Source organism: Phaenicophaeus curvirostris, chromosome 17 (assembly GCF_032191515.1).
Source record: "Phaenicophaeus curvirostris isolate KB17595 chromosome 17, BPBGC_Pcur_1.0, whole genome shotgun sequence".
Taxonomy (NCBI): Eukaryota; Metazoa; Chordata; class Aves; order Cuculiformes; family Cuculidae; genus Phaenicophaeus; species Phaenicophaeus curvirostris.
In genome coordinates, this window is record NC_091408.1 from 7,176,906 (window position 1) to 7,318,450 (window position 141,545).

Consider the following 141,545-nt stretch of genomic DNA (forward strand, 5'->3'; position numbering starts at 1 on the left):
TCACTCTTTTCTATAGCTCCACACCAAGCTCTTTCCCCCTAGCATGATCTCCTTATATTAATAAGGAATAAACAATTGTGTTTCTGTTATAAATAGATGTATTTTCTTACCATTTGCAAAAACAACAGTCAACTACCAAAAGCCTGCACAATAAGCAAGGTGCCTTCTTTATTTCTGTAGCATAATTTTGGCTTTTTTTGGTTTTCATTTGCTATTTAAGGTAATATTCTACATTATATATGATAAATACTGCATCATTTAAGGAAATACTTTTAAGTACCATTTTGTTTCAAACCATACACTGCAGACCAGCTGTAGGGCTCCACACACAGAGACAAAAGTAAGAAGACCTCTACTCTGATTTTAACAAGGAATGGAATGTCCTCACCAGCACAGCTGGTAAAAACCCAGGAGGAAGGCAAGAGGGCTAATTAGCCGAGCAACCTGCTGATAATTAGGGAAAGGGCAGGACTTCCCTTCCTGGGGTGGCAAACCTTAGGTAAGCCCCAATACCAGAGTGGTTGTAGCGATGCTGGTGGTACTTGGGTTACAGCAAGATGTGCTTTCCACAAGGTACTTGGAATTTTTTCATATGGGAAGGAATATAAGGTTGCTTATTTGTGTCATTTGCAGGAGGGCACAAATGTTTTGCCCTGGGTGCTGCTGGTGTTCAAGGAGCAGTGTTTGTGGTGGATGTCCCACAGGGCTGATACAATGGTCCAGGATGCAGCTATGGGCAAGTTCTTGCACATGGAGTCCTGGAGGACCAAAGAGGAGGGTTAAATCCCTCACTGTCCTCTAGACCCAAAGATTGCCCTGTGTTTCTTCAACAGAAAAAGGATGTTTCATGATTTTCAAAGGGAAGATTTCCTGTTGCAGCTGGGTCAGTTTTGATGCTAAATGGGTGAACTAGGTGGATAATCTCTAAAAATCCTAAGAGCCTCTAGTTTGGGGCTTTGCTGACTCCAGAAGTGAAAATAGGAAGGAAAAATGGATGTATTTAGTTCTGGGCTTCAGCTTTTTTTCCTTTCCTGTTTCTCCTAAAGTGAGATGGACAGACAGCTTTTAGGTGACTTTCCTGTAGAAGTGAGGGGTGAGGCAACTTCTCTGCTAGAGTGGTGTTAAATATGGAGAGGGGAGGGCTCAAAGGAGCCTGGTGTGGCTCATGCTCTGGGTGCCTTGTTCTCTAAGTGCCCTCTAGGACCAGAGGGTGATGAACACAAGGGTAAAGGCTTGTAGCTTCTCTCCTGACCTCCAGAAGGATATTAGTTTGGGAAAAGCTCTCAAATGCTTCAGATGAAGCAGCCCTTGGTGAGCAGAGCACTTGGAGCAAGGAGTAGGAGCTACTGCCTGTTCTATGAAAATAACTCCTCCAGCACAGATTTCTTGGGGAGTGACTTGAAACATGTGAAGTTCTAACTCTGTAAAGTTTTTGTTCTGTGCTTCAACTCTCTGCTTTTAGCTGAGTGTTTGTTGCCTCCAATCGTGTCTGCTCTGGCTCCATCGTGGGCTGCACAGCTCTGCACGTGGGGCACAGATGGAGGGCAAAGGCTGTTGGAGATGCTGGGGACAAGGTGAGCAGGTGGGAGCTCACCTCCCAGCACAATTGTAGCAGCAACATGAGGAGGAGGTTGTTGATCAAACATTTCTGGAAGACCAGATTTGAATGCGCTTGGCTGAGTGACTCGCAGAAATAGCCCAGGCTGCCGTCCCTCCTGGGGAGCAGCCACGGCCGGCGATCGCGCCGGGGCTTATCTTTTCCCCCAAACATCAGAGAACTGATCTTGCTCCTGAGGCCAGGACCTGACAGCCTTGTACATTAGCACTTTTTAAAAGCGATGTCCGCTTTTGAAATAGTACCTGTCCTGAGAGTGGTCACTTCATTTGACAAATGCCAGTGATGACAGCTGGACACCACTTTACAAACTCCAGCCTTCTGCTCGCCCTTGCTACAGCCCTGCTAGCAGCTCGCCTGCCCCAAGAGAGGACATGGAGGAAACCTGTGTTCCCCTTTGCCTTGTTGAGATATTTGTGTGTAGCACCCTCTCCGAGCCCATGGTCGTGACACGAGGTCTGTGTGGGCCTTGGACATAGTCTGTTCCCCCTGAGACATGTGCCTGGACCACACCAGCAGCACCGAGCATCAGCAAGCAGGACAGCAGAAGGCAGTGAGCAAGTAGATGGGGATTTTCCTGAAAGGTCGGTGGGGTTTTGTCACCCTCTAATGTCTGCCCAGTGTGAGAAGTGAAGTGAGGCAGAGAAACCAGTCCTAACATTATGTTTAATGTAAACCCTGTTGGACAGGGAAGGTCTGCATAGACTGGCTTCGTGGAGAGATGATACCTTGCAGGACAATGGTTGTCTCTGTTGCTAAATGGCACAGGGAAGCGTTCCAGGCTCATTCATGCTCCTAGGGAATAGGGAGCCTTGGCAACTCGTTCCCAAATGAGCGTGGTCAAACACTGGCCCAGGTTGCCCAGGGAAGTAGTGGAGGACCCATCCCTAGAAATATTCAAGGTCAGGTTGGATGGTGCTCTGAGCAACTTGATCTGGTCCCTGTTCCTGCAGGGGGAATTGGACTGGATGACCTGTAAAGGTCCTTACCAACCCAAAAGCATTCCATGACTATGAACTCATCAGCTTTTTGGCAGTTTTGGGGTGGTGGCTGGAAATCAGATGGATTCTTTTTCTCCCTTGTCTGCATCTTAGATGCTTTCCCCAGCCACCAGCTCATCTCTTCCTGACCACCTCTCTGCCGCAGCTCGCTGAGCCATTTCTTGGTGCCCACCTCTCTGTGTGCTGGCACTCCCATGCAGCTGCCCTCTGTCCCTGCATTAGTCTCCCTCCACGACTCCACTGAGATGCAAATTATTATGTGAAACTTGGACATGAATGGACAACTGGCACAGCCCAAGCTGAGCCTGCAATTTCCTGGCTCATAAAAACATGAGCTTCCTTCGGGCCCAGGTCTCCATCAGGTCCTACTGATCTGAGTCCCACACCTCCTCCCCAAGGCCTCCCACCCCCCGATATTTCGTGACAGAAGCTTGGAGCTAGGTTTTTTTATTGCTCCATATGTTGGAGACACATGGAAAAATGCATTGGAGAAATCCCTTTAGCGAGGGAGTGAAAAGCCACCAAGTTTACAGGGTGTTGCAAATAATCTGAGGCAAAACAAATGTTTAAGGGCTGACTTGACTGCCAGTTTTGAGTACATTGTTTTAAATCTGGAAAACCAGGCCAAGGGGCAGCTGTTAACAGGCCAGTAGTTTTCTTCCTTTCTGGACACCCCAGAGCAACAAACATCAAATATTCCTTGGGAAAGGAATCAAATGTGGGGGCCTTTTTATTTACTATATCAAAAGGCATCATTGACTTGCCCTCACAGAGTGCTGCTCCTTCCAGCAAGGGGCTTTTACAAGCAATAACCTGTTTGCAATGCAGAGCAGTGAAGCCACACGGCCAAGCTTGCGGCTTATTGTTGGTGCTGACTTTTATAAGACACTGCGGGGCCTTCCAACAGACGTGCTTTTGGTAAACCAGTCCATTAAACAACACAACCTGAGCTAAACAGCAGCAGGGGACAGAGCCTCTGGGGATCTTGCCGAGCCAACCCCTGCGCTTCTGTAATAAACTCAGCGGCATCCCACTTACAGCTCAAGCAGCAAAGAGCCTGTACAGAGAGGCTAATGTACTGCTACAGAGAAGGTCAAGTATGAAAAGACCCAGGCTGGGATTTTTCCAGAGTATGTGGTTGTTGCTAGGGCCTCAGTTGCCCAAAATGCTGCTGGTCCATGTGGTTTTATCGTTGGTGATGCTTTGAGCCCTGGATTTGGGATTTTGGGATCCTTGTTGACAAGGTTTTTCTCACTGGGGCTTGGTGGGATCTTATGGTCATTGAACTGGTCTGCAGCCCAGGAGAAGTGGCTGTGTTCTCGGCAAAGGTCCCCAACCTGCTGGGGGTTGATGGGTTGCTTGTTGTAGCTTTATGTTCCCATGCTGGGCGCTGTGTGGCTGTGATGGCTCTGGGCACTGCATGCAGCTGCGTTACAGTTTCTTCGGCTACTATACAGGGACAAGACTGTTTCCAGGAGACTTCCTCAAACAGAGCCAGCTTGGGTTTTGATGATAAATTGTCTTTCTCCTGGGCTGCAAGAAAAGGAAGGACCTGTTGCCTTCCAGCATCAAGTGCAGGACTTGCACCTCTCTCCACTTTCTGCACATAGAATCACCAGGTTGGAAAAGACCCACCGGATCATTGAGTCCAACCATTCCTATCAAACACTAAACCATGTCCCTCAGCGCCTCGTCCACCCATCCCTTAAACACCTCCAGGGAAGGTGACTCAACCACCTCCCTGGACAGCCTGTTCCAGTGCCCAATGACCTTTTCTGTGACATTAACACCATTAACTTGTGCCTGCTGATTGCTGCTGGTGCCCTTCCTATGTGGGGGCTACCTGTGCTCATCTGCCATTGTTGCTTGCTGCGGTTTGAGCAGAGCTGAGCAGCTTTGTGCTGGCTGAGGAAGCTGTAGGCAGTGAGGGAAGACCTGTACATACTTGTCCTTCCTTGAGTTCTTTCAGTATTTCTCTTTGAGCCTGAGGCTTTTACCTGTTGGCAGGTATTCTGCTCCCTATCAGAGCTGGGAGAGGAAAACAGGTCACTAGAAAACTCTTGAGGGTTTGTGCAGGTCCGTGTGCTGACACTGAGGTTGGCACTGGTTGCACTTTTCAACAGTATTTTTGGTTGGAAAAAAAATCCTGACAATATGGGAATATTGTGGGAGTACAGAGAGCCCTGCCCTATTGCTTTAGGAAACTCAATTTCCCCTCAAGTCAAAATTCTTTATATTTGCAGAATAGTCCTGCAGTTTGTGTGGTTTGGAGCAATCTTTCCTTGTAACTATTTTTATCTTTGATTTTGAGGTTCTTGCTCAAATTTAATTACTCTGGAGCAAAATATCTTGATGTGTCTTTGGTTTAAAGACATTTCCAACTTGCTTACTTGCAAAACCCAGGATGTTCTGAACTGAGATAATACTACTCAACCGCCTCTGTACTAATTCAACTGAACAATTTCATAGTTTAGTTTGGAAGGGACCTTAAAGCTCATACAGTTCCGCTACTCTGCCATGGGCAGGGACACCTCCCACTGGATCAGGTTGCTCCAACCCCCATGCAACCTGGCCTTGAACACTTCTAGGACCTCCCCACCCTTATCAAGCAGAGTTTCTTCCTAATGTCTAGTCTAAATCTTCACCCCCTCCAATTTAAAGTAATTTTCTTGCACAGATACCTACTATTGCACTCTGGAGCCCAAAACCTTATAATCATTAGTTTGAAAGCAATTTATTCTACTTACTTTTGATCTAAAAAGTCTGAGTTGCAGGTGTCTGGGTGGATGAAAGCTTTAAGAATGAATGATTCCAGCCCATAAAGGGCTTGAGGACTGGGACCACGGGGGCTTATCTTGTTGTGCTGTGCTGAGCATACATAGCATCCCGTGGTCCAGCACGGGTCACTGGGGGATGCCGTTTCCATAGAAACGGGAAGATGCTGAGACTGAGATGCAGTTTGGTCCCCACTGCTGTTTCAGGGGATGAGGTGTCGAGGCTGGAGCACCCCAGGAGGGTCGGGGGGACCCGTCGGGGCAGGCTGCCCCCAGCCCCACTCAAGAAGGTGGCCCCACGGGGGGCTTAGGGGGCTGCGGGCGAAGGGTGCGGGTGACCTCTTGTGGCCACGGCTCCTCGCCGGGGCTGCGCAGTGATGCGGCCGCAACAGCCGAGCCTGCTCGGCTCAAATCCCAGAGCCTGAGGTGGGGAAAGCTGCTCCGGTCCCTCGGGCTGCAGCCTTGCTCCGAGGCTTCTCTGCTGGCTCCTTTCCCAAGTGCCCACTCGCACATCCTCGGCCAGGGCATGAGGGTGAAGCTGATGACAAGGTAGCCCCAGTGCCCTGCAAGAGGCTAAAATCGTTTTTTTCCCTTTTGCTGATCAGCATCCATACCAACAAGTGACAATTCCAGCCATCCTCATAAGCACAGATGCAGCCAGGCTTTTCTGGTCTTGTGCCTTAACGGGGACCGGTTGTGCTTGGTTTAGTCAATCCTGATGCTCTGCAGCAAAACCCAGGGGGCTGAAACCCATGGAGGGCTTGTAATCAAATGTGGACTCACTGCTGTGAGGTGCTGTGGAAGCCAGGAACATCAGCAGCCTCAAAATGGGACTGGAAAACTTTGGGAAGAAGGTGACTATCAAGGGATGTTTAATGCCACAGTTTGGAGATAGCTTAGGATGATAACTTGAGAGGTTTAGACCAGACGTTAGGAATACATGTTTTTACGCTGAGGGTGGTGAAACACTGGAACAGGTTGCACAAAGAGGTGGGAGAAGCCCCATCCCTGGAAATATTCAAGGTCAGGTTGGATGAGGCTCTGAACATCCTGAGCCAGTGGAAGGTGTCTCTGCTCACTGCAGGGGTGTTGGAACTGGATGATCTTCATGGTCTCTTCCCATCCAAACCTTTCCATGATTCTGTGTCCTCTGGCAGATGAGGCAAGACAAAAACAATATGTATGTTGTTTCAGTGCCTGATGCTGGTACAAGGGGGAGAATGCTTAGCCAGGTCTGTGTCTGGCTTGGTCTCTTGCCACTGTTCCTTTGTGGACTTGGTCTTTTGGGAATTTGTTTCAGTTACATCTGAAGGTGTTGAGATGTAAAATCAGGACAGAGCTCTGAAAATCCAACACACACACTAAACTGCAGCCAGTGCCTGTCCTTGTGCTCTGCCCCACAGAGGATAGGGCCAGCAACTTACTTAGAAGATGGCAAGGGTTTAAAAGCCTCTGGTTCTTTAGAGTTTTGCTCTCGCTGCCTTTGCTGTGGAGGAAAAGGTTAATCCCCAGGCAAGAGTGATGGGTGGGGCTGTGCTGCTGCTGAGCAGCTCAGGGATTTTCTCTTTCCCCTTGAGTGTGGATTGTCCCCTGGCTCCCAGTCCCCATGACTGACAGGGACCTGCCTCCTCCAAGGTGCCATGGGAGCAGCCTTGACCTTTGCAGCCAGCAGTGCCCAGCATGTCCCTGGCACGTTTATGCCTCAGGTACCCAATGTTGTCAAGCAACTCCGACAGAAAGCAAGGAATAAAGTGACCCTGCAGGTTTTGGTACCTGTAGGTCAGTGGGGACCTGCTCTTTGTCTCTGACATCCCTTCCCTGACACTAGCAGGATGCATCTCCCACTCTGCATGTGCATTTTTGATGATGCAAGGTCCCTGGTTTGAGTCACCGTGGCTTTTTTTTGAGGTAGCTTGTTCTTGGTTTGTACAGTTCCTAGTGGAAGCAGGACTTGAGGTGCAGCTGGGATTTGGTATTTGATCGAGGGGTGTAGGTACTGTAATGCTGCAATTAATGAAATGGATTCTGTAGGGAAAGATGTGGGGTGAGCCCCTATTTTGGGGGTCGTGGCTCTCCTCTCTCCCATGGACCCATGTGGGGGTCAGGTACATCCCACAGTGACTTTTGAGAGCACCTCTTTGGGCGGCTGATTTGACAGAGGGTTAATGAGTTGAGAAGGTCTCCCGCTTCCTCCGCAGGTGGAAAGGTTTAACTCTACCCTGCCTCAGCCACCATTTTTCTGCTCGGGTGGGCAAGAGGCTTAAAATGCCACTTTGGCTGGCAGCAAGATGGGGGCCAGGGGAAGGGCGAATCAAAAAGCTTTTACTTCCAAAAATAACTCTGAAACAAAACGAAGAGGTCAGAGGGCATGCAGGGAAACAGAGAATTACCTTCCCCAGGGGCAAGCACTGAAGTTTTCTTCCTCTGAGTACCCGAGGAAGGAAAGCTCTGCTATATTAAAGACCATCCCATGTTGCCAGGGCTAAAACAAGCTGCGGCACCACAAACGCAGGCACACGTGAGAGCAGCAGGGTGATCATGGCATGAAGCATCTTACTACCTTTCTTTCTTGTCTGTAGCTGAGCTTCCCCTTCCCATCCTCTAGCCAAATTTTTCTCCTCCATGCAGTTGAAGCTGGGATGCAGTGGGAAATAGCATGTCCAGACAGGGTAGCGGAGGCGTCACAGTGTTGACTATACTGCTGCTCATGGGAACTCTCATTGCCTGGATCTCTGGCTTTTGCAGAGTGATGCTGCGGCTTCTTCCCAACCCCAGTACTCCCATAACTGGCAGGAAGGAGAACTAAGGGGCTCCTCTGCTCCCATATCAACGTGTGTGCTGGTCCATGTCCACGTACAGGGCTGTCTGTCCTTGGAAATGAAGATGGGACAGGATGGGATCACTCAGAGGATGGAAATATGCACTGCCTACACCAGAGGACATAAGAGAGAGGGAGGAAGGATTGGAGTCTGCTGGTGTCCCCTTAGCTGGGGACCAGTCTCCAGCCTTCCTTTACTGGGCAGGATTGGATTCAGACCAAAGTGCTGGCCATGGGGAAACTCTGGCTGGAAGTTTTACAGGTGGTGGAAGGAGGAGCTTGCTGCTCTGCTGGCTGCTTCCTTCCCTGCTCACTTGATCTAAACACCAGTTTCTCACCCTTGCATGGAGCTTGAGGCTTCCTGAAAGAGCCATTCCCTCCAGCTTTGTGCTGAGCCAGTCAGAGGGAGCAGCTGTGCTGACAAGCCCTGAGCCAGGAGCTGGCACAGCCCTTGAGCTCTAGGACACAGGGAAATCCTGTACTAAAGTGGGGAAAAAAAAACAGAATAACCCCCACAAGGGTGTCTCCTGGCCAAGAGCAGACCATCCTGTGGCACCTTGCAGGGCACTGTGGCCTCACAGTCTAGGGTAAGGCAAGTGTAGGGGCTGTCCTCGATCCCCACCCTGGCACCCAGCCCTGGACCCAGCACCCATCCTTGCCCCATGCAAGGAGCTTGCCTGTGGGTCCCAGTACCTGATGCTGCAAAAACCACCTCCTGTGCATCAGGTCCTCCCCAATAAAAAGGGTTTTACTTAAGAGGAAAATGCTAAGGGTATTTCCCACAACAAGGATTGAGTGGGCATTTTATTGCAGGTGATGGCTGGTGTGCCGAGAAATGCTGTTATTTCTTCTCTTCCCAAGGCTGGGAAGAGGCTGGGATAAACACTAGGGTCTGCCTCCATTCAGCTGTGATCCATCAAGGCAGGGGGAGACTCACACCAGAGAGCAGGTGAAGGGAGGTCAGTGGTTGTGTAAACAGGCACTTTAAGAGTTCACCCTGAGCTGGTATTACTGTAATTCATTAGAGGTGTCAGCCCTCTTTGTAGTTCCTCGCTTGAAGAGTCGCTTGCCTGGCAATTTCTAACATCCAGCCTTGCCAGAGGGAAAACAAACAGTGCAAGATGTCTTTGCAGGAGACAAAGTTGCAATTGCAGCATTACACTGGAGAGAGAAGAGAGGGGGGGGGGAAAAAAATTGAGATTTAGCATCTCTGCTTGTTTTCAGGGCAGGATGTGTTACTCTAATGAAGGCTCCTCCCTCCACTGGAGCACCTGGTGTTGAAGGAGTCCTATTTGTTCCTGCCAAACTGATGCTAAGTGAGATGCAACATGGTACCTGACCACCCTGGTCAGGCACAACTCACCCACTGCTGAAATTGCAAAATTTGCTCAGGAAAAAAAAAAACACGTGAGGGCACTGAATGCCCTTTCCTGCAGCCAGGATGTGGATTTGCTTTGGGGGACCCCTAACCCCTTCTAGGCAGGGGGCTGGGGAGCATGGAAGTCTGCTACCTCTCCCTGGGCTCCTAGGCTGATATGCCTGTATGGATCATCCTTTCTAACTTGGATTGAACCACTTGTACCAAACCCCTACCAAATGGAAACCTCTGTTCTTCCCCAAGTGGCAGGGGGCTTGGGGAGTGTGACCTCTCCTTCACAGCCCACCCGGCTGCCATGCTTAGTGTGAAGCTCGGTAGCTCTTGTTAGTATCTGGGAATGGAGCAGGGTTTTGCAGGGAGCAAGCCAAGCCCATATGCTGGAGGAGGAGGAGGGCTGCAGTGCTCTCCCGCATTGGAACAGCTTGTTCCCATCCCGTCACTGGCTTGCTCGGCTGCAGCACTTCACTTGACTTAAAAGAGCACTAAATTCTCCCTCCCAGTGGTGGGGAAGCCCAGCACAGTATATAAACTGCTGGAGGTGTCCAGTGAGCAGTTCATGTGGTGGCTTACAGGTCTGTAAACATGGGGGAGGATGAAGTGCTGTGGAGGGCAGTCTTGGGGATGTAGCATCTTGGATGTGCTCTCTGGTGGTGATGCTGAAGACCAAACTGCAGGACAAGGAGGGAGTGAAGCGGTATTTTGCTCTGTCCAGAGGGGATTAACCTCCCAGGCAGGATAAAACTGCTCCTTCCAACCAAACATCCCTGTATATGTGCTTGGTAAAGCAGAGGAAGAGACTCTGCAGGTGAAAGCATTGGATGGCTGTTCCTGCACTGGCTCCTGCATGTTGCTGTAGCTTGGAGATGCAACGTGCTCTCCTAAGAAGAGATAGGGCTTTAGATGTGTGTTGACAGGAGATGACCTGAAGATTGCGTCCTCTGCGGGTAGGGCTGTGCCTTGCTGTGCTCTCCAGCTTGGTGAAGCTGCTTGGGGTGACCTTGTGTGGGACCACAGCATCCTGGCCAAGTTGAAGGTCACCACCCAGTGCTGGGGGGGCTGTTCCCAATGACATAATAGCAACAGGCAAATAAATGCAGAGAGTTCAAATCTGCTTCCAGATGTGGGAGCCTGGTGAACCCCTCTAAGGAACTGGAAGGCTGCCATGAGACCTTAGAGCAGCCTTCCAGTACTTAAAGGGGGCTCCAGGAAAGCTAGGGAGGGGCTTTTGATCAAGGAGTACAGGGATAAGATGACAGGGAATGGTTTTAAGCTGAAACAGGGGAGATTTAAATGAGATCTTAGGAAAAATGCTATCCTGTGAGGGTGGTGAGGCCCTGGCCTAGGTTGCCCAGAGCAGTGGTGGCTGCCCCATCACTGGAGGTGTTCAAGGCCAGGTTGGATGGGTACCTGACCACACAGGTCAGACAGAGCCCACCCACTGCTGCAGTTACAGAATTTGCTTAGGAAAAAGCTTGTGGGTGCTGAATGTTCTTCGGGGTTTGTGAGGACAGACTGCCACAACCCTACAGAAAAGCCAGTGGCTTGATGTGTCTTGTTCAGGCTGCTAGAGTGACGCTGCCGAATGGCTGTGTGCTTTGGTTGGGGTGGGAAGAAGAAAGAACCTTGGGATGCTGTGGGGCTGACATCACTTGTGGTCTTTACATCAAGCTCTGGTGCTGTGCTCAGTGAGGAGGATGTCACCTGAGTGACAGTTTCCATTTCTCCCTTATCTGCTGCCTCAATGCCACAACCTAATCTAATCCCATCTTTCCACTTTCTGAACTCATTACTGTGGTATGAGGGTACTATGTTTCTGAATAAGTTCAATCTCTCCTGCTCTATTACGGGAGGGATTGTGTGCACTGGTGAGGGAAACGTGTCTGTGATAGACCTGCTTCTGATGCCTTTGCACTGAAACAAGAAAACAAGTGTCGGCTCCCAGCACTGTAGTCACTAATAAACCATCTGGCATTGCTTATTTTGATTGCATTGTGCTTCGATGGAGGGTCAGCAAGGAGAGAGGGTGTCCTACATTCTTGCATACAGCATTTGGTTGGGGATAATTGTGCTGTGCAAGTGGCAGGATCCCAGCACTGGGGCCTTTGATTCCCAGCCAAGGGAGGCAGGTGCTTTCAATATTCACCCTGCTAAGATCCCCTGATAGGGTAAAGTATTTGCAAGATGCATATGGTGGAGGAGAGGCCAAGGAGGTAGTTCAGCCTGGGTAGGCAGCAAGTCCTTGGTCTGGGCTGCCCTGTGGCCTTGTGCCGCAGCTGTCTCTCACCCTTCTTGTGCTGCCTGCTCAATATTTGCTGTGTGTGGTGCTCCCAAGATGTCAGCAGTGGTCTGTCACCCCAAGCTTCCTCAGAGCAGCTTGAGCGGTGACCACTGCTTTTGCCTTCCTTCCCATAGCCCCCTGCCCCTTGCTGCTGCCTTTGCTCCCCTAAATTCTCTCTCCATCCATGCCCAGGTGCTGGCTCTGGTTTTCCTGTTGGGTTGGGATGGGTCAGCTCGGCTGTATCTCTGTTTCAGGAGCTGCTTCTGCAGCTCGGGAGGCCTCCAGCCGCCTCTTTAACCCACCAAAAGTGAGCACCTTGGCACAGTCCTTCGGTTGCTCCTAGGGCTGGAGCAAAAAGAGGCCAGGTACAGCAAAGGGCAGCTGCAGTTACATCCCTGGCTGTGTCACCACACTTTCCTCTTCCTATGCCTCAGTTTCCCTTTCTGCTTTTTGGTTTTTGTGCTCATCTTCTGAGTGATGAGATGCAGGACTCTGAGCAGGCGTGGCTGTAGATGGAGGCTGTGGTCTTCAGTTTGTTATGAGATGGGGGAAAAAGTGGTCTGTGGGATATTTTGACTGATAAATCCTTTGGGCTGGGACTTGTATGATGCGACTATGTCCACGGGGACATGGCAGCAGTGATCAGGCCATCGCTCCTGCTTTCCTTCCCCTTACTGGGATCTCATGGTTTTTTTCAAATCTTTCCCAGGGGTTTTCAACTCCATTCGCTTCCTGGGGAGACCCAGCATCCGCAGCCCTGCATCACGACAGCACCAACAGGGAGAATGAAGAGTATCTGGCACAGGGTTCAGCATATGGCATGTCACCACCTTGTCCCATCAGTGCAGAACAGGGCTGGGCTTCCCTCTCCCTGGCTGTCACCCATCCTGGTCTGGAGGTGGGATAACTGAGCCTTCCCCACTTGACTTAGCAGCCCCTCCTCGACTTAGCAGTCTGCCCGTGTGCCTTCAGCTCACTGTGGTGACCACCAGCATCACCACAGCACAGAGCATCAGCACTCTGGAGTAAGCTGGGAGCCTAACCCTTGAGCTGCCAGTCTGTTCCCACTGCTCTTTGTCTCCCAGATCCCACTCTCCCACCATCCTCTCTGCCAGCCCTGTCAGCTCTTAAGCCCAAAGCCCTCCATCCAAACTAAAAAGGCTCATCCTTGCCAGATCCCCCAGCATGGTGTACAAGCAGACATTTTCAAGTCTTTTTTTTTTTTTTTTTCCCCAGGGTTTGTTGATAAATCCTGTCTCCATAACCCCAGCCTTGATTGACTCATTATCAGGCAACGTGCAGGGAGGAGGCGACCTGTGACCCTGCCTGGGGAGATGGGGTGACCCCGGAGGAGGAACCCTTATCGGCCCTTTTTAAAAGCTTCCCTTTTTAACATGACAAAGGAGCCTCAGCCAAGCCAAGTAATACCTAGATAGCAATGGAGCAGAAGAAGGTGTGGAGGGGTTGAGGACAAGGGGGTGCAGGAAGCATCAGGCACATGAAGGGGTGATTACTTCTGCTGGAAGAGTGTGAAGGTGTTTGCTGAAGCTGGGAAGAGCTTCTGCCTGGGTGAAAACATTGACCTGGTTCCCATCAGAAGAGTTGTGGAGCGGGGCTGGCTGTGGCTCAGCAGGGCTGAGCTTGCCTTCACCCAACACCTTGCCTGAGTCCACCTGCTCCATGCAGACAAGCTTCCCAGCTTCCCACCAGGGTTATCAGGAGAAAGCCTGCCAGGAGATAAGAGTGTCTGTGGGGGAAGGTGGCATCAGACAAGCTTGGTGTTGGGGCCAAGCCCACACATCAGGCTGTCCCATGTGCCTGGGATGGAGGAGAGGCTGAGCACCATGTCCTTGCTGTCCCCAACCCCTGGCTGTCTATCAGAAAGGGGCTAATTTATCTTCTCTTTTTCTCCCAGATGTTTTTATAGCAAGCAACCTTTCAACTCTGATCACAATCTTTACAGAGGCGATAAAAGTGTTAAGGCATCACTGTTCTGCTTTCCCTTCAGCATTCCTTCCCAGGGCAAAGTGTGGGGGACGTGGGACTTGGCACGTGCTGAGCTGCTGGCAGGGGCAGGCAGGACAGCAGCAAGCTGTCAGGGTTCCTCAACATGTGGGCACAGGGATGAAGCCACACAGGGCAAAAGAAGTAGTGGAGAACCCGTTGCTTGCCTTGTGGTAGAGAGGATAACATCTTGCTTGGGATAGAGCCCCATAAAGCAGGTGGGAACAACCTTCCTGCCTCTCACCCTGTGTCATGGCATGGATCCCTCCCTTCCATGGGCTGAAGGTTGGCCTGATCGTGTGGGTTGCTGATTCGACCCCCCAGCTCCCAGCAGGGATTAGTGGAGATGGGTTTTTGCCAAGTCCTGGCTGTCACTGTGTTCCCACCTTTGATCAGGAGTCGGCATTCCTGAAGTGCTCCATCTCCCACATGTTCTGCTGATCAAAGGCAGCTGTTGCCTGGACCCTCCCCTGTGTCCATTTACACACATACACCCAAAAAATACAGAAATACAAAGGAAACTGAAGGCAGTGGAAGGGGTAATGGGTGAGGGAGAGACCCAGGCAAAGAGAAGCAGTAGGCAAAATCCCTCTCGCTGGTCTCCTTGCAGAACGCTCCATATGCAGCCTTCAGGAAGGCTGGTGGGGAGTTTGTTGTGGGTCTAAACAGAGATGCTGAAGGCTGGCTTGGGGTACCCCAGGAAGGAGTTGGACCTTATCTGCCTTCTGAAGGAAGTGGTGTCAGCAATTGCCTGGACTTGACACAGCTGCTGCAGAGCATGGCCAAGATCTCCTGTGGTTTTACGTGGCATCAAGGAGACTGGATGAACAGACTGTTTTCTTAGGTCAGGTGGCAGGTTCAGGTGAGTGAGGGTTTATCTGGTTGAAAGCCAAATTCTGCTGCCTGCAGTGACACTGTAGCAATCACACCCCTCAGGGAAGGAGGAAAGCATCTTCTCCCTCTAGCAGAGGGTCTGGCAGACCAGTCTGGGCAGAGTCCCAGCTGCCCAGGATGAAGCCCTTTAGAAGGTCAGTTTGTCCTACTCTTCCCTTGGCCCCATCTCGCTGTGCAGCACACAGCATGGCAGGTGTATTGGGCACTGCATTTCCAAGCACCAGCTTTATTTCCTTTCCCCAGGACTGGGCAAGACAGTTTTCTTGTGCAAGGCAGGTCCAGCCATCTCTACTCCCAAAAACTGAAGTCTCCAGCAGCAAAACCAAGGAAGTTCAGGCAGCATTTCCAATGGTGCTGTTAATATAACGTTACCTGCATCAGCAGAGTGCCGTGGTGGGGTGCCAGCACACCAAAACAAAGCAGTGAGTGTTGCTGGGTCACATTCATCCCTGTCCTTGTGGTACCTGTGGGTTAATTTAATCAGCCGAAGAACGTACTCAGCCAGGTTACAGCCTTTTTTTGGTAATCCTCCAAGGCTGAATTTTGCTCATAATCAGCATCTAAAGAAAAGGGGAGGGATTCAAGGTCTGAGTATCAAGGAAGCAAAGCACATTCTGCCATTGAGGGGTGTGGGTTCCCTCAGAACCCCCGCTACAACCCCTAAACCTGCTCAGCAGCATCCTGTGTGCACTGGAACAGCTGATTGGCAGGGCTGCATGAGGGGCATGCTGTGCCAGCAAGGGTGACCCTGGCTCAAATGGCTCTCGCCTTCCCTGTTCACCTTCACTAGTGTCCAGTAGCAGCTGAGGTGTTCCCAATCAGACAGGCATGAAGGGCTCCTTGGGGCTGTGCTCGTCCTTCTCAGGCAGGGCTGCCAGTGCCTGCCCCCAGCCCAAGGCACCCAAGGGCAGGCTAGCTTGTCACCGCAGCAGCCATCCTGACTTGAGATCACAGCTCTGCCTGCCCAGGATGGCAGGAGTGACGGGCTGTGCTGTGGCACCTGGGGAAATCGGGGGAAAAACCTTTGGTGCCCCTTTGGACACTGTAGGGGCTGTAGACCAAGAAACGCACCACTCCGAAGACCACAGTGATTTTCCTTATGACCTCTCTCTTATCATAGCTAGGATAGATGGGGTCTGTGGCAGCTTCTTTCTTTATCTCCTTCTCAATAGCACTTTACCCCTGGTGCATTCACCAGGGGTGCTTGGGTACCCGGAGTACAATGTCAGGAACCATTTGCCCCTCTGCCCACACCTGCCTCTCCCCACTGAGAGATGCCCTAAACACCGTATTCCCTTGCCTTAACCCTGCTTTCCAAAGTTCAGCTGCTTGGCTGCAGGCAGCCCATAATACCATTTTACAGCAAGGTGACCCCTGCTCTTTGACGCTGTGCAACCCCCTGTCCGGCGCACTGACGAGCTGGCCACCTAACACGTTGTGACAGCTCGACTGCATGGAGCTTGTGGAGGGACCACATCTTCCCCCTCCTCTCAGTGGTGGGGGTGACAGCGTTGGGTCCCACTCTGCTGAGCATGAGGGGAGGGAATTGGAGGAGTGAGGTCAAGGGGACAGGCATCACCTGCACCCTGCCACTGGCCCCTCGGTCACCCCAACACAACTTACTGGTGGAAGGGGAGGGCAAACCTGATGCTCTGTCCAAACAGCACCCTGGCTGTGGGTTGATCTTGTGTCACCTTTGCTGGGCACATCACCTCTTAGTTATCCCCTCCCTCTCATTGTTATAAGCCAGTTTAAGAAAAAAAACCCAGCTGGGCAGAGTTGCTTTTCCTTTCACTTCCCCACGCAGCTCCCGGTGAGGCTGCCAGTGTCCAGCCTATCTGCTCCTGGGGACACCTCGCTGGGAGCAGGTCCACCGCTGCTGTAGGGACAGTTGGTGGTACAGGGACAGGAGTAACTGACACTGGCATTGTCAAAGACAATAGTTTCCCTAGAAGGAGAAAAAACCCAAACCCCAAAATAACCTCAAATTAAACCACAATTTACACAGTCTCCTCTGTGGTCTCTGCTTTGGAGCATGGGCTGTTTGATCTGCACCTAGTGAACCACCCAGGCTGGTTGTACAATGCCCTGACTCTCTCTGTGTGCCAGCATTAGAAGGGTTAAGGATGATCTTCAGGACAGAATTGAAGCACTGGGAGTTGCTTTCCAAAACCCCTGGTGTGACTTCTCAAGTCAGGGCCTCAGTTTCCCTCTTGTTTGCCCAGGGCTGGGGTTGCTGATCAGTAAACAGCCTGCCTTGGGGAAGGACCTTCCATGGTGCAGCAGAGCCTCCCGCTCTCTCTGATGCTTTCAAATCTCCAATTTTCCAGAAAAAGGATGTTCCAGCTCCTACATTGATGAATTTAGCATCTTGACCCACCCTGGAGAGCAGAAACCACAAAGGAAATTGAATTTGAAGTCTGTATTTGTAAAGCTTGTGCTTCTGTATTGAATTTTTCCATCCAGAGTTGGCTAAAATATCATAGAATCACTAGGACCCACTGGATCATCGAGTCCAACCATTCCTATCAAGGAATGGTATGTTGTTTTCAGAGAAGCAAGATCAGAAAAGCTGAGCATCTCCATGGACCCTGAGACTTCTTTGGTGGGATTAGGAGTCAGCTTGGGTACCTGGCTGGGTTAAGCACTTCTCTCTCAAGCTTCAGTGGAGAAAGGTCTCTGTCTAGTACCAAGGCTCCTCTGTAGCTGAAGGCTGGGGAGAATCGATCCCAATTGCAGCCCCAGGTGAAGTTGTGGCTGGAGGTGAGGGCCCACCAAGAGCAGAAGGGCTGGTTATGGCCAAGGTACATCCCTGTCCCAGCAGGGCCAGGTTAGGAGGCGTGGATGGACAAGGACTGTGCTGTCTGGCCATTGTGGATAAGAGATGGGCACTGCTGCTGGCTGCAAGCAGCGGGTGAGGAGGAGATGGGGAGGGAGAAAGGGGCACAAGTGTCTTGGAGAGGATTGGATTGACAAGGGCAAGGCCTGGATGTGTTTGTGACAGTCTAAGTGTAGTCCTGTCAGTGCCAGCCCTCATCCCAAGTGACAGGCCTGACAGTCCGGACAAGGACACGGCAGGAGCAGAGGGCAATGCAGGGAGGGAACTGGGTCCCTGGCACTGTTACACCTAACGGAGACCTCTTTGAAGGGCCAGGTGAGCAGGAGCATCTCCTCCTGGGTACCTCCAGGTGCAGCTGTGGGTTGTGAGGGATTTGTGCTGTGCATTGTCACTTTGAACAGGGCACCAGGTGACAGCTCCAGCAAGCATCCCACCCTCTCTCTCCTGTTTCCTCTGCACTGAGCCTGGCCATTGCCAGCTCTCTTTCCTTGGAAAATGCAAGTATTTACCTTGATGCTCACTTCAGGGGCCAGCATGGGTTCAGGTTGGACTCTCCAGTTTACATGCCTGCATCCCAGTCCTGCCAGGACATAGGGGATGTAGCAGTGGTGCGGCTGGATTGAGGGCTGCCTCTCCCAAGCAGCTCACTCCTTGTGCTCCCTGCTGCTTTGAGCCTTTGGGATGGGCACAGCCAGCTGGATTTGCCTCAGAGGGGTGTTAGGAGCTGGTGCTCCTGCCCATGCTGTTTGTGGGGTGGGAGATCTCTGTGCCAGGGTGGCATGGGCTGGGCAGAGGCTGCCTTAACCACCGGGGTAAATCAGGTTGCCCAGAGAAATTGTGGCTGCTCCATCTCTGGAGGTGTTCAAGGCCAGGTTGGATGAGGCTTGGAGCAATCTGATCCAGTGGGAGGTGTCCCTGCCCATGACAGAGGGATGGAACTGGATGAGCTTTAAGTTCCCTTCCATCCCAAAGCATTCTGTGATTTTTTTTTGCCTCTTTCGTCCATGGCAGCTTCTGCAATGGGAAATCATAGAATCATAGAATAACCAGGTTGGAAGAGACCCACCGGATCATCGAGTCCAACCATTCCCATCAAACACTAAACCATGTCCCTCAGCATCTCGTCCACCTGTCCCTTAAACCTCTCCAGGGAAGGTGACTCAACCCCCTCCCTGGGCAGCCTGTTCCAGTGCCCAATGACCCTTTCTGTGAAGAATTTTTTCCTGATGTCCAGCCTGACCCTCCCCTGGTGGACCTTGAGGCCATTCCCTCTTGTCCTGTCCCCTGTCACTTGGGAGAAGAGCCCAGCTCCCTCCTCTCCACAACCTCCTTTCAGGTAGTTGGAGAGAGCAATGAGGTCTCCCCTCAGCCTCCTCTTCTCCAGGCTGAACACACCAAGCTCTCTCAGCCGTTGCCTCTTGTTCTCCAGCCCCTTCACCAGCTTCGTTGCTCTTCTCTGGACTCGCTCCAGAGCCTCAACATCCTTCTTGTGGTGAGGGCCCAGAACTGAACAGAGGATTCGAGGTGCGGTCTCAACAGTGCCGAGTACAGAGGGAGAAGAACCTCCCTGGCCCTGCTGGTCACGCCATTTCTGATCCACCAGCTGTGTTATTTAGCTGGTCCTTGAGGAGAAGGTGCTTTGTCTCAGTCCCGTTACGCCTCCCTCGTGGCTCCTGCCGCGTGGGGTTCAGGTGGGAGAGCGGAGCCGCTTCCCCGCGGGAGTTTCTCTCCCGTGCCCGGTTCGGGGATGCTCGGTGGGCGCCGAGCTCCCTCCTCCGGCCCCGCCGAGCAGCGCTGTTCAGCCTGGAGGAGGCTGAGTGGGGGACCCCATCGCGCCCTGCAGCTTCCTCACATGGGGAGGAGGAGCAGGTGCTGAGCTCTTCTCTCTGGACACGAGGGAATGGCAGGAGGATGAGCCAGGGGAGGGTCAGGTTGGACATTAGGTTCTTCCCTAGAGGGTGATGGAGCACTGGAACAGCTCCCTGGGGAAGCTGTCACAGCGCCGAGCCGGACAGCGCTCAAGAGGCGTTTGGACAACGCCCTCACACACACGGGGAGAAGGCTGGGGTTGCCCTGCTCAGGGACCCAGGGGGATCACGGAGCCGAGCTGCTGTGCAGGCCCAGGAGCCGCACTCCACGACCCCTGCGTGTCCCCTCGCGGCCCCGCGGTTGCCAAGGACCCCGTTGCCAGGGCCCCGCCCCCGCGCCTGCGCGCACCGCCCCGCGCCCACGTGACCCGCGCCGCGCCCACGTGACCCAGCGGGACAAGATGGCGGCGCCCGCGGGGCGGCGTGCGAGGCGTTGAGTGTGGGGGGCTGTGCCCTGTGGCCCCCGGTCCCCGTCGCAACCCGGTCCCCGTCGCAGCGATGTCGCGGCTTATCGTGAAGAACCTCCCCAATGGGGTGAGCCCGCCGCGGGGTGCGGGAGTTGGGCTAGTTCAGCCTGGAGAGGAGAAGGCTCCGAGGAGATCTTATAGCCACCTGCCAGTACCTGAAGGGGCTACAAGAAAGCTGGGGAGGGGCTGTTCACAAAGGCTTGTGGTGACAGGACGAGGGGCGATGGGTATAAACGGGAGAGGGTCAGATTTAGGCTAGACATAAGGAGGAATTTCTTCACCATGAGAGTAGTGAGGCCCTGGCCCAGGTTGCCCAGGGAAGTCGTGGCTGCCCCAGCCCTGGAGGTGTTCAAGGCCAGGTAGGATGGGCCTTGGGCAGCCTGATCCAGGGGGAGGTGTCCCTGCTTATGGCAGGGGGTGGAACTGGATGACCTTTAAGGTCCGTTCCACAACCCAAACTATTCTACAGTTCTGTGGGTCTGAGGGGTTGTCCTGGGGGGATGCAGGTTCCAGGTGGGGAGAGGCCCTGGGAGGGGAGGGGTGACACAACAAGTAGTTACTGTTACAAAAAGTGGAATGTTTTTTATTTAAGCTGAAGTAATATATTTTCATTTAAGTAATTGCATTCTTTGAAAGTTAGACAGAATGGCCCATTGACAGCAGGTTTTCTTTCAAACAGTGTTCATTCTTTGAAGATGATATTGTCATGTGTTCAGTATGATTTGTGCTGAACAGATCTCTTTTTCTGTAATCACCTCTGCTTGCGGTATTTCCCTGTCTCAAATACAAGGTGAAGCAGAGTACTGGAGCTAGTTTGAAATTAGCAAGAAATTTGGCTGTTGTGAAGTTTCGTAATAGCATTAAAGTTAGACTTTGGAAAATAATAGAATATGCATAAGATTTCTGGGGAAACTTATGCCTATGCATGTAAGCGGGAAATATATTCTGTACCCAGCTCTTGTCTCACTGCATGTGATTGAGAAAGATCACTCCCTCATGTTGCCCAGGCCTCATAAAGGATGCTTGCTTTCTGAAAATCCAAAATGAGTCTTGGAGAGTATTATTTGGTGGCATTTTTGATATTGTGGGACCTCAGTGTGTTGGGGACGGGGGTGAGTGGAGAGATTCTGTGGGAGAGAGGATCTTTGGGTGGGGGGAACAGGGAGATACCCTGGGGGAAGGTGAGATGTGCTAGGGCAGGGGGTCCTTGTGGGAGAACAGGTAGACAGCTTTGGGGGTAGGATGGCGGGGAATCCTGAGCAGGGAATGCTCTAGGAGAGGTCGGGGAGGTTCCCTGGGGGGATAAGGTAGAGTGTGAGGCATGGGCTGGGGTGGTGTCCAGCAGGGGAGCTTGCATGCCCCAGGCTGGGAGAGCAGGGCTTGTGGTCATTGTCCTCCCCTTGCTCTTGAGTAGCTGGATACAGGTGTACGCTGTGCTGCTCTACTGTTATCCAGGTCCTGTTATTGGGGATATGGTTTAATAGTGGACAGGTACAGTTGGACTTGATGATCATAAAGATCTTTTCCAGCCAAATGATTCTAAGCCAGTGCTGTGAGGCCATGGGCTCCCCAAGAGCTGGGTGCACCCTTCTGTGGGGCAGTGCAGACAGAGATCTGTACGGGGAGTGGATTCGTGAAGGAGATTAATCGGTTTGGTGGCTGATGTGTATTTTTTTATGTTTTGCCTCAACACAGTGTGGTTCCTACAGCACTTTGGAGGCCCTCTGATACCAGATATTTTGCTTTGGATGCAAAGCATCTCTTGTTACATTGCTTATTTCCTTTCCTGTTGACCTCCCTCTTTTCCCAGATGAAGGAAGATCGCTTTCGGAAGCTGTTCGCTGCCTTTGGACCACTGACTGATTGCTGCTTGAAGTTCACCAAGGATGGCAAGTTCCGCAAGTTTGGCTTTATTGGCTACAGATCTGAAGATGAAGCTCAGAAGGCACTGAACCACTTCAACAGGAGTTTCATAGACACCTCCAGAATCACAGTGAGTTGATCTTTAAAAATAGCTCCTTTTAATTGTTCAGGAAGTTTGTCATTGGAGATTTTGGTAGTGCTAGGGGGGGAAAAGCCAGGGGCTGAGAAAGCCTAGAGACCAAGTCCTCTGCAGCAAACCAGCAAAGCATGATGCCAGGCCTTGTTGCTGGACTCTCAAGCAGATTCTTGATTCGGGTAGGCTTTGTTTATGCACCAACAGTGATTTTAGTGCTGGTTGGAACAACAGTGCCAGGTTTTGAGCTGCCATAGTCTAAACTTTTGAACTTGAGGTCATTTTTTTGCTTCAAGTCGTTCATTTTGCTGTTCTGGACAAAGGATGATTTGTGATAAATAGAACAACTTATTTGACTACGCTTAAGTGGGCGCAAAACACTGTTCTCCGTGTGAGTGAACATGCAGCCCTGTGTTTTTAAAATCACAGAATTGTAGAATGGTTTGGGTTGGAAGAGACCTTAAAGATCATCCAGTTCCAGCCCCTGTAAAGCACATTTACATGACAATGTCTGTTCTTCTGCATACATCCCCTCCATCCTGTCAGGGTTATAAGAAGGCTTCCTGTATAAGGCTTATCTGCCAGCTACAGAACCAGACTGTTGAACATATGTTTAATTAAAGGTGTGATTCTTTCCAGGTTGAGTTATGCAAGTCTTTTGGTGACCCTTCAAAACCCAAGGCATGGAGTAAGCACACTCAGAAGGCCTCTGCCTCAGAAAAACAGACTGAGAAACCTGTGACAAGTCCAGCTCCTGCAGGCACAAAGAAAGTGAGTCTGGCTTCTTTCCTTGAGGTTCTGATGTACTTCAGAGCCTCAGCAGAGAGGAGAGTGTGTGGAGAAGGGGACAGAGTAGCTGGGACAGGGGATGTTGAAGTCCTGGTTCTGGTATTTTCTGCCTTAGGTTCTATGTTCTCTGTACCACTAGGTTACCTGAGATGTGATCTTGGTTGTGTTTGTAATAAGGCTTTCTAAAAATGGTTTCTTTTCCTAGAGTAAAAAGAAGAAAGATCCAACGGAAAACTTAAAGGAGGTGAGTCAAGATGGAATTGCGATCCCAGTCTTTGTGGTAGCTTGTATTATGAGCAAGAGCTGAATAAATTTCTGTACTGCTTCCAGTGCAGATTAATTCAGGTGAAGTGTATGGTTTGACCAGCTCCCTGACAGTTTTACTGTAACAAACCATGATTTTAATAATCCCAGTACTGGGGACCAGATTTTTAATTGTCAGCTACTCTGTGAGCACTGAATCCAGGACAACCCTGTTTCAAAAGCTCTGGTTTTCAACCATATGTGAATTTTGTCATGTTTAACTTGTACCTTTTTTTTTCTCTTTTTAATGTTTCATTTTCTTTAAAGTGATTTCTTAACATCAATTACAAAAAAGAAAGAGTAGGACTGAGGGATCTTGAGAAGACTAGTCACTGTAAGTGCTCACCTTATGAGTGTAAACTGGCCTCCCCTCTTAGTCCTTTTTTTACACTGCTGGAAATGAGGTGATTTCTTTGAATTAATATTTACTGCTAGCTCTCCCGTGTCTGTATTCACAGCTTGTCTGCTTGGTTTCTTTCTCCACAGCTGGAAGAAGATAAGACATTCCAGGAGTTCTTGGTGGTACACCAGAAACGGTCTCAGGTGGCCACTTGGGCTAATGACACTTTGGTAGAGGAGCCCAAGAAGGGGAAAACAAAACCAGCAGATGATTATCTCAACTTTGATTCAGATGAATCTGAATTGCTGAGTGAGGAGGAGGGTGGGAATGAACCCTCTGAAGATGGGGAGGAAACTAAAGGTACTGAAAGGAGCCATCACCTTTTGCTTTTCTTTGTCTCTGAATGTGAGAGCTGGTGTGCTGAGAGGGCCTAATTCAGAGTCCTGCCTCCACATGGAGGCAGTGTAATCAGGCAGGTGGTTTCTCAAACATGAAACTCACTCTGTGCACTATGGATGGACATTTTCCCAAATCTGGGGAAATGTGGGAAATGTGGGAAATGCAAAAATGTGTGCAAAATTTCTCTGGTTTCTCCTCTCTGACAGCAAAGAAAGGAGGGAAGAAAGCAGCCACCAGCAAAGACCTCTCAGATATGGATTACCTGAAATCCAAAGTGGTGAAGGATTCTTCCTCCTTATCCAGTACAGAGGAAGAAACAGATAGTGAGGAGGATGAAGAGGAAAGCGAGAGTGAGGAGGATTCAGGCATTGCAGAAACCGTTGGCACCCCTACAGATAAAAGAGGGAAGCCAAAAGCCCCTCAGACACAGCAAGAGATGCCAGTGGGGAAGAAGAAGAAGAAAGGATCCACACTGGAGGTATCGCTGAATTAGACTTTTGTCTTATCTAAAGCAGGAGCTTTACGGGGTAGTATGTGTCTGTCGGTCACTCCAGGGATAAGCTGAAAGCTTGAAGTCCACAGGGTCCCCAGATACCAGCTTTCTTGGCTCACTGGGTGGTAGCCATTAAAAAAACCTTGCTGCATCTCCTTTTAGTGCTGATTGAACTTCTTCCCACCCCTGCCAAGACAGGGCTTCCAAACAAGTGCTGCTAGTGCCTTTTCAGAGGCTTTTCTGTTTTCCCTGTGTCCATCGCCGTCTGCAGGAAACACTGCCTGCAGAATTCCATTTTTGTGACTGGGTTTCACGATCCCAGTCAAACTTTTGCACCCTCACCTTGCACCTCCTGCTCAGGCTGATGCAATTGCAAGAATCCCTTGATATTCTCTCCCACTCTTCAGCCTCCTCCTTGGAGGACAAGCTTGTACTGTGACTTTTTCTGGTTTTCACTCAGCTTTTCTTTTTTTTGTTTCCCCATCCCTCTGTCCAGAACCAAGGCGGCTCAGCAGAGACCAGCACACCACACACAGTGAAACTTCGTGGTGTCCCCCCAAATATCACTGAGGTGAGCTTTGTTACCAGGCTGGGAATAGATGCTCAAGGGTGTTTTCAGCATGTAACTCAGCATGATCTTTACAGAGGCTTTTATCTTATGGAGCTGTTTTGAGGGTTGTAAGGGTGCTTGGGAACACTTTTGAACTGGCTTTATGCAGAGGTGTTGTATATTGCTTGTGGTGTTTTTATAGTGCATTTTAAAAACCTAGATCTGAAACCTTCTACTTCCTGCATCTGAGAACTTATTTCAACAACTACAATTCTTTCTGTAGCAAAAGATTCGTGAGTTCTTCTTGCCACTGAAGCCAGTGGCAATCCGGATGGGAAAAAGCACCCAGGGGAAAAATCCAGGTAATGTGTATATGTGAAAGGGGGGATGGATCTGTGAGTTAGAGGACCCTTCAATCACACCTGTACTCTTTTTATCTGCAGTTTCAAATTGCTGGCTTATGTCCCGATTCTTACAGACCTTGCTGTGACTTTGCAGCTCACCTGCCCTAGTTGCTGTCCATAGGAAGCTGTGCGCACAGTAATGTTGGCTACACTCCCTTAGGAGCAGCAGCAGTTCTTTGATCTGCCTCCAGAGCTTTCCTAATCATCCCAAACTAAAGTTGTTGTTTTTTTCACTCTGGGACGGCTACAGCAGCACCCAGGGACTTTGACCTGTGCATATCATCTTCAGAGCAGTCTGTAGCTGAGGTGGGTTTCCTGACAGGCTGTGGCTATGGAAGGGACCCATCAGAAGAGCATGGAGTGTGTCCTTGGAGCTGACAGGAAACTTTCATAGCCTAACAGCAGATGCACATTTTATTTGCTCTTGGAGACACCCGTGAAAGCCTACTTCAGCTATTAAGTCAGGCTTCTTTGGTTTGCGCGTAGAGAATAAGCTTTCAAAAGGCAGCCTTCCAATCTGACATGACCATTTTCAGGCTGGCTTGAATCTTTAATGAAAGCTGAATGCTTTATCTATAGGAATCTATATTAAAGAAAGCCCAATTCACCCTTAATTAGCCAATTAGTGGTTGTGTGTTCCCCACATGATGCTCAGTTGAACCTTTCCTCCCTCCAAGGTTATATCTTTGTTGATTTGAAGAGTGAAGGAGACGTGCGAAGGGCCTTGAAGCGAAAAAAAGAATACATAGGTAAGGGCTATTTGTTCCTTCTTGTTCTGGCTGATGTTGATGGCAGGGTGTTCAGCTGCTGAAGTGTTCCCTGCGGAAGTATCTCCCGTTGTTCTAGTTTTTCCCAGGCAGATGATGGGGGTGGTTTCCTCCACTCAGCTGACATGGGATAAATCAGGTACCATAGCAGTGACCGAGCTTTGCATGTTTCTCTTCAGTCCTTGTTATTGTCATGTGCCCGAAGTGTATCTTGCTCTTCATATAAAAATGCTATTGTTTAAATCTGGTTAGGATAGTGCAGGGGATTGCTACAAATGATTCTGTGAGCCTGTGTTTGAAACCTGTTCTTGGCCTAACCCTTAGTGGAACTGCTAAAATTGTATTTACAAAAATCCTGGGAAGAATGGGAATATCTGCTTGAAAGCCTGTGGCCTAAGTTGGTGCAGGTAGAAGGACTGGAGCTCTTTGAAAGGAAGAGTGACTTAAGTTGTCTAACAGACGTTATCCTGGTTTTTATGAAAACAGATTTCTTGCAGCTCCTGTGCCCCCTGTTTTTTAAAACTAGGCAGAGTTCTGCTTAAAATTTGTGGAATTGTAATTGCTTGTGTCACTGCTGTAAACCCAGGGTCTTTGCACATTGATACTGATTGCCCATGGCCTTGCAAAGCATCTAACGTGGCTCTGTGTGTGTTTGTGGATTAGGTGGGCGATGTGTTGAGGTATTCCGATGCACAAATACCCCAAAGGAAACCGTTACAGCAAAACCTGAGAACCAGCCTTGGCAAAGAAGGAAGAGAGATGATGAGGAGGAAGAGGACTTATCTGAATCGGGAAGACTCTTTGTCAGGAATCTTCCCTTTACTAGCACTGAGGAGGACTTGGAGAAGATCTTTTCCAAGTATGGTAAGTATTTGCTGTGGGGCAGGGACTTGCAGGGCTACATCTTTCTTCCACATGAATGTTTGCTTGCTGGGTGTGAATGGACAAAGCTCTGCGTCCCATGCCTCTCAGATATGGACCAGCTCCCATCACCCTTGTTGCCTGGTGTAATGGTGTGTGGCTGCTTGGCTTTGAAACTGGTGCTGGCTCTGTGCACCTTCACTTGAAGCATTTACTGCTGTGCGTGCCTGCCCTTGTCCCTCTCGGTGCTTTTCTTGTACCGCAGTCGGTGTAGGCTCTGAGTCCTAGTGAGATGAGGAGGAGAAGATAACCAAAAGCATCTGCTGCATTAAATCATGCAGCAGATTTCTAGATACTGCAGATAAGTGGTGAATCTCCAAGATTTACCCCAAATTCATATTCATGTTTGGCATGTTAATTGGAAGCCTGAAAATTCCCATTTTCTAGCTCGAAGTTGAGCAAATGTAAGGCTCTATTGGGGATTATAGTGTGTCCTGGAGGAGAGAGAGGGTTAGGTTGTGGAAATCTTGATTCCTGGCTGAAGGTAAGTGCAGCTGCTCGGAGGCTGCTTGGTTTGTGCTGTGTGTCAAAGCCCTGGGAGCTGCCACACAGTGCACAGCCAGACTTTGAGTGCTTTTGCTGGGTCTGCCTTGTCATTCTGCAGCCAGCAGCTCCTCACCGATGCTGGCAGCTCACTGCACATCCTCTTAATATCCAAAGCTGCTCTGCACTCCCTGGCCTCCCGTCTTCCTTGGCTTTTTGGTGGTTCAGAGCATGTGATGGTTATGTGAGGACATCTCTCATGGAAAGGCCTTGCCTTTTGCAGGACCCATCTCGGAGATCCATTTCCCTATAGACAGGCTGACCAAGAAATCCAAAGGATTTGCTTTTGTCACCTATATGATTCCTGAGCATGCAGTGAAGGCCTACGCAGAAATGGATGGACAAGTATTCCAGGTACAGTGACTTGATGGTTTTCCTGTGCTGTTGGACTAGAGCTGGTGGTAATACTTACTAGTAACATGACTGAGTGTTTGTGTTTGTGCTTTGCTGAAAAGGTTGAGTGTCCTGCCTTGCTGTATGGGAACACAGTTCTTTTTGGTAGAGCAGCCTGGCTTGAACAACCTCGCAGGTTCCAAAGTCTGAGCTAGAGGTGAAGGAAGGAGATCTGAGTCTGTCTCTCATATTCTGTGGCTGCTGTGAGTTGTAATAATATCTCCTCCTTCCGTGTAGGCTACTTGACTAAGAAAGGTGCCAGGAAATTTCCTCCACTCTGCTTAGTTCACAAGCTTCTGTGGGTTATTTCAGAGCTGCTGGACTAGTTCTTCCTTCCTTCTAGGGTAGAATGATGCACCTTTTACCATCTACAATCAAAAAGGAAAAAATCGAAGGTGCAGATGCAGAAGAGTCTTCCTCCTACAAAAAACAGAAAGAGGCCAAGGATAAAGCCAACAGTGCCAGGTACAGAGGTGTCTTGTAGCAGAGCAAGTCTGCACGACCTGCCCAATTCCCAAGTGGCAGGAACGCATGTCGGGTCTTTGCAAGGGCTCTGTAGATTACCAAAATCAATAAGCATTTGCTGTGCAGCTCTCGGCTTCCTCTATCTCTTCCCTACTTGATTCTTCTATCCAAGTAGATCTAGTAGTGCAGTGAGCATCAGAAGTTGGCAGAGGCATGATTTTCCATGCCTTTGTGTATGAGTTTATTTCTCTGTTATCTCATAAAAGTTGGTCTGATGTGGTAGTTCTTTAGGGTAGTGTTTTCAGATCAGTTGCATCTTTCTCATTTACTTGGCCACACCTGTATTTATAAAACTTATAGGAACTCTTACCTTTTTGTGACTTATTAGTGTTAAGGCAGCAGATACTTTAAAACCTGAAGAGAAAGTAATGCACCCTTACTTGCGTGGGCTTTGTGTTTAGGAAACTAGTTGAAAAAAAACATGTGTTCCTCTGAGCCAATGTCTGAATTTCCAGCTGTAACTGCAGAGCCATGGCCAGTGATCTCTAGGGAAGAAGAGCAAAGCTCCCTGCACTGCTACCTTTCTGTTACCTCTCCAGTCTTGCCTCCTTCATCCTTGCCCATCTCTAAGGATCTTCTACTCATCTTTCTCTCCAGCTTTTCATTCTGGCTGCTAACGGCGGCATTCAAAAGCTGTTTTTTCCCCCGAGACCACTGGATATAGAGACATAAGTGGAAGAAGGGACTGTGTGACCTGGCTCTTCTTTCTCTTTCCAGCTCTCACAACTGGAACACATTGTTTGTGGGGACAAATGCTGTGGCTGATGCCATTGCTCAGAAGTACAATGCTTCCAAGAGCCGAGTACTGGATCATGTGAGTTGGGTTATTGATCATCTGGAATGGAAGATCATTTTCCTATCTGTTTCCTTGTGCCCAGCCCCTGCCTGGTCTTTTTGTACAGCAAAAGCTTCTATATATCCACAAACACCACACACCGGCTGAGAGATCAGTGGTGCTGTAGCCCCTCTGTGGGATCTGAGCCTAACAATCCCTTTGTCACTGGAAGACAAAGTCACACTCATGGCTCCCCCACCCACTCTGTTTTTCTGTGACTGAATTTTGCATTTCTATGTAACTAGTTTTTGAGAATTTGCATCCTTAAAGCTCGGATCCTTCCTGGAAACTTCATTTTGCTTTGGGGAGTGTTCTGACTTCAACAGCAGCTTCAGAGCTGCAGTGTTTTACCTTCAAGTCAAATTCCCTTTGCATCTGCTTATGAGAGCAGCAGGAACAACAGGTGCCTAGCATCTTCCTGGATCAGGCTCTTTGCTTCCCTCTTTTGAGCTTTGTCACATTTTCAACTGATGTTCGTGCCTGCAGGAGAGTAAAGACAGCGTGGCAGTGAGGGTTGCTCTGGGAGAAACGGAGCTGGTCCAGGAAATTCGCCAGTTCCTCATTGAAAACGGAGTCAGCCTGGATTCCTTCAGTCAGGTGAGATGCACAGCTGAAGGCACCTACCTATTCCATATGATAACCTGGTCCTAGCATCCTCATCTCCCTTTTTGAAATAAGTAATTAAATCATCCGCATCTTGCAGGATTGAACCCTTATGTGGTTTAAGAAATGTTCTGTCCATTTGAAAATGCACCCACCCTTGGGGTGGTTGAAATATGTAGTATGAGAGCTTATAGTTTGATGGTCAGCTTGTTGTAGGCAGAGCCCTGTCTCTGTACCAGGGTGGACCTGGAGCTGAAAACTCCATACATGAGCATTTATGGAAGGAGCAAGTTGTACTGGGGCATGGATCTTATAGGAAGTGATTTCTAAATGACCATTGGCCCTCTTGGATTCTTGAAAGAGGTGACATGGAGTGAGAGGGCATGGCGTGTTGAATCCAAAATCTTTATTTAGCATGGGGTTTGCTTTTTTAAATCCAATCTCACCTTTCTTTTCACACTGAATGTGGCAGGCTGCTGGGGAGCGGAGTAAAACAGTGATCTTGGTAAAGAACCTCCCAGCCAGCACGAGTGTAGAGGAGTTGGAGAATGTTTTTGGCAAACACGGCAGCCTGGGCCGGGTGCTGCTGCCAGCGGGAGGTGTCACAGCCATTGTGGAGTTCCTGGAGCCAACTGAGGCCAAGCAGGCATTCACCAGGCTGGCCTACTCTAAGGTGAGTGCAGTAGGGGTAAGCAGCTGCCTGTAGAGTGAGGATCTTGGCTAGGTGTGAAGTTGCAGAAAGGAGTGCTTGTTTCAAATGTGAGGGGCAGAGGGTTTGTGAGGGAAGTGAGTTATCCCAGAGCCTCTGCTGTTACTCTGTGTCCCTTGCATTTAGAGATGCCTACTGCATCCTTGTGCATCAGTGGCTGAGTAGGGCTCTCAGCCTGTAGAAGACAGCTGGAAGAGGGGACTGTGATGCACCAGAAAAGCCTAAGTGGCCTGGTGAGGGTTTCTTTTACCTTTTGCAGTAGAGGAGTGTTGTACATGGTAGACTATGGTCCTGTGTGAGGCTGGATACAGACTCTCCTTCAGTGAAAGGGAGTTTAGCCAGCTGAAAAAAATTGCTCAGCTTTTCCAGTGCTCTTTTCCATTACAGAGTGAGAGGAAAATAAAGCTGAGAGCAGAGCTTTTTCTTGGGGCCTTGCCCTCCATTCTGCATGTCTCTCCTGTGTTCTCTTTACAGTTTCATTCTGTGCCATTGTATCTGGAATGGGCTCCAATGGGTGTCTTTGTGAGCCCAGCCCCTCAGAAGAAAACTGTTCAGGTGCCAGAAAAGGAGAGCAAAGCAGGACTGGTACCAGGTAAGAATTTTGAATTTGAGACAGAGATATCTCTGGTTGTTTTGCAGCTGCTTTATGTGTAAAGCAGCAGTGCTGATATTCCTGAGAGCCTAGGGGTAGAACCAGCTTCACAAAGTCATCTGCATGGCCGTTGGAGCCAAGTTTATGGAGTTTCTGCCCTCAAAGAATAGGCAATATTTTAGTTTTCATGAGAACATATTCATATACCATATGTGGAGCTGGCTTCTGTCTATATCCACCCACAAACTGCCAATGGAGAAGTGGCCTGCTCCTGCTGGAGTAGTAACTATTAGCTGGGGTAGTGGGCAAGCTCTTCCAAAATTTGGCTTTGTTACTCTTTGTTACAAAGTTGGATTTATACTTTTTATTTCAGATGATGGCAGTGATACAGCTGTAAAGGTCTCAGAGGAAACAGCAGCACAGGAAGAAGAGGTGGAAGAAGAGGAGGAGGAAGAAGAAGAAGAAAGCATTCCTGGATGTACCTTGTTCATCAAAAACCTGAACTTTGCCACCACAGAAGACACGCTGAAGGAGGTGAGCCATAAATGAGGAGGGGGGACTGGGTTTTGCTTAGCATAGTCCACTGGGATGGAGCAGGAGGGAGGAGTTGAGTGTGTGGTTGAGGGCCAGACTGAGATGGCTTATGGAGTAAAGCCCCCACTCTCAGCATGGGCTAGAAGAAAGGGCTTTACCCTGCTGCAGAAAACAAGGGGCAAGCTGTTCTCTACCTTTGTTGTGCTGAGGATAAAGTGTTTAAAGGAATTAAATTGCAGCCCATGTGACCTAATGGGAGATGAGGGAGCACTGGCTTGTACTGGGACTGGTAACCTCTAGTTTGGGGTTTCAGGCATCCTTTAAGACAAATACATCTGAAACTTTTTTGGTGGGGTTTAATTCCACCTCAGGACAGGTGGAGGCAATAGGAGATCTTTTAAGACTCCTCATTTCCCATGCTTTCTGTAACGCTTCTCCTTGGGATAAGCACTTGTGCAGCTGTGTATGTTAAAAGGCAATAAAGAAATAAATGATGGTTTCACTGAGATGTGCTTTTTATCTAAGCTTCTACCAACCCTGAGCTGTCTGTGCTTTACCTCAGCACTGCACTTGGAAGAGATCGTAACATTTCTAATGCCATACAGGATATTAATAGCAAAATTAGAAAAAGCAACTAGGAGTTCCCATCCCTGCCACCTTTTGTAGCTGTGTGGAAAACCGTGTTTCATGACCCAAGAATGTTACTGCAATATCAGTCCATCCGGTACATGTGCTCTTCCACCTTGGGACTGTAGAAGACACCCTGGTTTAGCTGGGTCTGGGGACGAACATAAATGTTCACAGCAGGACTGGGACTTGTCCCTTCTTGAATAGATGGCTTGTGGCTCTAGGGCAGCCCCTGCACAGCTTTGGAAGGAGCTGTATTTGGGGGGCATCACAGATGTCACCCACCAGTAAGGCCCTCACATGGATGTGAGGGGCATCTTTTAATCCATAGTGTTCCTCCAGAGCCATCCCAGACCTCTGTGCTGTTCCTGAGGAGTGGTAGAGGATTTCGGGAGATGTGTGTATTGATTTCTTTAAAAGTGTGTGGGTGGGTGTATATTTATACAGAAATAATTTTATAAGCCAGTGCTGCACTGACTGCTTGTCAGGTGTGTGTTGGGGGAGGTGGGCCTGTGCATATGTTCTCTGGAAGAGGGCCACATTGTCACTCAAGTTGAGCTGCAAGCCTGCGACAAAGGGAACTGAATCACGTGTCTAAATTCCTTGCAGACGTTCTCCAAAGTGGGAGCAGTGAAGAGCTGCACAATATCCAAGAAGAAAGACAAAGCAGGTACTCCAGATGTTGCTGTTCAATTCCTTCCCTTGGCTGGTTGCTGAGGGGCTCAGGTGTGGCATTGCTTTAGCATTCATCTGGCTGAGCTTTTTTGTTCTTATTGGTGAAATCCTTAATATTTCTATAAGTGTATCTGTTGAAATGGCTGAAAGCAGCAACCAAAAATACTCCAGGGTTCGGTCTAGAAGGTTAAGCTCAATTGTGGGAATTGTGTGATGTGGTCTTCTCTTGAGATCTTGAGATAGAGAAGCCAACTCCTCCAAGATCACAGAAGAGAGCGGGATGCGAGTTGAAAGGAGCTGGTGCCCCACGATGATTAAACCTGCATATGACATGCTTTATCTGCAATAATGGCCGGGATCTTCAAGGATGCCTGTCTGAGTACTGTGCTGAGTGGGCTTCATTTGCCTTCCGTCTGCCAGCTTTGAACCCAGCAGGCTGTGGTGAGGAGTGGATACATCTGCTGTATTGACTGTGCTTGCTTTCTAAGCGGTTGGGCAGGGGAGAGTTTGCTTAAGGCAAATACTGACTAGATGGACTAGATGTATCATCCTTCCAGATTTTAGGCTAGGGAGTTGCACAGCTTTATAGGATTTTGCCTTGACAGGGCTCCTGTTGTGTGGGATATTTGAAAACTCAGATCCGCTGAAAGGAAAGAAAATGAAATGAGCTCTTCAGTACTGCTCACAAATTTGGCTGTAGGCGTGCTCATGACCAAAAAGAAACATTTGAGTCTAGGCTGATCTCGTACTACCCACCACAGTGATCCCTTCTGTCACTGTGGGGTCATCTCTACAGTTTGCTGCCACTGAGGTTTTGAAGTTGGAAGCTGGGTGTTGTGTTTTCACTTGTGGATTTTTCCTTCCCTCTTGTGTACTGGTCAGCGTGTTCCTCCAAAGCGTGGTGTGACTGTAGGTGCTGCAAACCTTTGCTGTGCAAGGAAGTGGCATAAATATCTCCTCCTTTGACGTGAAACTGGCAGCTGCTAGCCCAGCTCTATAGAAGTCCTTGTTCCTTTTGTGCCTTGCAGACCTCAAAGGCATTTTGTCTCTTAAATGAAACACAGGGCTTAGTTTGCGATGATGGGAAATACAACACATTGCAGCCCAGGCTGGAATGGATTTCAAATGCTTGGCTCAGAGCACTGATCAGTAACTGACTGCTTTTCAAGTGATGGGGTCGTAGGTGAGAAGTATCTTCCCTGGGGCCAGACTGAAGCACATATATATCTCTGTCCCGCAACAAAAGACACACCTGTTCCTGGATAGTTGGCAAATTTTCCAAATGAAGGTCTCATTTCAGCCATGAGGAAAAAGTGCTGCGTATAAACAGATGTTTGTGGACCCGTAATGGGATCGCTCACCCTGACTGTGACCACTAGTTGTTTTGTAGGACTTAGTGCTTTATTCAAGGAGGTTGCGCTGAAATTATGCAAAGCAAAAAATCTGTTTTGCATGCAACATCAGTTATCTCTGTCATCGGCAGCAAAACCAGGCTGTTCTCGAACAGTGTCTTGCTCAAAACAAGTCAGTAAGGGGTGCTCATGAGCACTGGAGTCGAGGCATAGGCAGGCTGGCCCTTTGCCTGGAGTTTTAGTTTCTGTCTCTCTGGTTTTGGCAGTCAGTGTTGTCTCCTGACTTGTGTTTAAATCTTCTGCTTAATATCATCACTGTTTTCTGCTAGCTTAATGACTTCCCTTTCTCTTCCGACAGGCACTTTGCTTTCAATGGGCTTTGGGTTTGTGGAGTACAAGAAGCCAGAGAGTGCCCAGAAGGCCCTGCGCCGGCTTCAGGTAAACTTAAGCATTGTCAGTCCCAATTTCTTTCCAGATATGATGGGCAAAGGCTTGGATGAACTGGGAAATTCAAAATGTAGCTGAGTTTGTCAGTGCTGTGAGTTACATTGTGCAGGTGGAGAAGCCTTTAAAAATAAGCCAAGTTTGTGAAGAAAGAGGGGTTTGTAAGGGGACAAGACCTCATGCAACAGTGTGTTTCCTAGTGCTGATGGAGATGGCAGAAAATGTGCAATGATTGAAATTTAAAGAGTTTATTCTGCAAGGTGCCTTTTGCCTTGCATGAGCGGTGTTCAACAGAGGAAAAACTCTGGCAGGGAGAAGGGGATGAATGTATGGGAAAGAGCAAGTTATGAAATGCTGTGTTTGTATCCTAGAAGTTTTTGTGACTTTAATTTGAAGTTTTAATTTCTTTTTTTTCCCCTGTTATTTCTTTTTCTTTTAACTTCTAGGGCTGCTCTGTAGATGGCCATAAACTGGAAGTGAAAATCTCAGAGAGAGCCATCAGGTAAAGCTTGTGTTTCACCTTTGTGACATGGTTACATTTAAGCTGCAGTGATGGGCAGGTTCTTCACTTCCAACCTAGCATCTCTGCATCGTGAGGGATGCGATCACCCTTTGTTGGGCTTCACTCAGTCACTCCAGTCAGTCTTATTTGAAAAGAAGAAAGAAATGATGAATAGCTGATGCAAAGGTGTTCCCTGACTAAATGACATATTTCCAGTTAAAATCCCCAAGTAGTGTGTAGTAGTGAGAACCCAAAAATGAGCCCAAAGGGAGAGCCAAGCATTTCAGTTTTCTTCCACACTCAGGGAAGAGGCTCCTCTAAAACGTCTGCTTTGATGACAGCTTAGTCAGCACTGCAAGGCGAACTGGTAGCCCAAGTTCCAGTGGGTTTAAAGAGTTCTTGAAGACAAGTATTCTCTGGGTAATAAAATCTTTTACCCTATTTCATCAGGGAGAACGGGAGCTTAAGAATAATGTTCTGCTGCCGATTCTGGTCAAATCACGACAAATACAGATTTCTTGCTTGGAAAAAAAAAAAGTGGATTTCACTTATTTTTTTTGGGTGGCCAGGTGCAGAAGCAATTGTTACTTATGGACGAATTTATTTGGAGTTTGAGTCCTGCTGTTTGGGGTTTCCTTCCTATTTTTTATTCAGTACAGAATCTTCGAAGTACAAAGTTGAAAATTAATCCAGACATTTGAAGGTGAATATTGGCGCCTAAAACTTATCCTTTAGACACTTTGGAAACCCTGCTGGAGGAGGGATCTCTGAAATGTCAAAACTTTTTTGACAGTCTGGTCCATGGGGACCAGAAGCAGCCTGACAGCTCCCTCTCTGCGCTCCATGTTTCAATTCTTTCACAAACTGTTTTCATCTATTTTGATTTTTACAATCCCTTCAGTAGGAATCCAGCCTACACTGCGGAATGCTTTGCTCTAGGAAACAAGCTGCTGAGTTTTTTATTAGGTAAATTCTTCTGTTGTCCAAATGCAATGAAATTTTGAAGTTAAAACAAATAGATAAATAACTAATTATCTATTTAAAATGTCATTTTCTGTTTTCTAAGCCAATAAGAAAAAGAATCAAAATTTGCTTACATGACTCTTTTTTTTTTTTTTAATATATCAAAAGAGTGCATTCTCCTGACAACTGAATGGACAAGATTTGGTGTCAAACAAAAGTTAGTGTCAAATGTAAGTCCAACAACTGAGGTTGTAATCAGCAAGATGGGGACTTTGATTTTCAGGTGTAGGATTTAAATCACTTAAATTCATTTCTTCTCAGCATTCTGTGTGACATTCCTATTGCTGCTGGTAAGATGCCAGTGAGGATGTCGGCTCATTTTTCTGTGTTTCTAGTTTGGAAGGAGCCAGAAAGCAGTGGGTGTTTTCCTGCTCTCTGGTCCTTACCTGCCTTTTCTGTTGACTTCATAGGCCCACTGTGAAATCATCCCGAAAGAAACAAACTGTCAAGAAGCAGACAACTTCCAAGATCTTGGTCCGAAACATCCCATTCCAGGCCACCATCAAGGAAATCAGGGAACTCTTCAGGTAGGAAAGTGCTTTCTACTGGGTCTGTGGAGTGCTGTGTACTTGAGCTGGTATGATTTTCATACAGAAAGTGGCTATTGGACTGTAAATATTATATGTTTTGTTTTCTTCGTGGAAGTAAATGAGCCTTTTACCGTGTGTAAATACAAATGGCTCAGCGGGTTATACCAGTATAGAAATCCTCCTGGTGACATGGAAATTGTATAAGCTGGCATTTTGACCGGAGCACAGGGAGCTGTCAGCGCCTGGTGGCCTGTCACCGTGTAGCAGACATCCTTGTCGGACACTTGGTGATCGACTTGTGAGTTGAACAAATGACATAGCATTGGATATCTTTTTTTCCTCTTGCCTGAAAGGCGTGCAGCAGCTTTCTTGCTGCTTGGCACACCTGGCTGGGAAGGAGCACCGTGAGCCACTGCAGACAGCTGCTGTGGAGGGTTTTAGCTGGGACTGGCCCCCTCCTCCGCCTTGCACATGTGGTCGTGGAGCTCCTTCCAGGCATGGAAGGAGCACTGATATCTTGCTTTGCCTTCCATGAGTGTTTTGCTGCCTATGCCTCACACAGTGGGGTGTTGTGCTGCAATTGGCAGTCCTGTGTCTGTAAGGGAGCAGAACTGTGCTGTCTGTAATTCCCTCTCTGGCTAAAAATACCTTGTCAGTCATGAGACCTGCCTCAAATAGTGCTGAGCGTTGTACAGGGATTTTAGGATCCCAGCCTGCATTCTTCTGTGCGCTGGATGATCTGTTTTCTTTGTAGCCTCAGCCTTTTATGCAGTGACTTCTTCAGCCTTGTAATGCATCTCGGAAAAGAGGTGAAACTTTGTGAAATACAGTATACGGCATCTTTTCTGTTCCCAGGACAAGGATTTTTTGCTCATTGATGCAGGCCATGGTCCTTGTTCTGCTGCTGGCTTGCAGAAGGAATTTTGGGGATCAGTGTCCACCTCTGCCCATCAGTTTTTCCCATCTGCCACAAAAGGGTGATTTCTCACATCTGCAGGGCACAGTGAAGGACTGTATTAGAAGGTGGTTTCTCTGTGGGTCTGTCGAAGGAGAAGGCAGGCACGTTTGCCAGCTCAGGGCTGTGGGACCAAGCTGAGGAATCAACCCTTTGAAACCTCCCCAGACCACGCAGGGAGAACTGCCCTGCAAGGAGCCACTGGTTCCCATGTGGCTGGGGGGCCGTTGCCTTGCAAGGTGGACAGTGGTGAGGAAAGCTCTGTTTTGCAACACTGTTTTGAATTGCACTCCACAGATTTAACTGGACACAGACTGTGATTTGGCTCTTGACCACATGCTGCTGGAAGGGTGACAGTAGACACAATGTGAAGGTCCTTGTAGAAGAGCAAAAGGGTTTTCTTCTTGTACTACGTAGCTTCAGTGGTTTTGCTTCAATGCTGCTATCAGAGGCAAAAAAAACTGCCCTCTGAGTTACTATGCTGAGTTTTCTTAGCACATGAGGCTCTGCTAATTTAAAACCCAACACTGTGTGGCTACAGACATGACCTTAGTAAAGCTGGAGCAAACAAAACCAGGGGGATCTATTTGCCTTCTAGAGCCCTGGGTTAAGTTCAAGGAGCTGGGAGGCTTGTGTATGTCACGAGGATAGACAAGCCCAGCAGAGACTGTGGGGGTTTTGGTATGTTTTTTTCCTCCTGTCTCGTCTAGCACCTCAGTGCTGTGGAGGGGAGGGGTAGAGGAGCAGTCTGATTAATATTGCAAGGAACATGCAGCTTCTAGCTGCGTGCGCTGTTGACAGCGCTCCTGGAGCGATGCGTGAACATCCGTTTCATTTACCTAAGATATTCAGAGATGTGTTTTTTATCCTCAAAACAAAAGCCAACAGCCTGGGGGGGACCCACAATCCTCCCTCCACTCCTGCCATCCCTCCTTCCCTTCGGAGTGGCTAAAACCAGGCATGACGGAGCGCTACCAAACACTTCATCCTCCTAGATTGCTTTTTTGTGGTTTTAAATCAGATGCCTTTGCTCTGGAGCTTTTAGCTCTTTCTGCATTTAAGAACCTGTCTTATTTGTATTTTGTTATTTATTTATTTGAAATTGCAAACAATTGCTTGGCAGCAGAGGCGGCACGGATGGCAGGGCTGCAGGGGGCACTCTTAGCCTGCCCAGGAAAGGCTGGCTGGGGACAGCAGGGGACTACCAGCCTGGGGCCCACTGGGCCATGCAGCCGGGCATCTCTGTGCAGGGCATCAGCCCCAGGCCAGCAGAGCTGGGAGGCTTTGCAGGGCAAGTGTCTCCTGTATTGTTTCACACGCTCAAAAGCCACTTTCCAGCCCTGCAGCTGATCTTGTCTCCCAACCTGCTTCCTTCTGTGCTTGCATTTTTCCTTTTCTCAATTGCCGGGGCAGGGGAAAGTGAATAAATAAATATATGCATATATTCACGCACACTACATAGTGTGTGTATAGTTATATATTATCCAGATGCATATTTCCAAATATACTACCCCAAATATTTCCATGTTTTGAGCTTTCTCAGGGAACTGTCTTCCTTTTTATAAGGACCCACAGTAGGTGTTAATGACCGTGGAACAGCAAAACAAGTGAGTTGAGTCTTTTGAATAGTGAGTTTTGAAAGCTGCTCAGTGCTGCAGTTCAGGAAATCCTGCCCTGGTTGTTTTTATGCTTTTTAATAGCATTTATGGGTCCATTGCTTAAATGCTTAGGCTTGCCCTTCACCATCAGTTGTGTTCATATGGCAGTCAAAGGTAGACGGTGGCTGGCTGGTGTGTGCCCTCCTGGCTGTGCCCATCCCCAGCTTCTTTGAGTTATCTGTGCAAACCAGGAGGAAAGACTCTGTGCCATCCTCTGGGCTGGACCCTTCTGTGGTTTGGAAGTGGTTTGACATGTGTGCTCCCCATCGCATGACTGCTTGTGTCCTCTGCACTGTGACTACCTGCAGATTTGAGGAGTTGCATTTCCTAGGAGTTTCCTGCTGCGTAGCCCGGTGGCAAGGTGGATCGCTGGGAGGAAGGAGGCCAGATAGTCTCTTGTGGGGGAAGAAAGGTCTGTGAGTGGGAGTAAAATTCAAATGGATTTCCCCCAAAACTTATAGTTTGCAGGAGAGTAAAGAAAATATCTTTCTTTTAATTCTGGAGCCTGGGGATACTGAGTTCTAACTCTTGGGCTGGAGAAAACTGGTGCTTGATTTTCTCTGTATGGCAGTCATGAATGCTCTGGTTAACAGCTAAAGTCCTCTGTCTGCAAAATAAACGTCTGCTTGTAGGGCTCTCTGAGCTGCCCACCTTCCACACCAGTCCTGATGGCTTTGCTGGGGTGTGCAGCACCAGTTCAGAGTGTGTCTTGCCCTCTTGTGCTGGAGGCGTTAGCCTCCCTCACAGCATTAGGGGATACAGGTTGGCTTTTTTTTTTTTGAGCCCTGATAGGTGTTATTTTCTTCAGAGGTAGAAATGCTTTTCAATTATAGGGGCTGGTTTGGGGCTAGGTGTGAAGATTCAGCTTTTGTGGGAGTGGGGTCAGTTTTTTTCCCCCATTTTTGTGCTTTGTTAGAGTCTGCTCTTCTCTTTACTCCCTGGAAAAATAACAAAAGGCAAGTGGTCCTTAGTTCTTTCCGAAGAGGCATTGTTAGGGAAGGAGAGACAAAGGGATTGATATCCCATGAAGGCTGCTAATTTTTGTTACCAAATTGGGGGCCTTTTATGGCAAGAATTTTTTCAAAAGGAACTCTAGATTTGGTGAGTTGAATTGGAGATCTGTGAAAGGCTACATTTTCACAGGTGGGAGCTCTGGCAATTTCTGAAAATTAGGCTCCTTTAAAATCTGTTGCATTAGATCCATGGAGCCTTCATTGGAAGTTCCAGTTAACGGTTTGTTTCATAGCATCCTCTTCCACCCTTCTTCCTCCTCTCTGCACCAACTTGCATGAATGTTAGAAATAAGGGTGGTTTGTAGTTGGTATATAACATTTTGAGGAGATGTATGTTTTATTTTTCCCCAAAGGGGGAATGATTACATTTAGAAAAAGACTTCCTAAAGATTTCTTCTACTTGACCAAATGAAACCTGAGGGATAGAAACTGTAGAAAGTCAGCCAAGACTTCACAGAATCACGGAATGGATTTGGTTGGAAAAGACCTTTAAGATCGTTGAGTCCAGCCATTGATCCAGTCCTGCTAAGCCCATCACTAGACTGTGTCCCAAGGTATGACATCTATTTGTCTTTTAAACACCTGCAGGGATGGTGACTTAACCACCTCCCTGGGAAGCCTCTTCTAATGCTTGACAACACTTTTGATAAAGAAATTCCTCCTAATATCCAACCTAAATCTCCCCTGGTGCATCTTGAGGTCGTTTCCCCTTGTCCTGTCACTGGCTACCAGGGAGAAGAGACCAACCCCCACCTCACTACTCCTTTTAGGTAGCTGCAGAGATCAGTAAGGTCTCTGCTCAGTCTCCTTTTCTCCAGACTAAACAACCTGAGCTCCTTCAGCTGCTCCTCATAAGGCTTGTGCTCTAAACCCTTCACCAGCTTTATTGCCTTTCTCTGGAAATGCTTGGATGTATGTGGTGCTTGTACCACTGAAGGGAAGCACTTTTTAGAGTTGGTTCTTGGGTAACATGTTTTGGGGCTGGCATTGTTTCCTCTTTGCTTTGCAAAATATAGCTGAGAAGTTATTGTTGTGTCTGTATCTGTAAATTCTCTTAAAATTGCAGTGAAGATCCCTTCCAGCTCTCCCCTGCCAATTATTTGCCATAGATCCTAGCCCTCCAAATTAAGAGCGAGATCAGATGTCAGCACTGTGACTGTGGCAGGTGTTTTAATGTCTATCTGGCCATCCCTCGTCTTTCACCTGTAGCAACTGAATTCAAACACATTGTATAAAGCTATGAAATCGTAAGATTATCAGCTGAGCCGCTGGTCTTCAGTTTGACTAAAGAAGCAGCCAGCAGGAAAAGCGATTGAAAGGTATGCCAGAGCGCAGAACAGGTTATCAAGGTGTGTTTATCTCCATATTCTGACTTTCCTATAAAGGGAGTAATGCTGCTGCTTAGCAAGACTTTCAGGGGTGGGTGTCTGTTTTAATTTTAACTACTTTGCTGACTGTTTTCTCTGTCTTGACAAAGATGTGGCATTTATTGCATCTGGCAAAACAAATGCCTGGGACTTGATTAGGAGAAAACAGATTTATTCCCTCTGATAGAGGGTAAAAGCCAGTGGGACAAGACTTCGGAGTCATGTCTTTTCTTCTAGAAGGAGTAAAACCTCCGGGGAAAGAGATGGTGGATAAACTGGCAGAGATATTTTTTTAAAGGCAGTCTTTTTGAAGTTAATTTTATAAGATGATGCCTTTCACTTCTTCTGACCTATTATAATAAAGTGTAGTTATCAGAATGGGCTTTTCATTTCCCATTATAAAGGACACAGTGGTATAATGAATCCGTCTGCCAGACATGCTTGCTGTTCACACCTTTCTCCCAGTAATGGAGCCTACATGACTGGAGACAATTTCTCCTTCCCAGAGTAACATTGCCCTACTGAAGCCGTGGAAATCTTTGCTGCTGAAAGGCAGAGGAGATAAAAAATTAGTCCCTTCGTAAACATGCTAGTTTGTTAAGCAAGTGCTGGGTAGTATTAATTAGAATGCTCAGTGCAAACAGCCTTGGGATGCACAGTGCTGTAAGCATCACTTCCTGAACAGTCTAACGTCAGATTAGTCTCCAAGTGATGCTTTTGCTTTTAAAACCCTAGATGATGTGCTAGAAATGTTTCAAAATCCATTGCTGCTTCCTTTTAGCTGCTTAAATTTTTTTCTCTCCTTGCTGTCCCCCTGCAGCTGATGGCCCATGAATGCGGGGGAGCTGCAGAAGTCGCAGCGAGCATCTCCTCGTGTTGTAAGGGCCTGCTGGGAGTGGGATGAGGGCTGTACAGCTGCAGCTGAGGGAGATGAATCTGGTGGGTGGGATGTTGGGGAGAAGCCCCAGGAGCTGCTGAGTTCATGCTGAAGGTTTGGTGTGGAGACAGTGGGAATGGCTCAGTGATTCCCAATACCAGTGGGTGCACTGGTTTGCCTGCTTCCTTCTGCCATCTTGACTGTACCAGCAGATCTGTCCTAGGTGAGACAACCCCTCCTGGCCAAACTGCCTGCTTAGCTCCTTGTTGTTGGCTGAAAGTGATGTTTCCCAGTGGATTCTGTGTCCTCCTGTGAAAATGCATTGTGTCTCTTTCCACTGCTAAACAACTGGAAACTGCCCCCAGCACCCTGCAGAGTCTAGGTGAGAGCGAGTGCTTTGCAGACATGACTGTGATTCATAGGACTGTGAAACTTCCTATTTATTATGCTCTTAGCCATTTACAACCAAACCAAAATTCAATTGGTGTAGATAAAATATGCTTGGGATATGATTTGAGGGGCAAGAGGAGAATGGGGCAGAGTTGCTGGTTGTGCAGGCATTGGGCGAGCTGAGCTATAGTGCTGATGGAAGGATGCAGAGCTGATTTTCAGCCCTTCCTTCTGACGGAAACCACTGTTGGGTTCATGCCCTAAATCCATCAACAGATAAGGCTGCATTTATGAGTCCTTCTAGATCCAGTCTGAAGAACTTGGAAAAGAGGGTAGTTGTTCGGGTGCTGAGCAAAGCCCGCCTGCTAAATATCTCTCTTCCTACACATGTGTAGCTACTGGTTTAAAGCTAATGGTTTCTGCTCTATGATCAGTGAGTACAGAGATGTTCTTCAGAGTGACGTATCACCCCTTCTCCCTAGGAGGCTGCTTCTAACAAGGGAAGAACCTCTTGGTCTTCCATAGTCTAATGCCTGTGGCCCAGCAGACTCTCTTGTTGCTCACTGTGGAGTCAGATGAACAAAATTCTGCACTGGAGCAATCTGCAGATGAGAGGAGAAAGGCTGATCTGGTCTGTATTCCTTGCTTAATTCCTTGCTCTGCTCGGGCAGGTTTTGATCACTCACTTAATGACCTTTGTGAGTTGAGGCTTAGGTGCCTTGGAGAATGGGCACAGCTCCTGAGAAGGACTGGTAGGATAAATGTATTAAATCAAATGCTCAGATGTTTCAGTAGCAGGGCTATGCCATACCAGAAGGTATTTGTGCAGAACTGAGCTACCAGCTCCTCTGTGATACTCACACCTTTGCTTATCCCAGGGTACTGTGCTTGCAAGTCTGTGCCTGGTGTCCAAAAGTGAGCCTTGTCCAAGCAGAAAAGCTCTGGGGAAGCAGGTAGCATCAGTGGGCACTCCACACCCAGCTGTCAGGTCAGTTTTAGATTCCAGCTTTCTGGCTTCCCCTGTGAATTTGGGATGTTGATGGCAGCACATGGAAAGACCATGGAATGTGTGTTTTGCTGAGAGGCACGTGTTCAGGAGGAAACTGGTCATAAACCATTTTAGAAGCAAGAACTGGAATACATCTCGCTACACGTTTAAGCACTGTGAGCAGTAATGATGCCTCTGAGTTTGGTTTGGTGTTGAGAGAAATCACGTGTTGTGTTCTTCGGGAAACAAATGGGTGGTTTAAAAAAGTGACTTGTCCACCTTTGAGATCTCCAAAGCCATCTCCAGATTCCCGCTCCAGGCCATCAAGTGCCCTCAGGTTACGGGCACTCAGTGATATGGTGCTTTGTATCTGAGTGCGTGGGTGTGTGTAGGTGCTCTGGTGTCTTCAGAATTTGGGTGGATTCCCACACCAACAGCACTTTTGCCCTGGTTTGGTCTGTCCCTAGGAATAATAACACCTTGTTCCCATTGTAAAGGTAGCTTTTTAAACTATGGTGCAAACTGCAGGGCTGCATGCATTAGAAGAAGCGTTGGTGGGCTGGTTCAAGGCCACATCTTCAGAAGGTGTAAATACAAGCGGCTTCTGACAATGCCAGCAGATGATGTGGCACTTTGCATTAATGCTGGATTTCAGCATTCTGGTTAGAATGCGAAGTTTGTGTGTTGGGCTGCTGAGCGTCAGAGGGAGGAGCATGCCTGGCATGGGGCACTGTGGGACGCTGCTCTGGATTGAAGCTTTCCACCCTGGTGCAGCTCTGCCCCTCTTGCCTTCCTGCTGTGTGAGCCCTCTCTGCCTGCATAATTTGAAGGCACTTGCAAAAAATGCATCATTAAGTGCATCTGGCCCAGGTTGCCCAGAGCAGTGGTGGCTGCCCCATTGCTAGAGGTGTTCAAGGCCAGGTTGGATGGGTCTTTGAGCAACCTGATCCAGTGGAAGATGTTCCTGCCCACGGCAGGGGGGTTGGAACTGAACAATCTTTAAGGTCCCTCCCAACCCAAACCATTCTGTGAGTCTTTGGATGTGTTTTCCTTGCGTGATTAGGAAGCTGCTTGGTTGCTTGCTCTCTCCTTCCTAGCTAAGGAGCTCTGCCTCGCTGGTTGGCTTTTAGTGTTTTTTCAGTTTTCAAAAGGGCAAGATGGAGTTTCTTTACTGTTACGTATTCCTCTGCCCTCCAGTGTCCCTGGCAGTGTCTCCTTCCAGCAGACCCAGGGCTGGTGTTTGCAACAGGTCCTGGCTGCAGTGCTGTTGTGTTGGGCTGCTGTGGTCCCCCCCTGTGATTCCTCTACATAACCTGGCTCTACTCTCACCCTTGCTCCCTGTTATCACCCCATTTTTTCCCTTTGCTGGGGACTGTTGAAAGATTTAAGTCTTGTCTCTTAGGCTGAACCCCTGGACAACCCCATGACATCTGCTTTTCTGCGGCCTTTGGATTGTGTGTGACCTTGTTCTCCTGCCCCCCTACACACCACATCCATCCTTCCAGCCTGGCTTAACGCGGGGGATTTGGTAATCCCTGTGTGCTCCCAAGTCCCAGTTGCAGGTGCCTGGGTGCGGCGCACAGGGAAATAGAGGGTGCAGGTGCATTTCTGGGCTGCAACTTGCGGGTATGTGCACCAGCTTCACGAGCTGAGTGTTCCTGAGGAGAGCACAGGAATCTGCTGGGATGGTTTATTTCTCTCACTATCTCAAAGGGCTTAAATACAACACTTTTTTTTGGTCCTTCGTCAAGCTTTTTCTTTATGTGCTGGAAACCTAAACACGGCAGTGCTGGGTTGATATTCAGAGACCGGCAATGTAACAGGCCACTTTAATTTGGTGATCCAAAATGAGCCATGGGGTGGGGGGAGAGTGAAATAGGTTTTCAGCACTGCTTTTCAGTTTGAATCATAAAGGTGTTTAACATAGATAAGGAAACATTTTGCTCTGTGTTACCTTGACAGGGTTACTTTAAAAGGTGGATCTCCCTGAGAGCAGGAGGAAGATTTTTTTTCAGCACATCTCTTTCTCTGTATTGAACATTCATTGCAATACTTGGGTTTTATTTTTTCACCCCTCTTCTGTACTCCACATACTCTGTGCCCACAGATCTCCTCTTCTGCTTGGCAGAAACCTCTGCTGAGGTGCTTTCAGCTGCCTTCTTTTGCGCAGTCCAGTTGTCCAATAAAAAATGGAGGGAGTTTGTAAGCTGCTTCCTCCTGCTAAAGCATCTCACACCAGGGCACCAAGCCGGATCTCCCGATGGAACTTTAATTAGTTTTATGCACAGGCTCCATTGCTCATCAGTGTGGAGGGGCTTAGGGAGGTGGAGAGAGATGAGGCAGGGACTGCTTTTGAAATGTCTTATTCAAATGTAACTCTGGGGTTTTGGTTTGGGGGTTTTGCCCCTTTTCTATGCTGGGGGGGACTGGCACATGTGTATGCACACATGGCTTTTCCTCCTCACTAGGAAGCGAAACTCAAAGCCTATAGGAGCTGCTTTAAATAACCCGCTCAGTGCTGCTAGTATTATAAGGTGTCTTTTTGTCTGAATTGTTAAGGAGAGTACGTGTTCATATCTATATAAGGAAGGAAAAATGTGTTATTTTTGTACCTTACTTTGTAGCCAGTTCTTGTTCATTTTCAGAATTGTCCCTTGACCACTGAAGCTGCATCAGGGGCTGGCAGCTGGGGGGTTGGGATGCCACGCACTAACTTCTGAGCTTGTGTCTTAACCTTTAAGTCAAGGAGCAATCAACTTGCAGTGTGTATTGTCTTGATCTTCTCTCTGTTATATTCCTTTACTAGACTTCTTGCACGGTGACATTGACCCATCAACCTTCCTTCTAGTCTTTCATTAGAACATACATGTGGGAATTTTTCAGTCTCACTTCATGAGGAGGTCTTTAACAAGCCTCTAATGAATCACAGTTTTCTCCTCAGGATGACACTGTCTCCTTTATTTGCATCTCTGTTTGCTTTATTGGTTTTTTTTTTTAACCTCAAGCCTGCTACAGCATTTCTTCCTATTCTAATCCAGTGGATTTTAAGCCTTGGGATATGATTACAATTAAGGAGCTTGCATTGCACAGCATTTTCCCCTAGTGCACACCTCCCTGAACTGTGTTGGCTTCTGCAGCTGGTGGCACCATGAACATTTCTGTCTGTGCTCCTGCCCACACGTTGCTTTTCCTGAATAAACCAAGTGCAGACGGATCAGGCTTGCCATCTGTCTTCTCACCTCCTTTCCTCCTCCCCAAACAGTATGCTGACCACTTCCAGGCATCTGGCAGAGGGAGAGGAGACCTAAAATCTGAGCACTTGATGCGGTTAATAGGAGGAAGCTCCCAAGGCTTGTCTTCCTAGGAAGGTGGTGTTACAGAATTGACCCTTATTAGATATCCGGGAGGTCACATAAACTGCCCTTGAAAATGGGAAGTTTCTTCTCACCAAGCTCTCATTTTACTAGATACCAGGGAAAATGGCTCTGTTAAAGCCACCTCCTTTATACCGCTTCTCACAGACCCACATGTTGATGGAGGGGCTGCCCAGTGGTGGTCTGGGCGCATCAGGCTGTCCCCTTGTGGGTGGCCTTCTGGGACTTGTCCAGGGATGTTTGGAGGACAGCCTTGGTCTCCTTTCAGCCCCCCCATTTTTTTTTTTGACATCTCCTTGAGGAGTCTTGCTTGGAAAGGCAGCAACAGTGACTTTTCTAAGCCCAGAAGACCTGATATTGGCACATTCATCTGCTGTTCCTGATTGCAAGCAGCACCGTTGGGATTTGTGCCAGAACTTGCCCTGCAAATTCAGTTGTCAGGTGGGCTGTGTCATCCCTCTTTGGTTTTCTTTAAGCCAGGTCTTCCTCTTCCCACCATTTGATCCCACTGCGGTGTTTGCATCTCAAGGGTTAAAAGAATTTGGGGGGGGGCGGGGTGAGAGGGTGGAGATGAGGTATTTCAGATGCTCATTACTCACTGCCAACTTCCCCAAAATCATATTAATTTCACACTGTCACGCAGGACTGCGCTGTCTCTCTTGTCAGCATCCAGGAGGGTGACGGGGCTGGAGGGGGAGTGTGTATCCCCCCTCCGCACCACGGCTGCTATTTGGAAAGCTCATTGGTAGCCTCTTCCCTTGCTGCAGTACCGACCCAGCAGGGCCATGCTGGAGCTGCTCACCTTGCAGTGGGATCTGAGGAATGGGGTGTCTCACCAGCCGCTGCCTCCCGATGGTCATTTTCCACCCTGCTGCTTGCACAAAAACCCCATGAAATTAAGTCTGCTGCTGTGGGGAAGGCTCAAGGAGGGAGGGAGGGGAGCTGCAACCTGCCCTGCCCTACCTGTGGGCAGCAAGGATGATGTTTAAAAGTTGCTCTTTAACCAGTTGCCTCCTTTTCCCTTTTTAATGCAAGCAAGCGCTGCCTGGCTTTGCTTGCACAGATCGCTTCCCTGCCTGCCATTGCCTCCTCTCTCATTTCTCCCCCTTTTCAGCTGTTTGCTCACTGCATCTGCCAGAGCTGTCACCTCTGCAGGGACTTCTTTCTGTCACATGAGGTAGGACTGGGACTCTGACAGCTCCCACACAGGCTGAGTGCCCCAGCCCATCCTGGCTGGCAGCTCGCTCCCCTGAGAAAGCTCTTGGGCAGGAGGGATTTCTCTGTTCTGAGGAAATTTTGTTATTCCTGCCCCTAGAAGGTGTCTCAGATTTCTTTCTACCAGCATGCTTGTATTTTTATTTATGTGTATTGGGGCTGAATGAGTTATCTCCTCCCCTTTTCTCTCATTGTATACCCCATGGCCACACTTCTTGCAGCACTTAGTGAAATGCAGCAGCAGCATCTTGGGTTTTTGCAGAGCTGAGGAGGAAATGGCACGTGAAGAGACACAGCCCTCTCCCCACAGCAGAGAGCTGATGGGCCATACTACCTAAGACTGAAAAGCTTTGCAGTAAACTTTGAGAGGGGAGTTACCTGCCTGTGTGGGAAGAGGAGTCCCACGAGCCCCAAGGGACCCCTGATGCTCATGCCCACAGAGCTCTGGACCCAAATCCTGCGCCAGCTGCAGCACCAGCCTCTGGTACCCACGCCTGGGTGCTGGGCGTTATTGATGCTTCCTGATGCTTATCAAACATTGTGAATGCAGGCATTACTCCCAGTTGTTTGATCAACTCTCTTCGTGCTTTTCTGGGTTTGATTCCTTTCTGAGATCCCCTCAAAAAGGCCATCCTCTCTTGTGTGAACTGAAAGCAAGATCTTCCCGGACAGGCACATCCCTTGGGGACATTGGCACCTCTGTGGTGCAGTGTGTTCCCTCACCTTTGCACTGACATTACAAACAGCGACTGCTATCCGAAAGCTGCTGCCACTTGAAGCAGAGATCTTGCTTCTGGGAGGCACGTGGTTTATTGTGGCCATTCAGAGGCAGAAAAGCAGTGGTGGTAGGTGGTTTCTTGAGCCCTGTTGCTCAATATTAATGCAGGAAATGAAGGAAAGCTTGTAAGCTGGCAAATGCCTCTCTTCAAGCAAAGCAGCTCTTCTTGGGGTGTCATTACCTGCTTCCACCTCATTTAATCCATCAACTCCAATATGGGCATGGCAGCTTGTGTACCAGCTAAGAGAACTGTACCTAGTTATGTTGCCTCTAAATATTAGGATCTTCTATTGAAATCCCTTGGCCTAGAAGCCTTGCAGCATGGAGAGATGAGGTCCCTGCTCTGTCCCTGTCTCCCTGTGAACTGGGTATCCCTGCCTGGACAGCTAGTCAAAAGCTGTGGGAAATGCCCCTTCTGGGGAGGGGAACTTTTGACCGTTTTGAACCCCAGTTGGCACCAGCAGTTTATTTTTAGGTGTGTTATTTCCCCTCTGTTTTGTTTTTTTCTCTCTGAATATCCATGTGTGCATTACAGCTCCTTCAGGTCAGCTGGTACAGGCATTGCTGGCAGATGAAAAAGAACATGGTTTCTATTCCTTTTCTGCAGCCCCTCATTTCTACCTCACGTTCATCTTTTCTGCAAGCCTGCGGCTGCCACACTGCGTTGACAGCATCTGTCAGCAAGGTGCGAGCGTCTGCTCTTGCCTGCAATCGATCATCAACACCCTGCGTGTTGTGATGAACCTTGCTGAAGGTTTGTCGGGGAGAGGACACAGCAGAAGTGGGGGTGATGGGGAGAACTCGCACCCCACCATGCAGATACCCTGCTCAGCGTTGGGCACTGCCTTTGAACTGTCCAGCTCTCCTCTCTCGTGTTTTCGTTGCTCTCGCTGGAGCGCGGAGCTGTAAAACACAGGCTGTGTGGTTTTGTTGGATGTTCTGATTTCTTTTACTGAAGATGCTTTGAATTGGGAGGGGGCAGGCAGGGCTGGGGCAGGGGCATGGGGAGCGCTGAAGCAGACACTTAGCCTCGTCAAAGTCCATTTATTAAATTAGCGGGGTTGCATTGGCAGCGTTCACGGCTGCCGGTGTTTGCATACTGATACAGCGTGATGCTGGGCAAAGGCAGTGTTGGGGGAGGCACGTCCCTACCTCTGGGAGGTCTTCCTCTGTTGCTGAGGTGCTATGTGTCTGGTGGTTGCTCGCTCTGTGCCTTGCAAAGGTCCATCCCCGTGGGACAGGTCTGCCTCTGCTGCAGTGGTGGAATGCTTGTGCCTGGCCTCAGGCAGTGCTGGTGAGCGTGGACTTTACCTTCCCTACGCGTGGACATACATGCTCCTGCTTGTTCAGTTCAGTCGCAGTTATTGCAGTGCAGCCTTGCTGTGCACGTATGAGTTCCAATACAAAAAAACCCCAAGACTGTGCCTGTATCTCTTTATTTAACAAATTAAGAAAATCAACTACTTTCACCTTCTAAATAGTTCCCTTCTGAGGTGACACACGGCTGCATGTGATGCTGCCAATGTTCAAAACAATTCCACAGGTCATTTTCTGACAGGCTGGTGAGGATCTCCAGTGTTTGTGCTTTCATATCTTGTGATAAAAACTGGGCTCCTTTGAGCACTGACAGGATCTTTGGGATCTCTTCACCATCAGCTTCAAGTCAATAATTGAAAAGTTTCCATTGCAGATTTCTTCAGTTTCACAAGAAGCTGTACGTGAACTCTGTTCACTCTTGCACACTGACATTTTGTGAGTGAGGATAAGAAAATGTGTCTATTGGAACACGTGTCCACTCGTACTGAGTAAAGCGATTGAGCTGAGCCTTGTCTCGCTGAGACAGGTCAGAACATGTTCTAGAACCATCTCTCTATCTCTCCCCTCCCACTCTTGGTTTCCAAGCTATAGGATTGGTCTTGGTGAGGCAGTGGCCCAGGTTGCTCAGAGAAGTTATGGTTGCTGCATCCCTGGAGGTGTTCAGGGCCAGGTTGGATGGGGCTTGGAGCAACCTGATCCAGTGGGAGGTGTCCCTGCCCATGGCAGGGATGTTGGAACTGGATGGGCTTTAAGATCCCTTCCAACCCAAACCATTCCCCATTCCATGATTGTAAATACTTATGTGCTCACACTGCTTTTAGAGTACAATGAGAAAGTCTAATGTTTTGATGTTGGTTGTGTCTCTGGAAAGGACGGTGCTGGTCAGGGAAGCACTGTTGCTGGCTCCTGCCTGCCTCGCCAATGAGCTGATGTGTCCCTGTTTTTAATGTCTTGTTTAGATCCCTGGCGGATTTTGGATGTGATCAGGCTGGGTTCTTGGGAGAATAGATTGCTCTCAGGGGATCTCACTGTCCTTATTGTATTCGAGTCACCAGAACAGAAGCACTTCATTTGAGCTCCCATATTCTTTGTACATTTGCATGCATTTGATCTTCTCTATGTGTTTCTCTGTTCTCCCGATGAAAATCATTAATCTGGTTATTTTTCGAAGTCATCCTGCGGCTTTACGGGGACAGGACTTAGGTAAGGATTCTCTTTAAAGCAGACCTGTGTTAAAATAGCTGTCTGACTATAAATACTTCATTGCTTCTATATTTATTCTGCTCGGTGCAGGAGGTTTGACAGTTGAATCTGAGATGTACATACGGCTTTTTAACTGTTGATGCAACCAGTATCTTAACAGCAAGGCTGCTTTCTCCAAAGGATGCCCTAGGTACCCCTTTGGGGGCCTGCGAGCCATGGCTAAATCTGCCTTGTATGTTTACTGCTTTGCTAGTTGTACACATTTCCTCTTGTCTTTGAAATGAGCTGACTCATAAGAATCCTGGAGGAGCAGAGATTTATACTGGGCCCTCCTGTGAGCACTATTTTTAGCATAACTTATTTTTGACCAGAGCTGCACTCTGATCAGGATTTTCAAAAGAGCCCAGGAGAGATAAATCCCCAAATCTCAGCGCTGTTGGAACTGCAGGTTCCTTTGAAATCCTGACCCGCTGATGATTACTGCGGTGACTTGGTGGCTCTTAAGCCCTGGTCCTGCAAGGTGCTGTGTGTGGGGAGAATTGTGGCTTACGAGCGCAAGCTCTGCGAAAGGCTTTGCAAGTGTTGGAGGCTCTCATTGAAGTCTGTGCAAGGATTGAGATTTCATGGGGTTTGGGATATAAGGGTCATGACTGCAGTGGTTTGTACACCTTGGTGAGGTGGAGACCATGAGAGGGGGGTATCAGAAGCTGTAGCTTGGTCCTGGCATGGTACTTGGATGAGAGCCTGGGGAAGGCTCAAGAAAAGTCCTTTTTCATTTGTCCTGATAGAGCTGGACTTTTCTTTACTCTACTTGAATATTCTTTCTCTCCTCCTGAAAAAAATGTAAATTACAGTACTATCAAGAAGCAAGCCACTGGTCAGGGAAAATCTGAGAGTGGCCTGAGCCCTGGTGGGGCTCTCACACGGCAGCAGAGGGGAGGTGAGCACTGCAGTGAGTGAGGCTGAGAGCGGAGCTCATGTCTCTGTAAGGTGGCAGAAGTGGAGACAGGCAGCAACAAAACCTAAACAATGTGAGAGGGGAATTGTCAACCTCCCTGCTGGTTTTGAATAGTCTCATCCAGTCACACATGTCCAACAGCAGCCACTTTTAAGTCCTCTGAGTTACCAGCTCACGCTCTTTGGGACCGGCAGATGACTTTGAGGCCCCAGCTCTTGTGCAGAGTTCAGTGCAACTTTAACAGTGGTGTCTAAACCTTGGGCTTCCTAAAGCTTATGGCATTGCCTGTGCCAGCTCTGTACCTTCCCTTGTGCCTTGGGAACTGGTTTGGAAGTTTTGCATGTGGAGATGTAAAGTTTTGGGAGGAAATGTGTTCATACTTAAACTATATAACGAATCATCAGAGTCTTTAGGGCATGGAAATAAAATACACAGGTGTCTTCTCTGGGAGGTGTCAGCGTGCTCGGCAAGTCCTTGGCGTTTTAATTGATCTCACCAACTCTAACATAGATATATAACAATAGGCAGATTAAAAAATCCTCCCCACTGGATGTTTGACCTGATGGCACACGCTCCTCTATCAGTGAGGACCAGGAAACAAAGGCAGGACAGATGTGACTCTGCTTATGGGCAGGCACAGGTAAGAAGGGCCCTGCAGAAGAACCAAGATCTTGCTTTCCAGTTATACCAGGAGAAAGATGGGAACAGCTTATTTGAGCTATTGGATTGAGTCTATCCAAAAGGCGTGTGGAGGCTGCTGGCTGGTTTTCTGCGCGTCAGCATCTCCTGCTGCAAACGCCAAGAGCTGGCACTCATCCCCCGTGATGCTCCCCACCTTCCTTTTTGCCACGCTGCCCCGTTCAATTCAAGTGTGGGAGCTAGCTCTGTAGGGCTAAATCACTGTGACGGTCCTACCATAGCAACTGTACCTGTCTGCCTCCGCCAGCCGGAAAGCTGCTGAGAAACTAATCATCGTTTGGGAGGAGCTGGGGGGGCAAGGGAAGGCTGCGAGACAATGCAGTGCCTCTTCCACCAGCATGGCAAATCTTTGCCAACCAGAGAAGGGAAAGTCCCCTTTAACATTAGCCTAAAGCAAATCTCTTTAAGGAACTGAATCTCTCGCACGACATTAAACCTTGCAAAGTAGGATTAAATGCGGCAAAATTAAGAAACCAAACCTGGTTGCGGCACCTGTTTAAAAATGACTTAAGTGGAGGAATATTAAAATTTTAAGACCTGCCACTGTGCTGGTGATGGAGGATTTAAAAAATAACTACTGTTGGGGTTTATTCCTTTTCTTTTTGCTTGGTTTCTTTCTGTTTAGCATGCAGCCTAATTGCGTAATTACACGATAGACTGGAGTAGAATTTAGTGTGTGTAATACTAGTTATAAAGAAGAGCCCTAATTATGTATATCTTCTCAGGTAAATAATACATCAGGGGCATGGAGTGGCCTAATTACTGTTCTGAAAACCTGCCTAATGACTAATTTACTTGGAATTTCAGAAAGCTTTTGATAAGGTCCCTCATAAGCAACTGTTAAGGAAAATAAATCAAGAATGGGTAAAATGTTTTGCTACATTTTTAAATAAGCCATTTAAGCGACGGGAAACAGCCACTGCCTTGGGGTATTGGATCTTGAGGAGAGGGAAGGTCCCGTGGCTGCGTGTTGGTCTGGGGCCAAAGGTGTCACGTTTCCAATCCTGTTTCACCGCCAGCTCCAAGGGAGGCTGCTGCTGACTGAGCCATCCACAAAAAATGGGACTTAACATTACCAGGAGTCTTGTGGGTAAATTCACAGCATGGAATAAGCGCATCTAAGTCCATATGGTCTTTGGCAGTGTTTGTGAGACTGAGCATCCAAATATCTTTTGAAGATCTAATCCAAAATGTGATAAATCCAAAAAAGAGCTAAACTTTGTTTAGTTTTCCCCATGCAGAAGAAATGGGGAGTGAGCGCAATCCAAAAGCTGGACCAGCTTCCCCAGGACTGGGTTCTAGATGGATCTTGTGGGTTTCCTCTGCACGCTGGAGCTTGGAACGCTACTGCCTTTAATCCAGGGAGTACGGACAGTATGTCAGGGAGACACCACAGTGAGACTTGAATCAACAGTGTGGGTAAATGGGGCAGCTGGTGGTCCCTGGCAAGAGATGGGTTCTGAGCATATAAAGAGGGGTAGGGGGTGCAGAGTTTTCAGGTAGGAGAGAGGAGAGTGCTGGCAAAGCCTTTAGCTGGAGCAGGGGAACCCAGAACTGGTGAGATGATGAGGATAAAGGAGGGGGGATCGGTGAGGACTGGCTGGTGCAGGCGGGCTGGTGGGGGCCCTAAGCTGCAAGATTTGACTGGGGCAGATGTGCCAGGCCAGTGTGGCAGGCGGAGAGGGAAATCTGGGAGGGTGGCGTAGGGATGGGGTGGCGGGAGCTTTGTGGACCCCCTCTGCTCCCAGACCACATCAGCCTGGCCACTGTGTCTACTGGGATGAAAGTTTTTGGCATGTACTTGAGGCAAAGCATCATTTTATTCTGCCATGGGCACGGTTCCTGCCTCTTCTCCAGATTCAAAGGTTTAAAAAATAGGTAAAACATGCGCTTCATTTGTAAGACCCTCTGCCATGCATATGGCAATGGTCCCCCTTGCCTCTGGACCTTGACCCTCCTCATACCCAGGCCTCAGGCTCTCCTCCTTCAACTCTCTTGTATGGGCAGGATTGGCAGCTCAAGCTGGCTCACCACCCTGCTTCCTCCGTTTGCAACCGCCCCTGCTTTGCTTTTGAGTCTGTCTGGGAGAAAGCACAATTTCCAACTGGAGGAGCCAAAGAGATGTACGGGGAGCAGCAGGAGGGAATTGGCACCAAAGGGTCCTCTGCAAAGCAGCCGCGGCGGAGATAAAGCCAGAGGATCTTTTTGCCTAGCCGGCGACGTGCTAATTGGCTTTCCTTCCTAGCAAACTTTGCAAATGATGCTCTTTAAGTCGTCGGCAAGATAAACAGTTGCTGTGGCAGGTGTGCCGAAAGCGCCGTCTGGATGTAATTAGACGTGTTCGTGAGAGAGCATCCTGGAGACATTGAATGGTGCTGCTTGTGCCGGGCTCATCCCAGGGGTATTCGCCCTGCTCCCCCCGACCGCTGCAGTGGGCAAGGCTGCTTTTGGAAAGCGTTGGTCGCTTCCAGTCAAATCAAGGGGACGTGAGGTGGGAATCTAGCTGGTGTTGGTTTCCTACAAGTCTAGTGGAAATCAAGCTGGGGAAAAGGGAAAGGTGGAAAATTCCTCTCCGACATGTCAGTCTCTCCATGGGAGAAAGAAGGGGCAGCCACCCAGGCTGGATGCCGCGTGACCCATCACCACAGCCCACATAGCAATGTGCTTCTCGTACACCTTTCTCTGACCCCAATTCTCGCATCAAAGAGAAGTCCCCAAGTGACAACTTCTCTTTCCTGCAAGGCCAGGTCACTTCCAGTTTTATTGCTGTATTTGCTGTGGGGTTTTACTTGGTCTCTTGTACCAAAGACACTCATGTTCAGGTTGCACTGACTTCTTTTTTAAATCTTGAGTCTCTCTGCTGCTTTCATGGATTGATTGAAGCATTACTTGTCTGTGTGTGATGCTGGGAGGCAGCAGCTGTGGCTTTGCAGGCAGTGAGCTGGAGAAATGGGAGAGGTGCAGCTTTGCAAGGTTACCCTTATGGGAGAGCTGAGGTTGAAAAGGAGCCTGAGGTCCCCATTTCACCTCGTGGCATCGCTGCTGAGCTGTTTTGCGGTAGGGTTGCAACATCAGATATTAGGAAAAAATTCTTTACTGAAAGTGTTAAAACATTGGACCAGGCTTCCCACAGAAGCAATGGAGTCTCCAACCCTGGAGGGATTAAAAATATGTGTATATGTAGCACTTCAGGACATGATTTAGCAGGCGCATTGAGGTTGGGCTAACAATTGGACTGGATGATCTTGAAGGTTTTTTCCAACCTTAATAATTCTGTGGTTCTGTGATTCTGTCTCCTGGTGCTACCTCTTGTCTCATCAGGACCCGGTGGTCATCACCAGTCCCAGAGAGCCTGGTTTGAAAATGCCATTCCTGATTTTTGTGGGCCCTTTATGTAGGAGCATGCTAAACAGTGCTACCATTTCAGAAGCCTTCTTTCAGAGAGACCCTTCTCTCCTGGGGAACCTCGGGATTTCTTTGAGGCTTTGGATTCTTTCCTCTTTGCTTCTCTCTGTTGTTTCACTGCTCTGTCAAGCAGTTGTTAAAGCTTCCAGGGAATGAATTCCAGGTGCTCTGCGGGGAGTACAAAGCTGTATATTGGCTGGGATGAGATTGTAGCACCCTGAGAAGGCAGCTGCCTCCGTGGGCACTAGCTCTCACCCAGCAGTGCAGGACAGGGACAAGTGGGAACCACCCATATCCAGCTGAAAAATGCAGGAAGCATTTAAACACTCATGATCCCATGTGAGCTAAGGATACCAGCTTGTATAGCTTTGAAATCTTGTCATGGTGAGGCTTCCCATAACTCCAACTGCGAGCAGACAGGGCTGCGCTTCATGTACGTGGTGTGGAAGAGGTACCTTATCACATCCATGAGTGCAGCATGACCAGTAGTAGCTCCTGCCTGGAAATGCTCAGTGCTAAAAGAGTGATTTGCGGTGAAACGCTGTGGCGGAGCTCAGACGTATGCTGTCGGTGCTTGGCTTCCCTTAGTGCAGGTGGCCAGGAGAGGAGCTTGGCTTTAAACCTGCTGTGGGAGCCAGGTATGCCTCAGAAAACTAGCCTCAGGAAGGGGTCCATCGCTTGGAAGCAGCTGAGCTAGGAGAAGACAGCAGCACTTCTCCCGGCAGCACTGGAGAATAGGAATTGCATAAAGCAAAACCTAGTTTTGCTGCAGCAGCAGAACAGGAGGCCTCCAAACAAAGACAGTGTTCCTGGGCAAAGAGGGGAGGAAACTGGAAAAACTTGATGATGCATGTAGCAAAGAACAAGGTGCACACCTGGCTGTCCTCCTTCTGTGTACCGGCAGCTTTTCATAGGGGTCTCATAGGTGATTTAATTATCCAGTGGGACAATACAGTGCAGATGGAGGAGCTGCTGTGGGAATGAAGGATCAGCTTTGCAGTGGGGTCAGGACAGGCAAGGACCTGCTTTTCTGCATCACTTCATCCATGCATCTATGGGCTGGGATTCCACCAGGGCACCTGATCTGCTGCCAAGTCCCTTCATCCAGCATCTCCTGCCCTGTGGCTCCATCAGAGAGGGAGGCAGCAGCAGTTTGCACTTGGTTCAGTGTGTCAGGAGGCTTCGCTCCTGCCTTGCCCTCCTGTGCATTCATTTGCTAATTTTCAGAGGTTACCGAGGAGACGTTATTGATGATGATGATGATGATAATGGTAATAGGGGAGATAGGTGGCAGATTAATTCCTGAACTCTCTAACAGGATTTAAACTAACAAGAGAGCAGGGCTTTTTTCTTCCCTCTCTCCATTCCCTTCCTCCTTTGAGATATTTCCTGTGCTGGGGATAACAACACCAAGGAGTGTTAAATTGGCTCTGAATGTCCACCCCTGGCTGTCCACATTCTTGTAACGATTTCATTAGCTTGAATTATCCACGTTATTTTCTTGTAATGGGATTAGCCGTACTGGAGTCAGCTGAAGTCCTGGAGCGGGAGGCGGGAGGGACCTTCTGCTGCGTATTTCATTAACTCTCTCATGCAGGGGGTGGAACTGGCCACGGCTCAGCCCAGGGGCAAAACCATTTGCCAGGGTCTTGCGTTCCTAAAGGAGGAAGAAAGAAAAAGGACCATTGTTATTCCCCCCCCTATATAATCAGCAAATCAGCACAGAACCAGAGACATAATTTGTTGGGGGAGGGAAGGTCCTATATGGGGGCGAGGGGGGAAGAAATGATAAAATGAAGACGACCATTGCCAAGCGATTGATTGAATTCTGCTGGGCTGACGTGTGGCTGCAGCCTGCTGCTGGGGAAGAGGTTGTGCAAGCAAGGGAGGAAAAGGGCTTCTGTCTCATTTGGACTCGTCATCCCTGCCCAGAGCCATTTCTGATGAGCGGTTACGCTGCCTGGCTCATTCGCTTGAGCTCTGTCCTAGGGCTGCCAGCAGTCATGAGGAGGGATTTAGGCAGCAGCAGGGCTTGGGGATGAGAGGGCAGTGCGAGGAGAGAGGAGGAGGTGGTGGCAGTAGATGGTAACTTGGCAGCCTTGGTTTTCATGATCAGCTTTCCAACCTGGCTACTTTTAGCTTGTTTCTCTTGAATGGATGTAAACTAGAGAGAGGGGTTTAGGGCCACACCATGCAGTGGGACATCTGTTCATGTCTGGAGAAACGTAAGGGTGGTTTCTTTTGTTTGGTTTCCAATAAGGTCTGCTCTTCTGGCAGTGGACAGCAGTTGGTCTTTCCAGCCATCGCATGGATTTGTGGTATAGGCTGTGCTTTCTCCTACAGAACTTGGCAACCCAAGAGTGCTGGATCAGCTCATAGCTGAGGGTGCACCAAGATCAACCATGATAAATGCATCTTTGTGTTTGGGACTTGAAAATAACAACCAGGCCTGGACAGGTCTTGGCCTCTCCTAAGGAGCTTGCAGTTTTGAGGGAGCAGGATGAAATGGAGGGGACACTTTCCAGCTGGGTAACGTTTATCCTGGTCTGGAAGTACCTGTCCCAGGAGTGAGCGTGTACAGCCGTCATGGCTGCCTGGGGAGCCAAACCTGGACACTGGTGACTGAGCAAGGATAGGGAGAAACTTGGAAGCTAGGAGCAGAAACCCCAACAAAACCCTATGTGAAAAGAGGTGATGCAGTCAGTGTCAGAAGATGGTGCTGGCGCTCGTGTGCCTGGTGATACTGGGGTGGAAGTACAGAGGATTTGGGGCTGTGAGAGTGATGATGGAGTGGGAGGGAACTTTGATGGAAGAGGGTTTATGGAGACCTGTATCACTGTCCTCTGGCTGCTTGGCTGGTGTAGATGAGGGATGAACAAGAACCTTTCAGTAAACAGGCAAAGCCAAGTGAGCAGTGTGTTGTCTACCGAGCTAGAGTGCACTCTGTTTAATAGCAATATAATGTCCCATAATTAGCAGGCAAAGGACTTGCCTCCCAGCTGGCCTGTGCCAGAAGGATATAATTACAATCCCAAGGAGTGATGTTCCTCTGACCTGCAGCCAGCTTGCAGCGTACGTCTTACAGCGTGGAGGAGAAATGTACTTCTCTTCCCTCTGTTCAGCCAAGGAAGCGAGGGGATGGTGGCAGCACCACTGAAAAAGCTGCCAAAGCCATGTAGAAATGCTGGATCCCATGTGGGTGGGAGGGAGGGGATGTCCCTTCTGGCATCTCTGGGAATGTTGTGTGTTTCTGCTGAGCTTGGGGTGGGTGACTCGCTGAGGGAAAGGTTGGGGCTGTCTTCATTCTGCAGCTGTGTGGATCGTTGCTCAGCCAGTGCCAGGACAGGCTTTTAATGATTTCCCAGTAAATCTGGATCTGTACAAAACAAAGGTTCTCATTTAGGAAATATCTTAGTTGCAGCATTTGTTTGGGGCTGTCACCCCTTCCAGCCAACGGCATGAAAACATGCCAAGCCTGGGAGAGCGAGCACAGGCGTGAGGATGAATTTTGCCAGCCTGGCTGGTGGGCTGCCTGCGGCACATGGGGAGCACAGGCAGAGGGAAAGCAGGAGAGCCACATCCTCCAGACCCACCCCACACCTCTCCATGCACTCTGAGCTCTGACCCCTGCTCGGGATTTCAGAGAACAGATGATTGGACCCTGTTTTTTTTGTGAATATGTGGAGAAAGAAGCTGGGAGGCAATGGAGCAGCCGTGTACCTGGCAGGTTGCTGCAGGCTTTGCAAATCTGCCACCTTCATGGCAAAGTTCTTGCTCTTTGCTTTTGCCCTCCTGGAACAGCCTATATGAATTGCGAGCAGCTCCATGAGGTCGTTTATACAAGACATTTGGTTTTGCCACACCCCTTGGCTGCACTTGTTACGGCTGAAATCGCAGCCTGGTGCGATGCCACCAAGAACTGTGGGGAAGCCGTGCCAGTAACGCAGCCTCAGGCCAGGCACATGGGTCTGGTGAGGACACGACTCACCAGAAAGGAGGTTACAGTCTTCTGCAGTTAACTGGGCTGACTACAAACAAGTCAATGTCTCGAGAAGGAAAGGGCTTTGCTCTCACGACTGCCAGGTCCTTTAGTGCTTGTGCTGTGGCTGAGCCCTGATGCAGGGGCTTGCAAGCACTTGGAAAAGGCATGGGTGACGATGGGTACAGATCTAGAAGTCACTCAGGTTTTACAGTCACACCAGCTCTGGGGACTCCTCTGTAAATCATTGTGTTCAGGGTGAGGAGCCTGGCACGGTGCTGTGCTCCGCGCCAACAGCAGGGTTTGATGCCAGCGCTTTCTGATCTCCGTCCAGTTTGCTATGGAGAGAGACGTCAGCTCCAAGAGGAACCCCTACCCCTGGAACGCATGCTGTGTTTTCACGCCGTTTGCTTCCATCAGATCTTTCCCTACTGGAAGGGGTAGGAGGTGGCAGGAACACCAGTTTGCAGTGAGCCCCTCTGCAGCCACCCCCACCCCTGGGGAAGCACACGTTTTAAGGCAGCGTGGTGGGATCTTACAGGCGAGCTGCAGTTCAGCAGCCTGTGTAGAAGCTGCTTTCTTCTCTCTCCTGTCATTTCGCTTGGGTTTCACCCAGGTGACAAGCTGCATCCCTTTTCCTTCTGCCATCCCCACTCCTGTGGCTTTGCCTGTGGCAGCTGTGGCACGATGTGTGCGTGACCATCTTGGAGCTGGAAGTCTGCAGCATCGATGCAGCCAGCATGGGAGCGAACACGGCAGCACCTGGCTTCCCCAGGTGCCAGGAGCCTGGCACTGCGGGGGGTAATTGGGTTCCCTCCTCCTCTGCCTCTCTCCTCCCAAATCCAGAGGAAATAATTGGAAAAGAGAGGTGTGAGTCTCTGCCTGGCGCTGGAGAGGAGAACATTAAAGGCCCAGGCTCTCCACTTCATTCGCAGCTCCTGAGATGGTAATTGCTGTGTTGTGGTTTCTAATTAGCGCCACAGTGGGAGGGAGGGTGTTTCACTGTGCAGCCCCAGTGGGGTCAGCCCTGTCTCTGCTGAGCCTCTCGGCTTTCCTCACCCCCCTGCTTTGCCTACTCCCTGTTAGAAGCTGCACTGTCGCTTCCTCTGATGGACCCATATCTGTGGGAGCCCGTAGTGGGCACCACTTTCCTCCCCATCCCTAGGGAGATGCCTGCAGCCAGCACCACTCCAGATTAGGTCCCCACCTCCTTTGCGTATCTCCCAGCATGGGTGTTTCAGACCACTCTGAGCTGATGAGAAGGGAAGAGCCAGCTTCTCCCACCTTTGCCCAGGATGATGTGGGTCACCCCAGCTTCCCTCTGGCACCCCAACACTGTGATCTGTACCGGTCTTTCTCCTGCTGGGCACCTCCTTGCCCATTCTGTGTTGAGTCTTGGTGTCAAAGGGAGACACAGGGTGTTTTAGTGCATAGAGCGGGTGTTGTCTGAGACCTCCTCCCTTTTAGCAAATATTGGGCTCCCCCTGGGCACTGCCCATAATGATTTCCACTTAGGTTAGAACAAGCACTCCCTTGCCCATGCCACCCACCGTCCTAGCTAGACGATCATCTTCTTGAGCCAAGAGCAATCTTGTTACCTCTACCTTAACCCAGCTGTGGCATTCCAGAACCTATAGGTTCTGCAGAGGCACCTGCACCCCCTACTGGAGGACACCCGGGTCACTGGAAACCCCGCAGCACTCCTGCTGCTCCTGGAGCCGAGCGTTCCCACCAGCCAAGGCTGCTTCTTGCCTCCACTTGGGTTTGTTTGTTTGTTTGCGGAACACCAGCTCGAAGGGGGCAGGAGAGAGAGAGGGAAGGAAAGCACTGAGGAGGAGACGTGCAGATTCATTTTGAGGCTTCATAATGGTACATTTACACACCACGTTGCCTAAGGAAATTGGGTAGATGAATGCCTGGTCATGCTGCCAGTGCACCAGGTTAACTCCCAGGATTTAGCTTATATCATTTCACAAGAGCGTTTATGGCCTTTACTGTGTTTATTCCCAGGTGCTCTTTGGCACTGCTGCATCCCAGACTCCTTTTGTGTATGCGTGCGTGTGTGTAGATTTTCAAATCAAATAACACATCTATTCAGACCCAGTCCACATTAAATATTTATTGCCTGCAGTTTGTGCATATGTGTTTGATAAATGGGCGTGAGAGGAGGAGAAGGAGAAGTAGGAGCTCAGATGCAGAGAAAACATCGGCTTTGTCTTGGAATCTCTCCAGGGGATGGCACTGCAGAGAGGTGTCCGGCAGGCACTGCCTTTGGGTCTGTTTTCAAGCCTTTTGGACAAGGTCCAAAGCTGGTGGGACGGCTGTGTGCTTTGATGCTCAAGTGACAAGTTTCTTCAGCAAGGAGAGGTGTTCCATGACAAGTTTTCTGCTGGGCCATGTCCAAGCACAGATGCTGCCATCCCAACCCCATACCCTGCAGATAAACAGGAACCCCTTTTCTTCCCCCGTTCCTTACTCTCTGTCCCATTGGCACTTGGAAGTTTGTCTGAAATGCTGCTGCATCTGGGGGTTGTTGTGTAGGACTTAGCTCTGCTGAATTCACCCATCTCCCTTTATACATTTAGGAAGCTTAAATAAAACCAGTTTGTTCTGGCTCCTGAAAGAGGCTGAGTGGCTGGCAGCAGGATGGGAAGTGTGGGTACCAAGTGCAGCATTAAAGGGAGGAAATCCACTCCTAAAAATTATGTCCAGCATCTGAGGAGCAGAAGGCTGACACCATTGCAGACACAGTGCACACAATAGGCTATTCTGGAAAAAAAATAGGTCCCTGTGGGGCTGTGCTCTGGCTTGTACCCATATTGTGTACACTTCAGCTCCTCTTCAAAGATGCAAATAAATCTGTTTGCACGGTGGTGGAAACAGTGCTGCCTCCTGGTAACCTGAAGATGCCTCTTGTCTGCCCTGAACAGAGCACAGCGTGCAGGCTGGGTCCTTGGTTTCTGCAGGTCTCCTAAAGGGAGGAGAAACATAGTGGTTCTATTAAAGAAGTTTTTTGCTTTTTTAAGGTTTGGGACTGGAAAGGATGACCCTTACAACCCAAGTTGAGTTTTTAGCTGTTACCGAGTGCTTTGGACATGAGGCTTACAGGGAAGCAGAGCGGCTGCAGGATTCCGCTCACCTCAGCACTGGCAAGCCTGGAGCCTGGTTCTGCAGCTGATACTGCCATGGCTTGTGATAAAGAAATGGTTCTTCCCTTGATCTCACAGTGTCTTTGCTTCTCCCTCTCTGATTCACAGCACCTTTGGAGAGCTGAAGACCGTCCGGCTGCCCAAGAAAATGGCAGGAACAGGATCCCACCGTGGCTTTGGGTTTGTGGATTTCTTCACCAAGCAGGATGCCAAGGTGAGACATAGACTTACCACATTCTCCTGCCCCTCTGGCACCCTTCCAGTCTCGTCTCCGTCCAGGAGGGGAGCCTGGAGGCTCTTTTCCTCTGAGACTTAGCCCAGATTTGGGGCAGACAGTTAGCATTCACCAGCAAAGCTGCACTGAGGCTTCAAAAGCAAGGTGAGAAGGGATAGCTTTCGCCCAACGTGACACATCAGGAAAACCTGAGCACGTGTGGCATCTCCACCACTGCCTTGGTTTTAGGGGAGTTTCGGTTATTGCGGCTATTTACTGATTTGGAAACTGCTCAAGTCAGTTCATTCCTCTGAGTGTTTTGAGGCCCACTGTGATCAGCATTTTTCAGGTAGTGAATGTAACAAAAGACCAATAGTTGTGAATTGGTCAAAAAGATGGGCAAAACCAGAGGGAGGACTGTGTCTGCTTCACCTTGCTGAACACAAGAACAAAGACCAAGTTGTGTAATCCAGTCGTTGTCCTGGTCCAAAGAAAGAACCTAGCTGTGCTGGGGTGGCCAAGAATGCTTTCTCAGTGTGGTTTGCACTGACTATTTGATAGTGACATGGAAAACATTAACAGCAGACAGCGGGGCTTGGGAAACACCTTTCTCAGCACCAGGAACTGAGCTCCTGAAGCCTGCAGGTTGAAAATATGTTTTGCTTTTACCAAAAAATGCAAAAGCCATCATTAAGGGGGCCTACAGGAAAGCTGGGCAGGGACTCTTTTCCAGGCAGTGCAGTGATAGGACAAGGGGCATCAATTTTAAGCTGGAAGAGGGAAGATTTAGATTAAATCTTAGGAAGAAATGTTTTCCTCTGAGGGTGGTGAGGCACTGGGACCGGTTGCCCAGAGAAGTCATGGATGCCCACTCTGTCTGAAGGTGTTCAAGGCCTGGTTGGATGAGGCTTTGAGCAACCTGATCCAGTGAGAGGCGTCCCTGCCAGTTGCAGGGGAGTTGGAACCATATGATTTTTAAGGTCCCTTCCAACCCAAACTGTTCTAGGATTCTATGGTTCCAATATCTTGACACTTTTGCGATCTGCTCGTATATGCACTTCATGCTGCAAATTGTTCCATAGTGTTTTAGGTCAGAATAGTTTGCTCTTCAAAATGTTCTATGCTATTGGATGTTTTTCAGCTTTCCCATGTGTTTAAATTCCATATTTGCAGAAGAAGCAAGGGGTTTGTGGCCTGTCTGATAGTATCCTGCCCTTCCACTTTGCCTGAGGTTCAGGATGAGGCTGGACCATGCATGGTCTCCAAAGCACTGGGCAAAAAGAGGGTCCTCGGCTCTGCTGTGAGCTGTTGGGTGGGCACTCCCGTGCCAGAGCAGTGCGGTTTTGTCCCCACTGCTGGCTCCTGGCGATTTGTTCGGTGTCTGGAAGAGAAACGATTGTGGGCATAAGCCAAGGGATGTTGTTGCTGAAGGGAAGAGACCCCATGGCTCCAGTGACTCCTCTAGACTCCAGATTTTCAAGTCTGTGAGCAGAGAAGAAGGAGAGAGAAGGGGGAGCAAGTGTAGCCTGTGTTTATGTTTTTAGACAGGATTCATTGATCCAGCATCTCAAGGGACTATTAGATCATCCTTTCCAGTGTGACCTCCCGTAGAACACAGTACATAGAGTTTCTTTGTTAGTCCTATATTGATCCTAATTCAAACTTCCTTCCGCTCAGCATTCATCCTCCCATTGGGGACCGGCTCACTGGGCAGCGTGAGGTGTCCCAGGAGCATGATTCCCTCCCCAGGCAATGAGCTGTGCCTGCAGCTCTGCGCAAACCCCAGCTCTGGGCAGCATTGCTTTAACTTCTGCTTCACAACAGAGTCACTCAGGCTTTGTTCTTGTTTTTTTTAGTTAGTCTTTTCGTATGGAAGCTTTAAGCGTTTGATAGAAAGGTGCATACAGGGACCTCTCCGGTTCTTTACTGCTGCTGGCTTTGGAATGAGACAGCACCCCCTTTTCTGCTTGCTTTCTGGAGGAAATGGCGAAGTCTTAGTGTCTGCATCCAGTCTCTCTTCAGCCACTTGGGGACCCTGTGGCTGATTCTATCTGCACTGGACAAATCGAGTTCTCAGCAGGGGGAAACCCATCTTTCTCTGGTGAGCGACAGCAGCCAGCTGGAAGGGAGAGAGCTGTGCAGGATGCTTGCTCAGGGCACTGTTCTCAAAGCTCACAGGTGCCATGGGAGGTGAGCATGCAAGGAGTGAGCTATCCTGCGGATATCCCCCCTTGCTTGGGGGGTGAGTCTTCTTTTCCAGCAAAGCAGTTCTTCCTTCGTTTTTTTTTCCCACACTTGTCTCTTTGAGGGATTTAATTGTCTCACAAGTGGCACATCAAGTATACTCCATTGGCCGTCTGGAAAAGGATGCAGTGTATTGATGAGTAGGATCCTGAATATTGTAAACACGAACATAATTGACTTAGAGTTTATTGCTAAGTGAAATGAGAGAAAGGGGGAGTGGGCCTGGAGATCTCTGAGCTGAATAGCTGTGACTGTCAATGACGTTTTTGCTCAAAGTGGTAATCTGGAAATCGCTTATAAGCATCTTATAAAACATGATGTTTTTGTAATAGAATAGTTCAGGTGGCTTTGTTGGGCATTTAAAGCCTGTGACCTCCCGTGTTTGTCTTTCTCTGAGCAGTCACAGCTGCTGTGGGAGTGTGGATGGAGTTTTTTCCAAAGCTGGGAAAGAGATGTGGGCCTCCCTTTCTGAACTCCCTGCTTCTGTGCCTGCAGACCTGTCCCAGCAGGCTACATTTCATCTCCTTGGACTGTCCCGGTGCTCTGCCATCCACTCAAGGAGGGCTAGTCCTGCCAAAAGGTGCTGTCGTGGGAGGGGTGAGCACCCAAGCCACCCTCACCATGCAGTGGGTCACCTTGCCTGCAGGAGAGGGGATGTTCAGGCAGGTCACAGGGTGCTGCTGGTGGTTGCATCCTCTCCCCATCATCTGCTCATCCTTCAGAGCCCCAGTCTCATGCCTGGCTTTCCCACGGTGACGTCTGCAGTTGGGGCTGCCTCTTGGGTCATTTGACGGCTCCCAGGGTGATGGATGGACCTTGACTGGCAGTGTTACACCACCATCAGATGAAATTAGCAGCCCTCTCTCTTCTCTGTTGCAAGCATTTAGCAGATCACAGCACGCACATATGCGAAGCCGGGAAACAGGGAGGAATCCACATCAAAGACTGCAATGGAAGGGACAAAGTCATATTCACAAAGAGGGTTTGCATACCCACTGGTCAAGCTAGGAGTGTGTGGAAACTGGAGAGTGAGAAGGGGAACTTCAGTCTGCTGGCAATAACAGATTAACTCCAGTTAAGGAACATTAACCATTTGACACGTTTCCTGACGTTCCTGTGCAGAACAGTTGTGGTATTGTTTTTATTTTTGAACTATTAAGCGGAAGCCGAGTTTCCACTTTTCTCCCTTGTCGATATAAAAATACATCTGGTCTCCAAATAGAAATTGCCCATTTGGGAAAGACAGTCAACCCTTTAAAAATGCACACACACGGAAGGAAAAATCCTTGTGTGCAGCTGGTGTCGCAGAGAGCATCCTCAGCTGGGACTGGTTCTTGCAAGCAAGGGAAATTCATCAATCTCCTAATGTTGTTGACCCTTTGTCCCTCTAATGACTCCAGCCTGGAGGCTCTTCGGCTTGAGTATTTAATAGGGCAAGGGGGATTCTATAGGCAGAGCAGCACTGTCCTCCAAATTAATGTGGTATTTGGGGATGGAGCCGTAGCACTTGGGGTCCTGCTGTCTTGATCTCTGCCTTTCCAATGCCCTGGCACAGCAGGCTCTTCTCCAGAGCAGTGTCCATCTTGTCCTGGCACCCTGGGCTTCATGTGAGTTTATCAGCCACCTCTTAATTTTGAAATTCTCTTTCTGAATCCCACAAACATTTTTAAGCTGCTGTTCCAGCTTCTCCCATTCCTCTCACTGCCTGGGCTGTAGCCCTGCCCTAGCTGTACTCACAGCTAGTGATGAAATCCTACCGCACTGAGCCTTGACTTTAAACTCGAACCAAACTCTGCAAAATCAGACTGAGAACGGTTTGGAAATGACACTTTTAAGCATACTCACATCACAGAGAAGGCCATGAGGTTTTCATGCATCCCCTAAAGCATTTGGAAAGCAAAAGAGACTTGTGAGGAGGTTTGCCAGGGCTCTTCAGCTTTCGGTGTTACCTGGCAGTGGGTGTATTACCAAATGCAGCAGCTTTAATGAAATTGTTTTTGACAGTTAAGGATATCAAGCTTTGTGTGGTGGGAGCCTCCCTTTTCTTAAAGGAGTAGGATAACGTGAAGCCATGGTATTAGAGCTCTTTGCTGGTGAGCCTCTCTTGGAAGAGCAGACACCACACTTCTCTTTGTCCCTCGTTCAGATACAGCTAAACAAACCTCTGGTTCTGGTTCTTTGGTCTTCAAAGGAGATGTTGTGAGATATTTGTGTGGAAGAGCTGCACCCTGAGAATAGCTCCCACCTCCAGCCCCACTTCCTTTGAAAGCCAGTCCACTTGTCCTCATTTCATATGTCTCATCTAATTGAAATATATTTTTTCCCTACCTACCTTTTCATTTGAAATAGCAGCAGTGGCAGATTTCCTCTTCTCGTTGGAAGATTTCCAGTAGTGTGGATGTATGGGGATGGCATTTCTCTCCTTCATCCCTTTGTCTTTTAAATCGTCAGTGGCTTCTCTTTTCTTTTCCCCTGAAAAAGTCTTAATTCCTCTCAGAGCAGTGAAGAGCTAAGTTTTATTTTTAGATGGTTTCCAAATGAAGTGACATTCAGTTTATTTTCACCTGAAATGCATGGCTTCTCTTCTGCAGCCCCAGCCCCAGGAGCCCACCTGAAAGACAGGGCTGTGTGGAGTGTGGGTCCCAGCATGATGTTTTCCACCTGGGCTTGAGCAGTGGTGGGCTGGGAGGGTGCCTGCAGTCTCATCCTGAGTTTTGCTTCATTGCCAGAGCAAACCAACTCATTTTGGGAGTGCAGTTGGCTGAGAAGGGTCAGCATTCCCAGGATGCTGGTAAATGTGTCCCCTCCCAGCAGGTTTCTTTCATGCAATGCAACTTGATGCATCTGCCTTCCTTCTTGCTCTGTGACCTTTCCCAGTGCTCCCCTCAGATCTAGAGGAGGCCTCATCCTGGACTGGGCTGAGCAGCTCTGTGTACCCGGTGGGGCGTGGAAGCAATCCTGCAACGAGGAGGATATGGCAGAGCAAGATGCTTTGAGGATGAGAGCCCACCAAGCGCCGCGCTTTGCTCCGTGATTGTAGGCATGTTCAGCAAGGTCTGCTCTCTTCTGTGACCTGCTTCAGGTTGCTGGGACCGTATCCCATCTTCCAGCCTTCCTCTCCCTTGTACTGCAGGAAGTGAGAAATTAAAAAGTATAAATTAACAAATGAGACCCTGCGATTAGAGCTGCAGTTGTTTGCCAGGCTTTGGAAATGGCTCTTTGTGCCAACGTAAACAGCCATCACAACTCCCTACTGCCACCTCCCCCCGAGTGTTTATTTAAGCCAACACATTGCTCTGCTAATTGGATACCATTCCAAGTGAAAATAGGCCTTTAAAACAACAGCAGCGGCAAATAAAAACAGCTGTAGCTGCAAAAGCACCAGCCAGGCTTGCAACCCTTCAGAGAGAAAAGGAGGCGCACTGTCCTGCCAGGGTCAGCCCCAGGGAGCTGGCGAAGGTGGGGAGTCTTGGTGATGCTGCGGAGAAGTTGGAATTGGTGCTTCTCCTTTCTCTTTTTATATTGGATGAGAATTACATGAGTGAAAGGAAGGGAAAACACAGGCTACCAAGTGCTGGTCACTAGAAATAGGGGTTTTTTTGAGTTTCATAACACATCAGCTCAGGTGGGGTCCAAGGAGCAGTCGCAGGCAGGCAAAGCCCCTTGCAGGAAGAGCCTCTGCCTAAAGACTTGACACACCCTGATGAATCAAAATTTCCATTTGGCAGAGGGCTCGGAGAAGAGATCTGTGCTTCTCCAGGACAGCTTCAGTGCTGCTATGGGGCCTCCAGAAGGGAGGGTACATCCCTCTTGGACAGGAGGATGTGTTTCAGTGGTCCTAGAGCTGCCGTTATGTGTTCCAGGGATGTGAGTTTGAGATCTTAGTAATCCTACTTAATCCCAGCCTTAGCTGGCGTTTTTAAAAGATCATTTTGGTCTCCTCTTCTTGAACTTGATGATCTTGGAGGTCTTTTCCAACCTAAACGATTCTGATTCTGTGATTCTGAGTCACTGTTTCCTGAATGCCTCTGCTGGTGGCCTACAGATTCAGAAAGCCATCTGAGCTACTGTGCTGGCTGGCACGCTTGTGTTCCACACCAGTGAGAGATTATAGCTGTACAGATGTTATTAAGCAGGATCTGACAATGAGGAAACCTCTGCATTTCTATAACACACAGGCAAAAAAAGAAGGGGACTTTGGCATAGTCCAAATGGAATGCTTGGGCTCAGCGATCCAGTGGGTCCTTTCCAACCTAGTGATTCTATGATAGGCTTCTGGCAGTGCCACATTTACTGCCGCTATGGTCAACATCACCAAACAGTTGGTGAGAGGAAGGCAGCTTTCCTCGGCGAGGTTGGGCTTCTTGAAATTCATTGCCCCTGAGCAGAAAGCAACCTGCCTACTCTCTGCATGCCAGCAGAGAACAGGATGGGTGGAGAGTCACGAGGTTGCTCTGCCCGTGCTAATCCAGCGCTGCTGCACTGCCCATGAAGGCCCTGGTTTGTGGTTGAACCACCTAATGCTGTTACAAGTCTCGACAGCCTTTCCAGAGTACAGCTTTCCTGGCTCAGGTGTGGTCCCGCGGGGATACAAGGCTGCAGCCAACCTTGAGCTGCTTGCCATGCTGAATTTCAGCCCGCTCCCCAGCGAGCAGCAGCAGCCTGCAGGAATGGCGAGGGGTATGTGCTCTGCTGCAGCTATGGAGAAGATAAATGATCAAGTCAAAGCCACTGATGGAGATGAATCCTGCCCCATCAGAGCAATGTGCTGCACGTAGGATGATCTCTGGTGGCCTTCTAGAGTCAGGACAGAGGGAGGGATATCTGCTTTTCCTCACATGAGTCTGGTTTATTTTCTCCCTTTTTTTTTTTTCTCTTAATTCTGCAGAAAGCGTTCAACGCCCTGTGCCACAGCACACATTTGTACGGCCGGAGGCTGGTCTTGGAGTGGGCAGACACGGAGGAGACAGTCGAGGCCCTGAGACGGAAAACAGCAGACCATTTCCACGGTAATGTAGCAGCATCCTTCTGGCCTGTCGATACAGCCCTGGCTGGCACCGTCCCATCTGGCACGCGCTGCCAGTCCACGCCAGCCCTTTCTCTGCTGCTGCTGGCTTGCTGGAGCTGGCAAGTAGATGCTGGAGCTTGACAAGGCGAGCACAGGGGGAAGCAGGAGGGATCCAGGCCACAGCTTTGTCTGACAGCTCTCTGTCTGTGCACGAGCCAGTTAACTCTCTGTGTGCTGGCGCTACCGAGGCACCTCAATGCCACTTGCAAGCTGCAATGCTTTTGCCTCCATCCTCCTGCACCCCCAGGTGCTCCGTAGTTGGGGACAGGCTCTGTGCATACAGCACACAGATTAGAAAAGACAAATAACGTGGGTATTGGTTGAGATACGGAGAAGGCTGTTTGGATCAGCTTCCTGAGAATGACAGCTCTGCAGATAACAGCACTGCAGGCTGCTATTGACAGCCATCGACAGGCACAAATGCATTGCTTGGCAAATATTTATGTAGGAAGGGATCCCCAGGGCTGGAGGGCTAAGCTGGAGATCAATGCTCTTCCTCCTCCTGCATCCCCTTCCAGCCTCCTGTCACCATCACACACGTGCCCGTCGCCCAGGGGGTTGGCATAAGCAGTTCTGGGGCTGCACGTCACAATCCTCGGTGATGGAAAAGCAGCAAGCCTCACTTATTTAGCAAGCCTGACTCCCAATGCATTTGTGAAGTAGTGTGCACAGCATTTATTATTACAGGCTGGGGAAGGTGCAGTTTGGTGATGGAAGGGCTGAGGGTGGGTACGACCAGAGAGGTGTGGAGCATAGTGGGATATACTGGGATCTACAGGCCGATAACCAACGTGGTGCCATAAAGGAAACCAAAGGGAGCACAGTGGTGTCTAGGTGCATGTAATAGCCCAGGCACAGAACATGTGTGTGAGGCAGCAGGGAGAGCAGGCACTGCTGAGGGGTGGATGTGCCCACCAGAACCCAGTGCTGGAGTGGGGGGGACACACTCCATCACGGCAACGTGGATCTCCACCCTGGTGGGGAAGGCAGAAGGTGTGATGTTCCATGCACCCCATTTTATCTTTGGGATCTCCTTTCTTCCTTACAACTCTGCTCGGTCTAAGGGGAAAAATAGTCTTGGCTTTACAGTAGCAGCAGGCTCACAGCAGATGCCGGCTGCTGCCCGTGAGCTCAGTCACCTCCCATCTCCCCAAAGCTCTGCTTGTCTCCTAATTTCTGTCTGTGTTTGCTCCAGCCCACTTGTCCAGGGTATTCCTCACTGAGGTGGGGACTCTGGGAGAGCAGCAGAAGAGCATTTTCACATCCCAGCAGGGATGCAGCCTCGGAGCTTCGGTGGCTTCAGAGGCTGAAAAACAGGAGCAAGGTTATCGCTCCCCATCTTTAGGAACTGCAAATGTGATTGAAGGCACTTCAATCACATGAGCTGCACTCCAGCCCATCTTGAGGGGAGAAAAATAACATCCAATGACTTCAGCTCTGCCTGGTGGACACGCGCTCCTCCACTGCAAAACTGCTGGTAGCTAATCCTGCAGCAGAGCGGGATCTGCCAGAAGTGGATCTCCATAACAAAGCCTGTCTGGGGCTCCCGGGCACCAGGAGCTGGCTGGTGCCTGGGACCACGGCTCAGCCTACCCACACCACACTGGCAGGCTGGAGTTTTACAGGTGGGATTTTATTTCTTTGGGATGCCCAGCAGCCCCAAGAAGGGGAGGGAGCTCTGCCCTGTGTCTTCTGCTGTGGATGTGCAGAAGGTGACAGTGATAGCAGTAAAGAGGGAAAAACTGCTTCTACCACTCTGCCTTCAGCCACCATGGGGATTCCTTATTTCCTGCTCTGATTTCTTTATAGGGTTGAGCATTGCCATTCCATGGCAGAGTCTTTCTCTTTTTTCCCCTTACCTGAAAGTCTCCTGTGATCGTTTTGAACCTGGAGCCCTCCAACACTGCAGGCCACCCATGCTATTTAGAGATGCTTGTCTTGCTGTAGTGGCGTCGGGTGTTTGTATCAAGCTGTGTTGGCAGTGCTGTGCCATCCATACAGGGTGACATGTGGCCTCTGCTGCTTTTGGCCCTTTTCCTGGTTATTCCACAGGTATAAAAGCAACCAGGGAGCCTGCTGAGGATTTTGTACATGCCAGAAGATGATAAAGTGTTCAAGCAGGACAAAGCACTGAGACTACTGATCTCACGGGGCCTTTGGGACAAATGTCTCCCAAGTTTTATGCAATTGGAATTGAGTATTTTGAAAAGCTCCTCCTTTTTCTTCTTCCATTTCCTCTTTTCTGTGCAGCTTTTGGTTTGCTGTGAGCGCAAGAGTGATGCATGGGTGTTAGTACCTGGTGGATCTGCATGTAGGAGAGGCTACAAGGTGCTAACAGAGGGGATGAGAAGTTTGCTGTAAGGCCTGGAAGGTTGTTATCACCCAATTCTGGTGGGATGGAATGGTGACCTGCACTCCCTTGGGTCTGATGGCAAGTTTGATGTGAGCGATGAGCTCATTCTGTTCTGTTTTGCTGCCATCACAGCATCTTTCTGTTTCCTGTTTTGAAGGAGCCACCTTGATCTTTCAGGTGGGTGTCTTGAGTAGCAGTGGCCAAAATCCCTCCCCCGGTGTCCAGTGTGAACCCCATCGTTTTGTTTTAGCAAGGAAATAATTTGTGAAGTCTAGAACTAGGCTGCAAGAGACACGTACTGCCGCTGACTTCTCTCTGCTACAGTTATGCACCTTATTTCTAGCCACCATTTATAGAGATTTGGCTTCCTTTCCCAGGTCTCACTCTGATGTTAGTTGTTAGGTTAAAGAGAGGTCTGGTCTCCTAAATCTTTTCTCCGTGCAGGCGTTTGTCATGGCAATCAAGCCACTTCTGAGCCATCTTTTCAATAGGTCTAATAGGTGCGATAAAATGGAATAGGCTTCCTTCCCATTTCTTGTAGTTTTCAGATCATTCTTTATGGCTTGTTCTGAGTCTTGGTAATGTTCCAGGAGAAAGTGAAGACCCCAGAAGTGGTCACTGGCTGCTAGAGATGGCTTCAGTAATGCTGTCAGGAGTGAAGCCACAGCTCAGCCCTGATGGCTGGGACTGCAGCACTGCACCCTGCACTTGTTCTCCTGCCTTGAAGCACAGCCTGTAGGAGGTTTAAGTCTTTTGGCTCACCCCTGAGTGTACCTTCTCTTCATCATGAGGCAGGAAAGTCTTATATTAGGAAAAGAAGTGTATCAAAAGTATACCCAGCAAGTTGAGGGAGGGGATTCTGCCTTTTTACTCTGCTTTCGTGAGACCTTACCTGGAGCCCTGCACTCAGTTTTGAAGTCCTGAGCACAGGGAGGACATGGATCTCTTAGAGCAAGTCCGGAGGAGGCCACAGAGATGATCCGAGGGCTGGAGCACCTCCCATATGAGGACAGGCTAAGAGAGTTGGGATTGTTCAGCCTGGAGAAGAAAAGGCTGCAGGGAGACCTTAGAGCAGCTTCCAGTACTGAAAGGGGCTCCAGGAAAGCTGGGAAGGGGCTCTTGATCAGGTAGTGCAGGGATAGGATGAGGGGGTCAGTTTTAAACAGAAGAAGGGGAGACTGAGATCAGATCTTGGGAAGAAATATTTTCCTGTGAGGGCGAGGAGGCCTTGACCCAGGTTGCTCAGAGAAGTCGTGGCTGCTCCATCACAGGAGATGTTCAAGGCCAGGCTGGATGAGGCTTGGAACAATCTGATTCAGTGATAAGTGTCCCTGCCCATGGCAGGGGGGAAAGAACTGGATTGGCTTTGAGGTCCCTTCCAACCTAAACCGTTCAATGATTCTATGAAAAATATCAATCAGTTTATTTGAGTTTTATTGCACCCCACCATGCACTGTTAATCTGTGGGACCCTCTACTGCAAGGTAGCTGGAGAGCCAGAGTGCTTGGCCAGCCTCAAGGGAGAGCTTGGTGCTGCTGTAGATAAAGACACTTAGCTCTATGGTAAGAAGAAGCCACGGGAAGGTTGCCCAGTGGTTGGCCTGGGGGCTGCTAATGAATCTCATGATCTGGAGCCAGGTCATGGCAAACACTACATCAGGGCAGTGAGGGCTGCACTAATCTTGCCAGCAGCAACATCACGGTCCTCATTTGGGAGGGGGATCCTTTCTTTCGAAAAGAGGGATCACAAATGCCTTTAAAACCAGAAGGGAGAATACTTTAAATCCACCAAAAGAGAGGCAAAGGGATCCCAATGCCTTGCAGCTGAATTTGTCAGCCCTGGGGTGAGGAACAGATCTGGATCTGTGCCCTGCGCTGGAAGGAGCCATCTGGGATCACATCCAGACCTGCACATATCCTGCAGCCCCAGCCTCGGTCCCCCTTTCCTTCCCTTTCTTGTCCAGCACTGGGCAATGGTTGCCTGTGTGGCTCCATCCCAGCAAGCCTCGCTGGAGAAGATTTGTGAGCGAGGCGGCGATACCCTCAGCATGCGCGTGCTCCCTCTCTCTCGGGAGCTCGCAGTCCGTGCAGGGAAGGTACTTGCTCCCAATCCAGCTAAATTACTATTGACTTGTGTTCTCTGCGCTTCACAAACATTGCACTCAGCCGTCACCAGCGGGGCTGGCGGTATCCTGCCAGGGCTAACTTGGGAAGCCAGCTGTGCTGGGCCGTATTTTCCTGCTCTTTCCCATCGATCAAAGAATTAAATTGACAGATGGGGAATTTTGAGGCGAGAGGCAGGAAGGGGAAGGAATGACTTGTGGGGTTTCTTTTATAGGTAGGATGAGGTAGAAAGAGGGGATGCAGAGGCTGCAGGGTGGGTGAATGAGAGGTGCATGGAGAGGGGGTCTGGACCACGTTTTGTTTGTGAGAGCATTTCTGGTAACGTTCCCCAGGCTCAGCACAGGGCTATGGGATGGGTGGAAAGCAGTGGAGCCCCACTACAACTGTCTTGTTGTTTAGTGGTTTTGCTGGAAGCACAGGATTTGCAGGGGAAGGCATTCTCCCCTCTGAACCCGATCCTCATGCCCTCCCTAGCTGGGTGGGAAGAGTCTTCCCCATCTCCATCCCCTTTCCCAGGTCACTCTGCCGTTGGCCACAGCCCCCGAGCTGCTCGTTTTACCTCTCAGCTGCATTACAGACCCGCCGCACTTGCCCTCACCTCCCAGCCTTTTGGGCTCCCTTTTTTCTCCTTTCTTCTATTCCTTTTTTTTTTCTGATTTATTTTTTCAGAGAGCATCTGTAACTAATGCAAACACATGCCGGAGCCGGAGAGTAAAACCCTGCAGGATTAGTGTGGCATCCGCAACCCTGCCACGTTCTAATCCCGTGGTAATCCCCCTCTCGGCCCACCCCTGCCGGCTTTGGCTATTGTTTAAAGGAAGCAAATGGGATCGTTAGCGGGCAAACCTTAACCAGCTTGGAGCAGCAGAACGGAAGTCGAACAAATTCGCTTCCCCACCCTCCCGGGGTTATTTTTTCCCCTTTTCCTCCTTGTTAGGCAGACGAGGGGATGCTCCAGCGCTCCCCAGCACCACTGTGGCTGAGCTGGTGAATCCAGAGCACGTGACAGGGGCAGTTTGCCCTGCGAGCACGCTGCCCACACCACAGCAGTTCCCATGGGTGCACTGGGATGCTCCCTCAGCCCCCAGCACCCCGTGCCCAGCATCCCACACCCAGCATCCCCTCCACCGTGCAAGCCCCATCATCGCCTCCATGCAGGCTCTTTGTAAGGGGCATGTTTGGGTTGTGGGGAAGGGATGGTGGGTAGAGGATGCACTCTTCCCTGCTGTGGATTTGGGAGCTGGGACAATGTTTGATGCTGTTTCCAAGCCCCAGGCATGAGGCTGGCTGGAGGAGCAGGAGCTGGGAAGGATAAGTGTCGAGCTGGCACCTTCCTCCAGGGTCTTCCTTTTGCCTTTGGATGATTGAACCAGGAAGAGCCACTGGAGGGTCCCGGGGTGGCACCTTGAAGCCCTCTCAATTCTCTTAAGCTTAATGGGGTGGGCACCACCGACACCCCCATCCCCACAGTCCCTGGTGGGAAGGGAGGCAGGTTCTGGCGCTTTGTCAAGGAATTAATTGAAAAATAAAATCATTAGATGGGAACTCCAGAAATGCAAAATTGTGGGGAGCTGGGGGGGAGGCGGAGGGGGGGATGTGAGCTTTTGTCAGGTTAATTTCTTCTGTATTGATGTTTTGTGACATTTACTTGTTGTTTATCTCCCGCAGCAGCTGTAATACTAAAAGAAAATGCACAGCTTGTTCCATTTATTTATTTTACACCTTTTCTTTAGTCCTATGGTATGTTTGTTTGTTTGAGAAACCCAGCGAGGCTTTTGATGTCTGAAAGCAGGATTTAAACAGCTGTTCTCCATGTGCTGCTTGCAAGCAAGAGCCGCTGGCTGGGGAGCGAGCAGAGGGAGAGGGGGCTGCGCCGCGGCTCCTGCCAAGAGGGCACTTCTTGCTCGGTAGAGAGGAGGCAGAGCCAACAGCAGCCTTAGCATAGAGACCAAATGGCTTTGTCACCTCTGGCGCTGGGTGCTGATGTGGGGTTGAGATGCTCCCCTGGGGGTTTCTCAGCCTCTCACAGGCTGTAGCATCCACGGGGAGGGAGGTGTGCATGGTGCTGTGCCCCATGGCAACTTTGGAAGTATGAGGATTCCAGAGCGAGTCACAGGACAGTGCCGTTGGTGTGGGGCAAGAGAAGCAAAGCAGGGACATCTCTGCCTGGCTGATGGGGGAGAGCCAGCTTCTTACCTTTGCCTGCTGCCAGCCAAGGTCGGAGGTGCAGACTGGGCTGCAGAGATGTTGTACGTCTGTGTCCTGCCAAAAGCCTTCTCGCTTAGGCTAGTGTCTAGGTTGATCTTGCAACCAACCACTCTTGGACTGGGGATGGCTGAATCGGGGTCAGTGGGAAGGGTTATCATCACCAATGAGCCTGTTTGGATGCTGGGGCTATTTATTTCCAGCCAAGCCTGTGAACCAAAGCATGAGTGGCAGGCATGCAGTCGCATATCCAGCCATGGTGTCCTGCTGGGGCCTGGCTGCTGAGGAGGCATAAATGATACTTGACGGGCTTTACCCAGGAGGGGAGTGAGGCGGGGTGGAGGTAGTGGGAGATGAGCTGGAGGTGGTTGTGTATGGGCCTGGGTTGTAATCTTTGCTTTTCTTCTTCTCCCACATCCCCTTCATTACCACCTGGGCTTGGACAGACGCTCCAAAGAAAAGAAAACAATCAGAGGTTTTGAATGAAATCCTGCAGCATCTGGAAGAGGAGGAGAGCAACAAAGACGAGGTCATGTAGAAGCTGCCTGGCGTCCAGTGAGGTGAGTACTGGGCAGTGGGGCTGTGCTGGGCCCAGCTGGTCCTAAATGTCAAAATACCTTGGGCTGCACAGGGTCAACAGTGCCAGGAGAAGGAGAAAGTGGCATGGCAAAGGCTCAGCAACCTCCATGCCAGGGTCTCACCCACTGCCTCTCCTCCCTTTCACCCTTGCTGACTCATAGGTGTGGTCTCAGGGACTACAGCCCTGATTTGGGCTCTGTTTAGGTTCTGTGTTGAAGTGAGTGCCTGCACTGCTGGTGTTTCTGTGTGCTCCCCAGCATGTTTGCTTTCTTACAAGGGAAGCCAGCAGAATTGCTGTTGCAGCAGAAATAGCTGTCAAGTCGTGGATTGGCCCTTGCTGTGGTTGGGGGAGAACAGATGGGCTGCCAGAAAAAAAAAGTGCCTGTGTGGAGACCAACCTGCAGCTGCCACCACAAAACAGATAGCTTGGCAATGACCTTTTCCCTGTCAGCGCCCATGGAATCCACTGCTTCACTCCCTCCTAGGCCACCATGCACCCCAAGGTCTTGAGTCTTGGCTGGCATCACTCCTCCTTGGCATGTGTCTTCTTGGAGTAGCACATCTAGAGCCTGGAGAGTGCGGTATGGCAGAGGTTGGTGAAAGGCAGCCAGGAATAAATAGCTCCTCACAGTGAAACACCAGGCAGTTCAGCCTGAGACTGCCTAGCGAATCGTTTGTGGGTTCGAGAGAGGTGAGACAGGCTCGTGGATCTCCTTTGTGTGTGTTTGTGGCCATGGTGGAAACCTTGGATTGCTGGTAGGAGACCTGTTCGCCAGCCACAGCATCCCAAGAAGTGCAGTAAAAACACAAGGGAGTCTTCTAAATCCCTTTAAACTGCACTCTGCCCCTCTTATCCATCCTCTGAGGGACTCGCCACCCGCCTCCATGGTGATGAAACCCCATCCCGTGCTGTGAAGCTCATGCAGGGCCGAGACTTGGGGCACTGGGTTGACAAATCCTTCCTGCTGGGGCGAAAGTCCCTCAGTGCTTTCTCCAGCGAGGCTGTTACTCGTTCAACACCATCAAGGGAATGATTCTTACACATTCTGGCTCCTATTTTTACAGCCACAGAAACTACACCAGTTCCTGTATCTCATCCAAGCAGCCTAAAGCTCCCCTGGTTTTTGAGGTGCTGCTAGGGCTGCACAATCCAAAATGGCACTGAGCCCATTGTGCCAGGGAGAAACTAGGGCTGTCCTCTGTGTATCAGCGCCGGGAAGCCTCCCTGTGCTTGCTGGCCTGTGTTTGTGTGCACGATGCACATTACTGCTGGAGAGGCTGTTTTCCTCTCAGCAATATCTGCCTATTGCTGCGAGGCGGTACCCAATACACCTAGCAGTGGGATGCTCATAACCTTACATATTACTGGACTTTTGTTCAACCCACAACACCGCTGGCCGCCTGAGTAGCGAGCGCATCTTGCCCTGAAGCCGACCAATAGCCCTCCTAATACATCGGCCTTCCTGGGCTGCTGCAAGCACCAGGCACGAGCGCAGTGCTGGGGCCCTGCTGATGAAAGAGAAGGTGCTTACGTGACGGCAGGAATAATCTGAGTTGGGTTAAATAACTGCCTGCTTCATGCAGTGCGTCTGCAGTAAGTACCAGGGCTTCGAGATAACATTTGTTCCCTTGGAGCAGCTCTGATTTAAGGATGCCTCCAGGTGTACATGCTGTTAACATCTTCTCCAACAGCCAGCCCCAGGATGGAGCTGGGGAGGGATGGAGCTGGGGAGGGATGCAGCAGCACAGGAGACACAGGATATGCGGTGTTGCTCAGAGCCCAGGCAAGCTTCCTGCTTCCAGGCATGTCCTCTCCCAGGTTTTCTGCAAACCTCCTTCCAAAATCAGTCCTCCCACAAGGCCTGGGGCTCAGCTGCAGCGGGCTCAAGGCTCCCTGGCTTTTTACGCAGTCCCCAGGGAGGAGGTTGAATGCTGATGCTCAGCACCGAGAGCTTTAACACCCTGTGCTGGTGTCCCAGCCCCAAGCACTGGGTTTTCCTACTATTGGGACCTGGGGCTGCTGGCTCGGGACACAGACCCCCAAAATTCAGGGGTGCACCCATGGGACCTCTGCAGGGCTGTGGTGTAAAACACTCATCCCTTACAGCAGCTCCAATACGTGCTGCTCACCCTGCAGCAGCTGGGGGTTTGTGCTCAGTGGTTGGGTGGGTAAACTGAGGCACGGGTTTTGGAGCAGCGCTGTCAAAGGGGGTCAGCTCACCAGAGAAGGAAGAAATCTCTTTTTTTCCCCATTTTCTGCTCAGCGTGGAGCAGTGGTGTCCCCATCCCTGCTCCCTCCACTGCCTTTGCCATCAGTGCTGGCACAGGGAGCGGCAGTAGCAGGACCCGTCGGTGGTCCCGGGGTGGCTCTGTGCAGGGAAAATCACCACAGAGAAACAGAGCTTTAGCATCCCGGAGGTGAAGAACCAAGCAGCAGCGCTCAACACGGCCAACAGCCAGCACAGAGGATGAAGGAGCCAGGCAGGGACCCTTCCAGGCACATGTACCACCCAGCACACAATTTAAGTGAAGCTTTGCAGGATTGCAGGTTGGGGTTGGATTTTCCTGGCTTTTTTTTTTCCTGCTATTTCTTCTTTTCTCCCCCCTCCCCCCCCACTTCATTGTCTTTTGTGGCGGGGCAGGTTTCTTGCTGAGCGTCTCTGAGGTCTGCAGCGGCGACGAAAAGGATTAGCGCAAGCAGAGCATGTAGGCTTTAGAGAACAGAGCAGAGTTTGGTTTCAACATCTAATTCAATTTGTTCTGCCGAGATTGAAATATGAAATGGTTGCCAGTCAAACGTTCAAAGCGGGAGGAGGGAGGAAGGAAGAGAGGGAGCCTTCTCAAATTTAAATTTTAATGAAAATTAATTTAACCCTTTGATATGTTCTAAAACATGTTATTGCCCGGTCTGGAAACAGGCTAGAAAACATTCATGAGGGTTTTTCTTTTTCTCCTGCACCTTCAAACATAATGAAGATTTTCTTTTTCCCTTAATGATACTTATCTTGTTCAGCAGTTTGACACTGGTTAATTTTTCAGGCGATTTGGTATCAAGGAAATCTGTTTGATGTAGGAGGGGGGAACTGTGTATGTGTATACAGATATACATGCCCGTACATTAATTATGAAAGTGCTGATCGCAGCTCTGGAGAACAGTTTGAGTTAATTCCTCCTCCGCAAGCAAAGACTCGACTTCTTTGTTACGTATTGAGAATCCTACACATTGCACCCCTAAAATTACAGCAGGTTAGATGGGAATGTTTTGAAAACGAGCGTCTCCCTGCTAATTACCCTGAATTAAAATGAACGCCTAAGTAGGTCTGCAGGAAATTCATCACTCCCCACTGCCTTTTTCTTTTCCCCCAATCTGAAACAAACCTAATGGTAAAATAATGCAAACTCTCTTAACTGTCCATGTAGGTAAACCTGGGAAATCACCTCCCACTGCTCCTTAGCCCCATGGTACCTCTGCAGCTGAACACCATCACAAGGTGCTTATTTTGTTTGGGTGTGATAACAGCTTCTTTTAGCAGTAACTATTCTTCAGAAAGGTTGTATCTATAACAAATGATCACACACTAATTGTTGTAATTAGGCTATGATAAGCTGTAGCCCTGGCCCCCTCCTTTTGCTGGCTCTCAGCATCGTGTGTGCTGGTCACCCCTCAGCTGCCCTGTGCTCCCCAGGGACATCTGAGCACTTTTAGGGTGCGATGCTGCTCTGCTCTTGGTGTCGTTTTTGGGGTGGGTGTGTTGTATCCAGGCTGTGGTGATGGCAGAGAGGACGAGCAGCCCGCTCCAAGCCTCTGCCCCTGGCTGGGTCATCACCCATTGCTCTGCAGGGAAGAGCTGGAGATGTTAACTGTCCTGAGGGCTACACAGGTTATTTTAGGCTCTGGCAGATGACCTCTGGGGAGCCTCTCTGGGCTCGTGCAAGGCACATGCTGTCCCCATCGGAGAACTGAAACCAGTAGTTCATAGTGGGTCCTGTTTTCTGCCATCCCCAGGATCTGGTGCAGGGTCCCTGTGGGGGCTGCAGACCCCAGGTTGAAGCCCACTGCCCCACTGGGTGAGCTTTTGCTGGGCTGTGGCAGCTTTGCCCAGGGTGAGACCCCAGAGGGCTGGACGGCAGCAGGAGCCGTGGCAGCTGTGACTGTTCCCCAGGCACCCACTTGTATCCTTTTCCCCGGGGCAGCTCTGGAATTGGATTAGGATATTATTCAAATGCAGCCTTTTTACTGAATTAGAGGGTTAACGGGTTTTAATGTAAAACTAGCTTTACTTTATTGCTGCCTGTTGCCAGAGGCCTGTGTGGGCTGTTATCTACTTAAGGGGACAGCAAGCAAGTCAACGCACAGAGGATATCCAACAGGCCCTGGTTTTCCTGGGTGCTGCAAGTCCCCCTGCTTCCAGGGCTGGATGTTTGTGCCCAGTGATGCTTCCCACTGTTCTCAGAGCCAGGCTGTGTGCCAGCGCCCTCCTCGATTGCTCGAAGAGACTCGTTGCCTTTGGAAAGCTCTTGACCGCGATCTGTGTTGCTTCTCTCGCTGTCCTATGGGAGGAGGCAGGGGCCTCAGCGCAGGCAGGGACAGGCAGGTAGTGTCCCACTCTGTGAGCTACTGTTCTCTCGAGCTGTGGGCTTGAATTGCTGCTGCTGACATCTCTCTGCCCAGCTGCGGGTGGTTTCTTTTCATCACTGTTGCACTGCCTACAGCGTTGGGTCATGAATTTGAGCTCCTCTCGTCCTTTTTGTCCCATCTTGCCTTTACAAAGTCTTCCTCCCAGGTGTGCCCCACAGAGCAGGGGCTGTGGGAAGTGCTGAGGGACCAAGCAAGCCTGTCTCTCGCAGCAGACACTCTTAAGTGCTGTTTGCCAGCCTTTTGCTAGGGTTGCAGGCAGAGCTTGCATCTCCCTGTGTCATACTCGCTGCTTTCCAGCCCAGCTGCTGGCTCCAGGCAGAAGCTCTGGGATTTCAAGCTTTTCTGCCTGGTGGTGTTAGCAGCCATCCCCTTCTCCCCAGCAACTCTATCAGCTTTGCTTGTCTGCTCGCAGAGGCAGTAAGTGTGGTGTCTGAGGGTGCTTGAAGGTGTCTTCCTGAGCAAGGTGTGGCAGGAAACACACAGGAAGTATTTGAGCTTGAAAAAACCCCATGCTTTGATTTCTGCTCCCTTGAGACAGAAGAAGCAGCGTGAAGGTGGGTGTGCTGCTGGTGGAATGATGCTGTCTCCTGGAGAACTTCCTTGCCACCTCGTTTTCCCTGTTTGCAAAGCAGGCTGCAGACCTACAGGTGGAAGCAGCTGTGCGCTGTGCCCATTCCCGCATCCCTGCTGAGAGCAACCCAGCTCCCTGCTGGGTGTGCAGGTGTGCTGCAAACTCCTGTTTTAACTGGCAGTTGGCGCTTGCTTTTCTTCAGCTCCTAATTGTGTCCCTTCCTCCTTCCATCAGCCCTTTGCAATTGCAAACCCCGTTTACGTCTCCCCTGCTGGCAGATTACTTGAGAGATGCCACTGCTGCTGCCCCATCGTTTTCCTCAGGGAAACCTCCTTTACCTTCCCTGCACCCAGCATTAAAATATTCTGACTGTGTCTAAGGGATCAGACATGAGGATTAGACATGAGGAAGAAATTCTTCATGCTGGGGTTGGGGAGGCCCTGGCCCAGGTTGCCCAGAGCAGTGGTGGCTGCCCCATCCTGGAGGTGTTCAAGGCCAGGCTGGATGGGGCTTGGAGCCCCTGATCCAGTGGGAGGTGTCCCTGCCCATAACAGGGGTGGAACTGGATGGGCTTTAAGGTCCCTTCCAACCTAAACCATTCTGTGATTCTATGGTCGGACAAGTCGCTGCTGGGTGACCAATTGCCATGGATCAGCCAGGTGATCTCCAAGGTGACTCCCAGCTGCTGGACCCCATCGTGGAAGTGGACAGCAGCAAACTGGCATCACCCCAGGCTGCAGCAACCCATGGAAATGGTTGGCTGGGATGCTGGTTGGAGATTTCGGGAGCATGAGCTTCTTAATATTACAGCATGTCTGGACCTTATCCTGGGTCACACCATGACCGACACTTGGCACCACCACTCTCCAGCTTTTACCATCCCTTTCCAGCTTCTACCACCACCTTCCTTGACAGGAAATAAGACAGGAGAGCGAGGAGGCAGCGTGCAGCTTTCCTTCCTTCCGTGCACGGCTACGTGTGACTGAGATACCCTGCCTCCTGTTTTCCCTAAATATATGCATTGGAGAGGGAGAGAAATCGCATCGCAGGGCTTGAGATTTCAGACTTAGCCATTCATGAATAATAATCAGGCTCAGTAATTCACAGTAAATAGGTATCCAAATTGGCTAATAAGGGAAGCTTTCACCCCAAACCAGAGCTAGGAATAGAGACAGAGAGAATATCAACCGCTGTTGGCTGAGGCGGGTGTGTGCCTAGTGTGACCTGAATCAGTGAAATATGGAAAGCGGTGCCAGCGCGAGGGTGGGGAAAGGGGAAAGCAGCAATGGGGAGGACTCCCGTGAAGGGACAGCATCTGACCTTACCTGCCATGGGGCAGCAGCAGGCAGGCTCAGAGCTGTCCAGCGGGTCCACGTTCTACAGTCCATAATTAGTGTCATGTAATAAGGCTCAGCCCCAGGACCGTACCAGGCTGATGGGCCCAGTCTGTGCGTCCCATCAGTGCTTCTTGGCCAGAGAATAGAGGCCCAGTATCATCACATCTCCCAGTGTGGCGTTCCCTGCTCAGGACTCAGCAAAGCAGGGAAGAGAAGAGAGAGGTCTATAGTGTGTCTCAGGCGAGGTGATGTGGGGGGAAAAAAAGGTTTTCTTCCTTTTCACTCAACTGAAAATCAGATTTTGCTTTATCTGCTGTTCAATCTTCTCCCGCAAGAGCAAGCGAGGGAGCAGTAGGAGCTGCGTTCAGGCACAGTGAGGTGGACTATTGGTCCTTATCTTGGGGAGGACACCTTATCTTGCCCCATGGACACCTCCTGCTTGTGGGAAACAGCTCACAAGTGTTGGATGCCAGACGGAGCAGCGGTAATGGAGCTCGGAGGGTCACAGAGTCCTTCCCTACCGCAGATCAGCCTCTGCTTCCTCTAGCAGCATCTTAAGACGATGTTAGACAGTTAAGATATATAAAAAACTGGAAAAGCACCTCTGCAGATCTCTTTCTGTCATTCAGGCTATTTACATGCACAGAAGAGGAGCTCAAAATGCAGCTGATGAGTAGCTGATGGAAGGATGCCCCTCCGAGGGCCGGCTGTTGCCAGGCGGTGTTTTGCAGCTGCTAAATGACTTTTTAAATTGAGGAGAAACCTACAGCCACTTTAACAGTCCCCTTAGCTCCCTTATATAGGGCAGCACAATGGCTGGAGAGCACCGTGCTGCTGCTTGGCTGAGTTACCAGATATTACAGTCCCACTGTCCTACAGCAAGGAATTGCAATGGATTCGAAATAAACCGCAGTGACTCTGGCCAAAGGCGATTTTCTTCCTTCCCTGCTGCTCTCCCTTTGCCACCTCTCCCCTCCCTGTGCCACAGGATTGAGGACACTCGCAAAATTTAGCACGCTGGGCCACATGGAGCAAGCAAACCTCCTTTTCCCTTTGCCCTGTGACTTGGCTTATTTAAGTGTTTTGGAAGGTGGTTTTAGGGTGCATGGAGTGTTTTTCCGTGGGGTATGATGGATGTTCTCAGTGCCTCAGCAGCTGCAGCACTGCAGTGGTGATGGCCAGAGCTGCCCCCCTCCCATCCCTCTCTCCCTTCCTGACAGCTTAAACCATCCCTCACAGCCCCAAACCAGAGGTGGGATTTAGCAGGTGTAATGAGGACAGCTTTGTAAGCTACGAGAGAGAGAGGAAATTATGCTCCTGCCTCTGTTGCGTTTGGTGACCTAAAATCTTTTTGCAGTTAAGTGTAGCCTGTGTAAACAATTGTCCTGCAGATGCTGATGGGGCTGGAGAGGTGCTGGAGTGCTGCCCTCTGACCAGTTCAAACGTTTTCTACTCCATCCACTTAGAAATCAGACCTCATAATGCAAAATAAAGCTTGCCCCAAAGCGCTGTGAGGGATCTATCCTGGCCATACACTAAGTCTGCAGGCAGGCATCCCCATGGGGCCATACCCTACCTTTGTGGGGTCCACCCTGCCCCAAGAAACCCAGCAGCAAAGCCCAGACTTGACCTTAGCCTTATCCTTTCTGCTGAGCCTCAGCAAAGCTGCGCCCTGCCTGAGCCCCCCAGAGAGGCTCCGTGTATGGCCAGGCCCAGGATCTCTCGTAGCGCTTCGGGTGAAGCTTTAATTTTATGTTTTGTGGTCTGATTTCTCAGCTGATGGAGTAGAAAACCTTTTAATTTCTTTTCTCCCTCAGGCTCTGGGCGGATGGGCTGCTGGCTGAGCCCAAAGTGAGACCCCCCCCCCTTCCCTAGAGCTGGGAGCATCCCAGCAGTGCCTAAATTAAACACAGTTTATTTCAACAGGCAGAGATGTGGTGCTGGTGGTTCTGTAACACCTGATGAGGTGGCAGAAATGGGCAGATCGCATGCAGATGTTTTAATTTCATTTTCAGCTGAACCCAGCCCAGTGCGTCAGCCTGGCCTAAGAAAACCCTGAGAAACAGCCGGACAGGCTGTCCCAGGAGCAATTTTAAGCGTGTGTCAGGAGAACTGATGCAGGGTTGCAGAGGGCTCGCGCTGGAGGATTGCAGCTCACCATCCTACCCACCCCTTGGCAGGATAAACTGGCCAGCCGCATCACCCCCAGGCAGCTGCAAACCAGGGCAGGGGGTCCTCCTACCAGAAATTTGGACTGAAAAATGAAAACTGGGAAGTCAAATTTAATAAAACGAACCCACCCCACTCTGTGTTTTAGCTGCTGTGCCTGGAGCCCCGTGCGCCCGGCAGTGAGGGCGACGGCAGGCAGGAGCCTTGGACTTCGTTAGGATTCAGCCGTTAGATCTCTCCTTTCTCTCTGATGGCTGAGTGTGATTGACACTTACAAATTACCCAGCCAAAAGTGTCGAGTCTTTGACCCCTGAGTAACATCTTTGGCAAGCCTGAGATTTGCCAGCATTTTGTCATCTAATTACTACAAATCCCTTGAAAATTCACTGGCTGGTGAATTTTTAATGCGGGACAATTTCAATGTGATGCATCGCCCAGATGGGCACGCACGCGTGCTCCTTCCCTCTCCCCCCGCCACCTCTTCTCCTTCCCTTTCTTCTCCTCCTCTGCTTCCACCCCAATCCCTTTTCTTACCTCCCTCCTACCTGTGTGCATCCTTATTTGCAGGAAGCACCCTGGCATCTCATCCCTGCCGGGGCTCTACATCCCGCTGGGATGCAGCACCATGTTCGAGTCCCCCTCACTGTCTCACCAGTGGTGGCAGAGACCTGCTACGTGGAATTAATTTCTTTTTCCATCTTCTCAGATCTCTCGCTGATGGATGGAGTGGGAGAAGCCTCGACTGGGGACTCGGCAGCCAGCACACTTGTTGCCAACAGAGTCCACTCGTCCTGTGAACCCAAGGGCTGATCATTCCATGCGTCCAGGTCTTGGTACTCCCAGCCTTTTAAACAGATGTTGAATTCAGAGCAGGAGGAGCCCTTGTCTGTCAGCGGCTCTTGCCCGTTGCAGGGATATGATTCCACTTGTCTCAGAAACCACCCAGCCTGGTGGCGCAGAAACCTGGGGAGATGGATACTTCCCCTGCTGACCCCAGGGACTCCAGCTGAACCTGCTCCTTGTCTAAATTAGATGATAATTCCTGTACATTAAAAGCTACATATATGTTTTAAGACTTTTCCAAGCTGAGTCACATCTCAGGTTTGTTTGGCTTTGTTTGTTTAATACATATTTGCCACAGCTCGGTAGTTATTTTGGTCTGATAGGAAGATAAACATATTTTAGGAGGGAGGCCTGGGGTTTGCTACGTTCGGCTTTGTGCCTGTGTCAGTTCTGTCCCCGCTCTCAGGCAGTCGCCTCCCGTCTCTCCCTTCCCGGCTTTCAAAGGGAAAGAGGCTTTGCTTTTCAACCAGGGTACCGCTTTACATATGTACGCAGCTGATAAAGTATTTTCACTTCGCCCCTTTCCCCTCTGGGAATCGCTGTCTTACGGCAAAACTGTTTTGTCTGACAAGGGCTGCAACAGATTACACGTGTTGGCTGCAAACACAGGGCCTTTTTTTTCCCTGTTTTTTTTCTTTCAGAGAACCGCATACCTTTAAAAAAAAATCTGTCTCTGTACTGCCATGGCAAGTGCTGCCTTTTGCCTCACGTCCTCAGGAGCAGCCTCGTGTTCAGATCTGCTTGTGGCATCAGACAGCCCAAAGTGATACATTTCATGAGGTTGTGTGTCTGGATTGTTTTTTTCATGTGAGCTTAGTTTGAACTTGGATCCACCAAAATGCCACTGATGATGTTGGGGGCTGAGCACTTCAGTTGTTCTGACCTGGGGTTTTGGCTCTGGTTTGGGGTGAGATTTCTTTGAACCCCTCAGCATCAGCACCCGCAGCATCCAAAGAGATCAGCAGGACTCGGAGGAGCGATGCCCTCGTGCTGCTGAGGACCAAGCACTGAGTTTCCCACTGGCAGCTGCAGCAGAGGAACCGCTTGTGATGGGACTTGGTGGCTCAGGGACACCCAGGACACCTCTTTTTGACTCAAACATAGGCCATAGATTTCTCCCATCTCTTCAAACTGGGAGCCAGCAGGGAAAGGTTTGAGCTCTGCTTTTCAAACCAGTTGTTCAGGCATTAAAAGCAAAACCTTAAAATCCTTGGCTGGCCTTAGCAGGAGAAAAGGCAGATCCAGGAAACCCCCACCACGGGAGGGACACAGTGTGGGTGCTCATCGCTAATCTAGGCAGTGCCTTGCATGCTCTAAAGGGAAATTACAAGATGTTTAGCAATGTGTATGAAGAATTAGGGTACGTCGCTGTAGATGGAAGGCAGCTCAGGAGAAAGCTGTCATCTGAGATGGGGAACCCAGATTAGATGCCATGGGGAGGCATGATCTGCTGAAAGCATGAGGGATACAGGGGTGAATAAATCTAAGTGAACTGAAGCCAGGAGCTTGTCCTTTTGCACCGGGTTTTGTGTGATGCAGAGGACCTGGCATCACACCAGGGTGCCTAGAAGGGACTCGCAGTGCGGGCAGCTCTCCCTGTGTCACCACCAATGGATGCTGGCCCTGCCTGCTCCCAAAGAAATCTGGTGAACCCCAGCATTGAGCAAACTTTGGATACAGGCACCACTGAGGATTCCTAGATGCAGGGAGAACCTGTAGTTGCCTCAAGTGTTGTGATATCACCAGATCCACCTGACCTAGGGTGGATTCACTGTCGTTTCTGGGGGGGGGTTCCCACCAGCAGCACAGTCTGACTCCAGACTGAGGACACCAAGAAGCGATGTGAAGCCTAACCTGCTCTTTTACAAGTTAGTGTTCTCTTTTTTTTTCCCCCTTCTCCCCTTCTTTGCTCACAAATTCCCATCACAGCAACAGGTTAAGGCCCAGGAAACACTTTGCTTCCCCAGAGTTGTTTGTGGAGGTAATTAATTGTGTGTTCTTGGCTGAAATGTGCAGTGGCTGCACTATGCAAAGGGAGCCCGAGGCCTGCAGCATCGACAGGAGATGGATGGGGGAGAACCACAGGAGGAAAATATGCCGAAGGAACCAGGTGAGAGCAACCCTCACTGCAGCATTTGCCCATGCTGGAACCAGCCCCGATCCCGGGCTGCCTCATCTCCCAGTCTGTACTTGTCCCTCAGCCCAAGGCTGTTCAGTTTTGGGGATGTCTTTTTTCTCTCTCAGTGCCATTTCCATCTTTCTATGCCCCATTCGAGCCTAGGGTGGATGCTGCATTCTCTCTTGCAGCATCTCTGCTGTGGTGCATCTCTGGTTGATATCATGATGTAACGACAAACATGCTTGGTCCTTTCCCCAGTCTTCCTATCTTTCCCCAATAATTTCTGACCTTCAGCCTCCCGTTACTTCACCCCACTCCTGTTTCTTCCAGAGCCAAGTCTGACAGCCTGGAGATGTTCTCAGCGGGTTGGGGGAGCACGGAGAGTCACTGCTTGTGGGTCAGCCCAGGGCACCTGCCTGCTGCGTGGGCTGATGCTGCCTGTCCAGGCAAGGCCACCCACACCCCAGTGCCTCTCAAGGGTCTTCTCAAGCCTGGAAACACCGTGGCGCCCACTGGCAGCCCGTGGCACTCCATAAACGCCCTGCTCCAGTCACACTGCGATGCCTGGGTAACTAAGAAGTAATTAGTGCCGCTTGCTACAGCAAGTAAAACCCAAATGTCAAAGAACAGCAAAGCTATTAAGACCTGTTTTTATTGCACGTTTGCAGCTGAAGTCTGTGTGTGTGTGTGCTGAAGTGTAGGGGGATGAATCCAGCCCTCAAGCACTGAGCAAAGTCCCTTCTCCTGGCTGTGCTGCTCACCTGGCAGATCATTTGCTGCTCCCTGACTCAGTTTCCCCTCCATCCCCTCTGTAAGGCACCTACATGGGGGGAAACCCTATAGCTGTGTGGATGGGAGAGGCTGGATCCTGCCCCAGGGGGGTGCAAGGGAGGACATCGCCAGCTGGGGAGGGCGCAGGGCAGCCGGGGGAAGCCTTCTGCTCCAGTTTAGATCTTAAAAATCAGGTGGGCTCTGATGTGCTGAGTGTTGTCCCTGCCTGGGACCCCACCTGGGTGCTCCCAAACCTGTGTGCTTGATGCCACAGCCAGGTTTGTGGGGAGCAGGCAGGGTCCCGCAGCAGGACCGCGATGCACGAGCCTCCTTCCCATCCCTGTGCCGAGCAGGAGAGGGAGAGAGAGGAAGAAAGCGGGAGGGAAAGGACATGTCAAATCAATCATATTTAAACAAAAGCCTCTTCGGCCCAAGGGCCCTTTTAAAAGCTGCTTATTTAATTAAAAGTCCCATTTTCCATATTTATGGCCCTTATTCAGTTAAATATTAACCGCCTGGGCCAGGGCTGGTTTGTTCTTTGGGAAGAGGCAGTGTTGGGAGGTTCATTAGGGGTTTATCAGGCAGCCAAGACACCCGGCAGATGGATGGAGGGAGGGAGGGATGCAGGACAGCACACGTGGGCTCGTGTGGGCACCCAGGACCGTGCGGATGGCAGTGCCACTGGCCAGGTTCTTTGGGACCATCACCTTCTGGAAAGAAGAACCCCCTAAAGGGGCTACAGAAAAGCTGGGGAGGGGCTTTTTATCCAGGAGTGAAGGGATAGGATGAGAGGAATGGTTTGAAGCTGAAAGAGGAAAGATTGAGATGAGATCTTGGGAAGAAATGTTTTCCTGGGAGGGAGGGGAGGCCCTGACCCAGGTTGCCTAGAGCAGTGGTGGCTTCCCCATCCCTGGAGGTGTTCAAGGCCAGGTTGGATGGGGCTTGGAGTAACCTGATCCAGTGGGAGGTGTCCCTGTCCACTGTGGGGAGTTGGGACCGATTGGACTTTAAGGTCCCTTCTGACCCAAACCATTCTGTGATGAGATGCAGGGAAAGAGGGTTAAAAATAGAGGAACTGGGACTGTTGGGATGATGTGGGAGCCGGGCAGACGTAGCATGTGCCGTCACTTTGATTCTTGTAGGAAACAGCCTGAACTCCAACCACCAGGCACAGTCTATCTCCTCAGAGCCCCTAAATTGAGGCAGAATAGTCGTAAAAAGACCCTAGTTTTGTCGTAGGGTCACTGGCTGCCAGACAAACTCTCCCTAGGGCTGAGAAAACACAATTTCTTTCCACCAGGGTATTATTTCCAGCAGGTCAGTGGGCAGTCCTTGCTGGCATGTGACAACCACAACTGTGCTGGACCCATCTCAGCTGGGTTTTGACAGGTCAGAGCAGTGCAAAGCCTCACTGAAGATTCATCAGCTAGCCATGGTGTCCATGCACCAGTCTGGCCTGTGGGAGCTGGAGGCAAGGACCTCTAGGGGAGTGGAGGTGGACTTTGCTGGTAGATACATCTTGGAGGAGGACCAGAGCACAGCTGGCCTCAATAAGTTGTCAATGCCTTCTGAAGATGTGGGAATGAGGGGCACCTGAAGCTTATATAGAGAATGAAAGGTAGTTTATGGGCTTTGGTGGGGTTGTTGGTGCTCCAAGGAGAAGCAGCTTGTCCTGGCTCTGATGGCAACAACAACAACAACAACAACAACTACTGGAGTGACCACCACATCATGGAGAAGGTGCTGAGATGGGGAGAGGTGAGACTGAAGGCTTTGTGAGTGGAAGGTGGCTGTAATCTGGCTGATGATGTGTGAGGTGTCAAGGCTCTTTTACTGGTCACTCTTCTTCTTCCTTGCTGGTGGTTACCTTACCTGGTTGTGTCAGGCAGTCACTTGATTCAACGTAGTTATGACCTGGGTAAAACCATCTGGTGATGTTGAGCTGCTTCAACCTGCTCCCGTGTGGTACTGTGCAAGGGGCAGGGGGTTCTGACTTGGTTGGCTAGTTTGTATTAGGAGATTATTAGAGCGGCTCTTGTATGTCACTTTAGAAGGCAGGGGTGAAGCAAGAGAGGACCTGGCTCCATAACTTTGCAGGAAACAGGGCTGGTTGGGAGAGCTTGACCAGGCTCCTCACATAGCTGTGGATCTGGAGCTGCCTCAGGAGCTCCACTCATGGCCCAGCCTAACAGGGGGAAGCTGGAAGGTGCTTTAAGCCAGAGGCTTCTCATGGTAAAGATCTTTACCTCTATGTGCTGCTTGTTTTCTAGTAGACCCGTGGGCAGCTCTTGCAGCATAGAGTGATGGCTTTGAGCCATTGCCATCAAGGGGAACACCATGGAGCTGAGGAGCAGCCGTGCTTCAGAAGGTATTGATGGGCCTTGGTGCTCACCCCTGGCAGGAGAAGCTGTGGTGTCCTCCTGTGGTACAGGATCCTGCAGGACAACCTACTGTAGATGTTCTGGGAGATGCCTGGGGAGAGAAGGCCTCTTGTGAAGGCTCCAGGAGAGTGGGGCTCACCTGAGCAGACACAAAAGCTTGCTCTGAACTCTTATTTCTTATTACAGCAAGCAGCCCTGTGGCACTCTGGCACACCAGGTACCACCATGCCAAGGCAAGAGGGGGGTCGCAGGGGACAATAGGACTATCTCCTTCTCCATCCCAATGTGGTCAAGCCCTCCTCTTCCTCTCGATCAAAAATAACAGGACAGGGTCCTAGGCTGTGGGGCCCAAAGGGGACCTTGTGTGGGAGGGTGGTGCTGGCAGGGCAAGGAATGAAATGGAGCTGGCGATGTCCTCCAGGGTGCGGGGTGGTGAGGAGCTGGTGGGGGGGGGCTGGCTGGTGTGGAGGGGGGGCGGCAGGAGAGGGAGAGACACCGGGTTATCAGAGAAGTGTGAAGACAATAATGCAATCTGACATTTCTGAAATGAGACCCCCCGGTTGCCCTGGCAACGGCTCACGTGGGACCAGCTCCCGGGAGACGGCTCCGAGATGTGCTATAAATGATGTTTGATTAGAATTTAAATCATTTAGGCGGAGAGAAGATAGGCCTTTTGTCAGCGCGGGGACCCGTGGGGGTCAGCCACCCAGCAGCTGGCTGGGCATGCGTCAGCCTTGGGCGGCACAGGGACCGGGGCGAGGGGTCCCCTCAAGGCGGGGGAGATTATTCCTGCCCTCTCCTCTGCCAGGAGGACCTTTCCAGCTGGGCGAAGAAGGAGCTTGAGGCCAAAGCAAACTCATCAGGGGAGGAAGATGTTGCACCCGAGCCCTGGAAAGGTAGTTGGTATCTCAGTACCGACAGGATCACCTGATTTTTGGGGTTTCCCAGCTGGTGCAAAGCCACCGAGATCCTCTCGTGGCTTCCACCAGCTGAGAACCTGGCCCTTGGCTTTTTCAGCAGTGGTGAACGTGTGTTCTAATTAAGATAACAACACTTCAGAATCAGTTCTGTCTCCCTAAAAGTTCCCTTAAGGAGCAGGGAATGAAGAATGGGATTACCTGCAGGTGGAGTGCACTTCCCAGGAGAGATGGGCGCGGGTTCTCCCCACCACCAGCAGACCATAGCCCTGGTAGGTTCTCCAGCAACCAGGCCAGTTTGGGGCAGGAATCTAGCTGGACAACTGTACACTGGGCATTTCTTGCTCTTTCCAGTTTCTCCATCCATGCAGTGAAGTCCTGAAGTCCCGTTTGCTGTACGAAGTCTTCCTGATGATATGTTTAACCCAGATCTAAGGGCTTGGAGGATCTTATGCATGGAGCAACAGAGATTGAGATGGGGTTGGCTGCTGTGGTTCATGTTCCTGCCATGCCAAAACCATAGTTAGTGGGTTTATTGTATGAGGTCTCCAGGTGATGGTAATGAAATGCAGGAAAGTCTCTGCTTGGGTGCTAGGTCTTTGCTTTGCTGCCATCCCCTGATGCAAAGGGACTGTGGTTCGCTCTTCCTCAGCTGCTGAGGACACCACTCAGATTAGCCAAGCCTTGCTCATCCAGGTCACTTAGAAGATGACTTAATAGTATCTGGACTGCCTTCTGAGGTACTGAGTCTGAGGTACTGAGCAGGAATGGTCACCATCGCAGCCAGGAGACAACCCTATTTCAGGAGGGCTGACTCCTCAGAGAAGGCTCCTGTGTTGCCTTGTACTTGTCTGTCTGCCCCCAGGAGATGGTTTGGTTGCTTTGGGTGGGGACTCTGATTGGCAATTGCTAGTTTGAGTGTTGTAGACAGACACGGGCTGGAAAATGCTCCTTCAGCTGAGCACGGGAGCTCCATCACCCTAAGCCCAGCCAAGGTGCTTTGCCAGCTCACCTCAGGGAGGGATCCAGTATTGGCTCCCACCATCGAGTCAACTGGAGGAGCCGTTTATTTGCTTTAATATTAACAAGCCTGAGCCCTGGCCTGAGACTGTAAAAGGAAGAAAAGGTGCTGATTTCCCTGTTGGTGGGAGAACACTGTTAAAGGCAAACCAGCAGCTGGGCAAAGATTTCTTCTCGGAAAATGTTTAAATTGCTTGCTCTTTAATGTTGTGGTTTAGATTCAATGAATCTTTAGAGCTTGCTTTTCAACTTCCTGAAAATGCGATCTGATCATGAAATTAGAGCTAAACTAATACGTCTCAACAAATATTAATCTAATGAATTTAGCTTCTTTCTGTTTGTGGACCAGCAAAGAGGGAATTGCAATGTTCTCACATGTATTAATTATTTGAATGTATTCAACAAACCTTTCCTGACTGCTTTAAGTGTGCAGCTTGGTCATGAATATTCCAATTCTGAGTTTTGTTTCTTAGTTGTGATCACCCTCTAAATTGAACTACAGTCACCCATTGGTTTGGGCAAAGAATTAAGTTGAGGGGAGCTCCGGGTTTTGCAAGCAAATCCTGAGTTTTGGTATAGGCTTTCCATCTTCTGATGGTCTTTCATCTCCGATGGACTCCCTGGATAAGAAGAGAAACATTGCAGAGTGAACTGGGTCTCAGATCTGCAGGGGTGAGGGGTGTGCAGGACTCAGCTTGATGGCTGGAAGACGTTCCTTAATGCCTCTGGGTGGGTTTGGTGGGCCTCAATTATAAGAACACTGAACGTGTGTGGTATCTCCAGCAATGTCTGTGGCTTATTTGCCCACTACTGCAGTCAGTGTTGAGCTATTCCTCAAACGAGCAGCACAGCGGGCATGGAATCTGTTCCAACAGGGCTCTCCCTAGTCTTTTTGCCCAGCTGGGAGATTTTGTCAGCAGCAAAATTGCTTGTCCTGTGTTTGCATGCAGCTACAGAGCCAGTGTAGCTCGGTGGGTTCAGGCCAGGATCGCAAGAAACCCAGTCAGGTGGAGTCCTCCCTCTTTCATAGCTCTTCTTCCAAAACTGAAATGATGTTTGGAAGCCAGGAATGCTCTGGGCAAGATCCCTCCTTGCTTCCCTGAGTACCCAGGGGGCAGAGTGGTGGTGTTCCTTGCTGGATTGGAGTGTTATTTGTATTAATAGGTGCTTTGCTCTGCTTTGAAACATCTTCTGGGAGGAAGCCTGGGTTGGGGGTAGCATCAGAGCTGCCCAGGTACCTGGTGAGGGGGCAGAGACGCTCTTGTTGTTCAGGCTGGAGAAGAGGAGGCTGAGGGGAGACCTCATTGCTCTCTATAACTACCTGAAAGGAGGTTGTGGAGAGGAGGGAGCTGGGCTCTTCTCCCAAGGGACAGGGGACAGGACGAGAGGGAATGGCCTCAAGCTCTGCCAGGGGAGCTTCAGGCTGAACATTAGGAAAAAATTCTTCACAGAAAGGGTCATTGGGCACTGGCAGAGGCTGCCCAGGGAGGTGGTTGAGTCACCTTCCCTGGAGGTGTTTAAGGCACGGGTGGATGAGATGCTGAGGGACATGGTTTAGTGTTTGATAGGAATGGTTGGACTCAATGATCTAGTGGGTCTTTTCCAACCTGGTGATTCTATGATTTACTCCCTCTGGGATTTGTGCACCTTCTTCTTGAGGTCAGGGGCTAGTTTGGCTTTGCAAGTGACTGGTGCTTGGAGGCACCGAGGCAGGGGATGCTGGGCAGAGCTGGCTCTGGGTCCCAGCTGTGGTGCTGGCAGGGAGACCTCTTTAATTGGCACACGCAGTGCAAACCCGTTAGAGGAATGGGCTTGTTGTGGGCAGGCCTGTGCCTGCTGTGTGGGAAGTTCTCCCCCAGCTCTGTGCTCCTGCGTCCCCCCAGGTCAGAGCTGCAGCTCTCCAGCCCTGATGAGTGAGATGGTCAGCAGAAAGGTCCATGTTCTGGTGTGCAGGAGCCCAGCGCCTGCCCTTCGCTTGCTGGGGCTTTTGCTTTTCTGCAGGCTGGTCTGAGCATGCCGAAGCTGTCAGCTGGAGGCTGAACAAACGTGTCGCTGTTCAAATTAGCGCTGGATTGATTTGGTTTGCGAGAGGGTAGCTCTGCCTGGCACTGGGCGCCCAGCTGGCTGGCTGGCCTCTTGCAAAGCCCACGTGGAGATGTGCAGGGTTCTGGAATGGGCTCTGCTGTCCAGTGCTGGGGGGCTTGTGGGGCACGGTGGGGTGTGCAAGGGGATGATTTAATAGGGACTGGCTGCAAAATGGAAAACATGCTTGGGCCCTGCCCTCCTGTAGGGTATCCTGGTGTTCTGTAGGCTCAGAAATGCTTCGTGTGTGCCCTCTCCCCTGCCATGTCCAGCCTCCTTCACCAGGAGCAGGACCAGGGATCCAGGGGAGTCGAGGACCCTTATGAAGCTTGGTGGAGGGTGCAGAGAACTCAAACTGCTACAGGCTCCACTGCAAAGCCATTTTTAATGTTCTCCTGCAGCTGCATTCTCCAGGTTACCTCCCTGCTTTTGTAAGAAGTCCTGGGGCTCCCTGGAGAGAACCTTCTTGCTCTCCCTACCAGACATGAGACCCCTCAGCAGGGGAAGGTGGGTCTCTTCACCAGCTCTCCTCTGTGTGCTGGCAGAGCTCAGGACCCTTCTCCAGAGCCTGCAACCACCTGCTGTAGGACATCCTGGAGAGAAGCAGGTCCATGTGCTGATGGAGAGGACTTCATCTTGTGTACTTTTCAGGGGTGGCATGGTAAATGTGTCAGTAGTAGCTTTGGTAGCAAGATAAAGCTCTCAGTTGTGTTTTCCCCACGTGAGCTATTGCCCGAGATGCAGCAAGTTACCTATAGGAAGCCATGGAGGAGCCCTGCAGGGTGTGCTTTCTGGTCCCTGATGCTGGTCTTGCAATCCACCAGCTCTCCCTGGGAAGCTCCCCTTACAGGAACTGTTGCTTTTAGATGGGGCCAGGAGGAAAAACTAACTATTTTCAGTTCAGATGGGAAGTAAATTAAGCTATTTCTGCAATGGATCCACCACCAAGCTTGGACTAATTTGTTAAGTCTTCCTTTTGTTCTTCTCTTGCAGCACCTTGGTTTTAGGGTTCGCTCTGTCCCTGCAGCATGGTGGCCTCGGGGACACTTCCCTGGATAGCACCTACACCAACCCCTGCGTCCTCCTGGATAAGCATGGAAGAGCAGGTTTCTGAGCTGAAGTGACCCAAGGTAATAAAGATAGATACAGAACAGACATAAAACTAAATATATTGCTGTGTCTGATTTGAAGACAAACGAGTTTTGCCGAATATTAATGTTCTGGCAGGAGTGTCACTTCAGTAATCTTAGGAACGTCTTCTTAATTTCACATTAGATCCTCAGTTTGATATTTAAACACCCACCCACGTCTGGTGCATCCCTCCATGGGAAAGACCACCTAGGGCTGGGGGTAAGGATGGGATGAGGCAGCCCTTGCCACCTCCCTCTGCCCTGTGGCACCAGCTACTCCCTTCTCTCCTCACCTGTAACATGGGCATGGGGGGGAGAAAAAAACTGCATTTACAGCTCAGCTCAAAGTGTCTGCTAAGGCTGGGTTGGCTGTGGACAGGGCTTTCACAAGGGGAAAAATGACCATGCAGGGAGGGAGAGAGGTCAGTGGCTTGGTTTTAAATGTAAAACTCTTGACTTTGGAAAGGGGAGCTGCTTGGTGTGATGGTCTTGCCTTGGGAAAACGTGGTCTGTAGTGCTTTGTTTTAGGTGGCTCTGGGGTGATGCTGTTGCAGTGTTAAGATGGCGTGGATTTCCCAGTGCCATGGCTGCTCTGAAGTTTGTATCTTGAAGAACCCCTCCAATTAGGTGTAGAGGAACCAAACCCAGTATGAGTGCCAGGGAGACCTGGCTTGGCTTGCAGGAGGGACCTGGCATCTGCAGAGGAAACAGCCTTGGAGCCTGATGGGTATACTGAGAGTGAGGTTTTGCTCTATTATAACACGGTCCTGCCACAGCCAGGCATGGCAGTGCCAGTGGGAAGTGGCTCTGCCATCCCCAGCTCTGCAAACCACACGTACAGGTGATGAGGTCCCAGCTCTGCTCCTGGGAAGGCTTTGCTCAGAGCAGAGAGAGACAAGCGGCAGTGTTGCTGCTGGAGCCAGCAGCTCGGCAGTGCCCGCATCTCCGCAGGTTGTGCCCACTTGGCTCGCAAAGCACCAAAGCCCATGACCTTCTGCCAAGGCTTTGCTCCTTCTCAGCTGCAAGGTCTCAGGAGGAGGAACAGCCACCTTCCCCCTTTGTTTGGCTCCTCACAACCATGGCTCAAGCGAGCAGCAGTGCAGAAATGACTGATGAGGAGGAGGGAGACGATGCTGGTCACCAGGATGCCCAGGAAGGTTGGTGACCAAGCAGAGGTTGGTGACAGCATCGCTCCTCTCACCAGCTGCTCGACTGGGTGAGTGGACGGGTTTTGTGAAGCTCTTCTGCTCCCCTTGCCCCGTTTCCCACAGCGAATGTGTGCTTAACTCTTTCTGCACCTCCAGCAGCAAAGTGACAGCGGCTGTCGCATCAATCTCCCAAACGCTCCTGACTTTTTTTTTTTTCCTCCAGACATTTGCTGCTTTTCCTTGTATTAATGGAGGCATCTTCCATCACCAAAATGCCTCCAGGGCAGAGGCAAATGGCATCAATAGCTCTATAGCCTGTCAGGAGCACATGCTTGCCAGAGAGCACAGGGAGGAGGGACAGCGTGACATGGGGAGCAGATGGGGTCGGTCCTCTTCCATCACTGCTTGCCAGCAGCAGCCTCGCCTGGTTGGTGCCTCTCGGCTCAAATGAGGCTTTCCCCACCCTTGCCTTGTGCTGCCTGCTCTGACCCTCTGGCACAGTGTCCTCCCTGCAATTCCTCTCCTTTTTTCCCCTTTTTTTTTTTTTTTGTACCGTCTCCTCCTCTCCCACAGCTGCAGCCCTGGCTGGGCTGTTTGCTGGCCCAGTTGTGTGCCTCTTGCTCCGGAATATTTAGCATGGGACCCAGATTTGTGCTAGCTGGTGCTTGAAGACCATCATGGAATATCAGAATGTAACAGCGATTGCCCTAGGGATGCATTAAGCTGGGTTGGAAAGTGGTACAAGGTGGAGAGGAGGAAGAAAGAGGGTATCTTGCAAAGAAAGCCCATTTATGCACTTGTCTCGCATCTTGAGAGAAGAAATACCTTCATTTCCCTGTGGGAAACCAGGAGATGGCTCTGTGTTGCCACTGCCTCTTCAGCAGAGCTGTTGGGTCCTGCTGAGACAGCAGTGTGCATGAGGAGGTGTAAAATCGGGGTGCTTTGCTGGGGACTTGGGCTGTGTGAAGTTCCACACCTGGTAGCAATGTAAGGAGGTGGGATCAAACACTGATTTCTTAAGCAGGGTCTGCAGGAAAATAACTTGGAGCCCAGCTATCTGCCAGGCGCTGGTCCTGCTGCCCCATCGGTGACAGGGACCTGGAGGGGGTGGCAGAAGGGGGTTCTGGCTCTGCAGTTGTACTAGGGGAACAGGAGACCTCAAAAAAAATCCGTGTCTGTGGCAAAATATTTTAGCTTTGCTACTGCTCTGTGCTTCCCAGCCCCCTTCCAGGTAGGGAAGACCCCTTAGCATCTCCCAGTGATTTTTTCCTGTGTGTAGGGAGCTGAGGTAGTGCTGCAGCCACCGCTGTGGTTGCAGAGGCTCTGGAAAAGGGATAATAAACAACGGAAGGTGTTAGTGAAGCTGTTTTTCCAAATTTACACCCCTTCCCAGCAAAGAGAGGGGGTGGCAGGAGCCACGGCCGCTCCCCCTTGATGGCCACATCCATCACGGTGTATAAACAGCCGCGCTCTAGGAGGTATCGAGCGGTGTTTGCAGAGATGATGCTGGCTGTGTCAGCTCCCCCCTCGTCCATCACCCGGCTTAGGAATGCTTGGAAGCAGCAGGATCTGGCCCTGAGCTCTGCTCACCTCCCTGCCCACAGCAGCCAGGAAGTGAGCTGGCCACGCAGGGTACGGGTGGATGGAGGCTGGGCAAGGACCCTCATCACATCCAGCCTTTTAAAAGGGAGTTTTACGTTGGTTGCTGTCAACTTTTCAGAGCCCTGCGGGAGCAGGAGGGCTCGGGGTTGGCAGGCAGCTGAGGTGGCAGCAGCAGCGCTCCAGCTCTTCGCTTTTCTTCAAAGCCATAGTGCCTCCTTCTGTCTCCCAGCACTTGTTTTGTCTCTGTTCCCATCTCCTCTTTGCACATACCATTCGAGTGGCTCTTGTCTATTTATTTTCTCTAATGGCGTCAGGCTACAAGTGGCTGAACAGTTAAAATGAACACCATCAGGTTTTTTTTTTTCCTTTTTTTTTTTTCCTTATGTTCACTCTGGAAATGGGGATCTCTGCTCTTCCCCAGCTGGGTTCCTAAGGGATGGGGACTGTCCCCTTCCCTCTGTCCCCTTCTGAGCCTGATAACTGAACTTCTACTGAATTTTGTGAATGGGGAGAGGCCTTAAAATGTGGTGCTCCTGTACCTGTGGGAGTGGCAAGCAGGTGGGTGGAGGGAGAAGATCCTTTGCTGTCTTCACCAAACCCAACTGTAGGATAAGCAAAACAATTGCTTCTGCTGGGGAAGCAGTGCTGGAGATGGGTGGCCACCCACTCCCTGTGGATGGAGGACCTGACTCTTCTGTTCACACAAAATAAGGGATCGAACTGAATTTTGTGCCACCCGGAAGAGGTTTATGTGGATCCCACCTACTGCATTGCACTCCTAGTGCTTTTTTTTTCATCTTTGAGGTGGTCTTTTTTTCATCTTGAGGTGACAGTCTCCTTCTGCGGGGCTCTGTGTTCTCATGGTCCTGCCGGTGACTGGAACTGGATTCTCATACTGGTCCCAGGAGGGCAGAGCAGCTCTGAAACACAGTTCCTGGCTGGGCTCTGAAGGTGAACGTGTGTGCTTCAGGGGAGACAGGACAAGGTTTGCAGCTTGAAGCCATCCCTGGGGTGTGCTGGGTGATGACACACACATTGCTGTGACCCTGAGCTTTGCCATTCCATATAAATCCATTCCCACATGTTGCAGCTGGACTAGGAATAGCGATTAATGCAGTAGAGCTCCTCCAGGTTTGTTCCTCCTGAGTTAAATGGACTGACTTCAGGCAAAGAAAAAGGTTATTTTCCCCATCTCTGAACTATTTTTGTGCAGCACTAGCAACCTGAGCATCTTGGCAGCTGACCACCACGGACCCAACCTGCCCTGAACCACGTCAGGGAAGGTGAAAGATCTTCCTTCTTTAGCCAGGAAAATAAGGGAAAACCAAATGAGATTGCATTCAATCCTCTTGTAGTTTGTGGGGTTAATAGAAACATCGCAGCTGGATTTTAAAGAAATATATAGTGTTGCCAAGCCAAAGCTTTATGAATTCTCCTGTTTGGTGCTTTTTGCCTTGCCCCAAAATGCAAAATGTGATTGACTTGACAGCCACAAGACTTTAATACACTCAAAATTAAGTAATTCCTGAATATGGAGGGTGTTTAGGAGAGAGCAGTAGACAGCAGCCAGCTGTTGAAGTAAACTTCAGCCCATCAATCCAATGCTGCCTCGCTGCAGCTGAGATTGTGGGGCAGAAGCTGTGCCCATCCGCAGTACCCATGGGCTGGAGGACTCTGCATGACAGCTTCAGGGCTCTGCTGTGATGGCGAGGGGCTCAGAGCGAAGAACCATGACCCTGGGGGCAGTTTGGGTATTGCTGTGGGGTGATGCTCCAGCCCTGTTTTATAGCAGGCACAAAACTGAGTCCTGCTCCATTGCTGAGCTAAATGTGGCTGGGGGAGCAGTTCCCAAAGGTTCCCTGGCATCACTCAACCAAAGCACGCAGTCCTTTCTGTGCTTTCAGCTCACATTTCCCAGCCCTATGTGATCCATCCTGCACCCCAACTCCTGCAGCCCCCAATTCTGGGGCTCCTCTGCTTCAGGGGGAGCTTTTGGATGGGATGTAGAGGCTGAGGGAGGGATCATCCTGCCTCCTGCCTTGTGCCACCTCTCCCACCCTGTGCCAGCAGCGACTGAGTGTGTTCCATCCCCGTCCTCCCCCGCAGCGTCCTTTCCTCCTTCGCTCACAGCTGCTTTCTCCTGCTCCTGCTCCCCTCTCGCTCCCTCCACTCTGCCTTAGAGACATACATAACTCTCCTGTGAAATATATACAGTGTAAATATATAAAAAGCTGGCGTTTGCCTGCTGCTTATGTATTCATGAAATAGTAAATAAATTTTATGGGATAATGTGAAGGCTGCCAGGGAGCAGGAGGATGAAAACTAACCCCTAATGAGCCTCCGTGTCAGTTTGGCACACACGGGATCGATCTGCCGCTTCCATTTAGTGCCTGAGTACAGGGGTGGAGGAGGCTCTTCCTCTGCATGACCCTGAGCATCGTTGGTGTGACGCCTCGGTGATGGTCACAGGGGTCATGGACTCAGCCAAGCAGGACCAGGAATGGTGGGGAGTGGGCTGTGATGGTCTTGGTCTAGATCAGGCTGAGATTTTTGGCTGTTGCAAATTGGTGGGATGTAGGGCTGCCTGGGGAGGGAATGTTCAGTCTTGCATGGGAGGAATGCAAGGAGGTACGTGGGGTGAAATGCAGGTTTGCGCAGGGAGGATGCAGGAGGGGATGCAGCGTGGGAACTGCTGGGTAGCAGTGAAGGTGCTGTCCTCAGCAGGCAGGTGGAGGACAATGGGGGTTGCTCCAATGCTGGGTCTCCCATCCTCATCTGGAGCAATGGGATGAGGTTTGGGGTTATTTGAGGTGTGAAAGACCCTTTCCTTTAATTTATTATGTGAGAAGCTGTGTAGTATATAATGGGGAAAACCAGGAAAACTGTGCATGTACTTCCAAATGCCTGGAGATCCGATGATTACTGACACCTCTACCTACCCACCAAGCTTGAAAATAATGTAGGTGATACATCTGGGCCCAGGGAGGAATTTTAGGGTTTCTGTAGCTAAAAAACAGCTTGAGTTGGAAAAAACTAGAAATGTTGCTTTGGTAAAGGTGCTCAGTTGGTTGCAGGTCAGCAACTACGGCAGCACCATCTCAGACACTGTGCTGCAGCCTCATCTTTCCACATTTACCAGAGTCAAATGTAAGGCTTCGTTTAGAAAACAACATAACTGACTGATCACTTGTTTTGGAAGTGTCAGAGTAGCTGAGAAATACTTATGCGTATGTATACATTGAGGTTTTATCCTCTCTAGTGCTTCCACTTTTGAGGCTGCCTTTGGGTGCAGCATGTGAGTGTCCAGCAGGTGCCATGGGATGCAGGATGCTGAAGCTGGTGGAAATTCAGCCCCAGATGAGTTTTCCATCAAGAACTGTTGATTTAAGGGAAAAGAACCATTTCCCAGCCGAGGTTTCGCCAGCATTTTAAAGCTTTGTGGTGGGTGATGCTGCGGTGTTTCCCCTTGGCCATTGCCCAGCATCTTCTCAAGGCTGAACCAATCCATGTGGGATGCAGCAGCCTTGCTAAAGTCACAATATTCGGAGTATTTAATGGGATGTTTCCTTCCTGACAGCCACCCTCACCCACAGGAAAGCTGGAGCCTGGATCTCTGATGCTTTCCACACCTCCTCATGGGGTGGCTCTGCAAACCACTGGCTTGTCTCCACACCACATCAGCCCCTTTACCCTCCTAGCCCCTCCAGATCCCACCCATGGGTGCTGCCACGGATGGAACCAGTTCCAGGCACCACCAGCTCCCCTTGCTAGTGTGGCTCCCCAGCCTTTCCCTCCTGCGCAGCCTCTCTCCTCCCTTCCCCCTTGTATTTTTTTTTTTTTTTTATGGAGGGAATGAGATGGAGAAGTAAAAATTATTAACCCCGAGGTCAGCACTGGCTGCCTCATTCCTCTCTAGCTTCAAGCACTTTCTCCCTCATCTGTTTCACAGACAGCGATGTTCGGCTCAACACATTTGCATATACTTATTGCATTTTTTTAGTCTTTATCTATTTATTTATTTTTAAAGAGACAGAGCTGCTCTTGCTTTTTTTTTTTTTTTCCCCTCCTGTGAGCTTTCACCAGCTGCTATTTTGGATTTGATTCCCCTGTCGACACAGCTTGCTGATGGATGCAGGGGAGTGCAGGACCTGTGTGGCGTTGGGAGGGATGCTGGGCTTCGCTCTTTTCCTACCCCTATGATTTCAGTGATGCTTTTTCCCTATAAAATTGCCGGCCTTGGCTGCTGGGTGAACAAGCGGATGGTCATCAGGGATGCATCCATCTTGCACTTCATGGTGATGCTTCCCCCTGCAGCGATGATGGGGAAGGGCAGTGGGAAGCTCTGGTGGTCCCATGCTTGTCCAAAGCAGGATGGAGAGAGGAACCCTTTGCTATTCCTGAGGCCTTTCCTGGGCTTCCCACAGCCACCATGGTTGAGAATGGCTGGGGGACTGGCCAGCTCCTCCGAAGCCATCCACACGTGGCAAAACCTGCATTCTTATTTAGGCATTTAGCAGCACCCTCAGGTGCAGCATCCACCTTCTCTTCAGCACAGTGAAGCCTTTCTCCTCCCATTCACCCCAAGAAATAGTGGGGGGCAGAAATAAATAAAAAATAAAGCATGTTATATCTTAAGCTCAGCATCTCCAAAAAATGACTCACAGATATTCATAATGGTCCGGCAGCTATTAGAGGCGCAAGAAGGAGTGAAAGGAAGGAAATGAATGCCGGGTGAGAAGAGAAAATTCATAGCCCCGCTGATACGCCATGATAAATAATTATGAGTTATTAATTTTAAATTACATCTTTAATGCGTTGCATGATTTTAATTCCCACCACAGTATTAATATAGGGACTCTGGGTTTGATTAATTTAAAGCGGAACAGAAAGGTGTCGATTCCCAGGGCTGCCGGGGACCTCGCGGGGCTGCACGGGGAGGGGGTTCACCCTGGGATGGGCACTGGGAGGGCTGGTGCTGCAGTGCTCGTGGAGGAGAGCAGCCAAGGATGGGGGCAATAGTGGGGACGGTAGTGGGATGCTCGGAGCCTGCAGCCACATTATTTGGAGACAGGGTCAGGGGAAGCTGTGAGATGCTGCGTTGCAGTTTTAGGGAGCATCACAAATGGGTTCAGAGAGCCAGGATGCTGCATCCCACCCAACATGCATGCAGCAGCTCCCAACAAGGCAGATGAATGCCACTGGATAGCACCCCTGTAACTGGTTCTTCTCAAGTCCTCATTAACAGAACTAAAACATAAATCATCATCGCCAAAAGCCATTTGGAGTGTCCACCCATGCTCTCCCACCACAGGGATGCCGCCCCCCTCCCAGCCCCCGCTGCTGCTCTGCCAGGGATGGGAAGCTGCTCTAAGTTTGCTTTCCGAGTAAACTTCCCCTAAGTGTGACAATCGCTTTAGCTTCCCAGCGAGGATTTACCGGGCTTCTGTTATCTCTTTGAAAGTCGGAGTTCTCCAAATGGGCATGAGAGAGCAGCCGGAGAGGTCAGAGCCAGTTAGGCTGCACAGCCGTTCAAAGCCCCCTTCCAAGCGGCATTAAAGACGGGATTAAGTCTAAGAGGGTTATGGAGGGAGGAGTAAAACAGCCTTGTCCTGCACACAGCGCCGAGATAAGGCTCTGTTCTCTAGGTGTGAACTCCCGCGTGTGCAAGCCCAGGCACTCCGGGGTTTGCGGCAGAAATTGGAAGGATAATACCAGAGGCGGGGGGATCAAGCCGGAGCCGAAACGGCCCCCTCGCAGGCGGTGGGATGGTGCTGCTCGCAGCCACCCTGCTATTTATAGGATTTTTTAATCCAGGGAGCGATGGCACAAACAGCCTGATTTTCCACTTGTTCAGCCCCAGCGTGGGCCCTGGGAAGACACAGCGTCGAGGGGTCCCTGGATGCAGGGCTGGGTTCTGAGGTGGAGGGCACCCAGAGCCTCATCCTGCCTCCTGGGTGAGCCAAAAGGAAAGGCTGAGGATGAATTCAGAGGTGAGATCAGGGTTAGATGCTCTCCTGACATATCCCGCTGGCCAACATGTCAGTGGGGTGTTAGTGTAACACGAGATGCTGCCCCCATCCCAGAGCCCCAGTGCAAGGGTCTGCTCTCCCTTTCTGAGGGCTGGGACCAGGTTTTGAAAGACTTTCTGCATCCTGCTGCATCTTCCCAGACACTGGAGGCCAATGTGGCTCCTGGTCACCCACTACCAACAAGGGAACACCACTCAATTCCACACATAAGTTGGGGGGTTTCTATTTAGGAGTCACTGCTCTCTCCCCTATGGCCCCTCCGTGTTCATCCTTCTCTTGTTTTAATTCGTTCTCCCACCTAATGATGCAGCAGCTTCTGGGCGATGCCGAGACCAGCCCTACTCATGACAGTCCACAACCTCAAAAGCCAATGAGCAGAGGGGGCACAGGGAGAACAGCATCGATCCCTCTGCACAGCATCCCCCAGCAAAAACTCCACCTGAGTAATTAGACATGAATCAGACATGGTTGGACTCGATGATTCGATGGGTCTTTTCCAGCCTGGTGATTCTATGATTCTATGAAGCATCCTCTGAGGTCACTGCCACGTGTCCATGGGGACAGCCCCTGTGTGGCTGTGCTGGCCCCAGGGGGGGCATTTCAGAGCTTACACCAAACTCAGGGATTTTTCTTGACTGTCAGATTCTTGCTCTTCTTTTTTCTTAATCGATAGGAAATGTTAGTAGGAATTTTCCAGACTTTGGGGATTTTTTTTGGAAATAATTTTGAAAATGGTCACTTTTTCCCCAGGTGGTGATGGGGGGAGGTGTTAAAGGTTGATGGTTTAATTTTGTTACCCTCACACGGGGGGTCCAAGAGACAGTTACAAAATGTTATTTTCAGGGTGGTAATTTTTCAAATTAACACCTAAAGCAGCAGTAATTTGTGCAGCGGAGCCTGTAACCTCCAGCCTGGCCCATCCAGGTTCTGAGGAACCCAGGCTGGAAACCAAGACTGGCTGGATGAAGGGAGGTGGCTAAGGCTGTGTGGCCAGGTGGTAGCAGAGCAGAGAAAAAGGTTCCTGTCGCTGGGCTTTTCAAGTCCTCTTCTGTCTCGGCACAGTCCACCTGCTGGGCTCAGTTCCCTCCAGTGATGCTGCAGGGAGCCTGTGAGTTTGCAATTAGCCACTATTAATTACCACTGTGCCCAATCCTTGGTGCCTCCATGGAAAAGGCAACCCATATCCCAAAGGAGACCTCAGTGCCGGGCTTTTCCTTGGCATTCATCCCTACAGTGGCTGAATATTAATAGTTTTATCCACCTCACAACGTGGCCAGGAGGTCATGCTATTGTGTTGTGCCAGGGGGGAAACTGAGGCACAGAGACCCCCATGCAAAAACACCGATAGTGATGATGTGAGCAGATCTTCCAGTGGCATTTTTGGGAGAGCTGAAGGCAAGGGATGTGGATGGAGCACGCTGCACCATCCGCCTTTCCCTCTCAATCCCTGAAAATGCCAGCAAGAGGCTCAGCCAAGGGATATACCTCTTGCCAAGCACCCCCAAGGGTGGTGGGCTCGCTCTGGCTCACTCCTCACCTTGCTTTGCCAACCCCAGTGAGGTTTTGTGGCCCAGGGAGCTGCTGCCGGCAGAGGGAATGGGAATTGAGCAGGATTTGAACCTCTCCCAAGTACAGTATTTGCACTTTTCCTTTATTGGCCAGGTCCCGAGGCCGCTCTCCGAAGAGCCAAGCGACAGTGTTCTGTCTGCAGGCTCAGAGGCTGTTAAATTAAACAGTTCAGGGAATTAACTGCATGCCGCGAGCTGCAGCAAACCCGCGCGCAGCCAGAGACGGCTGGATTTGCTCCTCGCCAAAAAAGCCTAGGAAAACAATGCTAATAAAGAAGGATAACAGAGTCCCTGCCCGCTGCACAGAGACTTGTATTTCTTCTTTCGCCTTCCTGCTGTATTTTTGCAGGGCAGGTTTGCAGGCTCCATGGCCAGGGTGCTGCTCCCTGTGATGGGGCTGCTTGGCTGGACCTGCTCCTCGGAGCCAGGGGGATTTGTGAGCCGGCTGGCAAGCAGGAGTGCTCTGGGCTCAGCCATGAGCTCAGCCCAAGGTCAAAGCCCAAAGGCAGACAGAGCTCAGCTCAATGTGGCCAAACACGCAGGGGGTACTCCTTCCCAAATGTGACCCATTGCTTTGGAGCATCTCCCTACTGGCTTCATGCAACCTCTGCTCATCCCTCTGCTCAGGGTCAGGGACTTCTTTCCTCTTCACTCCTCCTTTTGTTGACCACAGTCTCCCATTTCCCTCTCTCAGAAGAGCCCAACAGAGCCTCCAGCACCGGTAACCTCCCCACTGCCTCCCACCACTGGCCTGTGACGGGGCTTTGCTGTTCGTGGGGTGCGCTCCCCAAGATGCACACAGTCATGCACAGTTTGCCCAGCACTGCCCTGCCTCTTGCTTTATAAATACCAGAAGCTGCTCTGAGGGATTTTTCATCTCCTCTAGCTCAGCCAACCTCTGGTATGGCGTTGCAACAGGAGCTTTGCACAGAGGCCTGAGCAGTAGGGTGGGTTCCCCTTTTCTCTTCATCCCCCTTCCCAAGGTGCACAGAGCATCCCTGTCCCATCTACCTGCAGGGCAAGGAACTGTATTAATTGATTTTTTTTTCTTGCAAGGGAGCTTATTTTCTACTTCTATTTATTTTATTTTTCTGTGAAGGCACAAAAAAAAATGAGTGGAGAGGAGGAGTGTTTTTCACACTCATGAAGCTCACTGAAGGTTTTTTCCAAGGCAGGGCTGAGCACTGCCTAGGCACTGGTGCTGCCAAGCCCTGGCAGCCTTACTTATGCACCCATGTCTTGACACTTCTTTTTCTGCATCCAGGGTTGGTTTTTTTATGATCCCTCTCCCACACACAGCTAGGGATCTCCAAGTATTTGGGGTGATGGGACCTGTGGAGCTCCCTGCTCACCAGGCTGGGTGCTGAACCCTGGGCTCTTGGGCTCTCTCCCAGCCCAGCTGGCGTGGGCTCCATCCCCGTGTCTCTGTCAGGAGGAAGATGTAGAGCAATCACAGCTCTGTGCTGCAAATATTAATTATCCACTAACTGCTCTCCAGGCAGCCATTAGATCTCAGCTCTCCGACAGCTGTTCCCAGCCATCCGCCCGAGGGATGCTCCAGAGATGGAGCAACCAGGGGGCGATGGGGGTCTGGGAAGGAAGAGGTCCCCGCACCACTGCCCTCCTAAAAAGTAGATGAGCCAGTGAGCAGAGGGAGGATTTTGGCACAGATGCTTTTCTTTCCCTGCAAAATATTCCCATTCCAGCATTCTATGGATTTGTGTTTCCCTCTAGCTCCTGGCTCACTGAATGGTTACACAAACCCAAGGTGACAACATCTTGCTGAGATCACTTGCTCATCCTTTGGCTCATTTTCCAGAAAGTCGAAATTGTCCTGGTTTGGTCCCATCTTCCTCCTTCCAGCAAGTGGTCCCACTCCCACCTCACCCTGGGGCGTCAAAAACCCTCCCCATTTCCCTACCTCTTGGACAAATCCTGCTTTATTTTAAATGATTCCCACCCTTCCTCCAGGTGGGAAGCTGTTGCCCATAGGTCTTCTGTGTGCTGGGACCATCCTAGACTCAAACCTCTGCATCGCCGCTTGGATATTTTAGGCTCAGGTTGCATCAATGAGCTGCAGACCCAATAAAGGGCAAATCACACAGCATCCTTCTGCCTCAGTTTCCCCATGCAGGGAAAGCCCTGCTCAGCCTTTGGGTAAGGATGCAGAGATTTTGAGGTTTAATGGGATGCACACAGGGATTCTTCCCACCCAAACAGATGCCTGAGGAAACCCCCAGCCAAGCATCGCTCCTTACACCCGTCTTCCCACAGGCAGAGATACCAATATGGAGCTAGTTAACGAAATAAATGAGCGAGGTAGGCCTGTGCACATATAAATCTCTCTGAGAGAACATTTAGATGTTCCATATTTGAGCTGGCTATCATTTAAATTACTGCTCTGCCTCCCCTCAACGTAGCCCCTTATTATCATGTTTTTAATGCTCAGGGCTTAATTGCAATCATTTGTGGGCTCCCCCTCCAAGCTCTTGGTGGAAATTAGCTGCCTCTCCTGCCCACTCATTATCCAACCAGCCTTGGGAAGCCCTTTTGTGGTCCAAGGATAAGGTCCAGGTGTCTCCCACAGGGGTTTCTGGGCTTCAGGAAAAAGCCTGTTATGATGGGAGCTGCCTGGAGCATTAAAAATTATGATTTCTTCTAATACTTTGCCACAGCTGCCTGAGGAGTGGCCAGGTTTCAGGGGCTGGAGAACATCTGGAGAAGCTGTTATAGGGAGGTGAAGTCTTCTTCAGGAAGCTGAGCTACTGCAACGGCTTCCACCCTCCTTTGCCTACTACTTACCTTCCCATCCATCCCTCTACTCCTTGCCCTGGGGTCTTCACTGCCATGTCCCTCTGTTATCTATAGCAGAGAGAAAGAGCTGCTCGAGCATCTCCAACCTGTCCACTTCCCCCCAACCCCACAAAAAACGGGTCAGAAAATGGGAAGTGCTTGTGACTCACCAGGGTGAGGCTGGGAGTGGGAAATCTTGCTGGAAGGAGGGAGATGGGACCAAACAGGAACAATTTTGCCTCTCTGGAAAAGGAGCCAAAGTATGAGGGGTTTGCAAGTGATTGCGACGAGATGTTGTGACCCTAGGAAGGTGAAACTGTTACGTAAGCCCTGGAGGTAAGGTAATAAGAAAAGGCAAAGAATTACTCAGGGAATAATATATATCGTTGAAAAATACTGTGTATGTTCATCTCTTCAGGTGGAGAATCCAGAAAGGGCTCAGAATTCAGGTCAGATTTGTCAAAGAGCACAGAACAGAGTGAAAAATAGTGTTTTTCCCCAGAAAATTGAAAATAGTTGGGTTACATCATTTTCCAAAAGAAATATTTGCCCCCTTCATCATTAAACAAGAGGTTTCCTTTACTAAACTGGCTTCTCACTCAACCCAAACCCAGCCCAATGCAAACCCCTGCTGGCCCCAAACCCTGTTGGAGATGCCACCAGATCCTGCAGAAGGCCTCGGGGAGCAGAAGCACATGCTAAGTGACCAGACTAAGGTGGCAGAGGGGGATGGTGGAGGGGAAAGAGGTGGTCCAGGGGGGTCCCAGGGATGCTGAGCCCCACACGCCAGTGCCTGGTGCTGGGGGAAGGTGTCAGTAATTGGCAACCTGAGCTCCACTGCCCTTTCTGCAGCATCTTGTTTAATTGCACTGGCTAACAGTTCAGGGGCAGAGCTGCTCGGGGGCCTTATCTCTGCTTTCACCATTTTTCTTTCTGGGAAATGAAGTTAAAAATCCCTTCACAGCAGCTCCAGCGGAAAAAAAAAATTAGTCCCATATCACTATTTAACATGCACTGCTAAAAACTAGATAAACACAGGCCGTCACTTGGAGATTAGCTCCTCACATGACTAAATGATTTATTTAGAAGATTCCCTCTTTTCTCTCCCGCTCTCTTTCTCTCTCTCTCACTCTCTTTTCCTCGGCTAAGAACATATTAATCAGAAATTAGAGGCAGACTGAGGGATGGAGAAGAGACTAACAAAGAGCAAACCGAGAGGGAAAAGGGGGAAAGAGGAGCGAGGGCTGGAGGGATGCAAACAGGGTAGGGGAGAAGGGAGAAGATAGGATGGGGAAAGGAGAGGGGGACGAGTGGAGTGGGACAAAAAAAAAAAATTGGATAAAGAGGGAAATCTGAGAAGAGGGGGGGGGGAAAAGGGGGCTTGGAAAGAAATGGGAATGGGGGTGTGTTGGGGGGCAAAGCAGGGGAGAGGGGGCTAACGCAAAGGTGAAAGGATGGAGGGCAGGAATGAAAGCGAAGGAAAAATGTAAAGGGGGAGGGAGCAAAAGAGCCCTAATTGTGTTGGACAGGAATGCACAGGGCTTAGCCCGCACCCCGGGGGACTCCTGGCCCTGAATGATTAAGGTTCTTATCAGGCAGGGAGCTCCGGAGGGGCAGGAGAGCAGCCCCCAGCCCCTCTAAGCCTCCCTCCCGGCCGGGGCCGGGGGGATTTGTGCCCCCCAGCTCCACTTTGCCACTCCAGGTGTTGGTGATAAGAGCATCCCCGCGCTGCTCAGCCCTCTCGCATCCTTTCTGCCTCCCTGCTCAGGCGTGAAGGGAGGGGAGCGGGGCGTGGGGGGCCGGGGGCTTCTCGCTGGGGATTTGCAATAGGGGGATAAAGGGAGAAACAACCCTGGCAGGATTAAATGGGAGGGGTCTCTGCTGGGATAGGTGCTGTGCAGTGTCCCTTTTCTTTTATCCATATAGATAACCAGGCCCCGAGGCTGAGGCCTACAACGATAAGGAGATTAGGCGGATTGGCTCATTTGTAGTGAGATCCTCCAGCAGGGATATTCGGCTCTCTATAGACCCACCAGAAGGTTATCTAAATAGGCTAGACTTGAACTAACCCGCAGCCGGGCCCTAGGGGAGGCTCCTGGGACAAAGCGGGGAGGAGGCAGGAGGGATGGAGATGGATGAGAGAGATGCTTCCATTTGCCAGGGACTTGGAGATGATGGGCGAGCACAATGGTGCCATTAGCCAAGGACTTTCACATCGCCCGGTGTCAGTGTCCCCTGCAGCAGCAACTGGGCTACTCGCTCCAGCTAACGTGGAAATCATAGAATCACCAGGTTGGCAAAGACCCACCAGATCATTGTGTCCAACCATTCCTATCAAACACTAAACCGTGCCCCTCAGCCTCGTCCACCCATCCCTTAAACACCTCCAGGGAAGGTGACTCAACCACCTCCCTGGGCAGCCTCTGCCAGTGCCCAATGACCCTTTCTGTGAAAATTTTTTTCCTGATGTTCAGCCTAAACCTCCCCTGGTGGAGTTTGAGGCCATTCCCTCTTGTCCTGTCCCCTGTCACTTGGGAGAAGAGCCCAGCTCCCTCCTCTCCACAACCTCCTTTCAGGTAGTTATAGAGAGCAATGAGGTCTCCCCTCAGCCTCCTCTTCTCCAGGCTAAACACCCCCAGCTCTCTCAGCCGTTCCTCTTGTTCTCCAGCCCCTTCACCAGCTTTGTTGCTCTTCTCTGGACTCACTCCAGAGCCTCAACATCCTCCTTGTGGTGAGGGGCCCAGAACTGAACACAGGATTCGAGGAGCAGTCTCACCAGTGCCGAATACAGAGGGAGAAGAGCCTCCCTGGACCAGGCTACATCTGAAAAAGCAGCTCAGGATGCTCCAGGGATGGTGTCTAAGGCATGGAAGGAGCCTTCATCACCAGGCTGGGATGGTGGGATGCTGAGATATTCAGCATCCATTGGCACAGGGGATGGGTCAACCCATGTACACCCCACCAGGTTCACCCCATCCAAGGTGTCGCTTCCCTGGGGTCCCACCAGGAGACCATCCTCTGGCTGACCCCTCATGTTCAGTGCCAGGTGACCAGGGGAGGCCCAAGATTTCCTCCCCAAGCACAGCGATTACATGGGGGTTATTAATTTTTTCCATCATATCAAGCATTAGTTAGATGGGAACCAGCATTCGATTAAACATGTATGAAAACAGGACTTTTTCTTATGCATTAACAAAACCTTAAATAAGCTGCATACGTAAGAGAAATAAATGTCTTCCATTAGTTTTCCCTTTTAAATAGATTTTTAATAGGTGTTGTCTGCAGTGAGGGACCTGAACCGATTGCCCCCCCCCGCAAACTTCACCTCTCACGTGGGTTTATCCTGCAGAAGTGGGAAAACAAAACCACATTTTCCTGCCTTCAACCTTCTGATTCCTCTCCCAGCTTGGACAAAACAGTCTTTGAGCTGCGCCACTTGAGAAAAATGAAAATGTAATAGTTTCTATCTCTGCACATGGGATGCTATTAGCAAGAACCACTCCAGTATTTCGGGGTTAAGTATTTAGCAGCTGATTTTCAGTGGTTCAGTAATGTAACTTTCTTTCAAACTTCAACAGCAAATATGTACAGTTATCTTTTTATATATGGATATAAAATTATATATATATATTTTTAATTTAAATGTGAATAGATTATACTGAATTTATGCTTCAACATAGGCTTCTCATATTGTTAACTTTAATTTTAATTCAATTAAGTTTTTAAGGCAAAAAGTAATTCATTTAAATTAACAAATCCAGCTTCAGTAAAAAATCGGATTTTTAATTAAAACATCCACCTTTTAATTTCTCTTTTTGTAATTGATTTTGAACCACCCTTTGCTCGGGCTGATAAGCAACAGTGTGTGAGCATCACTGGTGTGGCTGGGGTCAACCAGCCCTTACTGGTGGCTGAGCCAGTCCGACCTCAAGCTACCATCCCTCACCTCCACCAGACACTGCAATTCCTGTAGTCCCACATCCATGGACCAAGTTTGAGAGGGAGAGCAAGTCCTGAAGGAGCTCAGAGCCATTGCCCTGGCTGTGAGGAGCTCAAGTGTCTCAGCAAAGTTGGGTTGCGCGCAAACTCCGCATGCAAAGCTTTGCATGCAAATCAGGGTGTGCAAATTCCTGCAAGGAGACTCATGCATGCAAATCCTTGGATGCACATCTGTGTGTTGCAAACCCTTGGGAGCCAGGAAAGGAGGCGCATGGGTCGCTCTCACCCCCATCTTTATTTTCACCCAGGTGTAAAGCAGTCCCTAGGAATCCACCATTCCCTTTGCCCTCTGTGTCAGCACTGGGTTACCATCCTGCATCCCATCCTGCGGGAGGGATGCTTGGTGGGATGCTGACCAGCGGGGAGCCAGGTTTTCCATGCCTGGGGGAGCCAAGTGCTGCTGGGGCTGCCCCCACAGCCCTGCCAGATGCCTGGACATTGGGAAGCAAAGGCAGTGCTGGCGTGCCCCATGGCATGGTCCTTGCTGCCTGCTCGTCACCCCACTCCTCATGGGGACATACACACATACACACTGAGATACAGGCAGAGATACACAGCCGGAGACATCATCTCCAGCCTCCGTGCCTGCGCTTATCTGCACCTCTGACACCAGAAGCCTGAAAATTATTTTTTTTTTTATGTGCACCAGCCTTTCTGTTTCTCCCGTGGTGTTTTTTTCCTTCTCCACCTCCCCATAACCGCACCAGATCAGAGCACAGCGATGCTCCCACTGCCTGACAGCTCGCATGCAGCATCCTTCCTCCTCCCTCCCTGGCCCCCACCGCTTTCTCCTCTTCCCTCCTTTCTCCCTTTTTATATGTAATTTTTTTTTTCTGTTACACTCCTTTCTCCTTCCTCTTTATTTTATCTCGATTTGCCACAAATCTGTTCCTCTACAAAGCAGCTGCCATCTTTGTTCTTTGCCATTATCAGCTGCGGCACACGGACCGGGCCAGGCTGCCTGGCAGACAATTGCTGACTAATAGACTGTCTGAGAGCTATTGTACAGTGTGGCCGAGGCAGATCTATCACCGTGTCCTATCACCCATGCTGCATTGACACCAGGGGAGAGCGGCATGGAAGGGGGAGTGGGGAAAGGGATGGGAAAGGGATGACAAAGGAGGAAAAAAAAAAAAGAGGAAGAGGGGAAAAAAAAAAGAAAAAAGGGAAGAGATGAAGGAAGAAAGAAGAAAAGAGAAGAAAAAAGAAGTGGGAAGAAAGAAAAGAAAAGAAGGAAGAAGAAAGAAAAGAAGGAAGAAAAGGAAAGAGAAGAAAAAGAAGAAGGTAACGAAGAAGGGGGAAGAAAGAAAAGAAGGAAGAAAGAAGAAAAGAGAAAAAGAGAGAAGAAAAAAGAAGAAGGTAAAAAAGAAAGGGGAAGAAAGAAAAGAAGGAAGAAAGAAGAAAAGAGAAGAAAAAAGAAGGGGGAAGAAGGAAAAGAAGGAAGAACAGAGAAGAAAAAGAAGAAGGTAAAAAAGAAGGGGAGGAAGAAAGAAGAAAAGAAGAAAAAAGAAGAAGGTAAAAAAGGGGAAGAAAGAAAGAAGAAAAGAAGAAGAAAGAAGAAGGTAAAAAAGAAGGGGAAGAAAGAAAAGAAGGAAGAAAATAAAAGAGAAGAAAAAAGAAGATGGTAAAAAAGAAGGGGAGGAAGAAAGAAGAAAAGAGAAGAAAAAAGAAGAAGTAAAAAAGAAGGGGGAAGAAAGAAAAGAAGGAAGAAAGAAGAAAAGAGAAGAAAAAAGAAGAAGGTAAAAAAGAAGGGGAGAAAGAAAAGAAGGAAATAAAGAAAAAAGAGGGGAAGAAAGGAAAAAAAGGAAAAAATAAGAAGGGGGAATGAAAAGTGAAAAAAGAAGGAAAAAAGAAGAAAAAGGGAAAAGAATTAAAAGAAGGAAAAGGGAGGGCAGGATGCAAAGAAGTGGAAAAGGAAGAAGGAAAAAGAGGGAAAGTAGAAGGAAATGAGAAGGAAAAGAAGAAAAAACAAAGAAAATATAAAAAAAGAGGGCAGGGGAAGAATGGAAAGAAGAAGAAAAAGGAAGATGGAAAAGCAAATAAAAAGGGAGGGAATAGGAAAAAAGAGGAGGAAAAGAAGAAGAAAGAATGGAGAAATTGAAAAAATAGGAAGGGAAAAGAAGAAAAAGGAAAGAAGGAAAAAAGGAGAGAAAGTGGGGGCAAAGGGAAGAAGAAAAGGTGAGGGAAGCAGAGCTCCAGGCGGGAGCAGCTGCGGGAGCCGGAGTCGGGGATGGGAAAAGCCAGCTGGGGGAGCTCCGGCCTTTGGGGGAGCCTGGCTGTTGTTCGGGCTTCTCTGATGGCTAGTATGGGGTTCCTCACACCTCTGTCAGCACTCTGCACACATTGTCAGCCTCTTGCCTTCAAGCCCACCAGCTCCACGGTAAATAGAGCTGGAAAGGGGGATGCACACACCACCAGCTTCACCCCTTCCAAAACCAGGTTCAGCCAGCAGCCTAGAAGGTGCATGGGCTCCAGATTGGGGTGTAAGACAACAAATGAAAATCCAGGGAGGGAAGAGCAGCTTCAAGGGTAGCAAGAGGGAAGCAGAGGGCTCCCGGGGCTTGCCCTGTGTTACCCAGCACAGCTGGGCAGGCTGCAATGAGGGGTTCTGCCTGTGCCCTAGACCACACGCAATTAGCCCACAGCCCTTAATGAGGTCTTAGTGCCTGATATAAAATTTTGAGGCAGAGAAATGTCAAGGCTCCCCATCTGGGTAGTGAATGCCTTTCCTGGTGTCCTTAGGTAGCTGGAACCCCAATGCCTTCTGCATCCGAGCTTCATGCCAGGGACTGGGACCAATGTCCTGAGCCAAGCTGGGTTCTGGCCTGGAGATGGGGATGTAGGGAGTCACAGGCTCCCCGCAGAGCTCCGTTTGTGCCCTCAGCATCTCCACAGCTGGGCCCATGCCCCATGCCCCAGCTGGTCTCTGGTGCTCGAGCTCGCCTCTGTCCATGAAGAGATCAAGAGGGAGAGGGAAATGGTGTTTTGGGTTGAGTTCTTTAGAGTTTGGCTCTCTTGATTCCCCTCCTCACGAACACCACGAGCTCCACGAGAGGGATGCTGGGGGCTTCATGGAATGCTTTAGTTCCCCGAGAAAAAAGTGGGGACAGAGGGGACACGGCAGGAATGGTGGGAGCAGAGGGGACAGAGCACCTGGGAGCAGCCAGGGGGGCTGGAGAGGTGCAGGTGCTCCCTGCGGGCTGCATCCTGCGGGATGCGGCGAACGGCAGAGGGGGCTGCAGGTCAGGAGGAGCGGGGACATGGCAGGGACATGGCAGGGGACACAGGAGGGGAACAGCTCGAGGATGCCAGGCTGTAGAAGAAGCGGGGAGTCACCAGGGACCCTGGGCTGGGATGCAGCAGCATCCCGGGTTGTGGTGCCGGAGATGCCACCCCTTGCTGGGAAAACACTGGCCGCGACACCGTTATCTGCCCACCACCCCGTTATCTGCCCACCACCCCGTTATCTGCCCACCACCTTTCCCAGAGTGGTGTTCAACCCAAAAAAACGCACCTAGAGATCCACCGTGGTCAGAGCCAGCCCAGGGAAGGAGCTTTATTTGAACCAGGCTCTGGCATTGCCTGATCCATGCGTGTGCACACAAGGTGAGAGGAGCTGAATAGTTGATTTCCCCAGTGGGTTTTGCTCCCGCTTGCTGTAAAGTTGTGAACAAAATGACCGGCCATGCATTGAGCGGGCTTACATCGCTCTCCATATGGAAATGAAGATAATCCAAGTCTCAGCTTTGTGTTCTCCAGGAGAGAGCAGGGAGGGAGTGGGGGGTTCGGGGGGGGGATGGGGTAGGCTCCAAGCTGGGGGATGTATCCTGCCCTGACACCTCCCTGCTCTGTGGTGCTTTGTCCGAAGCCGGCGCAGCCTCATTCCTCCTCACCCCATTGGGATGATGGAAATCTTTTCAGGGACACATTGGCACTGAGATCAGGCAGCTCCCAGTGCCTGGAAAGCCCCGATTAAAGCTAAGCCCACACACATGCGTGAGCTTAAATGGAGCCTCATGCCCTGACATCCACCTTGATATATTTAGTTGAATAATTCAACTGTCGAGTTGGCCTCTCCCTCTTGCTCACACTTGCACACACAGCCCAAGTCTACTTGCTCCAAATACTAACAGAAAAGGATTATTCTTCATGAAGTATTACTAATTAGGCAGAGTTTTTTTATTTGGAACTTGCTGTAAGACCCTTGTAGCACTGTTAACAGCCACCCAAACAAAAAAAACTCCAAGAAGCAAATAATTATATGATTTGAAATTGTCTCCAAAAGTAAATCATTCTTCACTGGGCACTTTTTAAGGCTGTGGCTCACATGTTTACCTCTGGTTGTTGATTGGTTTGCTTTTGGGGGAGGCCAGCATGCTGCAGTAATTGTGTTGGTTGTAAGGACTTGGCCATTCGCAAAGCTCATTCTTAGTTCTGTTCATCCCTTTTGAGTCTCTTTCTTCTGCACAAAACACGCGTATGTTTAGTACTGATATCAAGGAGACCTGCTGGGTTGGGCTAGAGGATGATGAGGGAGGTCAGGGGGCCAGGAGGTCAGGACTCTGCCCCACATCTGGGTTATATCTCCTTTGGCCACCCCAAGGGTGACTTTTGGACCCCTCAGTGCCACCAGTGATCCTGTTCCTGTGCTGAACATCCCCACAGAGCAAGAGTTGGGGATGGAGCTGTCCTACTGCAGTGGGGAGCTCGCTGCAGCAGGACAGAGAGGAAAAGGTGGGCTGGGGTAGGGTACGCAAGCACCTCATTGGGTAACCTCTTCCAGCAAGGGTAAAGAGATGGAGACATGCCTGTGGTGGAGACATCCCTCAGGGCACTGAGATGCTGCACTCGAAGCTTCACCCAAAAAAATCTTGTGGATTCTGCAGCTTTCCCTCAGCTGTTCCCAAACTCATCAGCAGGTCCTGGTGAGAGCACATCATCACCATATGCCTTGCCTACCTTCATCCATAGATAAAATGCGCATCTCGGCTTAGCTCGATGTCTTGGCTCCCCCTGTAGCCAGTGGAGAGCGAGGCACCCCCAGCCCCGCCACTCCCTGTGCAGAGGGGTGGCCAGCTTCCAGCCAAGGTGACCCAGGCCTTCCCTGTCCCTTGCTTGCCCAGGTACTGTCCCCCTGCTTCTCAGATGCCACACAGTTCAGATTGCTCCCCAAAAGCCTCACTTGAGGGCATCCCCCACCCGCCCCAACACAGAGCATCCTTCCCGGAGTGGGTACCCAGCAGAGTGCATGGGGTACAAACTGGGGGCACCAGAGCCACACTGACATAGGGGCTAGGAGTTTTAGCTCCTCAGATAGGACTGAACAGACCTGTTTTATAGAATCGTAGAATCGTAGAATCAGGTTGGAAAAGACCCATCGGATCATCAAGTCCAACCATTCCTATCAAATACTAAACCATGCCCCTCAGCACCTCATCCACCCGTGCCTTAAACACCTCCAGGGAAGGTGACTCAACCACCTCCCTGGACAGCTTGTTCCAGTGCCCAATGACCCTTTCCGTGAAAAATTTTTACCTATTTTTCGTATTTTTTCCTATTTTTCCTGTTTTAACAGCAAGGTGGGCTAGAAATGTCTCTCAGTGATGGGAAAGGGCCAGTCTTACTGCTGCAGGTGCCAGCATGATGCTCCGGGAGCCTTGGCATGGTGGGGACACGCACAGCCAGCTAGGAAATGGGGACAGTCTCTTGATCACACCACCACAAGCTGGCAAATTGCCGTGACTTAACAAATTCCCGCTGCCGAGCTGAGCTGTGGAAATCGCTCCAGTGCACGTTCCCAGCCCCCTGCACATGTGCAGGCAGCATTTTTTGCTTAAGCCACATTTTCCTCCACCGCTTGCAAAGCACCCAAAGGGTCACCTGGCTGCAGGGACCAGCCATCAGCAATCCTCCGATGAACGTCACCTCCCTCAGAAGCTGGGTTCTGGCAGTGGGGACATGGGCTGGGCCTCCGGATACCTTCCCCCCCAACTTTGTCTGCATCTCACAGGGCTCCCTGCCAGCATCCCCCTGCCCCCTTGCAGTACCTGCGGAGCTGGGTCCAGCCTATCCCTTGTGGGTCCCTCTTCATCCAACCCCAGGCATTTGGCATTTTCTAGCATCTCTTTATTCCTCAAATGACTTGATACATATCAAGGCTTTGTAGGGCACAGTGATTTTGGAGCTAGAACTATCCTCCCATCCTGGCTTCTATTTTCGTTAGGCTCATGAGTGGGTGAAGCTTTGCTGCCAGATTGTCTGATGGGGCAAGGTCTGCCCACCTGGGGTGGCTGCTCCTATCCCAGAGACTGATGCTTCTGAAAAGAAAACAGGGCAAACTCTAGCATCTCTAACTGAGGTTGATACTTTACCCAGAGCTGGATCAGCTTTTGTCCCCTGAGACATCCACATGGAAAGACCCCATCCCTCCCAGGTCCTTTGGCAGGAAAGCTCATGCAGCTCTGTGTCCTTACACACCCACGGGCTGAGAGCAGAGCACCACCCTGACAGGTTTCCTGGTGTGGACAGCATCAGAGATATTTGAAAGAGCCATTTGTACATGTTCCTGCTAGGTCTGCTGAGCACATGGAGATGGGAAGCATCCTGCTTGGCTCAATTGGGACCCTGGGAGAAAAGGATAAGGAGTCTTGACACCAAGATCCAATGAAGCCCAGAACTAATGGGAAGTTTCTGAGAAACTGAGAGAAACCAATCACCTTATTCTCCAAGGACTGAAGTCCGGGGGATACTGGGGCTCAACCCCTCCTGCCAGCCTGGGTTTGGGTACACCAGTGGCAGGACCAAGCTGGCACCCCCAGGGACACGTGTAGGCAGGTTTTGCAGAGGAGGGGAAGAGCTGATGTTGCTGAGGTCTGGGCCACACTGTCAGTGCGACAGCGTGGGTGTGTGTTCAACCCTGCTGGAAAAATCAGACCTGGCTGGTAATTAAAGACTTGGGCCCTGGCATCCGCTTCTTCAGTTCTGCTGTAGCTGGACTGTAAAATTGTTATGCACCATTTCATGCACAGAGGCTGAGGCTGGAGGAGCTGGTGGCTTTGGGCAGAAGGAGCTCATCTTATTCCTCTGGGCTCATTTCTCATGTGCAGCAGCATCAGAGACAATTTTTTGCCCTGGGTAATCTCAGTGACAGATTTCACCCTCTCCAGGTGGATCTCCAAGCCTGCCTACCATCCCTCCCTCCCTCCCTCCTGTGCTCTGCCCTGTGACTTGCCCTGGCATTTCTGTCACCATGCTCAGGTCCAGCTGGGTGTAATAAGGTATGTGGGTACTTTGCTGCTCTCTTTCCATCCCCAGTGGAACGCAGCACATCAGAAAACCTCGGACATGCTCATGATGTCCTTTCTGTATATAAAAAAAAAAAAGCTACATGCAAACACGTAAACCCCTGCAGGATGTGTCTGCTGCTTAGTGACAACTACATACCTAGAGCGGGGGGGGGGGGGCACTGACTTCTTAGCCAACCCAAACCAGGGCTTTTTCACCCAAATTTGTCTTGTTCCTGTAAAGGAAGGCTGCACGTGCTACCCAGGCACGTCAGCTGGCATCCCAAACCCTCACTCTTCTTCTACAGCAACCGCACCCAGCACCGCACGACCCCAGGAGGGGCAATTTGGGGTGGGGGAAGCACGTTTGTGGGTGTATGCTTTTTATTTCAGTAATTCTTTTATCTTGTTCTCGCACCCTGAACAGTATGAGCGTTCATCAAAGTAATTGACGCGGATGAAATTAGCGCTTCCTGCTATGTCGGACAGATAAACTTTGCTGAATATTGATTTTGCACAAAGAAAATGACATGTGCTTGGTCCTCACCCTTTATCTGGACGGAGCAGGGAGATGCTGGGGGAGGCGAGGGGGGAAGGAGGCAAGCCTTCGCTGGAGAAGCATCCATAAGAATTACTTTTATCTCTTCTTCCACAAGAAGACAACAGAAGATAAGGCTGGGAGACAGTGGTGGGGGAGGTGGAGGGGGGAATAAGGAAGAGCCCAGCAGAGACCTCCGCTGTGGTTGGATGGAGTGCTGGAAGGGGTTGGGGGCTCTGTGTGCTTCGCTGCCCTGACAGGCGCAGGATTTGGGGAAGATAACCAGCTTTTCAGGGGCATACAACACTAACAAAGAGCAGAAAGAAACAAGGCTTCTCGTTCTCCTCCCCAAACCCCACAACTACAACTGGAGAGGGCTGATACCATCACAGAGGGCAGGGTCTACCCTCATGGGAGAAGGGGCAGCTCCCCAGGGTGATGGACACCCAGGGGGATTGGCAAGGGTCGTGCCAGACTCGCATGCCCCTCAGCCAAACCTGTAGCACTCAAGTGCACCAGGAGTGGTGTGAACGCTGTCAGTCTCATTGTAGAAGCATTTCCATGGGAGGAAAAAAGATAGTCCTGCAGACACCCACGCGTGGACAAGAAGCACTGCCATGTTAAGATGTGACTTTAGAGATTCATTCTCCCTGCCTTTAGCCACTTAAAAACAAGGCATCTCCACTTATCACATCATGCTGCATCTCTCCAGCATCACTGGAGACAGAGCCCAGCAGAGCCAGAAGCAAAGCATCCCATCAGGTTGGCTCATTCACAGCTCCTCTGCTCCCAGAAGGATTGGTCCCACTGCTTCAGCATTTGCACAACAGAGTTCTCCAGCCCTGGGATTTTATGTCAACACCACATTCTCAGCAGAAAGGTGCTATGGGGAACAAAGCTTTCGCATGTGCTCTTTTTCCCAAAGCAAGGGTCAAAGATAGCCTTGGAGAAACATGCCAGGTGGGGCTGAACCCCACAAAGACCCTGAGACTTCTCTTTAACATTGGTGCATTGGTGAAATGCTCTTCTAGGTCAACATCAGCCCCTCAGTTCTCCTGTTTTCCCCAAACCCTGGTGGGTGACATTCCAAATCTTGCCAGTGCAGAGCAAATAAAAGTCTGTGGTCCCCCCGATCAGTAAAAATAACTCCTCAAAACACCACAGGACATGAAACAATCCAACCCACCACTTGTTTGACTTCACACCACCCAACAGCAGCTACAAGTCCTCAACAGAACCTTCAGGTCCTTCAGTATTCCTGGGCAAAAATGTGTCTGATCCGATATTACAAATCACTTGCCCAAATGTGAAGTGAGAAGCTCTTTCTGACCCGTTTCCCTTGGCCGTTGCTCACTTAGGAAAGCTTCATTTAAATCAGCACCTCTTTCTGCTTCCTTTGCCTCTTCATACACCAACAGAGAATTAGTACACTTTGTGGATTTGTTCTGCTTCCCACTTCCCATCAGGGTTTCGTATTTCCCTGGGTAAAGGGAAGCCAGGTTTCATCTTGGCTGGATCATTTCTGTCTTCTTTTTCTTGATTATTTTCCCTAGATATACTAGGCCTTGGGAAGAATAAAAAAAAAAACCCATAGCCTTACATTTGCTGCCTGTATTTTCTAGACACAGTGCCCTGACATTGAGAGCAAACAGTTATTAAATAAACGCATTGTTAGGCATGCTTTTAGTCCTGACACCTCTGGTAAATCTGCATTTATTATTTAGTGAATTAAGTGGTTTTAAATCAAGTTATAATCGGTGGGTGCCCTTGTACGCAGTATTTTATATCCTCCTGTGCATGCTTTGTTTGCAATTTCTGTACAATTTCTTTAGGTGCTTTATATATTTCCCTTGAAATAGCATCACACTCTGCTCCCATATGCAGCTTCCCAGCATGGCTCCTGCCATTAACAGTTTGATGCCCAGCCCTGGTCTCCTGGCCCCTGTTTCTGCCCTAGAGCTCCTCTCCCACCCACATATCTACAAGGGAAAGAGACCTTCCCAAAATCACCTTTATCACTGTATTTTTTTGACCGTTGGTCCAGTACCTGCTGGTCTGTGGGCTCACAGCTTAGAGCCCGTGGGAAGTTTTAACTGCAAGAGACACCAACGCTCAGCCCTGGGGATGCTTGAGGTCGCCAGAGGTGAGTGAGCCCACAATTAAAAGGCTTGCATGGGTAGGTGCCACCCGGCATGAGGAAGGTTTGGATGAGCTGACCCTGATTCCTGCAGGTCTTTTGGTCCCTCAGTCTGCTTTTCTTCTGAAAAGGTGCTGGCAGCTGGGTGTGTACTGGCTCACTTGAGCTCAGGTTGGGTTTTTGGTTTTGGTCACCACAGCAGCTCTACAAAAATCATCTGTCACTCCACCCGTATGTGAGAGGGCCTTTCTGATACACATGAGCTTGCAATTGCTGGGGATGGAGGTTGCTTACTCTCCCACACACCTGGCAGCGATGGGGCTAGCTGAGGAAGGGGATCTCTTGCTGCAGGAGCTCTGTCATCTCTGAGGTCCCAGACATACAGTTCCCCCCAGCCTGCCCTGTGTAGGGCAGCAAGAAGAAGGTGCTGGTCTATGTCCCTGGGAAATGCAAGGCACAGGTCAGGAGGAAGGAACTTCCAATGGTTTTGTGCTTGCTTCATCCCAGCTGGTTCCCAGACTGCAGCAGCCCCCGATATCCCTCCTCCACATCTCTGGGGAGGATGAACAGCTACATCTCATCACCTGTAAAACCCCATCTTGGTCCTCCTGTGCCCCAGAATCCAGAGTGGAACAACGCTCGAACTGTCAGCTCCGAGTCTGTGCTCCCTGTAGCCAGACCGCGAGCAAGCACTGGTGCCCACCACTGCTCATACCCTCTGCCGTGTCCTGCCTTCCAGCCAAAGCCAGCATGAGGTCACAGGGTACACACCTCACCGTGGCATGGTCACCACCTCACCATGGCACAATCATCTCCCTCTCTCAGTGATGTCTTCTGACCTGGAAGCCAAAGCCCATACATATCACGCATCATGATGCTGCCTTCTGTGCCAAGGATCTGTGCCAAAACCAAACTCTTTGGTTTGTTAAGCGAACTATCAAAGCCTGAGAGAGCTGACACCTGCTTAATGAGCCCACCCATGAGATTGCTGGCTTGACTCCTATGGTCACAAAAATGCAGAAGGTAGGGTTTGACCAACCCTATACTATAGAGTGATTTTCCACCAACCCAGTAGGAAATCCTGCCCACTCTCCCCTCACAGACTTCGACACCACAGCACAAGAAATGGCCTTGCCATTGCCCAGGTGCTGTTCTTCTCCCTTTTTGCCGTTGTCCAGCTCCCCCTCTATCATACACCATGGTACCCACTCAATGTCACCTTAGTCATGGCCCCAAAGCCTGTTCCCACTTGCTGGGGGAACCTACCTGGGGTCAATGCATCCTTTCCTCTCCTCCCTGCCTGTCTCCTGCCCCCATCTGTGCCTGTTTCCCATTTATCTCTTTTGCCTGGTGAATATACATAAATATGAGCAACTGTGTCTGCGCGTGACCTTACCTGCCCTGACTAAATTCATGTAGTGTCTGTGAAGATAATTCTAAAGCTATAAGAAGATAATAAAAAAGGAAAGATAAAAAAAAAAAAAGGGCAAGCATTGTGGTTTGTATTCTCTTATCTAACCTTCTGCAGGCCCCGGGTGGGAGTGCAGTCCCTTGCTATTTAAAGGGATGCTGCAGCCGGGAACCGTATGAGGCAGCTGCAGAGTAGGAGAGGGACAGCACAGCTCTGGGTACCACCAAGGACATCAGCTGGCCAGGTCCTTGTCCGCACTGCAATGCACACAGAGACCTTCTGGCTGGGGAAAGGAAATCCCACTGTTAGCAAAATGCACCCCCAAAAAATATCTGCCTGGCCTGATTCTTCCTCCTGTCCTACTCAAATACATGTGGACATCCCAGCTGGGGAAGCCTAAGGAGGCAGCAAATCTCTGTGCAGCCCCACAATGAGCAGCTGGCCACAGCACAGTGGGGTCTGTTGCAAAGACTGAGCTCAGAAGGAGGAAAACAAATCTCTGGGTGTGATTTGGGTTTTTTCTTTTCATCGAAAAATGCTGCTGCAGCTGAAGGCAGCCTTTGCGCGAGAAGGCATTGATTGTAGGGATGGGGGAAATTATCACAGGCTTCATCGCAGCGGTGTCATCTTTGAACAGAATGGCTTGTCAGATAGATGGGAGCAAGGGAGTCAAAATGATCAGGCGAAACAAAATACAGCATCCTCCCCGAAATGAGACCTCGAAGAGATAAACCAACACGTCAGGGCGAGAAATCCCAAGATTTCCCCTGGCTCCAAGAAATACGGAAAGCTCTGAAATTGCTTTCCCATGGACTTAAACTCTGCTGTCCAAGCTGTGCTGTGCCCCGCACCAGCTTGCAACCCAGTCCTGGCTTCTACGGCCATGCCAGCCCTCCTGTGCTCTCCTTGAAGGCACAAGGCTCAGATAAAAACCAGCCTGAGCAAACCACAACTGCTTCTGAGTTCTTGCTCAAAAGCACTTTGATCTTTTTGCCCTCTTAGCTTTCTGTTTTTGCAGAGCTGGGATCTAAACACGATAAGACAAATCATCACAGAGTTGGAACTAAGGAAGATACAAAAGAAGGCAAATGAACCCTTAATGTGCAAAAGGAGGATGCGGTTAACAGGGTCACTGAAGTTCTAGATCTTGGTCTAGCAGATCTCAGCCTCGCAGGGAGCTGGGTGCCGTATAACTGCACAGCACGGCTGGTACCATCATACTGCTGAGGTCACACCACTCCTCCAGGGCTCCTTGGGTGAAGCCGCTCCCTAGGTCTGATCCTACTGCTGCAAACCTCGCGTTCTGGTGGAAGAGGAGGTGCAGGGGCAAGAAATGCCCCCTTCCTCGCCCCTCGCGGCAAGGTATACAGGTAGAACCTGACAGAGAAGGTTCTGTTTGGCGAGTGACTGATGGGAAGGGGACAGGGACGGCCACCACCAGCCCTGGGGAGCAAGATGAGGGACACCAACATGCTTCATCCTGCTGCCTCCCTGTCGCCGCCTGCCCCCCCTCGGTACATGGCGAAGGCTTTCTGCCGCCTTTGTTCAGCAGCTCCGAAGTGGTGTCACCACAAAGGCGGAGGTGAAAGGGGTTAATTCGGGGGACAGAGGTAGGATGTGAAGATGCAGAGCGGGACAATGGGCCGCCTTCCTCTTTTGTCAGCGTGGCCATTGTGCCGCGTGTGAAAAATGAAATCTGTTTCATTTTCCTCCCAGATGCGATCGGGCGCCTCTATTTAGAAGCCATCAAAAAAAGCAATCAAAGGGCTGGGGGGGACACACATGGGGGAAGAGCAGGGCTGCCAGACACGGGCACACCCCACCCCAGAACTGCCTTTATTTATTTATTTGGGATCTCACATTTATTTAGATTTAACCCACTCCCTGCCTCCGGCATTCAAGTGGCTGAAACAATCGTCAAAGTCAATGGTGAGAAGGTTTGGGCAGCCCCAGAGGGGAGCTCGGGGCTGTGGGGCAGCAGGGGGTAGGCAGGAGCATCCCTCCAGCTCTGCACCACAGCAAAGTAGAGAGGTTGGGGCGAGGTCCACGAGGTTCCCCAAGCCCACCTCATGGCTGGGTATTCACTTTGAATGTCTCACCTCATTCCCTACCAGATCCCTCCAGCACCCTACACTTTTCCCCAGAGGATGGGCAGCTCCGGTGCAACTGTTAATCAATGTTTCCCCTTCATCTTTGCAGAAGCAGATGAAAGTGGAAGGAAACCCACTCTTGCTCCTCTCCCCAGCTCCGATCTCTCCTCGAACCCATCCGTGGGTTTGCAACCGATGTGAGAAATTTTCACTTCCAGAAAAGGTGTGAAACTTGGCAGTTTTGTTCCCTCCAAGGGGAATTACAGTCCTTGTAAAATGCAAACAAACAAACAAATGCAAATTAACCTGAAAAAACACGGTTTTTTTCAATATGCGTCTTAACCTTTGCCTCAAATTAACAAATCCAGCTGGAAACTTTTGAGTTTTCCTTTTTCCCATCCAAACACACAGCTGGTTGTCCCTCAAGGTGCCAGCGTGGGTGAGAGGCACCAGGCAGCGAGGGCTGAATTTGGGTCATGGGCAGAGCAAGCCCTGAACCCTGATCTGCTCCAGGAACCCCCAACTCCACAGAAGAAATAGAGGGGAAGGTGGACAGAACACAGTCAAAGCAAAGGACCTGCCCAGGGAGGTGGTTGAGTCACCTTCCCTGGAGGTGTTTAAGGGACAGGTGGACGAGGCGCTGAGGGCCATGGTTTAGTATTTGATAGGAATGGTTGGACTCAATGATCCCACAGGTCTTTTCCAACCTGGTGATTCTATGAAGTCGAGGTCACTGTTCTACTGCCAGGAGCCCACTCCAGGTCAGTGCAGCCACTCCTGTAACCCCCAGGCTCCCTGTCCCTGTTGAACTCAGCATTGCCACATGTGGATGGGGCCATGCTGGTCCTTCTCCTCTTCTGCACCTCCATCCTGACCAAGCCCACCTCTGGTCTTCCCAAGCCACTGGGCAATGAGGGTCAGTTCCTAAAGAGAGTTTGAGTCAAGGTCAGTAGTGGTTCCAGCTCTGTGAGGAGCAGGTTTTGTGATGTGCAATCAGGTTTGGTGCCTAGGACATTTCCCAGGGTGATACAGGTGCTGAGCCAAGGGACCACACCAGGTGATGGGCAGGAAAGGAAAGCACTGTGGGGCTTAGAGACATGCCCAGGGTGATACAGGGCAGAGGAGAGGACTCATCCACTGGCTGGGGCCACCAGGCCTCTCAGCATCTTCATTCCTGGTCAAGGGAGATACATCCCATACCCCATGCCTAGTCACCCCCCCAGGGACCCACTGCAATCATCACAGGCAGAGTTTGGAGGTGAAAAGCAGCTCAGAACTGACTTTGCACAGCCTCCTTTCCCCAGCAACAGAGGGTGTGATGGGGAAGGGGGCACAGGGCAGGACCATTCTCCTTCCCATCTCTTTGTGCCAGAGCCAGGCAGATGGGTGGCCTTGCCAGCGCGGTGGTCACAGCCCCCTTTGAGCCCAGCTTCATCTGCCAGCTAATAACCCCGTGCTCCCATCCACCTCCACATTGTCTCCCCACACAGAGGCACACGTGCCCCAGCCTTCTGCCAGCTCCAGGCAGGCACCGTCCCCACAGCATCCCTCAAGAGATGGGGAGTGGGACCCCATGTCCAGGGGAAAGCAGGATGGCAAGTTGGCGAAGAGACCGTGGATGTCAGATCACATAAATCAAGCTCCAAAGCCTTGCTATTTAACACACTCTTCCCCTTCGAGTTGTCAGTGAAACCGTTAATTAATTAGCTAATCCCGCAATGAAGTGGATTCTAAATGGATCTCCCCTCCCTTCCCCCCATTTAGGTAATTACTGCTGAGGGAGCTTTTGTGAGAGTAATTTTCCAGCAGGGACAGCCCCGGATGGCAGCGGAAGATGAATTTAAAGAGGGGGGGAAATAATAATACAAAGAGAGGGATGAAGGAGGACTCTTTCTGCAGGGCAACACACTTCAGAGGCACAGCAGGGGCTGGGAGAGAGCATGTCCTGGCCTCTCCTGGCTGAGGTAGGACAGGTTCAGCATCCACGCATGGGAGCTGGTGCAAAAAGGTCCTCTGGGTTGGCTTCAGGATGCTCTCAACAGCGGGTACTATACCACCAGACTCTCTCTTCTCTGCTCACACACAGGTTTCATCATCCCCCTGCCTCCCCCAGGAGACGCTCAGGCTCTAGGTGGTTTCAGCAATGCATCTCCAGCACCAACCAGCAAGAGCACAGTGATCCATCCTTGCAATAATAACTGAGGATACAGCAGAGGTTTTCCACACGGGGTCATGCCTGCCTGTTCCACCAGGAGCTCCCAGCTATGGCTTACACAGGACTGGTTCTGGACACCTTCCCACAACAAGAAATTCATCAGTTGGAATAAAGACAAAATCCCAAAAACTTGAAGAGTGTTTCTTTTCCAGGCCAATCAAAGACTGAAGGGATTTCGTAGCTAAGCAGAGAAAAAAGCCAGCAGGCCTCAGCCCAGCACCTATCGGGGCATTTATTTGAATCAAGTCACCAAGACAACACCAGCATCATCAGGAACAGCATTTCTCCTTCATATCTTACTCCTTCCATGCCCCTGCACAGCTCCAAATCTTTTTTTATTCCTCACTATGTCAAGCAAAGTCTCCAAGTGAAGATTTTTCAAAGGCACACTGAGTTTTAGATCCTCAGTTTCATGTCCCCAAGTTCTGCTATGTCCAACAGAGATACCGTAGGAGTGGTACAAGCCTGCCTGCTGTAGCTGAGCTGCCTTTGAACTGCCTTACTCATAAATGAATTCAAAATCAAAGGCTATTTCTGAAAAATCACAGCTTGGCTCTCTTTTGGGTGCAAAGAAATCCCAGCCTGCAGCCACCACAGCTACAAATACACCCTCCCTGTGCCCGCTGCTGACCTCCAGACACGAGGGGAAGGTGAGGTCTGATGGAAGACTTCCCTCGTGGCTTGAGGACAACAGTGTAGATGTCTCCCTGGGGCATTTCTATGTGCTGGGTTGGCTAAAAAGGTGCAAGCTCATTACAGGGGATACCCAAGCTTCCGATGAGCATTTGCTCACCATTACAGGATAAGAGAACAGGTTCACTGTGGGGAAGTTGCTCTAATTTAACAGGTGCCTACAGCTTATCTGTATGGAAAACATTCCCATCTCTTGAAGAGGTTCCCTGAATAGCCACCCAGCACCTGGCTGAGAGAGTCACATTTTCCATCCTTTCCCACATATATAATAATTTCCCCTGGGACACAGAGCAGCAACATCTCCTCCTTTTGGTAGCTCACTGTATATCATACTAGGCTCCCGGGAAAACCTCATTACTACTAAATGTGACCTGAGAGAACCACAGATGGTGAAGACTTCTCTTTCTGACTTCAGATATATGATGAATAGGGCAGTACAGCTAGGAATTCTTTACCATCCTAAGGGTCTCCTCAAATATAGCCAGGAGAAAAGAAGGATGTAGCTCTGCTGCTCACCATTGCCTTCTTCCTCTGGACGTGCAGCTGAAGCACCATTTAGGACTTTCCACCCTCACCTTCCTTCATACAGCAGCTTGCTTCCTTCCCCAGCTGAGACTGACAGAGTCAGCTCTTTTTTGCCTCTCGTCCCAAGGAATAGCCTAAAATTCAGCATTTCACACTGCAAACTCAAGATAACAAGAACATCTTTGGACAGCCTGGAGAAACACTAGAGGTAGCTCTGAGCCAGCCTGAGGACAGGTCCTGCTCTGGGGCTTTCTGGTCCATTAGTGGAGAGGACCCCAGAGATGGAGCAGGATGGGGTCACCAGGCTATTTTAAGTTGCCATGGAAAACATGCAGCCCTTTTGTTGTTAGAGATAAGGCTGGGTAAACTGAAATGTTGAGCAGGATATGGTGGGGCTTGAATTCAGGGTCTAAGATGATCTAAACTAAAATGGTAAAGGCTTAATGCCATGTCCACAGGATGCTGCCCTGAACAACAACATTGATGAGGTGGTCCAAGGGGCACTGCTGTGATTCCAAACCAGTTCACACACCTCACTGAAAAGCCTCCGGCTGGGACATACAACCCCTTCACCAGAAGAATTGCCTCTATGATAGGGCCAGTCCCACCAGGGCAGCACGAGGATGGGGAAAAATAGCCCATCCCAGTTGTTACCCATCCTTCAGCCATAGACATAGCACTGGAGGCTGTGACTGCTTTAATCTGCTTCTCCCCTCTCACTCTCGCTAGAAACGAGTGTAGTCAGCTGGAAAATTAAGACCCAGGGTTGAACCCAGAGGGGCAGCTTGGCCAGCAGATACGCAGACCAGCCTGCCACTGCCCCATGGCATCACTGTGCCACCCCAGCTTTCCCTCTCTCCTCATCCTCGCAGCAGCGCCGGCTCCCTGCGCTCAGCATCACGACCGCAGCGTGGTAAATCACTGCTGACAGCTCCAGCAGGCATGGCACGGTGGAAGCACGCTCCTGCCCGCACTCACGGGCAGCTGTCGCGGGCAGAGGTCCAAGGTCAGCTAAGTGTTTAATGGGCCTCCTGCGAGGACCTGTGATGAAAGGCAGGCAGGAGAGGAGGCGAGAAGGGAGCATATGTCACAGCCTGTGCTCCAGGGCTGGTTTCAAGTGACAGCGGGATGCTTCCCATGCAGATAGGCAAGCAGAGAGGATTGCTTTCCCGAGCCCATCTTCTTTTCCAGGAGTGGGGCAGGGACCTGCTGTGACCTTCAGCACCCATATCCTTGCGGCTCAAGCATGGGTGAGGGGCACATGCCCATAGCATCAGGTCCAGCTAGGAGAAAAGCCAGCAGAGGCATGGCCAGGGAGAGCAGCTCTCCTAACATCTACAGTAAAAGCCATGATGCAAAGCAAACCCAAACCAAGCAAGCCAAGCCTCCCTTGCATTTGCTCCTGGCTCTAAATGTGTGTTTCCCAGTATGAAGTTAGAGCAGAAGCTAAACAGGAGAAGGAAAAGGCCTGTGCACTGTTGAAGTGTTATCAGGAGAAACACAGCGAAACACAGCACTTGGTGTGAGCTAGCTGCCAAGAGCAACATTGTTCTCCCCTTCCCACCTCTTGTCCAAGCACACCTGGAGGCAGGTATCTCTGATACCTCCTTACCTCAGAGCTGCTGATCAGCATGACTCATAAAACAAGTTCTGATCCAATCCATGTGTGGAAAGTATTTCCAAAGTCCTGACTAAGCCTAAACCAGAAATTAATGACAAATTCAGCAAAACATCCTCACTGCTATCCAAAAATGAAAAGGATGTTTCACTCTAACTCAGTATTTTGGAGCTGTTGAAACATTTTGGTGTCTGACTGTGCCCTGATAGGTGTATTTATCTGTCCACAATGACACTATTGCAAACTGTAGTATCTCCATACTGTACCCCAGTAGCTGTTGACTCTCCTGTGTGAGACAATGCCTGGATGATCAGGGTAGTTTCAGGTTGTTTTCCTGTGTCTTGTAGTTTGATAACTCAAAAAAAGCAACGCCTTTATTGGGCACCTGCAGGTCAAGTAAGAAAACCGTTTCCCAGTGCTGTGGCCGGAGCATTTGCAGGGTCTGAGTCCTATCCTTAGGAGAGTTACTGGTTACAAATAACCAGTTAAAAGCAAAAGAGGCATTGACTTCTCTGTGCAATCAGAGCTAAAGTTCCACAGCCCCTCTGCAAAACCTCATGCCTTTCTCCAAAGGGAAAAACATCCATCGCTGCCTCTGCTCCACACCAGCTTTCTCTCTCCACCTCCACATAACCTGGCTTGTGATCTTTCTCATAACCAAACCTGCATGAAGCCTTTGAGGGTTGTGCTCATCCTTTGTCAGCTGGCTTGGGCATGGATGACATCCCAGAAAAACACTATCCAGGCTCGTTTTCCCACAAGCTTATGAGGGCTGGCAGCACAGCAGGAGAACTTTGCTGCATGGAAGGCTGCTGCATCACCTGCCCACCATAAGCACCTCAGCTTGATTTTACCCATCTCCCAGATTTTCGGGGTGGAAAGGAAGAGCAGGCGATGTGGGGACAAGCAGAGGGCTGGTGCTGAGCGGCACGTCTTGGGGGGGAGCAGGGCGGAGGAGGCCACTGGGGACGTGGGATACGAGGTTTGCTTTTGCAGACTGAATCAAGCGTTGGAAAGCTGGTGAATTACCCGTGTTTGCTGAGCAAACGCTGCCGGGTGGGGATAGGCAGAGGAAGAGTGTTTAAGCACACAGTCCTTTATTTGCTAGCAAACATCTCCAGCTCCTCCTCTCCCTCTCCTGTTCCTCCCTGTACCTTCCCGAGCTTTTGCTCCAAAGAAGCTGGATGATGTATCCCAAGAAGAGGAGGAGGGGTGAAATTCCCATGAGCAGGAGGAAACATGGGAGAAGCATCTTTTTTCACGAATACGTCTGCATCAGAGCAGCCAAGAAGGTAGTGGTGGCTTGTGTAAGGGGCTGGATTTTGTCTAAAATACAACAACAACAACAAAATACACTTATCTTCAGCATTACTTCTTTGAGCTGTGTTTGCTATATCAAACAAGGGCTACACTCTAGATGAAGAGACTGAGGACACTGCAAAACATGAGACACTGCAGGGACTTGTGTTTCACCACGAAGAAGCTGTTGCTTTTAAAGAATTGGAGCTCAGCTGCTGCAGAGAAGGATTGCATCTTGATAATCTGTAACCTGCAGCACACCTCTGCCAGTCTTTTAGGCTGCTACCTGTGACATCTTATGGTTTTGGCTCAAAGGAGAGGAGGGAAGATGGGTGCTGTGGTGTCCACCCATTTCTGACTTGTAAGCAACACCAGATACATCTTCTGTGGAAAGTCTGGGTGAAAAACTGGGCTCTATTCCCACACTGAAATTCCTCACAGTTACCTGTTGATGTTCCCCATCCCTCCACTCCTGGGTGTTCCTAAACCACCTCCTGCACTGCTCTGGCCTCCCCACCACGGTCCTGTCTGCTCCAGCCTTTGGCCAACCCCTCAGTGAACTGCACCACAAATCATTTTCCACTCCTGGCCAACTGCTGCAAAAATTCTAGGTCCAGGTTGTCACCTCCATTCATAAAACATCCTCCCTTGCAACTGCTGGACTGGCTTTTAGGGAACAATCTTAATGTTCATTCACCCTTTGAAGGCCAGGTGCTTAGACAGCAGCTGTGCTACACACGCTGCTGCTTGAATTACTCATCGCTGGCAACACGAGCATCATTCGTTATTAAACTTCTCATGTGCTTAATCCAATGCCACCACTGTGGCTGCAGGAGAAATCCAGCCACCTGTAAAAGCAACAACACCCTTCATGCCCAGCTTGAACACGCATCCAAAGAGCCACACCTTGGTATCCACCGTGGCATCCAAAGGGAGAAGGATTAGAAATAAACGTGCACAAAATTAGTTCTTTCTCAAGACGTAAATTATTAGTGGTGAGAAACCTTTGGCTGCTATAAATCAGCAAAGCTTCACCGAAGGAAGTGGAGCAGCGCTGATTTACATCGTCTGGCAGCTTGGTCCAGCGTTGGGAGCTTTGTCTGGGATTAGTGGGAGAAATTGTTGGGGAGGGGAACAGTCTCATTACCTTGTCCTGGCTAATGCTTTGCTTTTCTTTGGTGCATGTTGTTGTTAGGAGCTGGATCTAATTAGTCATTGCGGGAAATGCCTCAGCTTCTCCTGTTCCCCACTGCTTGGGAGGGGAAAGTGGGGGAAGGGGGGAGAGTTAATCCTGGCCAACGTGGGAACAAACCCTGTTATAAAAACAGGTCCTGAACCCATAATTTTCTCTGCAAAGAAGCACGTGCCCAGGCACACCAAATATTCTCAGCTCCAAGAAGACATGGAAAGTATTCCAGAGCTCTCCCCGCAAAACCCAGGAGGGCCAGCCTGCAAAACACTTGGCAACACCCTGACTGTCCCACTCAGCATCGGTAACAGGCCCCCTGTATTCTGGCCAAGCAAACCAAAAGCACCCTCATTCCCTCCCCATGAGTTATTTTTCTTCTATCAAGTATAAACTACAATAAAGATGCAACCCCATGAGATACATATGGCCTCGTACCCTGCTCTTTTCCCGTAGTGCATCAAGTTTAAGGGGTTTGGTCTCTTATAGCAGAGGTACTTATCTGCAAGTGGAGTTTAATGAATGTTTTGTAGCCCATGGTGAGAAGAATGCATGGAACTCATTCTGCAGATGCCTCTGGTCTCTTGTGCGGAGAACACCAGTGTTAGCAGGATTCCAGTCTCACAAACTGTGGTGATCTCTTCCAGGTCTGTCTAAGCAGGTTCCAGGGTCTCACAGAAATTTGAGTTTACTATCCGGGCCAGTTAGCTGTGACGACCTGACTCCTTTCAGTGCTCACCTCTTCAGCCAGAGTAGCTACCAGCTCTTCAGCTGAGCTGTGATAACAGGCACATGTGTGCTTTTAGCTCACACACTTGCTAAGATAGGTCTATTTAGCTCAGAGGTGGTAAGAGCTAAAACAGCACAGAGAATCTTCTCACCATGAAGATGGCTTTAATTCAGTGCCATATATTTAGCATTACAGGCAAGACCAAGGCTCTGATTTACACCGAAGTCAAAAGGTGGGACAGGAGAAGAGAAAGGAATTTACCACCTTCTGCAGGAGAACCAGCACTGGGAAATACCTCCCTACACTTCATCAGTTACAGTTCACAATCAGCATAAAGGAACACCTCCGTTCCTGCCACCAGAGTAATAATCTCTAGGATGAGGGCAGAACAGATACACACTGTGGTATCCCTACTAACATCTTTACAAGTTGATCTGCTGTTCTTCCTCTCACTGTGCCTTCTCCAGGCTTTCCTGATGCTGTATGTTGGCTCCAGCAGAGCTGGAAGAAGTGACTAAAAGATGTATAGGGACATCCCAGCACAGGCTGTGCTGGAGCTCAGAGAACTGCATCACAAACACCAGGTTTGGTCCAAATGTTTTTCTTGTTGACTGGCTTATTCTTTGCAGATCTAGTGCCAGTGTACCATGCTGGTTTCATCAGACGCAAGTACAACTCAGAGAGAAACTACCTGGGAACCTGGCACCAGGTCGCACATGCCATATCTTCCCTGTCCCTGGAAACCAGTACAGAACTGCTTTCTCCCTGTTGTGAAAAAGGCAGCAAGTGACCCCCACTGGCTAACAGTGCCAATCCCTTCCCCTTTACTAGGCTTCCTATCTTCACAAATGCCAGCTAGCAGCAGGAGCACCCACAAACACTTACCAGAGCTGCACACCAGCTTGCCTTGGCCAGGATGGGAGATTGTTCTTTCTGTGGAGAGCCCAGCACAGGAGCTTCTATTTATCAGTTAACGAAGGCTGATAATCAGTTATCTCCATCAGCTGTGAGTTCTAGGAGATCACACCTAAAGACTTCACATGGATAAACTCATTTCACGCCTATGTGGTGAACCACTGAACACTAGACAACTCAATCTATTTGCTGATCTTGATTCCCCATGGCTGAACCTTTGGCTAGAGCAGGGGCAGCCTCCAAAATCACCATTGCCTTTGCAATTCTGGATGCTTAGTCATGACTTTTTCCTTCCTGAAATACAGTGAGAGACACTGTCCTCATAACATATCAAGCGTTGACATTGTCACTTGGAGTCCAAGCATCTCCTGGTCAGGCACACTGTGGTCCTGCACAAGGCCATGCAGCCTAACAATGACCTGAGTTTCAGAAATCAAAATCATTAGCAAAGGGGCAATTTCTATCCCAGAGAAATGGAGACTGGGAGCAGGGACAGGTATTCCCACCACCAAGCTGTCAGCACCTGCCTTGAGGGTCTGCAGAGGGCGATTCATAGCCTGGTTATCTGAGATATTTCTTCTATGGGCAAATCACTGCTTTCTAGATGTAGGAGAAGACTAACCTTGTGATGGTGAGGATGCTGCTCTGCTGACCTTTGTTACACCTAACCCAGGTCTGAGGTGGGGCATCAAGCCCTCACTGATCTCTTGGCTTGTCCCCTTACAACACGTTCTAGCACCAGCTCCAGCAGCCCCTAGCTGGGGCGTGGATGCGTAAGATCCTTCTGCATCCTCCAGCACTGGCTGACTCCTCAGGCCTCCTCTCCTGAAGGGCTTTGCCATATGTCTTACATCTGGAGCTGAATAGACTATGAATAAAGCTTCCTGGGATCAAAAACCACATCAGAAAAGTCAGGGACAGCTAAAAAAGCTTCCAACATGGAGCAGGTGTGGCACACGTAAAGATGCTCATGTGCATGCACACACACATTGCTCCCCATCTCCTCTGCCTCCTCCTGCTCTTTCTCTTGCTTTCATTCTTCTGAAAGAAAACTTGATGATTTCTGGGCTTTGTTGGTGGTTAGGAGGACACTGGATAAAGAGTCTGAGAAAGTGAAAGAGGGTGCGCAGGGCCGCAGGAGGAGAAGGAGGGGAGAGCAGGAGAAGGAGGGACTCTCAGTATCTACAAGGGAATTAAAGCGCTTTTACTAGAGTGAAGAAATCAGCTAAAGAATGGCAGGCGAACAAAAGCAGCAAGGCTATGGACAAGTCGCTCTGAATAGATCCAGATCCCCTTAAGTTTGTAACACCCCCTACACACTTCTTTTTTTTCCCCCCTTCCCCCCTTTAAGCCTTTGCTCCTCACTCCTTCCAAGAACAAATGCAGAGCAAGGGGAAAGAAAAAAAAAAACATGAGGGAGGGGAGGAGTGGAAGAAAGCTAAAAAAAAAATCAAATAAAATAAAAGGTAATCCTCAGCCACTTTGCCCCTCTGGGGGCTGCTCTGGGCCAGATTAAAGGTCCGGTGTGAAACCATTCTGCTATTCAGATGCGATAAGCAGGATTTACAAGCAAAGAGAAAGAGAGAAAAGAATGGGCTAGAGGAGAAAAGGAGAATTATTTGTGTCTCTTAATACTTGTTAAGCACTTCTCTTTTGCTAGACCAGACAAGACACAGCTATGCTCAAAGTCCATGCACAATTCTGCCTGCTTGTACAACACCCCCCCCTTCCCTCCCTCCCTGCCTTCCACTTTGCTTTGCTTTCCCCCCTGCCCCCATCCAAAGCAAGCAGGCAAGACTTTGTTGCTACTGAGCTGAAATTGGTCTCCTCTCTGAGCGGCACACAAAGAGAATGGCAATTAACCTTCCTGTTCCCTGGTGACAGCGATCTAATCAGTGCTGCGCCCAGGCCTGTGCCAGCAGCTCAAAGGCAACGGCCTTTGCGCAGGGGGTCGGTGGCACAGGGCCGGGGGCGCTTTCCACCACGTCCGATATTGGGAATGGTGTGGGTGCTTCATGGACAACCAACCTGCATTATTTCAGGCCAACCAGCAGAAGGAAGGCTCTTCAGCCAGCATGGTGAGGAGATCTTGGTGGCTGCTGCTGGGATGAATCAGGGGCCACTGACCCACACAAGAAACAAAACACGGATCTGTTGTAGCAAGGAGACCATAAGATGATCAGAGGGATGGAACACATCTCCTGTGAAGACAAATTTGAGGTTGTACAGCCTGGAGAGGAGAAGGTTCCAGGGAGACCTTGTTGCAGCCTTCCACTGCTCAAAGGCGGCTTATAAGAAAGATGAGTACAAACTCCTTAGCAGGGCCTGTTGTCACAGAACAAGGGGTAATGATTTTAAACTAAAATAGGGTTGGTTCAAACTAGAAATAAGGAAGAAATTTTTCATAATGTGGGTGGTGAAACACTGGAACATGTCGCCCAAAGAGGTGATGCTCTGTTCCAGGAAATGTTCAAGGTCAGGCTGGACAGGGCTCTGAGCAACCCAGCCTAGCTGAAGATGTCCTTGTTGATGGCAGGAGGGTTGGACTAGATGACCTTTAAAAGGTCCCTTCCCATCCAAACCATTCTATGATTCTACAAAATTCTGGTCAAGTGCAGACCAGGAACAAGTGGTCCTAATTACTGGTGGACCAGTAGGACTTGCCCACTGAAGCCAGAGGGCAGCAGCAGCCTGATGCTACAAAGATGTTGCAAGACATGTCTGGGGTGATGCAGTGGAGGCCCTGGATAGAGCTGGACCCACAATGTGTTGGGCGCTTGTATGTAGCTGAGTGGTCCAAATAGTTGCTAGGCTCACAGCCTGAGGAAACCTGAGTGTTTGGACTCTTCTCAGCACTGCTGCTCATGGGAGGTTAATCTGTCCTCGCTGCT

The 141,545-nt window shown here is 50.1% G+C and overlaps 1 protein-coding gene across 1 annotated transcript; it reads left to right on the forward strand.

The window, feature by feature from the left end:
* Positions 1-19,880: 19,880 nt before the first annotated feature.
* On the forward strand, positions 19,881-88,691 carry RBM19 (RNA binding motif protein 19). The gene is made up of 25 exons (XM_069871271.1): positions 19,881-20,003; positions 21,747-21,929; positions 22,572-22,703; positions 22,927-22,965; positions 23,511-23,724; positions 23,970-24,241; positions 24,753-24,827; positions 25,090-25,168; positions 25,888-25,959; positions 26,641-26,841; positions 27,665-27,795; positions 28,178-28,299; positions 29,077-29,173; positions 29,681-29,791; positions 30,270-30,470; positions 30,981-31,098; positions 31,472-31,632; positions 32,869-32,929; positions 34,645-34,724; positions 35,177-35,232; positions 36,666-36,782; positions 64,219-64,324; positions 71,457-71,577; positions 78,764-78,877; positions 88,319-88,691. The coding sequence occupies exons 1-24, from the start codon at positions 19,968-19,970 to the stop codon at positions 78,853-78,855; spliced, it is 2,877 nt and encodes a 958-aa protein (XP_069727372.1). The 5' UTR covers positions 19,881-19,967; the 3' UTR covers positions 78,856-78,877; positions 88,319-88,691.
* The last annotated feature ends 52,854 nt before the right edge of the window (positions 88,692-141,545 follow it).

Coding starts and splice junctions, on each gene's coding strand:
- RBM19 (XM_069871271.1), top strand. CDS start 19,968: ATGTCGCGGCTTATCGTGAAGAACCTCCCCAATGGG. Junction 20,004..21,746: donor TGAAGAACCTCCCCAATGGG/GTGAGCCCGCCG, acceptor CTCTTTTCCCAG/ATGAAGGAAGATCGCTTTCG. Junction 24,242..24,752: donor AGAAAGGATCCACACTGGAG/GTATCGCTGAAT, acceptor CCCTCTGTCCAG/AACCAAGGCGGCTCAGCAGA.